General features: G+C 41.5%; 1 protein-coding gene across 1 annotated transcript; it reads right to left on the reverse strand.

Moving 5' to 3' along the window:
- Nucleotides 1-1,247: 1,247 nt before the first annotated feature.
- On the reverse strand, nt 1,248-65,562 carry LOC126272868 (lysM and putative peptidoglycan-binding domain-containing protein 3-like). Its single transcript, XM_049976088.1, has 4 exons — nt 65,316-65,562; nt 64,948-65,175; nt 2,127-2,295; nt 1,248-2,053 (listed from the first exon to the last, which is right to left on the reverse strand). Exons 2-4 carry the CDS (start codon nt 64,998-65,000, stop codon nt 1,511-1,513), a joined length of 765 nt encoding a protein of 254 aa, XP_049832045.1. The 5' UTR covers nt 65,001-65,175; nt 65,316-65,562; the 3' UTR covers nt 1,248-1,510.
- Between the last annotated feature and the right edge of the window lie 78,617 nt (nt 65,563-144,179).

Raw genomic sequence — 144,179 nt, forward strand, 5'->3', positions numbered from 1 at the left:
AGTTTGTCATTTACCTTTACACACATTATTCTCTTCTTCAAAACATGCTTTAGAATGTCTCGAACACTTGATTTAGAGAACTTTGCTCCACTGCAGTTTATGAGAACAAAGTTCAACCTGCCACTGTAGGTAGTTGTTTATCCAAGAATAAAATCGCCCTCTGAACTCTTTGGGTGGACAGTGTCGGTTGATTTACCGAAACTACTTTTTAAGAGAAGCCTGCAATAACTCTGTTACGGGCTGTATAATAATGTTAGTCTATATAAATTATGAGTAAATTTTACTAGAGAGAGCCATTCTTGCGACGTAAAAATTGACGCCATTGCGAGCTTTTGATTCACATTGTAAAATATATGTGTATATGGAAGGAAATCAGTTAGTAGAACAATAAAATATTGTTCATTTCAAGAGGGTAAGTGTTATTATACACCCAGCATATACTTCTATTGTGATTTAATAATAAATACCAACTTGAGAACAGTTCCGACGGGAGCGTTCAGTTCTAGTGAAATAGTTCGATGTTTTCTTCGGAAAAGAAGTCACTTCATGGATCATTCAAAATCCACAATAGTGCCTGGACATTTCACAGAACTGAAAGCAATCTGATTGCTATGCAACAAAGCCCCGAAGAATATTTCTCTGTACTTTGGTTACCACTTTCAGCTCAACATGGTATCTGCAGCATCTGGAGCAGATTTCTACAACAGTGGAAGAGTGTAATCACTATCAGTTTCACACATCGCCCTGTGTACGCTGTGTGTATTTACCCACAACAGTGAACATACAGTTACTCACACACATAGAAAGACAATACGAGGTGGTGTGGGAAACATTTCTGTATAAAGGTCCTGTAGAGCTAAACAGTAATTAGCCTAATAGTAGTAGTGGTAAACAAAAAAAATTTCTTTTTTTCCCCAAAGGAGCCTTTATAGTATCTGAAGAATCAAATTATTGCAGTGGGCGAACACTCGGCATGAAGACTTTCAATAATCATGGCTCTTCATTTGTACTCTGCACTTGCGCATAACATGTTGGCCTTTTGAGGTTCTGACTGTTTACAAGATGCCTACAGCTTTGAAGAACACCAATCGCAACCTCCAGTGGAACTACGATATGGCGAGAAATTCAAATTTAAATTTATCCGGATTTAAATGCTGCATCCTGTATATACTGAAAATCAATATGCTAACTACTGCTGTCCTGAAGGAGAAGGAAATCTTTCATAATCTATTGACAAATGATGTGAGCTCTGGGGTTTAACAGTTTATTGCAGTATTTATAACTTAAGCTTTAACATACAAGTAATATTTCATGATTACAGTAGAAAATTTCCTTTTGTTGTTTAGGTCGTGGTGATGAAATAAGTTGGAAGTGAGACAGTAAGAAACACAAAATTCTGTCTTAGAAATTTTATATAACTGGTTTCCACTTGTTTTACAGCACCCTTTCAAACAGATTTAGCAGCACTTAAATAATGATGCCACTGGTTGATCTAAAATACTGTGAATTTTTATGTAGGATTTCTTTTCTCTGCAATGTAAATAATATACAGGAGAGGCCCTGCCAAGCCAAGTGACAAGATGAAAAGTAGTAGTGGTTTCCATGATAATCCACAATCATCTCCATTGCATCGCCACAATGAGCTTGTATCTTGCGCTGATACTGGCATTTCAGTTAATTCATTTAAGTCCCTTCTGTCATCACTTAGTTGTATATCACCTTTCAGTATACAGTTTGTAGACTGGTTATTTAAATGGCTCAGAGCATTGCTAACCAGCTGCTTGCTGTCAAATATTTTTAAGTTTTCTTCATCTGGCGGTAAAGATGGAGGAATGCTGTTGGCCGCTAACCTGCGAGAGAGATCAGCTTCCGCATGTGTGCTATGGATCTCTGCTGTCAGTGTCAGTGAGTCATCTTTTACATTATGTTTGATATTTTCTGCCTGGAGTTTCTCTATTATGAAAGAACCAGGTTTAATTGGAATCTTCACTATTCTCAATGCATATATTTCATTTTCCTTATGAATTTTATTGATTCTCTTCAGCTCAGCAATCTGCAACAGGCAACACAGATTACAAAATAAATTGCGAATTATAATTCGGAAAAAACCCACTTCAAATACTCACTGAGCAATTAAAATCCAGGGATAGTGATTGTAACGTGTCTCCTTGTTGAAGTTCTTTTTCAACATAATGCTCCTCTTTCTTAGAGTGTAAAGGGAAATCGTTGTCACTATCATCACTTTGATGGAAAATGAATTCAGTTTCCTCAAAATCATTGGGAGCAACACTTTTTCTGAAAAACAGAGAAGTCAGCCATTTTTTAATTAAAGTTAAAAATCTTACACCAAACATAATTAGAACAACAAATCAGAGGTGCATGTCAATCAAAACATAAATAGTTTACGTAATGAATGTGTTTTAATATCTGCAATTGCTAAGTGTGCCACTGCTTCAGCTTAGTTTTTGTCTGACACTTCAGTAGCTAATCTTGCTACAGGTCCAGTCATTTACTGGAAGTATTTAAAACTAAAATATCTCACCCATACTACATATACAAGGTGTAAAAAATAAATGAAAATAAACTATGTACAAAAATTTTACTGTTTCATTCACAAAGAGCTCCATTTCCCTGCTAGATTCCATGAAAGTTTTGAGGCTAGTGATGTTCAGAGATAGTGTTCAAAACTCCGGTGTGATGAACATTACTTTAGAGATGTTGCTGAAAATGTCAAAGGTCATCTATTCACATTAATTCACAACTGCCAAGTGTGTGGTAGTGATTGTCTGATATGCTCAGAACAATGTGGTGTTTCAGAAATGATGGCTGCAACTTCAGCTAAATGGGCATCCATCTCTTCTGAAGTCTCTATAGAGGAGTTATGCACCTGATGTTTCATTTATGAATTTAACCTGATCTGATTAGGGCCATCAGGCCCTGTCTTACACCAGAGCAGGGTTTCACACATACAGTGCATTTTTTCACATCGTTATTACCTAAGAAATAACAATTTTAATATGGCACACAGTATTTAAATGCTTTGAGCCCCTAAAGCAGCAGTACGAATAAATTATACCGACTGTGACAAAATAGATGTTTTGTTTCCCAATCCTAGCAGCCAGACAGTGGTCACGCGCATGTGCATGTGTGCATTGTCTTATTTCACAACAAGGCCTTCCAGCCAAAAGCTTACCTGTTTAGTAGTATTTGTTCCTGTGGTGAGTAGTAATCTATCCTTTTCATAACATTGAATCCAGTATGGAATAATGACAGTTCCAACTTACATATTTTCAGAATCAAATGCTAATACTTCACTAGGCACTCGCCACACAATACTCATAATATGTAGAACAGCCTAACTGCTTAATAAGACTTCCAAAATTCTGGTAAGTTTGTGAGGCAAACTAATGTGCCCCACTCACTTGCACCATTTCCCATACAAAAAGATATCCATAGAGATGTTGCTGACCTAAAATGATATTCATCACACAGAAGTCTGAACACTGTCTCTGAACATCGTCGACATCAAAACTATCATAGGAATAGTAAGGAAATGGAGCAGACATTTTGTCACATAAACACACCAATAATATGAAAAAGAATGATAAAGTATCTCAAAAGTTAGGATAAGACACAGAGTGCTGTTAATGGGAGAGGGACAAACAGACATGGCACAAGATCATTCTGAATATGGGTGTGCATACAACAGTTGCAAATGATAATCCTCCAGCACCCTGCAATTGTTAGCAATTTTAAAGCTTGTGATTACAGTCAAACTGGCGAGTCACATTTATATTGTCAGGAACATGAATAGGAAAGATTAGCAAAATTAAAGGATAGAAATCAAGCTTGCACTGTTGGTGAAATAATTTATGTCAATGATGAGGCTGGATTGTGTAGTGGCAATTAAGAAGTCTTACAGAAGTAGGGAACCTTAGAAAAAAATGGAATGTAATCTGAATGATAAAAAGCTACTCTGGATGATACTACAAGCAGCCAGCCATGTAGAGTGGAGTCACAAATATGACATTAACAGTAGTGGCAGTATATTCTGGTAAGAATGATACACGCATATTTGACATTCTCCAGGAAACTATTAGTCTTAAATGAATTACCTGACAACACCAACTGTAGTGTTGGCCCTACTTTGTCACATAAGAATAAACAGCTGTGTTCTTGCCCATAATGTCAATCAATGTTATTTTAGCGTTTAGCATGAAACCAAGCAGAGGAAATGCCTTCAAAAACAAGATGTGACAGCTAGGTGTTAACTCTGAGTCTACGTGATGACCTGTTGAAGAGAAGAGCAAAAGCTGATCAAAATTATCAAGGGAGGTACTTTTCAAAATGCACTATTAAGTTCAAAGAGTGAGTACAGAAGGAGATAAAACTGATGGTGAATGGAGAAAAATAAAGCTCAAACATGCAAAGATAGATGGAAGAATCCCACCACCAAATAAATATAGACAATCATAATACCGAAAAGAATAATAAATGTTTGTTCCTCATAACACAGTGACCAAATGTTAAAATCTCTAACCTTTTCTTCCTGAATTATATATATGAATTTCCCGGTTTTATTAATATTTACACTACTGTGATCCATAACATAACAACACTGAACTGGGGTTCTAATTTTAATTTCTCACCATTTTGCAAAAGTTATATGTTTGAGTACTGTCTGTCCCTCCAGTAGCTTTCCAGCCAACAGTACTTTTCCATAGTGACAAATAAAATTGTGTTTGAATGCACTAAGGCAACAAACAAGCAAATTTTTGGAAGGTAATTACACAGTTACTAAATCAGGGCTCTGATTTCTCTGGAAAATCTGGAATTCTCAGGGAATTACATTTTACAATGAAATGAATACCCCTTGGTGCATACAGGCGTTGATATAAGTCAACAAGGACAGCTGAAAATGTGTGCCCCGACCGGGACTCGAACCCGGGATATCCTGCTTACAGGGTAGATGCTCTACCCATCTGAGCTTCCAAGGACGCAGAGGATAGTGTGACTGCAGGGACTTATCTCTGGCATGCCTCCTGTGAGACCCATATTTGCAACTTATTGTCCCACAGTATATTCATAGTGCCCTTGCACATTATACTCATTACTTGTGGGTTAATAGCTGTTTCCCGTAAGAGTTTGGGCATTGTTTGTGGATCCACACAGAAGAAATGGTGTATACCTGTCCGTTTTCCCCCCTGAGGTAAGTCTTTCCGCTCCTGGGATTGGAAGGACTCCTTACCCTCTCCCTTAAAACCCACATCCTTTCATCTTACCCTCTCCTCCCCTCTTTCGTGATGAAGCAACCTTGGGTTGCGAAAGCTTGAAATTTGTGTGTGAGTGCGCTTGTGTGTTTATTGTCTCTATCAACAAACCAACGCTTTCGTTTGGTAAGTTACAGCATCAACACACACACACACACACACACACACACACACACACACACACACACGTTACAGCATCAACACACACACACACACACACACACACACACACACACACACAGGATGGTCCATTGATAGTGACCAGGCCAAATATCTCACAAAATAAATATCAAACGAAAAAACTACAAAGAACGAAACTCGTCTTAGCTTGAAGGGGAAATCCAGATGGCGCTGCTGTTGGCATGCTAGATGACACTGCCATAGGTCAAACGGATATCAATTGCGTTTTTTTTTCATTACATATTCGTGTCGTACGTAAAGAAATATTAATGTTTTTGTTGGACCACTTTTTTCACTTTGTGATAGATGTCGCTGTAATAGTCAAAAACGTATTAGTACATGGCATCACATAACATTCCACCAGTGCAGACAGTATTTTCTTCGTGATACAGTACCCGTGTTAAAATGGACCATTTACCAATTGCGGAAAAGGTTGATATCGTGTTGATGTATGGCTATTGTGATCAAAATGCCCAACGGGCGTGTGCTATGTATGCTGCTCGGTATCCTGGACGACATCATCCAAGTGTCCAGAGCGTTTGCCGGATAGTTACGTTATCCACGGAAACAGAAGCGTTCAGCCACATGTGAAATGTCAACCAAGACCTGCAACAAATGATGATGCCCAAGTAGCTGCTGTCGCAGCTAATCTGCACATCAGCAGCAGACAAATTGCACGAGAATCGGGAATCTCAAAAACGTCGGTGTTGAGATTGCACCCGTATCATATTTCTATGCACCAGGAATTGCATGGCGACGACTTTAACATCGTGTACAGTTCAACCACTGGGCAAAAGAGAAATTACAGGACAATGACAAATTTTTTGCACACATTCTATTTAGTGGTGAAGCATCATTCACCAACAGTGGTAACGTAAACCGGCATAATATGCACTATTGAGCAATGGAAAATCCACGATTGCTGTGACAAGTGGAACACCAGCGACCATGGCGGGTTAATGTATGGTGCGGTATTATGGGAGGAAGGATAATTGGCCCCCATTTTATCAACGGCAATCTAAATGGTGCAATGTATGCTGATTTCCTACGTTATGTTCTACCATTGTTACTACAAGATGTTTCACTGCATGACAGAATGGCGATGTACTTACAACATGATGGATGTCTGGAAGCTGGCCGGGGTGACTGAGCTGTTCTAGGTGCTACACTCTGGAACCGCGCAACCACTTTGGTCGCAGGTTCAAATCCTGCCTTGGGCATGGGAGTGTGTGATGTCCTTAGGTTAGTTAGGTTTAAGTAGTTCTAAGTTCTAAGAGACTGATGACCTCAGAAGTTAAGTCCCATAGTGCTCAGAGCCATTTGAACCATTTTGATGTCCAGCACATAGATCGCGTGCGATTGAAGCAGCATTGAATAGCTTATTTCATGATAGGGGGATTGGTCGTCTAAGTGCCATACCATGGCCCGCACGTTCACCAGATCTGATATCCCCGTATTTCTTCCTGTGGGGGAAAGTTGAAGGATATTTGCTACCGTGATCCAGCGACAACGCCTGACAACATGCGTCAGCACACTGTCAATGCATGTGTGAACATTAAGGAAGGCAAACTACTCGCTGTTGAGAGGAAAGTCATTACACGTATTGCCAAAGGCATTGAGGTTGACGGACGTCATTTTGAGAATTTATTGCATTAATGAGGTATTTACAGGTACTCACACTGTAAGCAAGCATTCTTAGAAATGATAAGTTCACAAAAGTACATGTATCACATTGAATCAAATGTTCAAATGTACCTCCGTTCTATATTTTAATTTAGAAAACCTATCTGTTACCAACTGTTCATTTAAAATTGTGAGCCATACGTGTGACTATTACAGCGCCATCTATCACAAAGCGAAAAAAGTGGTCCAACTAAAACACTCATATTTCTTTACATACTACATGAATATGTAATAAAAAATGGGGGTTCCTATTCTTAAAAAACGCAGTTGATATCCGTTTGACCTATGGCAGCGCCATCTAGCGGGCCAACCATAGCGCCATTGTAGTTTTTTCGTTAGACACTTATTTCGTGAGATATTTGGCCCAGTCATGATCAATGAACCACCCTGTATATATATTTTACCTGGAAAAAAATCAAAGAAATATCATGGAATTCCATGTTTTTAACCTAGCATTGGAATTTAATTATATTGAGATTTAAATTATAAATTTTAAAATACATAGTATTTAAAAGTGTGTTAATTATATGAATATTATTCTGTAAAAAATTATGGATATTTAGAAACTGCAGTCAAATTACTGTTTATAGCTAGTATATCTCAGCTGCCTCAACCACAGTTAATTTTTTATCAGGAACTTCTTATGGCACTCTCTTGCTCCCATACTCGGAATTCTCAGGGAATATTTCTTCGAATCTGAGTAATTATCCTGTAAATGGAATTCGGTAGAGTCTTATTTTTTTCTTTGTACCTGGGAAATACTCCATGAAATAAACATTTTTGAGTTTGTTCCAGATTGAACTTTTCTTGTAGTTTATGAAAAGTGACCAAATGATCACATTGATTTCATAATCTTACATCCTTTGAGGCATAATTTCTTGCTTTCTGTAAAATTGGATTTTGAAGCTCTGGGACTGACATGTTTTTCAGACATCCTGCCCACCAAACCTTCAGCAATATTTCTCCTCAACTCCAGAAGAGGAACCTTTCCGTACAGCTGCCTTTTTGAATCTTCTTCTTGGCCCATAAGCAGATGCAAGTCTGCCAGCATGGTTCACATCTCCCGTATTATAATTCTAGTCCTTTATATTGCACCGAATGTTAGTTTTACTGCCATGTTTCTGCTTTCTGCATACAAACATAACTCTTTCATGGTAATTGGAAATCAGACAGACAGTTTTGACATCTTTCCACAAAAATATCCCTGCGTTAGATGATGACATCCTGTAATCAAAGTCATCTCTTAATTCCTTTAGAAGGTGAAGATTTTCCCATTCATCGCCATTATGCCAGAAGATAAAATCTTCTCTACTTCTAACCATGATGTACAACTACCCTGTCTTCTACTGTTTAATTCTCAAATTCCCTCTCTGGAGATTTATTTACTTCTCAATAATTGTCAAATGTAAACACGAAGCCTTTCTGGTCTGCAATACACCACTCTGCAACCACGCTATACTGGTTTCATTGTGTTGCATTGTTTCAATGAAATTCTCCCTTTGAGGAAAGTGACTGATTCAGTTCTCTCCCACTTTCTGTTAATTTTGGTCTACCACACCTTTCTGCTTTTGTCATCTGATTGATCTTGGAGAAGAGCTGCAACAATTTTGTTATCTGGTTATCAATCCCCTTTCATGTACGAGTACAAAATAAATGACCAGTCTTTGGAAGCGTTAACATCCATCAAGTATCTGGGTGCGACTATCGAAATTTCTCAAATGGGATGACCTGATTACACAAGTAACGGGTAAGACTTACTCTAGATTGTGGTTTTTTGGTAGAATCCTGAAGCGATGCAGTCCTTCAACAAAGGAAACTGCTTACAATACTTTAGTTCATCCAATCTTAGGTTATTGTTCGTATGTATGGGACCCTTAGCAGTTAGGTCTGATTCAAGAGATTGAGAAGGTCCAAAGAAGAGCAGAAAGATTTGTTGCTGGTACATTTAGCCACCACGAGAGCATAGCAAATCTCATAGAAAGTCTGCAGTGGGGCACAGTACAGTTGCAGATAGACGATGCATTAAACGGAAGGGGCAGGTCACTAAAGTCCAAGATCTGATCTTCGCCGAGGAAGTAGAGCATGTATTATTACCACCAACTTTCAAATCGCACAATGTTCACCATTCAAAGATAAGGGAAATTGCTCATACTGTGGCATTCAGACAGTCGTTTTTTCCCTCGCGTGATCCGCGAGTGGAACAGAGGAGGGGGAAATATGAATTTGGCACGAATAGTGCCCTCCACCACACACAGCTTGGTGGCTAGCAGAGTATATATGTAGATGTAGATCAATACACAAAAAGTGGCACTTTTCTGTGAATCAACATTTACAACAATGAGAATCATGCCAACAGTAAAATGAGCCATACATTTATGCAACTAGATTGACAAAGCCAGTAAAATACAATAAAAACATCAAAGAAAGGAACAAACTATTTTTGTGTAGCAGTACATAAAATGTGCGCGCCCACACACACACACACACACACACACACACACACACACACACACACACACACACACACACACACACACAGCTAGCCGGTAGTACCAGGCAGTTTTCTGCTTATTTCACAAAAATTTCTGTTTATTTCGCAAATAAAAATTACAGATTTAACAAAAGAGGAGTGCAATAGGAAAACAGGAAGTAATCATCATTTCTATGCTAGTAAACACAACAAATATGGTCTCTTCAAAGCAGATGTTCCGCTTTCATAAAAATATACAAACATCTTTCCTGAACAATTACACAGTTCTAGAAGGCAGCAAAATGCTTCCAATTCAACGTAAATATGTACCAACATCCCATGATGTGGGAAGTGGGTGTGCAATTTGAATAAACAAGGATCAAAAGAGACTGTATTTAGGAGTACCAATAGGCAACAAACAGTTCAAACATTACTAAGAAACTGATGAGTCTCTAATTATGCTGTCACTAAATCTGACCCATACAAGAAACAGCAGCAAAAGTAAAGCATAACTATTGCTAAAATAAACTGTGTCAGTGATGTGAAATACTAATTATGTGGAAGCTTCGTGGAAAAGGAAAACTGAGCATTCTCGTACTTATTCAAAATGCTTTTTATGTTGCCTCGTGAACTAATATCTTTCATTTAAATTTCTTATCACAATTAAGGTTTTCCCTCTTATGGCTTGAATGAAGTGCTGCTTTACAACTGTTTTGGATGACTACATATAAATGGTAGATTTATATGAGAGAGAGAGAGAGAGAGAACACAAGCAAAAACTGGATGAGAATATGGAGGAGAACTGAAAGCAAACCACATTTATATATATAAAGAAGAAGAAAAAACAAATCAAGCATGTCCAGATGAGAGATTGAACCATGCTCCTTTTGAATGAGAATCCAGTGCCTTTACAGCTGCTTCCCTGCACATTGTAGTAATATCAAGCTGTGAAAATATAGGTAAATATTCTTCATTAAAATGACTGAGTTGGTGGGCCACAGATGGTATTTAGATGGACACTGTGCCCTTCCAGTAGTGACTGCTTGGTAGTGCCCATTTCACGTGTATGTGTACATTTTCACAGCACAGCATAGCCCTCCCAGGGGATACCGCCTTGTAGTAGGCAGCTTCAGTGCTGGGTGAGAGGGCTTGCGTGCTGTCGTGAAGTCGAGAGCTGTGCTAGCGGTGGCATAGCTACTGGCAGGGTCACCCAAGCCAGAATCGCCTCGACTGAGGAGCCAGATGAAGGGTGCCCCACAACAAAGGGCAGGGAGGGCTCTAGACACACACTCTAGTAGAGTGAACCTAATACAAATCCTGGTCCAAAAAGAGCAGAAGCCAGACGAATTACTATACAATGACAAGGCAGGGATTTTGGACAATGAATGGTTAAAAAGTTGAAAACTGATCTTCGTATTGGTACCTGGAATGTTTGCCCAGCAGGGGAAGCTCAAGGAGAGCATTGTGCCATTCAAGAAACCCGATGGACAGGGAGTGGGGTACTGGAAAAGAATAAGGGCACTATGTTCTATAGCTGTGATGATAACAGACATGAGTCGGGCACAGGTTTCCTTGTTCATAAAGATCTGAAACATTCGGTGATGAATTTTACACCCATTAATCCAAGGCTATCAGTAATTAGAATTAAAGGAAGATTCTTTAACTATATTATAATTAATGGACATGCACCAGAAGGAGGGTCTATTGGAGACCTAAAAGATGATTTCTATGATGCCCTTGAAAAAGCTTATTATAAGTGTCCAAAGAATGACATCAAGATCATGCTGCGTGATTTTAATGCACAACTTGGAAGAGAAGACATGTTCCAGCCCATAATTGGAGCCCATAGCAAACATGGGTCCACTAATGATAAAGGAATAAAAATTATCCTCTTCGCAGCCTCCCAGAATATGATAGTGGGATCTACTAGGTTTCCCCATAAGGAGATACATAAGAGCACATGATAGTCACCTGATGGTGGAACCATTTATCAAATTGATCATGTACTGATAGAACTTGGATGTTCAAATCTTTTGTGGTCCTAATGTGGATTCAGATAACTTTCTTGTAATGGCCAAGCTAAGAGCGAGGAAATCAAATGCTCAGAAAGAAAGACATACTAGGACAGAACGATGCAATATTGAGTCATTCCATGTCAAATCAACACACTTTAATTAAAAATTTTACCTCAACCTCTTAGATTTTGCTGAAAGTTGATATACTTATAGTGGGTGCTGAAACTAAGAAAAATACCAAATTTCAATTTTTTACCTCGAACCATTCCTGAAATATGGTCATGTAAACTTTTCAAAAACTGGCAAAAACATGTGAAAGGACATTTTTTAAATTGTCCCAGGAGCTGCCCTAATTGAGCTAGCTTTGCAGCATTTTTCATGCTCTTTCCAGTTATAGACAAAAAAACATAGCTTTTAATTAGTAACCTTTTTCAAAATGGTAATTAATAGTTTGATTTAATTTTTTTTACAAAAGTACATAATTGAAAATGTTCAAAATATTTCTATAACAACTTCATACTGTTGTAAATCACACGGCAAAATATAAATGTGGGATGATGATGGGTTCATTGTTAAAAAAAAATATTCCGGACTCTTGTTTTTCACTAACGGCCCTAGTTTGACCAAACTGACCTTTAAGGTAGTACGTCAGTGCTTTGCAACCCATCATCAGTTGATTTCAACATGGGAAACTGTGAATACTGCCCAGGAGAAACTGTCATACGTAAAATTTTAAAAAGACTTTTCATGAAAACTTAATTGAATAATTTCAGTTCTGACAGTGGATGTCAGTTGACCAATGTAATCTGGAAATTGTTCAGAAAACTTCTGAAGAATTCCTAGATTTATTTTGTAGTAAGATGTCGACTTTGATTCGGCATGACTTCATTGCCAAGCAACAACGTACATTCCTTAACTCCACAAGAGAAAACCTTATGGAATCTGAATTTGTTGTCATATGTGATTTTTCAGAAAATTATAGTATAGTTCCACAGGATGAAGCTCAGTGTTTCCACTGGACAAGAAAACAGATTACCATTCATCCTTTTGTTATATATTACAAACAGGAAGACAAAATTGAGCATATGAGCTTTTTCATTGTTTCTGATTGCCTGGAGCACAATACAACTGTGGTTTACACCTTTCAAAAGAAGCTAATTTCATATCTAACAAATAAATTTCAAAAGATTCCAAAAAATATGTACTATTATTCTGACACTTCTGTCGCTCAGTATAAAAATAAGAAAAACTTCGTGAACCTTTGCCTTCATGAGGAAGACTTCAACATAAAAACTGAGTGGCACTTTTCAGCCACAGCACGTAGGAAAGGGCCTTGTGATGGAGTAGGGGGTTCAGTAAAGAGACGGCAGCTTGTGCAAGTTTGCAAAGGCCATACCAAAATCAGATCCAAATCGCACAAGATCTGTTTGAGTGGGCAGTAGATAATATCACAAATGTTAATTTTGCATATACCACTCAAGAAGACTACGCTGCTTCCGAAATATTCTTAAAAAGCAGACTTGAAGAGGCATTGACAATCAAAGGTACACAGCAATTTCACGCTTTCATTTTCAACACTGCATCAAAATTAATAGTCAAATACTTCTCAGGTGATATGCAGAGTTGGGAGAGGGAATTAACTACATCACCAGACAAACTGAAGCTACAAAATGTATCAGGCTATGTCAACACTGTATATGGCAGAAACTGGTGGCTTGGGTACATTTTAGAAAAAAACGAAGAACTTGATGAAGTGAAAATAACTTTTCTTCATCCATGTGGACCAGATAAGTTATTCTCTTATCCTGCACATGCAAATGTCCTGTGGGTGTCAGTTGTGGGTGTTCTCACAAAAGTGAATCCATTTACTCCTACAGGAAGAACATACATTCTTAATGGAAGTGATGTAAACCAAACCCAGTCAGCTTTATTAAAATGTAATATGTGAAGTTCCAAGACAATTTATCGGGAAACTGCTTTCAACTCAAAACTTAATTTTTGTCTCAGGTTAGTGTTAATGTATATTTTATAGAAAGTTGTTTCAAAATTATTGTTAGTACCTATTGTGTTAAATTTAGCTATGTACAAATACCTGTTACTCAAAAACAAGCATTGCGTATTTAATTTGTTTAATAGTTCCATTTCAAATATCATGGACCAGAACTGTTATGTAAATACTTTTACTTATTCATACTTTATTTCAGTTTGTAGTTAAATGCTCAATTTCTAGTTATTGTTATATTGGTTAATATACTGTTAGTGAAGTTGTATGAAATTAAAATACGCAATCAACTTAATTATAAAATATGCTGATTAGTTTTGGTTTAATAAGGCGATATTTTGATATTTCTAATACTTTTTTTACTTACCTTTCAGTATATTTTAAAGAAATTCCTGTTTGTTAAAAGTCAATTTGGCTAGTGAAAAACAAGAGTCCGGAATAATTTTTTTTTAAATAATGAACCCATCATCATCCCACATTTATATTTTGCCATATGATTTACAATAGTAAGAAGTAGTTATCGAAATATTTTGAAAATTTTCAATTATGTACTTTTTGTAAAAAAATTAAATCAAAATATTAATTACCATTTTGAAAAAGGTTATTAATTAGCTATGTTTTTGTCTATCACTAGAAAGAGCATGAAAAATGCTGCAAAATGACACCTTTCCCAGTTCTCTAGCTCAATTAGGGCAGCTCCTAGTACAATTTAAAAAAAAGTCCGTTCACACATTTTTGGCCGGTTTTTGAAAAGTTTACATAACAATATTTCAGGAATGGTTTGAGATAAAAAATAGAAATTTGGTATTTTTCTTAGTCTCACTGTCCACTATAAGTATACCAACTTTCAGCAAAATGTAAGAGGGTGAGGTAAACTAGGTGTGTTGATTTGACATGGAATGACTCTATTGCAGCACAACATTTAACAGAAACTTGCGAATCATACTGTTATAAAGTTTCTCAGGCCCTAAAACAAGAACAGGGAACAATGCTAGACAGTAATGACAGAGAACAAAAAGAGAATGGACCAAGGCTTAAACAGGATGTGTGGTATTGTTCAAGAAGAAGAATGAAAAAAGTACGTTCTTTATAAAAGTAAACAATGCTAGAAGACAATTTGCTCCAATAACCAGCTTGATTAGAGATGAAAAAGGAAACATAATAAGTAAGAGTAAACAGACTCTGGGAAGAGGGTGAAGATATTTTAATGACCTGCTGAATCGCGCGCGTGCGAGAGAGAGAGAGAGAGAGAGAGAGAGAGCAGAGGACATCGTTAAGGACTGTAGTAAGCAAGGATTGGATTGATGAACAGCTACTGGATTGTGTTGCTCAGCAACAGAGGGCATTGAGGTGCTACCAGCACTTCTGTTTAAGCTGACGAAGATGAGGAAGACAAGACAATTGAGTGTTGAAAACCAGTCCTAAGAACCTACATGTCTCCACTACAGTGAGTGGATCATCATGAAGATAAAGTTCTGTGCCTGGATGAACGGGATGGCGCCGACAGAAGTGGATGACACACGACTTTGCGGCTGAAAACTGGAAGCCGTGGGCTAGAGCCCATGACTGCAACTTGTGAATTGCTCCCTGTAGGCGATACTCAGCAACACCAGTACTGGAGCAGCAGTACAAAATGAAGAAGTCGTCTGCTAACAGAGAAGATGAGATGAAGGGCCCTGCTGCTGCTGCTAGACCGTTAATGGCCACCAGAAATAGACACTCAATAAAGAGCCCTGTGGGACTCCATTCTCCTGGATATGGATGGAACTATGAAAACACCAACTTGGACATGGAAAGTACGGACCAACAGGAAGTTTTGGATAAAAATCGGGAGTGGGCCCCGGAGCCCCCACTCATACAATGTGGCAAGGACATGATGTCGCCAGGTCATGCCATATGCTTTACGCAAGTCAAAAAAAGAAGGCAACCAGGTGTTGGCACGTGGAAAAGGCTGTTCAGATGGCAGACTCAAGGGATTATCAGTGGTAGAGCAACCCTTGCGGAAGCCGCTCTGATATGGAGCCAGTATGCCACGTTACTTCGGGACCTACCCAACCTCTGACATACCAGACATTCCAGCAGCTTACAAAGAATGTTGGTGAGGTTGATGGGCCGATAGCTATCCACATCAAGTGAGTTTTTACCGGGTCTGAGCACTGGAATGATGGTGCTCTCCCGCCAATGCGATGGAAACATGCCATCGCACCAGATCCGGTTGAAGATGATGAGGAGATTTTGCTTGAAGTCAGATGAGAGATGTTTAATCATCTGGCTGTGGATCCGATCAGGCCCAGGAGCTGTGTCGGGGCAATGTGCAAGGGCACTGAGGAGCTCCCTTTCTGTAAATGAGGTGTTATATGATTAACTGTGGCGTGTAGTGAATGAGACGACATTCCCTTCCAGCCGCCATTTCAGAGTGCAAAAGGCTTGGGGGTAATTCTCCGACGCAGAGGCTCAAGCAAAGTGCTCAGCAATCGTGTTTGTGTCAATAAGTAACACACCATCTATGGTAACACCGGAACACCTCTTGGGGTCTGGTACCCAAAAAAACACCCTTCAGGAGCGCACAGGGAGGAAGAAGAAAAAAAGAGGATCCTCAAATGTCGAAGTGGAGGAACAAGAGGAGAAGGGAAAAAGGAGCCAAAAAGAAAGTTGAGACTGTTTGCAGGTCAGTGACAGAATGCAGAACATTCCAATTAGTACACCAGAAATGTTCCCCAAAGGAGGCAGAAAAAGAATGGCAAGAGGATAAACATACAGCATGGAAGAGAAAAAGTGCTGGAAAGGCTGGAGCCCCATGGTAGCCAAGCACGAACCTTCCAAAGAGTGGCAAGCTCCTTGGGCAGTGCATCGGTAGAGAGCATGCCATTGATCTTAACGCCAGGGACACCTTCTGGGGTCTCGTACCCAAAAAGACTTCTGATCTTAATCCAGAGTTGTGAAGGTGATGTACAGCACTCAATACCCAATGTTCGAGATGTACCTCTCCCAACACTCCTGCTTGCATCATTTCGTAAGTTGGTGAATGCGGGCATGGAGCCGTTTAAAGGCAATGCGGTGCTCCAGGGTATGGTGCTGCTTATGCCACTGTCTAACTCGCCGACACTCCTTAATTGCTTCAGCGACTTCTGGTGACCACCAAGGGACTGCCTTACTTCTCAGGCACCCTAAATAGCATGGGATCGCATTTTCTGCCACAGAAACATTTGTTGTAGTCACCTATTCAACCATCACATTGATGTTACCATGTGGAGGAGATTCAACGGTGATAGCAGAGGTGAAAGTTTCCCAGTCCGCTTTACTTAAAGCCCATCTGGGCAAGCGTCTGTGGGCTTGATGCTGGAGCAATCAATAGCTGAGTAACTACCATGAGCCACAATGAAATGTCTGGTGGCCCCAATATTTAAGAGGCAGAGGTCGAACTGAGACAGTAAAGTTTCGACATCTCTGCCTCGGCCAGTAAGCACAATTCCACCCCACAAGGGGTTATGGGTGTTAAAATCTCCCAAAAGTAGGAAATGTTTTAGAGATTTGATCAATCAGTGCACCATCTGGAGGAAGACATACATTGTAGACATTTATTTCCTGTGTCATCCTTATTGTGACAGCCACAGCTTCAAGAGGGGTTTGAAGGGGCTCAGGCTCACTAAAGACTGAGTTTAGGACATAAACGCAAACTCCAATTGACACTCAATTATAGTCGCTACGGTTCCTGTAATGCAGAAAGCAGGTGTAAAGCATAACAGTTGTCGTAGCTCAGCCAGTCAGTGGAAAAGACTGCTGCAATTCCAGTGGAGGATGACGTTGTCATGAAACTGGGAAGGCATAGAACATTCAATGAGGTAGCTTACACCTCAGAGTCACCTGCTGCCACCTACTTATTCCGTAAGCAGACTATATCCATTGTTTCCGAGGGCCTGGCGAGATCTAGGTCCTCAGTGAACGCGAAAATCTCCAACCTATCCTCAGAAGCAGAGCTTGTAGCTAGTGGTGGTATGGGTGCCGCCACAATTTCCTTGGTCTTAAGGGTTTTCTTTTTGGATTTCTCTTGCTGCTCCTGGCTGGTAGGACTTCACTGGTTCAGTCTCTGGTACTGAGCATGATCATGAAGCACTATGGCCAGCTGCTCTTGGGCACTTCAGCCACTGGCAGGTGTCATCTTTCCCACTAGCAGAAACCTGGGAAGGGAGTGACCCAAGGGACCCCTTCCTAGTGAGAAAAGCCAAAGAAGACTTACGCTTCTCTGGCTTAGAAGTGGGGACGGACGTCTCCGATCATTGTGGGGGTGTTTCTCCCAAAGTAGGCGGTGCAAGAGCAACAGGGAGGCAAATGCCCTTCACCGTCAAATCAAGGGGGCAGGTGTAGTCTTCGGGCTCTGAGAGGTGACGGGGGCTGGCAGAGCTGGTGGTGTCACAACTGTTTTAGTGGTGGTGTAAGACGATGTCATACATACAGGATGCAGGTGTTCAAATTTTCTCTTAGCCTCAGTGTAGGTCAGTTGGTCCAGTGTCTTGTACTCCATGATTTTCCTTTCCTTCTGGAGAATCCTCCAGTCTGGCAAACAAGGCGACTGGTGCTCTCCAGTTGACACAGATGGGAGGCAAGGCACATGGAGTACTGGGATGAGATGGGCGTCCGCTATCTTGACATGTGATGCTGGAAGTACGGCAGGAAAACATATGGCCAAACTTCCAGCACTTAAAGCACCGCATTGGAGGGAGGGATATTGGGCTTTACATAACACCGGTAGACCATCACCTTGGCCTTCTTGGGCAATGTATCACCCTCAAAGGCCAAGAAGGAGGCACCAGTGGCAACCTGATCATCCTTCAGACTCCAGTGGACACGCCAGATGAAATGTACACCTTGTCGCTCTAAATTGGCACGCAGCTAATCGTCAGATTGCAAAAGAAGGTCCCTGTGAACTATGATACCCTGGACCGTATTTAAGCTCTTATGGGGCATGATGGTTACAAAAACATCCCCCAGGTTGTCACAATTTTGAAAAATGGAGGTCAAACCCTACAGGCGACCATTACATAAAGGCTGAAACAGGTGAAACTACTTTTAGTCGCTCTTATAACAGGCAGGAATACCTTGGGCCTATTCATACCCCTGGACCTGCAGGGAGGTGGGGGTGGGGGGGTGGGGGGATACGACCCAATGTACACAAGCTTTTGGATAACCTATAACCTAAGTTATGACTCATTTCTTGCACAGCATTGTCCCCTACTGCAAGCTTAGCAGCAATTTCCTTCACTGGACATGCCCCTCTTCTCTAATGAGCTCACCAACTCTCTTCTTGTCACATTCTGTGGCGGCAGTTTGTGTGCAACCACTACAAAGCTGATCTTGGATATTTGTTTTTCCATCTCTGAAATTCCTAACAATTTCCTAAGGCCACTAGCTCCCATGCAGACATCTCCACATGCACGTTAAAGTCAGATTTGAATTTCAGCAGCAGCTTTTCCTCTTTAACAAGAAATTTAGTGGCTGCACACTATTGAAATAAAGGATTGACGTCTGCTATTTTGGAAGTACTGCCTGTGGTCATGTGGCGGAAAGTCTGTAGATTACAATCCTGCAGTCTTTTTTGTAATATTGCTGGAATTTCAATTTTAAGAATGCTTTGCTCATGGCTTTCGGAACTCCCTTATCATGGTCACCATGTGATGTAGAGGAGGAAGGAAGATTATTATTTAAAATCATGTTGATGAGGCACTCATTAGAGATTAAGTATGTACTGGAATTGGGGACAGCTGACGAAAGGATATCTGCAGTTTACATTTTGAAGGGATCATTCCAATATTAGCCTCAAACAATTTAAGAGAACTTGTGAAAACCTAAATATGGATGACCAGGCAAATGTGAGTCCAGTATCTCGACACTGCACAACATCTCTGGGTACCATGAGATGTAGCAGTCTCAAATAGTGTCCTGCATGCAGCATGTAATGGTGACAGCTTCAAGTCTGCAAATATTGGAAGGAAGACTCTTTCCCATAGGATCTAACCTCTACCTGTTATAATACAGTAACAAATTTATACTCGTAAACTTGGTTCTGTAGGTTCCCCTGTGCTGTCTACAAACAGGACCTCTCTACTTTGGAAGCAGTAACTAAACTAAAACTTCACACAATCTCATGTCATGCACTTGGTACCTCCAACATTATGTAATTTTGCATCACAGATGATGTGCTGATTTGCCCCTTATTTACAGCCTCCAAACTTACAGTGGAATGCACTCCTGTTTGTAATACAGTGTGTGGCCAAAAATTTCCAGACATCCATTATTTTTCATTCCTGAGGCTGGCCGTTGTGGCCAAGCAGTTCTAAGTGCTTCAGTCTGGAACCACGCAACCGCTACGGTCGCAGGTTCGAATCCTGCCTTGAGCACAGATGTGTGTGATGTCCTTAGGTTAGTTAGGTTTAAGTAGGTCTTGTTCTAGGGGACTGATTACCTCAGATGTTAAGCCCAGCTAGTAGGAAATTCTTTTACTATTATTTCAGTGCTTTAGCTTTTGCGAAAGATTATTGGTAATCACTGATATTCTGCAGATACAATTAAGGAAGAATGGACCAAATTCTAACATACAGCAGTTGCTGATGCATCTAAAAATTGGTATAACAGTTCCATTCCCAGATTTCACTGCCATTGCAAAAACCTCTAACGATTATTGCGCACTTTGACCATCCGAGTGTCAGACCAAACACTGTGAATCTTCACACCATGAGATCACCTCCACAGCTACAAAAGACTGCTTGCATTCACCAACTGGTGATGTGAATTTGTCACTAGGCTCAGTTGCTATTGGGCAGCAGCAACATGACATAATTGAAACGAAGAACATTGTATTGGGCAGCATACTCATCAACTGGGTGGTCCAGCTGTTTCTTGACCGCAATATATTGGTGGCATTCATGTGTACAGACATCTTGTTGGTTTTCATGCTCTCATACAATGAAACACAGTGGTTGCAGCTTAGTTTGATGATCATGTTACTGGTTTCACAGGTAGCCTTGCTTTTGATGGGACAGGTGATACTTGTGACTGGACTGGAGTAGGAGGTGGTGGAAGGGTGTATAGGGCACGTCTTTCATCTAGATCATATTACAGAAATATGAGCCACGAGGCAAGGGATTGTGTGGGGATGGACAAGGGTATTGTGGAGGTTTAGTGGACAATGGGATGCCTGTGTGGGAGCAGTGGGAAGGATAGGGAGTAGGACATTTCTCATTTCAGTTCACAATGAGAGGTAGCCACAACCCTGATGGAAATATGATTTGGTTGCTCCAGTCCTAGGTGATACTGAGTCAGGAGGGGAATGCTCCTCTGTAGTCAAACAGTGGGACTTTGGGAGGCGGTGCATGACTGGCATATGAGAGCTGCTTCTGCACAAGACTGGGAGGGTAATTATGGTCAGTGACGGCCTCAGTGAGACCTTTAGTATATTTCAATAGGGCCTGCTTATCACTTCAGATGTGATGGCCACGAGTGGCTAAGCTGTATGGGAAGTTTTTGTTGGTTGGTTGGTTTGTTTAAAAGAGGGGGAAACGGACCAAACTGCTAGGTCATTGGACCCTTGTTCCGAATAAAACAATGCCACAAGGATGAGAATAAAACAGGCGAGACTGACAACACAAAACGGAGAGAAAAGAAAAGCCACAAGAGCGATGAAAGGGCAACAAACACTTAAATGGACAAAAGGGGACAAGAAAACCACAGAAACAGAAGAAACAGGTAGAAGAGATTAAAACGACAAATCAGATTACCATGGTTGGCTGACCATGAGAGTAAAAAAGGAGAAGCCAGCCATTCTGCAACACATTAAAATGTCCACCCGAAAAGCACTAGGGTGGAGGACACAGAGGGACAAAGGACATGCACTAAAACTAAGGTGAATTGATGCAACCCGCCCTCACGAATAAAACTTAAAACTAAATCAGCCGATGAGGCATTGTCAGATAAAATTAGAGGCAACGAGTCCGCTAACTGAAAAATTCGTCACAGGGCAGTCGAAGTAGGACAGTGCACCACAATGTGGGCCACTGCATCGACACAGGTGGGTATTCACAGTGCAGGAGGTAGCCGTGGGCCACCCAAGCCTGGCCAATGCGGTGCCAACAGAGGACCACAGAGTCCCTGCGATAGGCCTGCATCGAGGACTGCCACACATTCGTAGACTGCTTAATGGCACACAGTATGTTGTGTGAACTGAGACTACGCCATACCATCTCCCAAAGCCGAAAAACCTGGCAGCATAAAAATGAACAAAGGCCAGCTATTGGAATGCCAATCTCCATAAGCAGTTTCCGTGTAGACTGTTTGGCCAACCTGTCAGCAAGTTTGTTGCCTGGGATTCAGATGTGTCCTGAGGTCCACACGAACACCACTGAATGACTGCACTGTTCCAGGGCACGATGGTTGCTACCAAAGGATGACGAGGCTAACACTGGTCAATAGCTTGTGGGCTGCTCAGGGAGTCAGTACACACAAGAAACGACTCCCCACAGCATGAACGTAAGTGCTCAAGAGCATCAGATATAGCCACCAGCACTGCAGTGAAAACACTGCAACCATCAGGCAAGGAACGCTGTTCAATATGTCCTCCACGGACATATGCGAAGCCAACGTGACCATCAGCTGTCGAGCCATAGGTGTAAACCACATCGTGGCCTCGGTACATGTCAGGAATCAAGAGGAAGTGACAGCGGAGAGCTGCGAGGTGAACTGAGTGCTTTGGGTTGTGTGAAAGGGCCAGGCAAAGCCACGGCCTAGGTGTACACAAATGGACCTCAAGTATAGGTGGTAAAGGCAGGAATTCCAGTTCAGGTAGAAGGGATTGTACGCGTACTGCAATTGTAAGCACTGACCTGGGCCGATAATGCGGGAGATGAACTGCCGTGTGTGGGAAAAGGAGACGGTAATTCAGATGCTCAGGAGATCTACGAACATGTAAAACATAACTGGTTAGCAGTTGTGCATGCCTGACCTGCAATGGAGGGACTTCAGCCTCCACCAGGATGCTAGTCACTGGACTCATCCTAAAAGAAAGCTCCCATCGCTAGTTGAATGCCACAGTAGTGCACTGAGTCAAGTAAACACAATGCTGAAGGCACCGCCAAACCTTAAACCAGACTCCCATAGTCAAGGCAGGATTGAACAAGGGGTCTTTAGAGCTGCAGCAGTGTAGAGTGATCTGCACCCCGGTTGGTGAAGATCAGGCAGCGGAGGGCATTGAGGTGCTGCCAGCACTCCCCTTTAAGCTGGTGAAGGTGAAGAAGCCAAGTAAATTGGGCATCAAAAACCAGTCCTAAAAATCAATACATCTCCACTACAGAAAGGGGATCGTCATGAAGGTAAAGTTCTGGTTCCGGATGAACGGTAGGACGCTGACAGAAGTGCGTAGCACAGGACTTTGCACCTGAAAACTGCAAGCCGTTGGCTAGAGCCCAGGACTGTGCCTTGTGGATGGCTACCTGTAGGTGTCGCTCAGCAACACCAGTACTGGTGGAGCAGTACAAAATTCAGAAGTTGTCTGCATACAGAGAGGGTGAAACGAACGGCCCTACAGCTGCTGCTAGATCGTTAATGGCCACTAAAAAAAGAGTTAAACTCAATACAGAGCCCTGCGGGACTCCATTCTCCTGGATATCAGGGGAACTATGGGAGGCACCAATTTGGACCGGAAAGTACGAAGCGACAGGAAATTCTGGATAAAAATTGGGTGCGGACCTCGGAAACTCCACTCGTATAATGTGGAAAGGACGTGATGTGGCCATGTAGTGTCATACACTTTTTGTAAATAAAAAAAGACTGCAACAAGGTGTTAGCATGTTGGATGGCAGACTCGAGGGACACATGATTATCAGTGGTAGAGTGACCAGGAGGAAACCGCCCTGGCAGTGAACCAGTGGACCATGTGACTGCAGGACCCAACCCAACTGCCAACACACCACACGTTAGAGCAGCTTACAAACAATGTTGGTGAGGCTGACTGGCCTATAGCTATCCAAATCAAGCAGGTTTTTGACGGGTTAGGGTCATACCTGTCAGCAATGTATTCGATCTTGCCCTTCTTAGAGACTGCTGGTGCCGTACAGTCACCAGCTAGAGATGACTTAGCCCACTTTATTGCAGGTCATCCGCCCCAACGCCACCCACTCTGGTCAGGGACTCTCCCCATGGGCACCACCGAGCCACAGCAAAGGCCAACTAGCTTGATGGGTGTTGCTGGGAGTCCTGATGCCGCAGGAAGACAGGCATCATCAGTGCGATCCCTGTGTTGTCACAGGGCTACCACCAAATGGGTATAAGACAGCCCCACCACTGTGGACTGGCTACCGTGCTGGATATTGGGCGCAGAGAAATCCACTATTGCCATGGGGGCAAAAGAGGACAGGAGACAAGAAAAGAAGGTGACATATGCCAGAAAGTGTCCTCGCTTAAATAGCTGAATCGCTGGTGGAGATGCAAAGCCATGACATGAGATTCAGGAGATCGAATCTAAGAGCACTATGGATAGCTCATGCACCATGTAAGGCATACTTCCCCATATGGCCCGCACTTCTGTAGAATTCTGAAAGTGGCAGGTCAAACCATTAATGACCTGAACTCATAAGGTCAAAAAGTGAGAGACTCCTTTTAGTCGCCTCTTCTGATGGGGCAGGAGTACCTTGGGCCTATTCCAAATCCCGGACCCACAGGGGGGGGATAGCTTTTCCTGGTACAGAATGCGTGGCAGCTGTTTAAGTGGAGGTATTGCTGATGGTTGGTAGGTTTGATGTGGACGGAGATACAGATGTAGAGACCTTTGAGGTGGAGGTCAACATCAAGTAAGGTGGTGTGCTGGGTTGAGGAGGACCAGGTGAAGTGAGTTGGGGAGGAGTTGTTGAGGTTCTGGAGGAAGGTGGATGTGCATCCTCACCCTCAGTCCAGATCACTAAAATGTCATCAGTGAACCTGAACCAGGTGAAGACTGTAGGATTCTGGGTGGTTAGGAAGGATTCCTCTAAATGGCTCCTGAACAGGTTGGCATAAGATGGTGCCAAATAGGTGCCCTTTGTCGTACCCTGCATTTGTCTGTACGTGATCCCTTAAAAGTAGGCACTAACCAATCACAAGCAATACCTCCACTTCAACAGCTGCCACCCAGTCCATACCAAGAAGTGCCTTCCATGAAACTAGCTGCCTGTGGCTGTTGCATCTATAGTGACAAGCGCCCTCTCAAAATATACCAAGGGTCTCACAGATGCCTTTACAGATTGTAATTATCCTGCCAGCCTTGTACAGAAATAAATCTCGTGTGCCTTATCGCTTCAGTCACATACCACCTCCCGAAGTCCCACCGTCCAGCCACAGAGCATCTCATATCTCTTATCTCAGTACCACCCAGGATTGGAGCAACTGAATCATGTTCTCTGCCAGGGTTTTGACTACGTCTCCTTGTGCTCTGAAATGATGAATGACCTACCCATGATCCTCCACACCCCTATCCAGTGCTATTCTGCCGCCCACTGAACCTAGACAATATAATCGTCCATCTTTACTCAAACACTGCTCTCACCCCTTGCCTCGTGGCTCATACTCCTATAATACAACCACATGTAAGACCTGTCCCATACATACATCCACCACCACCTATTCAATTCCGGTCACAAGCAACACCTATCTTATCAAAGGCAAGGCTACCTGTGAAACCAATCATGTGATCCACAATCTAAGCTGCAATCACTATATTTTGTTCACATGGGCATGAAGACCAACAAGCTGTCTGTCCACATGAATGGCCACCAACAAACTGGGGCCAGGAAACAGCTTGACCACTCATTTGCTGAGCACCCTGCCCATTTCAGTGAGTGCTTCATAGCCGGACCAGTCTGGATCCTTCTCATCAACACATGCTTTTCTGAATTGTGTGAGTAGGAACTCTCCCTACAATGTGTCACACATTCCTGTAATAGTCCTGGCCTGAACCTTTGTTAGTCATTGTCCTTCACCCACACACCTCACTCCACAGCCACCTATTCTACAAGTGCATCCACAATCTTTACTTCCCTCCTTAACCCTAGCCTCCCACCATCCTGCCCCTCCGTCTAATCCCCCGACTGCACCTAGCTACCCTCTTTCCAACTCATCCCTGTATGCTTCCACATACAGCTCCCACACTCCCTACATTCAGATTCCTTCTCACATCATGTGCAGTTATTCACAGTCTGGCCTCTGCTGCCAGAGACAGTGGTCATGTGTGTGAGCTATTTAGAATGATTTTGTGTGTGTGTGTGTGTGTGTGTGTGTGTGTGTGTGTGTGTGTGTGTGTGTGTGTGCCTTCTGCCGAAAACTTATGAGTTTAGTACTCTTTTTGTTGTGCCTGTCTGAGGCTCAACATGTCCACTACATGATGAGTAGCAATCTGTCCTTTTTAGGATATTGTCATTGTATGATGTAGAAATCATTTTCATGTAAGACATTGCTTATCCTCACCACCTGGTGTGGATAGTATTCTATTAAGAAACCCATATCTGATGACATGTAATTTGAGAGCTGTCCTCAGGTGTTTGGAATTTGTTCTGCATTTTATCTTTATTCAGTGGAGGAGCAAGTGAGGTAAGTTTAAATCTATTTGTTTACTTTCAGAGTATTTCCATTGTTCCTATTATGCATATTTTGATAACAGTGGTGTAGAAGAAGAGAAGAGATGAAAAATGGGCGGAGGGGTTTAGGAAAATATAACAATCGTATTTCAGTGAAAATGAAAGGTCTCTTAGACAGTGCATTGTTTCTCTTTAAATGATAACCTATCCTGTTGAGCATGATATATGGGACAGACACACACAAGGGAGGACTCAAACCTCTGACTGGGGAGAGGGGGGGAGTAATATTGAGATCTGGTGACCAGAGGAGTTGCGAAAATTCTTCCTTAGGCTGAAAACCCGTCCTTGACAACACGGACTGTGTTAGCAAGGGCCTTGTTGTTATCCAACTGGGAACAAGCATTGTATCACAGGATGGACCTGATCAGCCAAAATGATCACACACTCCGTGGCAGTAAAGTGGCCTTGCAGAGTAACTATGGGGCTCATGGAATACCATGATAGGGCTGTCCAAATCACTCAACCCCCACCATGTTTCACTCTGACTGATGAGTGGTTTTGGGACTAGTTCACCAAACAGTTCCTTGCTTATGGAACTCCCTTTGTATTGCTTTGGTGCTGGCAGGGGTTGCAAGTGCGACATTTAGTTCTGAATAGAGATTTGCAAAACTGTCCTGTGCGATGACCATCTGTGGCACTCACTAAACACACACTTTCATCCCCATTGTGACTTAGAGGATGAAGGTTTTCCACTTTCCCTTCATGCAGTTTAAACATTTTATTCAATGTCTCTCAGAATACCACCCACCCACAAGTACCAACAAATTGCTCGCATTGAGTTCACTTGGCTATGACATAATGCATCCACAACTACACAGAGTACTGTTTTGACCATGACTCACACTTGCAACATGTTGAGGACGACTTGCACAGGTGTCATTCATGATCATATAGGAGGTTCATTCAAATGAAACCTGGTCAGTGTGTCTACCTTTGCCTTACACGTAAGGTGACACCACGTAACTGAAGTTATGGTGGTGCCATCTATTGGTAGAGAGACTGATGCATGTGCACCATTTGATGTTGCATAGCGCCAGTGTGGTTTCACACCAAAGAGAAGGTGGTCACACAAGTTATTGTACACTACCTAACATGCTGGCGATTAAGCAGGCACAACAAAGAGTGATTCAATTTTTGGCGGTTGTGGGAGTTGGAGGCCGTGAAACGTATCGATGGATGAAGGCTGTGTACGGTGAGTACAGTCTGAGTCATTCTAGTGTTGTGGAGTGGCGCAAACGATTCCTTGAGGGGCACAGGTCACTGGAAGACGATGCTCGTCCTGGATAGGCTCATCATGTCAGCACACCAGAAATGGTTGCGGAGGTGAATGCTTTGCTCTTGCACAACCGCAGAATCAGCATGGACGAGGTCCATCACAGTTGTTGGGAATTAGTGTGGGCACCACCGACACCATAATGCATCAACACTTGAATTTTAGAAAAATCTGTGCGCAGTGGGTGCCCCACCAATTGACCACTGAACATCGCAATACTCGAATGGCGCTGTCTTTGAGTCATCTCCAATCTTATCATGAGGAGGAATACAGCTTTCTGTCGCATGTTGTCACAGGTGACAAAACATGCTGTCACCATTTTGAACCAGAAAGCAAGCGTCAGAGCAAGCAATGGAAATATGGGACTTCAGCACCTCCAAAGAAATCAAAGGCCATGCACAGCAATTCTTGTCAGGTCATGATGTCCTCCTTATTTGACCACAAGGGCCCACTGCGTGTCGAGCTCCTGGAACGGGGAACCACCATCAGTGCCCAGCGTTATCAAACCACTTTACAGTACCTTAGACAAGCTATCAAGTCGAAACGCCGAGGCACATTGTCCAATGGCGTTATCCTGCTGCATGATAATGTCTGCTCATACACAGCCAATGCGGTGAATATGACATTGCAGCAGTTTTGGTGGGAAACTGCTGGAACATCCACCATACAGTCCCGACCTTTCACCATGTGACTTTCAAGTGTTTCGACCACTACAACCAGCTATTCACGGACATCAATTCGCAATGGACGATGAAATGTGTGACTTGGTCCAGGCCTGGATCTGACAGCAGCTTACTAGCTTCTTCAAGGATGAAATCAACAGGCTAGTGTCATGGGATAAATGTGCAAACAGTTTTGGTGACTATTTTTTAGTATGTGTACTGTGCAGAACTAATTTTTGAGTTAATAAATTTGTTATCAATACTTTACACTAGTGATTGGGTTTAATTTGAATGCCCATTATAGAACATCACAGCCTGCAGACTTAGTTGGCATCTGCATTTACATTTGACCGTGTATTTTTTGCAACTTTTTTGTATTTTTGTCCAACACCTGTGTACTGTATGCCTAAAAATCTTCAGACACTCCATATAATTTGTATTGTGCATTGTGGGATCATTCATCTGTGGATATATTTGTGCAGGGTAATGCATAAATATCACACACATTCCTTGTCAGAATGCATAGACATATAGAACTGAGTGAATTCAAACAGGACTCAAGTTCCTGCATTTTCACAATACTCCTATTTTTTCCAGGTCCACTACAGAAATTTCCGTGAAGTATTAAATTGAATCCTCACCCTGATAGTATAAAAATTTAACAGATAGGGACAAATGAATTACAAAGTGTGCTGTGCAAATTGATTATCAAATTAACCTTTACCTCTTGCAAAGGACTTGTATTACAATTTTTTTTTTTTTTTTTTTTTTTTTGGGGGGGGGGGGGGGTGATGAGGCGACTGTATGGTGGTAATTGGGGGAGGATAGCTTTTTGGAGAGATGTTGCTGTCCATGTGAAATTCATTCCACCAATTGGCAATACTGTACTAATTTGTAAATTTTTGCTGTGTATTTTTAACGAGAAGATAGCAGCTGCAATCTCTCGGACTTGTTTTGGAAAGAAAGTGCTACATTATTGCAGCACTGGTTCTGAGATTATCAATAGAGGCGGCTGAGATTAGAATGAACAGCAACAATTTTAACAGAGACCAGGGGTACACACTGAGTAGGGCATGAGGATGGCCTTGGATGTCAAAAGGAAGCAACAATGGATGCTTAACAGTTGAAGGGAGGCAGGAGATGCAGTTTCAAATGTGGTGCCAGCCCCTTGTGCCAGTCATGCACTGAACGACCAAGCCAGCCTCCTGCCTTCCACTCAACTAAAACGTCCAAGAACGGTAGCTTGCCATCCTTCTCCATCACTATGGTAAATTTGGCTCGGAACTCTGCAGTATTGTATCCATCTTGCTTCCTAAGGTACTCTGATGACACCTTCCTCATGGCGAAAATAAATTGCAGCAGTTCTTGGATCAATTAATGGTGTCCATCCCAAGATTAAATTTACCACAGAAATGGAGAAGGATGGCATGCTATTGTTTTTGGATGTTTTAGTTGAGTGGAAGGCAGGGTTGGTCATTCAGTGTACAGGAAATCAACACAAACTGATCAATACTTGAACGCTGATAGTTTTCACCACCCTGTGAACAAGAATGCCATCCTGAACATGTTAATACACTAAACCAAAGTTATTTCTGATGGCAACTGCCTACAGTCTGAATTGCAGCACTTGAGATGCATGTTCAGAGAAAATGGTTTTAGCAAAAGAGACACTGCCTTGCGAATCAGCAAAAAAGCCAAGCCGGCAGCTTTCCTGCCTTACTGTGGGGCAGCAAGCACGAAGTTAGGACGTGTACTCCAGAGACATGGACTGACAGCAGTGTTCTGGCCCGCTCCCACGATATGGGATTTTGTGCCCTGTTAAAGGTCACATAGCTCTTCGTGTGCATGGTGTCCCTTGCGAGTGCAGCGGCATCTATATAGGCCAGACAATTAGCACAGTTGCAGAGCATTGTATTGAGCATAAAGACATATTAAACAAATGGAGCTTGAAAAATCAGCCACAGCTCAGCATTGCCTGGAAAACAGACACAAAATACTGTTTGAGAACGTGATTCTTGACTCGTGCATCAACATACTGGGAATCCATTACAAAATAAGCAGCTGGGATTTGAACAAACAGCAACAATTTTAACAGAGACCACGGGTACACACTGAGTAGGGTGTGGGGCGGGCTTTGGATGTTGAAAGGCAGCAACGACAGATGCTTAACCCTTGTAGGTAGACAGGAGTGGCAGCTTCAAATGTAGCGCTGGCCCCTCGCACCTACAGATGTCACTCGGTCCCACGGCGGGCTGGAATGCTACGAGCTGCCCAAATCACCTTCTGCACATGCTTCGTTTTGATCCCCTCCGATTCATACCTGCCCTGGTAGTCTGTAGTTTTGCTCTTGACGATGATGGCAGAGGTAGCCATCGAAAGCTTGAGAATTTATTCAAATTGATGTGGCTTGAAAACTGAGAACATCTTATTCAGATGTGCTAGGTTCACACAGCTGTCTATAAAACTTGCACATGTTCAACTATGGAGCCATTGTTGCAATTTCACTACAGCATTGGAGGATCTCAAACACTGGTGAGCTGATGCCGAAGCAAATGTGCTATTTGACAGAAGGCATCCAATTTTTGCTGACTGAGGGCTAGAGTGCTTTAAAGTATTTAACAGAACAATAAGTGCAATTCAGAACAGATCTCACATGAACCAGAACATTTCACCTGACAAATTTCCTGTCAGGGAATGCCTTAAATGAGAGCTCACTCTCTCGAACAATGTGCAGGTGTTTTGGTGGCAAATATAGTAGAGATACTGATATAGTGTAGGTAATTAATATAACAGCTGCCTTCAAGTTCAAGGTGAAAGAGCAGATTAAGAACACCAAGACAGATCAACTCTTGTATATATTGAGTTTTTTCTAAATGTGTGGATTAAGTGATACTTCATCCAAATATCAAAATGGCTGTGCTTCCTTTGATAGCCTCTTTCATTCAACAATATCACTGACATATCTGATGATCATGATTTGTGACTTCGTGTTTAATTTCTGAACATTAAATTTGGTACAGATCAACTTCTTTGAGGGCTTCTATGTTATTGCTGCAATTTAACTGTCCGCTAGTATCACTAAATTGTCGGGAAAAGCTAAGCGAGAGATATTAATGTCCTGTTTGTTCATCCAAGCAGAACAGGTTTCCAAAGACTTTGATTTTTTAATTTTCATCCTATTCCCTAAGGACTTTTTCTAAGATGAAACTGAAAATGTATTGTGGCAATCTATCTCCTAGGCAAACAATTGTTGTAACTTCAAAAGGTTCAGATATTTCCCCATCTTAATTTCACTTTGTACACTGTGTCCATGAGCGTTCGGTTAATGATGCTTATTGCCTTTGGGTCTAGATACTGCCCTTTTAGTGTATCAAAGAGGTTTGTAACTGTTTCCAGATGACTGTCTTTTCTTTCCTCCATTCCTTTTGTATTAGTTTCCTGGATTCTTTTTGTGTCAATTTCATGAAGGTGTGTACTCCTGCAGTGTGCTCTTTTGGGGAAAATGATGCGGGCAAGATAGTGATCCAAGTCACAATTTGCACCTTTACAGATTTATACACTGTGAACTTATTTCTGAGAATGGTATGTGACAGCAACATGATGGATTTCATACTCATCTAACAATTGTATGGGTTACCTCCAGGTCTTCTGCTTTTGAAAATTTTTACTCAGTGGGTCAATGTGATTACAAATTTGTTTTACTGACATAATGCAATGAATCTTGTGCCATTCTTGTTAGTGGGACATTGTTAACACCCCCCCCTTTTTTTGTATACTTTATCTTCACCAAGCTGTTTAAACATCAACTAGTGGAATTTTTAGATTACTTTATTATAAATCATACTTAAACCAATCTACAGATTACTTTACTTTTTTATAATAATAAAGTGTACTCAACTTGTGCTCTATTTACTACAAAGATACATTTAATTTGTTTTGTGCCCAATGTTATATAAATATGGTTCAATTAAATAATTTTTTTTCCAATTACAGAAATAGCTAAAACTATGCAAAAAATTCAGGAATGCAGTTTTACAAGGAGGGGATGGGGGCACAGATTTGACAGTTGTGCTAAGGGTGCGTGACCAAGTAAGTTTAGTTCTGATGTCGTGTGTTTACAGCAAGTGATTCAGCAGTCACCCATGAAACCCAACAACTTCACAGCATCTAAACTGTTCAGCTATCCTTTTTCACTGAGGCTACATACCAATTTTTACATTTTGTCTCCACTTTTCTTCCATTTTGTTGATAACAAACCATTCCTTTGTCCTATCAAATGAAAAGTCTGCTGGTTCTTGGGCCTTTCTAGTATTGATGCCTTTTATATACAAAGTTGCATTCTCCACAAACTACAAGAACTGTCCACGAGAGCTTATATCATTTATGGAACCAGGAACAGGAATAGGTGGAGGGGAAGGGGGGGGGGGGCATGGCTGGTTCATCTCTGTGGCATGCCATGTTTTCACTTCTGTTGACATGATGGTGCTCCTTGGGCACATACGATCTGCCTCTTTTTTTTTTTTTTTCCTTCCCTAAACAAGATTTGAAGGTTGCCAGTACAGTGCCTCCAATTCCATATTGACGGACAAGGGAATGTACAGACTTCCCCTCACCAGTTTGATTCATACTGACAAGATATGTATGGCACAATAAGGAAAATTGGAAATTTGTGGTAAGTTTCTGTGGGACCAAACTGCTAATGTCTTGGTCCCTAGGCTTACACCCTACTTAATCTAACTTAAACAAACTTATGCTAAGTACAAAACACACACACACACACACACACACACACACACACACACACACACACACACACACCCGAGGGAGGACTCGAACCTCCGATGCGGGGAGCCGCACAAACCATGGCAAGGCGCCTAAGACTGCACGGCTACCCCGCACGGCACAACTAGGATTTAAACATATGTAAACAGAAAGACAACTCTCAACCATTTTCAAGAAAATCATGCTTGAAAATTTTATGTGTGCTCACATACTTCGTATTGTCGCTAATGTTCAAGCAGTCAGCAGCTGAGTGAGTAAGTGCTTAATTTCAAAAGTGCGAAGTCTGGATCAAATCAACCTGCCAGCACTTTTTTTCCCTATTCCTGCATAATTCTAACAACAGAATTATTGTGACTGTGCCAATTATCAATATTTAATGGTTCACTTATTATTTTCGTAACCTTTATCCTGAAAAAAAGGAGAAATATGTCATGAGGAGATTAGAAATTAAAAACAGGATACCCAAGAACTTTCAATAAAATCAGTGCAGTCATTTTATTTATATTATTGCACCTCCACATTTGTGACAAGTATCATGTTTGACCTATGAAGCACTGCACAAATTAAGATGATACTGATCATAAAAACATGCAAAACAAAAATTGTTGTGCCATACAGTATTCGTGGGGAATGCCTAATTTTTACTTGTGCATGGTTCTTGGTCATCACACAATGTCAGTGCTAAAGATTCTCTTTCTTCGAAGCTAGCTTTACACTAGTACAAAGATCTTGTGCTACTGTAGCTGTAACTTTGCCTCTCTGGAAACCATGCTGTGCATCTGTAAAGATTTTATTAATTTCAAAGTAATTTGATACTTGATCTTTCACTGCCTGTCATCATACCTGGGTAACCCTTTGTATAAAATGGCACTGTGTTTCAGAAAGTCCAAAAATACACCACCAGAGAAATACTTATTAATTACAATAATTAGTGGTTCGGCAGCTCTTGAGGGTATTAGTAGACATTCAACATATGCCTTGACTACCAGATGGCTTTACTTTTTCCAGTCCCCCCCTCCCCCCTCCCAGTTCACCAAGGCGTACTTTTTGTCATTTCTTACAGCAGCTGCAGGATCTACGAGGATTTGAACTTTAACGGTGGCCACTATTTATTTACAGCTTGTACAAATTAGATACGGGTTTTGAAGTTTTACTGACCTTCAGAGTACTCACCAACATTGTGTATAACCAATTGCCAGTGATGTGGAAGTCGTAGGATACTAGTTGTTTTGACAGTTCGAGCAGCATTGTCTACTGCCAGATGAATTTGTAGCAGTTCTGAAGCGAATGCTGTGAAGTGTTGCCTTCACTTTACAAATCGAGCTGAACTTACGATGACTTCAGTCAGGAGAGTGCAGTAAAAGTTATCATCATGCTGTTCATTTTTGGAACACAACCTACGACGAGCTTAGAGACAGAAGTTATGACACTTTCTACAGGACAGTTCTCAAGCACGTACAGTGCAAGCTGTTACTTATTTGTTTGACTGATGAGGCTGCTCTCGTAAGATTTATTCGATTTATAAACTGAAGGAAACACTTCACGGCATTCACTTCAGAACTGCTACAAATCTGTCGGGCAATACACTGCGCTGCTCGAACAGTCAACAAAACTTGCACTGCTAAGAGTATCCTACGACTTCCACATCGCTGGCAACAGATTGTACACAATGCTGGTGACTACTTTGAAGCTCAGTAAATCTTTGAAACACACATCTATTTTATACAATCTGTAAATAAATAGTTGCCACTATTAAAGTTCCAATATTCGTATATTGAGGTCTGCGGTTGCACTTACAGTGTTTATCACAATGTCAATAAAATAATTGTTAAAGAAATCCTGACTACACAAATTGAGAAAGACGTAGGTTTCTTTGTGTGTTCACTGATCATGCCTCCAGCTGCCTTACATGGATTGTGAGATCCTTCAATGAACAAATCAATGTCCTCCTTAGCTTCTTCAACATCCCTTTTATAAATTCTTCCTGCCTGTAAATATCTGCTGTGAAACATTTCCATAAATCCTCAAAACCCAATACATCGCAGAGCACTGTGAGGTTGCACAGTAGGGGCGAAAGACCAAATCCCTGTCTCACACCCTCTTTAATCTAACCATTTCGTTCTTGGCCTCCCAGTGTTTTTGTTCCCTCTTTGTTCTTGTATATTACCCATTTTTCCCTATAACTTACCTCTATCTCTCTCAGAATTTTGAACATCCTGCATCACTTTACATTGTCTAAAACTTTTCCAAGTCAAAAAATCCTATGAACAGTCTTGATTTGTCTTTACTCTTGCCTTCATTATCAACTGCAACATCAGAAGTGACTTTTTGGTGCCTTAACCTTTCCTGAAGCCAAACCAATTATCATCTAATATGTCCTCAGTATTCTTCTCTGTTCTTCTGTATATTATTCTTGTCAGTAATTCGAATGCATAATTCTCACACTTGTCGGCTCTCACAGTTTTCAGAATAGTGTGGGTGATTTTTATTTCCAAAAGTCTGATGGTATATCGCCAGTTTAATACATTTTAGAAATTTCGATCGAATGTTATCTATACCTTCTGTCTTCTTTGCTCTTAAGTCTTCCAGCTCTTTCATATTCTGATTCTGCACCCCCCCCCCCCCCCCCCCAATCAATTCCTGTTTCTTGTTCTAAACACCATCAGACAAGTCTTCCCCCTCATAGAGGCCTCCAATGTGCTCTTCACACCTGTCCCCTCTCCCCTCTACCACCTCTACGTTTAAGAGTGGAATTCCCATTGCACTTTTAATGTTACTGATCTTGCTTTTAATTCCACCAAAGGTTGATTTGACTTTTCTATACGATAAGTCTGTCCTTCCGATAGTCATTTTCTTTTCGATTTCTTCACATTTAGACTATATAAAACCTAAAATACAAAGTCAGTAGGCTTAGACGAAGTACCGGCTTGTTTCAAACTGACACGGATCGGCATAAACCGAGGAGGGTGGTCCGATCTTCTGCTCAGGACGTACACGATATTGAGGGACAGTGCACAGTGTGCGGACAAGCACAATATGTGGGAAGACCAAGAAAGTTCCCCATCAAACAAGAGCCCCAGGAATTTTGTAGTTTCAGCGAATGGAAGAGCAACGTGCCCAAGACAAAGGTGGCGGAAGAAACCCATTGCACCGCCAGAGACTCATACAAACAGTTTTGTCAGTGGAAAAACTAAAGCCACTGTTGATGCTCCACGAGTAAAGACAATCGAGAAATCACTGAAGACACCACTCAAAGAGACAAGTCCTTTGAGAACTGCAATAGATCACAAAGTCATCAACAAAAAGGGAGGCTGAGATGCCTGGCAGGATACAGTCAATAATAGGATTAATGGCTATAGAAAAGAGAAAGACACTCAGCATGGAGCCTCGAGGCACACCCTTCTCTTGGATACAAGTGTCTGATAAGGCAAAACCCACAAGGACTTTGAAAACTCTATCTTTATAAATTCCTGAAAGAAATAGGGCAGGCAGCCTCGGAAGCACTAGGTGTATAGAGTATGGAGAGTACCAGTTCCCCAGCAGGTGTCGTAGGCTCGCTTTCTCCATATCAATAGACATGGCCACGGTCCGGTATTCCACAGAAAACTGTTCGTTACGTGGGTTGACAAAGTGATGAGATGGTCAACTGCAGAACAGAACACACAAAATCCACATTATGCAGCGGAGATTGAGAGACTAAAACCTCTGTACCAGCCAGCCATGGATCATGTTCCATCATCAAACTCTCTCTGGTGAGAATTGTGTGGTAGCTCGAAGGAAGGTGTTTGTCCTTACCAGGCTTAGGTACGGGTGTGACAGTGGCTTCATGGCAGTGTCTGGAAAACATGCCACCTCAGGCGGAAGGTCAAAGCGGACCGCAAGGGAAAGCGGGAGGTCCAAGTGGTTGCAAGCAGGCAATTTCATTTGCTGGAGGCAGAAAACAACCAGACGTTGTGATTCCGAGATTAGCCGCAATTTCTCCTTGTCAGATCTAATGCCCCATAATAATGGGGAATGAGTAGGAGGGAACAAATAAAGGGCAGTCACCTTGGCAGCTGCTGAGTGTGCCAATCTTGGAAAACTCCCTGCTACAGGGAACAAAGACTTGAGGATCCTGTTCCATGAAATCTATGAAGGTGTCTGCATTCTCCCTGGGTTGGCCTGCCAACTCCAGGGGAGAAATATGTTAGGCAGTGTGCACTGGTGAAATGGAGGTCAGCCGGATGAGTGTATCACATGGTGACACCACTGAACAGAATCTCCGTGTTGGGAAAGGAGAAGACCGTTTGCACTTGTTCAATTTCTTGGAGCCTTTACAGTTGGCAGATGAAGACTCAAATGTATGTTTGCCGGAGGGATGAACAAAATCTTCATGGGAATGTTCCTTTTGTCCTTTCTGGTATGATGATTGTGTAGCAGGTGATTTCGCCATCAGGGGTGAAGATTTGGTGGCTTCTTGTGCAGCTTTGGGAGAATGAGACGGAGATTCTACTGTGGTGCTGGGAAATTTCACAATTGCAGCATTGGAGGTTCGTTGTTTGGTTTAAAAAGTGGAGAAAGGGACCAAACTGTGAGGTCATCGGTTCCTTGTTCCCAGTAGAACAATTACCCAAAGGAAAGAAGAAAACAATGATGATGTATGGCACAATAACAGGAGAAAGGAAGAACCAGAAGAACGACAGAAGGACAACAAACACTACAATGGACAAAACAGGACAAGAAAACCATAGAGAAATGCAAGAAACAGGGAGAACAGATTAAAAACACGAAATAAGATTACCATGGCAGGCTGACCATGAGAATAAAAAAGGAGAAGCTAGCCACTCTGCAACACATTAAAACCTCCACCCTAAAAGCTCTAGGTTGGAGGACACAGAGGGATAAAGGACACGCTCTAAAACTCAGATCAAATGATGAAACCCACCCTCATGAATAAAATGTAAAACTATAGCTGCTGTTAAGGCATTGTCACCTAACACCAAAGGCAGGGTGCTGGGAAAGTTAAAAGACCGCCGCAGAGCAGCTAAAAGTGGGTAGTTAAGCAAGAGGTGGAGGACTGTCATCTGGGAGCCACAGTGACATTGAGGTGGATCCTTGCGACGGTGTGTGAGCCACGTATGGCCAATGTGGAGCCGACAAAGGACAACTGATTCCCTGTGAGAAGACCGCAGGGAAGACTTCTACACACTTGCAGTCTCCTTAATGACACACAGTTTTTTGTGCACACTGTTATACCACTCCATCTCCCAAGCCGAAAAACTCTGTGGTGTACGACAGAACTCAGGTCACTTGCAGAGAAGCCCATCTCCAGGAGCGATTTCCATGTAGCCTGTCAGCAAGTTCGTTGCCTAGGATTCAGTCGTGTAATGGGGTCCACACAAATACCACTGAATGACTGGACTCTTCCAGGGCGGAGATGAACTCCTGGATGTTCGCCACCACAGGTTGGCAAGGGTGGCACTGGTCAATAGCTTGGAAGCTGCTCAGGGAGTCAGAACAAAGAAGAAACGAATGACCAGAACAGGAATGGATGTACTGAAGTGCACGATACATGGCTACAGCCTCTGCAGTGAATACACTGCAGCTAGCAGGTATGGAATGCTGTTCAATATGGCCTCTGTGGACATAGGTGAAGCCAACATTAACATCAGTAATCGAGTCGTCAGTGTAAACAACTTCAGAGGCCCAAAACACGTCAAGAATCAAGAGGAGGTGACAGCGAAGAGCGGTGGGGTTAATGGAGTACTTACGGCCGTGCAAAAGGTCCAGATGAAGCTTCGACCGAGGTGTTGACCATGGAGGTGTACATGAATGGACATAAAGTAGAAGTGGTAAAGGGAAGAACTGCAGTTCAGGGAGAAGGGATTGCATGTAAACTGCAATCATGAGCCCTGACCTCGGTTGCCGATGCAGGAGATGAACTACAGTGGGTGGGAAAAGGAGACTGTAGCTCAGATGCTCAGAACTACGAATGTGTGGAACATAACTGGCGAGCAGTTGCGTCCATCGGATCCACAATGAAGGGACTCGGGCCTCCGCCAGGATGCAGGTCACCGGACTCTTCCTAAAAGCTCCTGTCGCTAGGCGAACACCACAGTGGTGCACTGGGTCGAGCAAACGCAATGCTGAGGGCGCCGCCAAACCATAAACCAAACTCCCATAGTCAAGGCAGGATTTAACAAGGGCTCTGTAGAGCTGCAGAAGCGTAGAGCGATCTTCACCCCAGTTGGTGTTGCTCAGGAGGCGGAGGGAACTGAAGTGCTACCAGCACTTCCGCTTAAGCAGATGAAGGTGAGGAAGCCAAGTTACTCAGACGTCGAAAGCCGGTCCTAAGAATTTACATATCCCAGTACAGTGAGTGGATCATAATTAAGGTCAAGTTCTGGCTCTGGATGAATGGTATGATGCCGACAGGAGTGCATAACACATGACTTTGCAGCCGAAAACTGGAAACCGTGGGCTAGAGCCCATACTGCACCTAGTGGATGGATCCCTGCAGGTGCTGCTCATCAACACCAGTACTGGTGGAGCAGTACGAAATGCAGAAGCTGCCTGCATACAGAGAGGGTGAGATGGATGGCCCTACAGCTGCTGCTAGACCATTAATGGCCACTAAAAATAGAGACACACATCCACACTCAATACAGAGCCCTGCAGAACCCCATTCTCCTGGTAATGGGGGAGGGGGACTACGGGAGGCACCCACTTGGACACAAAAAGTACAAAGTGACAGGAAATTTTGGATAAAAATCGGAACGGCAGACCCCACTCATACCGGGTGATCAAAAAGTCAGTATAAATTTGGAAACTTAATAAACCACTGAATAATGTAAATAGAGAGGTAAAAATTGACACACATGCTGGGAATAACATGGGGTTTTATTAGAACCTCCCCATATTGCTAGACGGGTGAAAGATCTCTTGCGTGCGTCGTTAGGTGATGATCGTGTGCTCAGCCGCCACTTTCGTCATGCTTGGCCTCCCAGGTCCCCAGAACTCAGTCCGTGCGATTATTGGCTTTGGGGTTACCTGAAGTCATAAGTGTATCGTGATCGACCGACATCTCTAGGGATGCTGAAAGACAACATCTGACGCCCATGCCTCACCATAATTCCGGACATGCTTTACAGTGCTGTTAACAACATTATTCCTCAACTACAGCTATTGTTGAGGAATGATGGTGGACATACTGAGCATTTCCTGTGAAGAACATCATCTTTGCTTTGTCTTACTTTGTTATGCTAATTATTGTTATTCTGATCAGATGAAGTGCCATCTGTCAGACATTTTCTGAACTTTTGTATTTTTTTTTGTTCTAATATAACCCTATGTCATTCCAAGCATGTGTGTCAATTTCTACCTCTCTATCTACATTATTCCATCATTTATTCAGTTTTCAAATTTATACTGACTTTTTTATCACCCAGTACATTGTGGCAAGGATATGATGTTGCCAGATCGTGTCGTACGCTTTACATAAGTCAAAAAAGACAGCAACGATGTGTTGGCATCTGGAAAAGGCTGTTCGGATGTCAGATTTGAGGGACACATGATTACCAGTGGTAGAGCGACCCTGGCAGAAGCTGGCCTGACACGGAGCCAGTAGGCCACGCGGCTCTAGGACCCAACCCAACTGCCGACACACTATATGTTCCAGCAGCTTACAGATAACGTTGGTGAGGCTGATGGGCCGATAGCTTTAGACATCAAGCAGATTTTTACTGGATTTTAGCACCAGAATGAAGGTGCTCTCCTGCCAATGGAAAGGCACCATCGTACCACATCAGGTTGAAGATAATGAGGAGATATCGGTTGTGGTCAGACGAGAGATGTTTAATCATCTGACTTTGGATTTCATCCGGCCCAGGAGCTGTGTTGGGGCAAAGTGCAAGGGCGCTGAGGAGCTCCCACTCTATTAATGGGGCGTTATAGGGTTCACTGTGGCGTGTAGTTAATGAGAGGACTTTCCTTTCCATCTGCCATTTGAGGGTGTAAAGGACTGGGGGTGGGGGTGGGGGGAGTAGTTTTCCTATGCAGAGGTTCGAGCATAGTGCTCAGAAAAGTGCCCAGCAATCACGTTTTGTTTTGTTTTAGGGTGCAAAAAACAACTGATGTCATATGCACCCAAGTCAAAACTATAGAACACAAACACAGAGATGAGGGAAACAACTAAATGTCAGACCCAATGGACAGTATAGGAGACAGGTAAACAAGGCAGGTAAAAGAGAGAGAGAGAGAGAGAACCATTAAGAAATTGAGATCCAAAACTAAAAATGAAATGGCCTTTGCTATATTGCTTTGGCAGATAAAACGTAAAACGCAGTCTACAGCATGCACGCCATTCGCTAAAATGGCTGATAAATCAGATGGCGAACCCAAACTGGAACATAAAAAAAAGGGCATTCCAGCAGGTAGTGGCAGACAGTTAAAATTTTGGCATAATGCGTACAAACTGGTGAGGCAGCGCCACTAAGCAAATGACAATGGATAAAAAGGCAGTCCCCAATACGCAGCCAAGGGCTGAGAGGAGGTCGTATAAGGTGCTGGGTGAGGCTTAATAGGCAAAAGCTTATTCCTGTGAAGGGAGGACCACTGGTGATGCCAAAGGCACACCACCTCATAACAGACGGCAATGCAGAGATCATCGGAGGGAATATAGGTGCTCGTGGGCTGAGGGATGAGGACTGCAGCCTTGGCAGCAGCATCAGCAGCCTCATTTCCTGGCAGACCAACGTGACCAGGGACTCACAGAAACACGACACTGGTTTCACCAAAAGTGAACAAGTAGCAGTTTTTCTGGACCTGCTGCACTAAGGGATGAGCAGTGTACAGTGCACATAGACGTTGGAGGGTGTCGAGTGAGTATGAGCAGAGGTCACAATTGGGAAGGCTGTGTCACCGGATGTACTCCACGGTCTGATACAAGGCAAAAAGCTTGGCTGTAAATACTGAGGATTGTGCCGGAAGGCGATATCGAAAGACTCGGGTGCCAATGACAAAGGCACACCCAACCCCAAGGTCAGTCCAAGAGCAATCAGTGTTTACAAACGATCTAAGGAATCATCAAAGGAGGAGGCATAGGAAGGGTGGCCATTATTGGCAGACAAACGGCATGTATATCTGCTGTGGAGAAAGTCATGGCGGTAGGACAGTGGTAGTTCAGCAGCTTTAGCATAAAGACTCTCAACCAGGCTGGTGTAAAAGGTGTCCGTGGCCAAACAGATGCCATGATGATGGATAGTGTTGAGATGGCGCAAAAAGGATGGGTGTGCAGATGCACCCATAGTCGAGTTTCGAACAGACAAGGGACCAGTACAAACTGAGGAGGGTGGTTCGATCGGCACCCCAGAAAGTACAATTGAGGACACATAGGACATTGAGAGACTGTGTACAATGCGCTGCCAAGTAAGAGACAGGGGAGGATCAAGAGAGGCTCCTATCGAGCATAAGCCCCAGGAATTTCGTAGTGTCAATGAATGGAAGGGCAACAGGCCCAAGATGTATAGATGGTGGGAGAAACCATTTGCGGCACCAGAAATTCATAGATGGTTTTGTCAGTGGAAAAGCGAAAGCCATTGGCGATGTTCCAGGAGTGAAGACGATCAAGACACTACTGAAAATGCCGCTCAGTGAGACAGGTCCATGGAGAACTGCAATAGATGGCAAAATCATCGACAAAACGGGGCTGGAGACACCAGGTCTTGTAAAAATGCCTGAAGAAAATAGGCAGAAGCCCCACATGTGAAGAGTATGGAGGATACCAGTTCTTCAGCAGGTGTCGCAGGCCTTCTCCAAATTGAAAAACACGGTCACAGTCTGGGATTTCCGCAGAAAACCATTCATGACACGAGTGGACAAAGTAATGAGATGGTCAACTGCAGAACGCTGTGCTCGAAATCTATACTGTGTAGTCATGAGTAAATGGCGAGGCTCTAACCACCACAACAGCCGGGCACGAATCATTACATTCCTTCACCTTGCAAACGCAACTCGTTAGAGAGATGAGGCAGTAGCTAGAAGGAAGGTTTTTGTCCTTACCGGGCTTAGGTATGGGTATGACGGTGGCTTCACGCCAGCATCCAGGAAATGTGCCCTCAGCCCAGATGCAGTTGTATGTGTTAAGCAGAAAGTGCTTGCCCACAAGAGAGAGGTGTTGCAACATCCAAATGTTGATAGCATCGAGCCCCAGGTCGGAGGACCGGGATGAACTGAGAGCATGATCTAGCTCCCTCATAGTGAAGGCGGAATTGTAGCACTCATAATTCGGAGAGGAGAAGGATATTGCCCAAGCCTCCTCCACTCGTTTCCGATGGATGAAGGGAGGGTGATAGTGGGAAGAGCTCGAAACTTCAGAAAAATGGCGGCCCAAGGTGTTGGAGATAGCAACAAGATCCACGATGACATCAGCACCTACTGTCAAGCCAGAAATGGGGGAATGGATCTGGGTTCCAGAGAGCTGTCGGAGGTTGGTCCACACAACAGAGGAAGGCATGGAACTGTTAAAAGAAGTTGTGAATGAAACCCAACTAGCTCTTTTGCTATCCCGAGGAAGTCGACCACACTTTGCGAGCATCTGTTTATAATGAATGTAGTTTTCCAGTGTAGGGTGATGGTTAAAAATGTGGAGAGCACGTCTCCTTGAGTGAATTGCACCACGGCATGCCTCAGTCCACCACACCAATGGATTGGGACACGATGTGGTAAAGGAATGGAATGTTCTGCAGCAGTAAGGATAACATTGGTGAGATAGTCCACCCGGTCATCACAACTGAGGAAATCTCGTTCGGTGAAGGTCACCAGAGGGGAGGGGGGGGGGGGGGGGGGAGTAAAGCTGCAGTCAGCCTTAGTAAGCTGCCATTTGGGCATGCATGTGGAGGATGGGTTAGGAGTCTGCAGACAGAGAGCACACAGGAGATGGTTGCTCGAGTAGATGTCAGAAAAAACGGAACACACAAGACGATGGGCAAGCCGGGCAGTGCAAAAGATTAGGTCCAAATGGGACTATATGTGCGAGGAGTCAGCAAGGAAAGTGGGTGCTCCAGTGTTAAGGCAGAAGAGGTTGAGTTGGTTAAGAATGTCAGCCAAGAGGGCACCTCTCTGGCAGGCCCTGGGAGAATCCCAAAGGAGACTATGCACATTAAAGTTACCGAGTAGCAAAAACGGTGGAGGTAGCTGCCCAATAAGCTAAAGAAAGTCTGCCCCGGATACATTGAAGGATGGAGGTACATAAATGGTACAGAGGGAGGAAGTCAGGTGGGGAAGGAAAAGGCGAACAGCAACAGCTTGAAGACGGGTACTCAGGGAGATGGGTTGACTATGAAGGTCGTCCCGTACAAGCAGCATGATGCCCCCATGAGATGAGATGCTGACCTCAGGGGGAAGGTCAAAATGAATCAGTAAGTAATGTGGAAGCCCAAAGTGGTCTTGAGAGTGCAATTTCGTTTCCTGAAGACAGAATACAAGGGGATGTGCGATGCTAGAAGCAGCAGTAAATCCTCTTTTTTGGGAGCGTAGACCACGAACATTCCATTGGAGGACAGTCATGATGAGAAAGATGTAGGGGTGTCAACTCGGTGGCCGCCGAGGAACAGATGGTGGGGAGTCGCTACTACAGGGCACAGAAGCAGGAGGATCCTGCTCCATGGGGTCCACTGAAGCATCAGCGTGCTTGTGCGGTCAATCTGTGGAGTCCAATGCTGAAAAACGATAGGTTGCCCGCACCGGCAAGACAGAGGCCGGCCGGGCTAAGTGACCATGTGGTGTCACCGCCAAGCAGGTGGGTGAAGAGTACCGTTTGTCTTTAGTGAACTTCTTCGAGCCCTTCTGGTTAGAGGAAGACTTGGGTGCTGTTTCTGGAGGGATGGAGGAAGTCTTCTCGGGAGTACTCCCTCTGTTCTTTCCTGCCTGCCAGCTGTGTAGAGGGTAGCTTCGCCCCCTTACGCGAGAGTGACCATTTGTTGCTCAGCAGGATCGGGGGACAGCAATACTACCTTGACACTGGGCGACTTCACAACCTCAGAGCCATATTTGAGGTCACATGTCTGCATAGCCATATCCTTCATGGAGTGAGGGGTAACAACAACTGAACTATAAGTGCCAGATGGGAGAACACAGGGTTTGTGACTAGCCAGTAACTTGAGAGCTACTGGGTAAGGCTGTTTTTCCTTTACCTGTATCTCTTGAACAGCCTGCTCATCTAGATACATAGGTAAATCCCAGGAGGAGGCAGCTTGGCCGCCATTGCAGTTGATACAGCAGGGAGAGGGGGGGTGGACATACGTCCGCGTGTGCACCCCTGCCACAGGTTATGCATTTGGCTGGGTGTCACCACAATGTTCTAGTAGCAGCACATCGGATTTGGTGAGGAAAAGAGTGCAGGTGGGCACCAAGGAGGAATCGACCTTTTTCATTACATGATGGGCAGCAATGGCACCCTGATCAGAGAGGTAAGATTGTATTTCAGCCTCAGTTAAGACTGCCAAGCAACCTGATGTAAATTACACCACAGGAAAAATTTAAAGTTCTATGTGCCTCGACACTAACAGGGTACCCATGAAGAAGCAAGTAGGTGCTGTGCTTGAGAATCAGAAGCCATCTCCAAAAGCAATGTGTCATTCCATAAACGAGAGCAGGATTTCACAGGGCCAGCAATGGCAACAACACATTTCTGAATAGTAAATGGATTGACTGTGGTGAAGGACTGACCGTCTTCAGTACATAATACCACAAGGAGGAACTGCGGTGCAGCGGAAAGGGTCTTCGAATCAGTAGCCTCATTACGTTTACGTTTCATTGACATCAATGGAGAGGATGATTGACTCATCGCGAAGAAATCCCCCATGATTGCCAGCATCTCCAATGGCAGCCTCCTTCCAACTACGGGGCCCCCTTCACAAGGGGGCACACCTGCCTTATGTGATTGTTCACACCTCAGGTCACACCTCCCGAACACCTTACGAAGGGACCAATGGGCAATCTGGGAAGGTTACAGATCAGGCAATCACCCCTCCCTGCGCCTACCCTGTACCAGGGAGTAGTACATGCGAACCCTACCTGTCAACCCAGTGCTGGGAATTACGCATTACCCAGTCACCTTTTAAGCTTCAGACACATGGGCCGGCCTTCAGGAGCACACAGGGAGGAAGAAGAAAAAGAGAGGATCCTCAAACATCGAAGCGGAGGAACAAGAGGAGAAGGGAAACACAAAAGGAAGAAAGAGCCAAAAAGAAAGTTGAGTCTGTTTGCAGGTCAGCGACAGAATGCAGAACATTCCCAATAATACCCCAGAAATGTTCCCCAAGGGAGGTGAAAAAGAACAGCAAGAGGATAAACATACAGCATGGAATGGAAAAAGTGCTGGAAAAGCTGGGGCCAAGTGGTAGTCAAGCACGAACCCGCCAAAGAGTGGCAAGCCCCATGGGCAGTGCGTCGGTAGATTGATCTTAACGCCAGGGACACCTTCTGGGTTCTGGTACCCAAAAAGACATCTGATCTTCGTCCAGACTTTGGAAGGTAACATGTGGCACCCAATGGTTGACACGTACCTCTCCCAACACTCCTGTTTCCACCGTTTTATAAGTAGGGGAACGTGGGCACAGAGCTGCTCTAGGGAAGGCTGCCACAGCTCGCTGACGGCTCTTTAATCGCGTCAGCGACTTCTGGCGACCACCAACCGACTTTCACCGGGGGCACCCTAGAGAATAGGTAGCACATTTTACGCCGCAGAAATTATCGTTTTAGTGACCTGCTCAACCACAACATCGATGGCACCACGTGGAGGAGATTCAATGGTGACAGTTGAGGTGAAGGTTACTCAGTCTTCCTTGTTTAAAGCCCATAAGGGAAGGCGTCCGTGGGCATAATGCCGGGGACGTTAACGGGAAGATGGGGAAGTGGTCACTTCCACACAGGTCGTAAAGTGCTCTCCAGTGGATAGATGGAAGAAGTCATGGGCTGCAAACTGATAAATTAATGGCCAAGTATTTACCATGAGCCACACTGAAATGTGTGATGGCCCCAGTATTTAAGAGGCAGAGGTCGAACTGAGACAGTAAAGTTTTGACAGCTTTGCGTCGGCCTGTAAGCATGGTGCTACTCCACAAGGGGTTATGGGTGTTAAAATCTCCCAAAAGTAGGAAAGTGCAGCTAATAAATTCAAGGGTACTGCACCATCTGGAGGAAGATATCATTGCAGACATTTATTTCTTGCATCGTCCTTATTCTGACAGCCACAGATTCAAGAGGAAGGGGCACAGGTTCACTACATATTGAGTTCAGGACATAAACGCAAACGTCCAGGCTATATCCATTGTGTTGGAGGGTCTGGCAAGATGTACGTCCTCAGCGGATGCCAGGATCTTCACCTCATCCTCAGATGCAGAGCTTGTAGGCAGCAGTTGTGTAGGTGCCACCACAATTCACTTGGTCTTGGGGGTCTCTTATGGATTTCTCTCACTGATCCTTGGTTTTCTCTGGCTGGGAGGGCTTCACTGATTCAGTTTCCGGCTTTCGGGCACTTCAGCCACTGGCGGGTGTCATCTTTCCCACTAGCAGAAACCTGGCAAGGGAGTGACCCAAGGGACCCCTTCCTAGTGAGAGAAGCCAAGAGGACTTACACTTCTCCGGCTGAGAAGTGGGGGACTGGTGTCCTTGATGGCTGGGGGGACTGTGCTCCCGAAGTAGGTGGTGCAGGAGCAACAGGGTGGGAAGTGCCCCATACCATCAAGGAGGCCGATGTAGTCTTCCGGCTCTGAGAACTGACTGGCTCGCGGAACTGATGGGGGCTACAACTGTTCTTGTAGTGGCGGCGTAAGAGGATTTCATAGCCACAGGATGTAGGCACTCAAATTTCCTCTTGGCCTCAGTGTAGGTCAGTAGATCCAGGGTCTTTTATTCCACGATTTTCCTTTCTTGCTGTAAAATCCTGCAGTCTCATGAGAAAGGGGAATGATGCTCTCTGCAGTTGACACAGATGGGAGGCTGGGCACATGGAGTACTGGGATGAGATGGACGTCCACAAACTCGACATGTGATGCTGGAAGTACGACGAGAAGACATGCCTTCACTTCTAGCACTTAAAGTACCGTATTGGGGGAGGGATATATGGCTTGACATCACAGCGGCAGACCATCACCTTGACCTTCTCGGGTAATGTGTCACCCTCAAAGGCCAAGATGAAGGCATCAGTGGCAACCTGGTTATCCTCAGACCCTGATGGACACGCTGGACGAAATGAACTCCTCGTTGCTCTAAGTTGGCAAGCAGCTCACCGTCAGACTGCGAAAGAAGGTCCCCATGTAATATAATACCCTGGACCATATTTAAGCTCATATAAGACGTGATGATAACAGAAACATCCACCAGCTTGTCACAAGTGAAATGCTCATGATTGGGCAGAGTGTGCCGTTTTTAGCAAGACTGTCCCTGACAGCATTTTGGACAAGCCCTCCATCTCCCCAAACTTGTTCTTCACCCACCTTAGGTGATTGTTCACACCTCAGGTCAGACTGCCCAAACTCTAGAGGGACCAATTAGCAATTGGGAAGATAACAGCTCGGGCAATCACCCCTCCCTGGACCTGGGCTGTACCAGGTGGCATATCTGAACCCTATGTGTCGATTCATGGCTCGTAATTGTGTGTTACTCGGTCACCTGTTATGCGTCAATCACGAAGGGCCCGTCTTCAGGAGCACACAGAGAGAAAGAAGGAATAAAGACTTCAAACGCTGAAGAGGAGATGAAGAATAAAGGAAGAGGGGGAAAAAAAGCAGACTAGGGACTGTTCCCATGCCAGGCTCGGAAAATTCATAATGCATTCCCGAAAATATCCAAGACATGTTCCCAGAGGGAGAGGGGGGGGGGGGGGGGGGAAGAGCAGGAGGATAGGCATGCAGTAATGGATAGGAAAGAGGTTGGTTGGTTGACTGGAGTTGAAGGGACCAAACAGCAAGGTCATCAGTCCCTGGTTTCAAATGTGGTCCATTCAGACAGATTGACATCTCAATAAAATCATAACTATAAACGGTAAAATGCAAAAAAACGTAAAAGTGCAGTCATGTTGTCAATGGTGTAAACAAAATGAGGGAAGTCAGCACGTGAGCAACCCCAAGGCTATGCTAGATATAGGAAATACCCCATCTCTGATGCAGTACAGGCAAGACCACCTGCTATTCAAAAGCGTTCAACCGCTAGAATGTAGAAGTGCGCATTGTAAAAGGAGACTAACCAATTCTAGAAAGTGATAAAAACAGAGTAAAAGGGAAAGAAAAGAAGATCTTGGCCAGGGAGGGATGTCAGGAATCTCGAAACATAGCTTACATTGGGAGACATCCCAATCCTCACCACCCTGCTCCTACTCTAGAGGGAGAGAACCAGTTCAACCATCTGGGAATCGTCTGCCAATATTAAAGGTAAAGTGCGGGGAAGACTGTACTTAGTGCGCAGAGCCAAAAGAAGGGGACATTCCACCAAAATGTGGGCTACTGACTGGAAGGCTCCACAACCACAAAGTGGGGGTGGCTCATTACGCCAAAGAAAACCATGGGACAGCCTGGTATGGTCGATACGGAAATGACACAGGGTGGGGTCGAGTCCTTTTGGGAGAGGCGCGAGGAAGAATGCCACGGGACAGATGTCACCTTAGGCGCATAAAGTTTATTAGACAGGGAGGTAGCCTCCCAAGAGTTGGTCCATGATTGTGCGAAGTGGGATTCGATATGAAGCCATAAATCCACCGCAGGAGGTGTTACTGAGAAGGGGGCTAAGTGACTGCTCCCCCAACCAAACAATCAGCAAGCTCATTACCTGAGATACCCACATGGCCAGTGACCCAAAGAAAAACAACGGAACAAGCAGCATCCCGACACGTAATTGGCATGTGATTTTCCATGCCAACAGAGGACGTGAAGGCATATCCCACACGATCAGCAGATTTAAAGCCATCAGTGTAAAAAACAACAGCAACTCGAAACTCCCATAAAATTTGGTGGAAAAAACAATGGAACACCATCGGGAGAACGGAATCTTACGGACCTTGGCTGAGAGCGATCCAATCCGGGGCCGAGGAACTAACCAAGGGGGGATGTTGGGGAGGAAACGTGTGCGACAGGACAAAGAAGGAAGCTGAAAATCACAGCAAAGAGACGTAAGGTGGAGCCCAACCGCTAAACCCAGGATAGGCGATATCCTTGGTCTGGGAACAGGATAACGAGTGGGAGAGGAATGGACAGTGACTGCATAAGAAGCCAGAAGCTGGGATCGCCGAACAAAAACAGGGGGGGGGGGGGATATCTCAGCTTCAACCAGGAGACTATCAACAGGGTTAGTGTAGGGAAGGCACCAGTGGCCAAACGGATACCACGATGGTGGACTGGATCCAGGAGGTGCACTGTGGAAGGAGCAGCTGAACCATAAACTTGACAACCATAGTCCAAGCGAGATAGCACTAAAGGCCGAAAACGCAGAGAAGGATGGAGTGGTCTGCACCCCAAAAGGTGTGGGCAAGAAAGCGAAGGACATTGATTTTACGGAAACATCCTGCCTTCAGAAGTCTGAATGAAGCAGCGCAAGTGAGCTTGTTGTCGAAAAGAAAACCCAGGAAATGAAACTGTGGGACCACAGGTAATCGTTGTGCATCAAGGTAGGGCTCTGGATCAGGGTGGACCATAGTACAGCGACAGAAGTGGACCATCCACAATTTTAAAGGAGTGAATTGAAACCCGTGTGAGATGCTCCATGCAAGGTATGCCATATAGCTGCCGCTCTGCAGAGGGTCCATGGAGAACTAAAAACAGTACCAACCCAAACCCTGAATGACCAATGGAACAGGAACTGGCAGATAAAAATCGGGAGTGGGCCCCAAAGACCCCACTAATGAAGCGTAAGTAAGATGTAATGGTGCCAAGCCATGCCGCAGGTCTTGCAAAGGTGAAAAAATACTGCAACCACATGGCGGCACTGTAAAAAAGCCTGCCGAACTGAGGATTCCAAGCAAACTAAATGATCGATCGGAGACCATACTGGTAAGGGGACAATATATCCAGAGATTCGAGGACCCAATTGAGCCGACGGGCTACCATCCGTTCACGTAACTTGCAAACAACATTTGTCAGACTAATTGGCCAATAGCTTTCGACAAACGAGGTTCTTACCAGGCTTCAGGACAGGAATTGTGGTGTCACCGCCAGACACCACACTTGCTAGTTGGTAGCCTTTAAATCCGGTAGTATATGTCGGACCCGCTTGTCGCCATTATCAGTGATTGCAGACCGAGTGCCACCACACGGCAGGTCTGGAGAGACTACCTAGCACTCGCCCCAGTTGTACAACCAACTTTGCTAGTGATGGTTCACTGACAAAATACGCTCTCATTTGCTGAGACCATAGTTTAGCATAGCCTTCAGCTACGTCATTTGCTACAACCTAACAAGGAGCCATATTCAGTTACTATTGATATTGTGAATCATCTACCATCAAAAGCGACGTTCATCATTAATGGATTAAAGTTAAGTATTCCACCAGCTACGTCCGTTTTTTCTAAATTCTAATTTCCTTGTCCTGTTCCAGACCTGACGCCAGCCTGCGTGAGCTATAACGCGTGCCTTTCGGCCTCCTCTAGTAACATGGTGTTGGCTCTCCTGCCAACCACAACAGGAATCACAATACTATCCCTCCATTGAAAAGCGAAGTCACCCTGGAGTCAAATACGGTTTAACACCCAGAGAAGATGTTGTGGAGCACTGAGATGTTGAAGCAGTTGGTTATGAATGGAGTCTGGGCCAGGGGCCATATCATGAGAAGAAGGAAGTGCGGGAAGAAGTTTCCATTCAGTAAAAGGTTCGTTGTAACATTCTGACTGACATGGGGTAAAACATAAGGCAGAAGCTTCGGCCTGCTGTTTCTGATGAAGGAAAGCAGTCGGATAGGAGGCTGATGCTGTTGCAAAATGGGTAGCAAGATGTTCCCCGAGAATCAATGGGTACACTGCCAATGGCAACCTTGGAGAGAGCGAAGTGTAGCCCATAACCACGATTTAGGGACACTCGAACTGAGGGAAGAAACAAAGTGTTCCCAACACATCCGTTTTCTCTGTTTGATTAAGTAACGGGCTTTAGCGCGAAGGCGTTTAAAGGTAATAAGGTTGGCAACGGATGGGTGTCTCCTAAGGTGTTGTAAAGCTTGACAGCGATCACGGATGGCAATGGCAATAGCAATGGCCATACTCTACCATGGGACTTGCTGGCGGCAAAATGGTCCAGATAAGTGCAGGATAGCAAGGCTAGCAGTGCGAACAATCGCATCAGACATGTCACATAGGATGTCATCAATACAACCCAACAAAGATGGAGAAAAAACGACCTGTGCAGTATATAGAGGTCTATCAGCATGTTGGAAAGACCAGCGGGGTAACCTATCCATTGGGGAGCAGGAAGGGAGTGAGAGAATGGCTCTGAGCACTATGGGACTTAACTTCTGAGGTCATCAGTCGCAGTGAGAGAATCAACGGGAAATGGTCACTATCACAAAGGTCGTGTGCAGTGGAATGAAGGAAGGAGGGAGGGAGAGGAAAGAAAAAGAACAATGGCAGAAAAGGTACCATGACCAGCACTGAAATGATTAGATGAGCCATCATTAAGAAGGCACAAATCATGGCCTGCATGAAATTGGTCTGTGAGACGACATCAACTAGATAGAAATGCATTGCCCCGACAAGGGATGACGAGCATTAAAATCCCCGAGAAGGAGAAAGTTGCTGAAGAAGGGCGGTTAAGACAGCAGGTGTAAGAGTCCAGTCAAGAGGGAGATAAAGATTGCAAACTGTGACCTCAGAGTCCAAGTGGACCCTAACAGCAACCGCTTCCAAAATAAGGGATTTCAACTCTGGAAGGTGAATGGTGTGCTTTGGTGTTGGCGCTACACCATCGCAAGTATGTTCTCTAATCAGTGCGCTTGCAGAGTATGCTGAGAAAAATAATACTTCCACTTTCTACCATCAGATAAAAATATGGGGCTGAAAGCAGTAACAATGTGAAATGCTTTCTGTTTTGATTCAGTATGCCATTTATCACTTGGTGAGACATGTTTATTTCTGTGCACTTCAAAAATTTTACTACTAACACAGATACAGACGTGGGCAGTAGGTAGAAAATGCTGACCACTATTGGAGTGAAATGAAGGAAGGTTGGATTTTTTTTTTTATACAATACGGAATGGCTATCAAGAAGGAAGGCCATGCACTGCTGGTAAAGTTGTTTTATCAAAACAGCAGCAATAGCAGAACTCCACTGCAGTAACATCGCCATCAAAAACAGATGTGAAGAGGCCCCGTGTCAATAAATCGGCTAAAGAAAATGAACAGGAAACTTCAAGAAACAGGTGAATTAGATGGAGCAGCACTTTTTGGCACGGATGTAAACGGATGACATATGCGCAGGGAATATGCTTCAGATGGATGAGGCACATTTTACTCTCCATGGTGCCGTGGACACTCTACGTTTGCAATTGGTCAATGAGCCACAGTGAACATAAAGAAAACAAATGCCATGCATCTCAGATTGAAGAGAGAAAAATGATGGTCTTCAATCAAATGTAGATGACACCTCTGTAGACTGTGAACAAGTACAAAATTTCTATTCTATTCCTATACTGATTTTCAGTTGAAGTTTTGTGAGCATGCAATGATACTTGCACATGGAATGTCATTAGCCTGTTGTGCCTTTACTGTCCTGTCATTAGTATATAACAGCCAGTGTCTTTTAGTAGCACATTACATGTACACTCAATTCTTAGCCGTGGGATTCTTTTCTGGGGAACAAATGCACAAAATATGAACAGTTTTCAAACTACAGAGAAGAGTCACGATAATAACAACCTAAAATAGTCGAGCTTATTGTAAATGTCTGTTCCAAACAGTGGGGACTTCAACTAAACCACACGAGTACATTTACCTATCAATTGTACACGTAAAAAGAGGATGAGAATTACTACACAAAAATTCTGTTCATGACTTGGAACAGAAACAAGACTGAATTCATGTTTGTCAACAAAGAACAAACAAACTCAAAACAGCATTTTCTTTTTTACAATCAATAGAACTATACAATAAATTACCAAAGGAGATTAAAGATATTACTAAAACAAACTTACCTGTTAAGAAACACATTCTTTGCATTGAAGGATCAGAGTAATCAGATAACAGAGTAGGGGTTTGGTAAGATATATAACACATCGTGTAGCACTAATGTTTTTCATTGTTTAATAATTTTTTTGTAAAATACTGTTGTACACTAGAGATATACTGAATGAGGCAACAGACTGGCCTTGTATTTGGGAGGGTGGAAGCTCCAGTCTTCAACCAGCCACTACAATTTTGCTCCACTGTGGTTTTCCTTCAGGAAAATACCTACTAGAAGGCCACGGCCAAATACCCATCCTATCCTTGTCAAAATAAAGCTCTATTATTTAAATGCCTATAAATACAAACCGTGTTATTTTTGTTGCTCTTAAGTTGTGATACCAAAACACGACCAATATCCTTGTAGAAGTGATCTACAGATGAATTAAAAAGCACCATGTTTCTTGTTTCTTTCACTACATTTTACCTGTTTTGTGACATGGTCGAAGGCTTTTCTCCTTTTTGTCTTCTATTAATAGAAACAGTCAAACTTCAGTTTTATTGGTTTTATTTAACACTACAGTAGATGGTGCTGTTTGAAAATCAATGTTTCCTTATTTATACTGCTGTCTGTCAATACATAAGTACAATGTCTGGAAATGGCTGGCTGCTTCATGACCACAGCTCTGTGGTCAGAGACCATTGGTTCAACCATGGTTACCTCATAGACCCAAATATAGAGGTTAAAACAAAATATTGAACCTTCTTCCTGACAAACTATTAACAGTGGCTCAGTTTGGACCCTGTAATGGCTTCTCTTCTGGGAATGCAATATACAATTTCATGAACTCACTCAGAGTAGAAACACAGAATAGAATTACTCTGTTAAGAGTGCGGGTTTATTAAGTCCTCTGATTGTGTAAATCATCTATCTAATCATGTACTAGGCCAACTATTTTGTATTCTCTCATCTTCCTCTCTTCACTTCATACAGCTCTTATTCTTCTCCTTACTATTTTCTTCCATCTTTCCACTGTACCTTCAATAGCAGTTATCAGAACTTCTTACCTTAAGTACAATTACCACCCACTTCACTTTCCTTTCATTAACCACATTTAAGAGAATTCTTTTTTCCTTTACCATTTGTTACTTTATTTTATCCATGTTTTTTTCCTCTCTTCTTCAGCATCCAGCTTCCTCAACTCTACACAAAAATATTCCGTGCAAAGCGTCTAATCAATAGTTTATTTAACACAAGCCCCACTATTTGATAATAAGCAATTTCTGTGGAACCTAAATCGGTATGGAATTTAACATCTTTCCTTTGTGTAGATGGAGTAAAATAAATTGACAGTGGGTAAACATTAAATATGGCATAATCACAAGGTTCAATGCTCTGTTCACCCCCTTTCTTGGTGTACCAGGAACATTAAAGGCCTATTCAGAAACTGTTATGTTTGCAGATGACAAGTATATGGATAACAAGTCTAATGCATCAATATCAGGCACAGTCTGGAGACTAATGGAACTGGCTTACGACTGGTTCAGAGCCAATAGGTTAAGTCAATCTTACGAATCTCATACTATATCAACAAAAATATTCAATTTTTGAAATTATAACGTAATTGGACAGATAAATCTACTCACCAAGTGACAGCATGAAATCACAAATACAAAGGTACTAAAGCCTGCGAGCTTTTGGAGCCAGTGGCTGCTCCTCCTGGCAGAAGGAGTTGACAGGGAAAGAAGTGGGGTGAAGGGTAAGGACTACATCCTTTTCCTAAACCTCACCAGTCATCCTTCATCCCTCTCCCTTCCCCTTCAACCCTTCTGCCAAAACAAGGAGCCACTGTTTTTGAAAGCTTGCAAACTTTAATAACTCTATGCATGTGTTCTCCTCCTGTCCCTTGATGAGAAGATTTTTTTTATCTGGTCAATTGCAGTAAATCTCATACTATACAGATTCAAGAGGATAAAAATTATTTAAAGGTACCGAAAGTCAATGGGCATACATTGGATGGACGTGTGAAGGTCCTAAGCACTAGATAGATAATAATCCAAGATGGTACAAGTTAACAAAAAAGCTCTGTTCTGCTTGCTTCACACTCTTAAATCTCACTGTGGTAGTCTGCAGATGGAACTGCTAGCATACCTGACAGTTTCACTCAGTTCTATCCTATGGCATCATCTTCTGGGACATTGTAGCTGCGATGAGGAAAGTATTTATTCTACAAAACTGTTCAATGAGAATATTGTGTACAGTCGATAACTGAATACGTGCATAAGGCTCTTCAGCAACTAATGACTCTCAACACTTACCTGCCAGCATGCAGATCCCTAATGGTATTTGTGATTAATAATGAGAGTGAATCTAGAATGAAATTGGCAATTTAAAACCACAAACTAGAAGCAGAAATAATTTCCACGTGGACTATTCTTCCTTCTCAAAGGTTCAGAACAGTTTCATATTCTGGTGAAAAAGACTGACAGGTTGGCGACAAACATCGGGTGATGCACTGAAACATCACCAAATATTTAAACATAAAGTAAAATAATATCTCATTAGCCAATCCTAAAATTTATCAGAATATTTGGCCTCAGCATGCACATTACGCATAGCTCTAATATTTGTATCATATGTGTGTGTGTGTGTGTGTGTGTGTGTGTGTGTGTGTGTGTGTGTGTGTGTGTGTGTGTGTGTGGGCGCGCGCGCGTTTACATAGATGCTTTATTTGAAGTATTAAATATAAACAGCAGCTGAGTAGTAGAAGAGGAGAAATAGCCCCCCCCCCCCCCCCCCCCCCCGCACACACACAGTTTATTTGGCATGGTCAAAATACATGGGACACCACATATGATGGCCATTCACTAATTAAAGTGACAAACTGATGTAGGAAAAACCTCTCCAGATAATCGTCACCAATATTAATACTCTTGCCTGACTTTCGAACTAGTTTTTTTGTACCTGATAAAAAGAAGTATCTCTCATATTGTTTAAGCCACTTTCCCATACATTCTTTTATCTCCTCATTGGGCTGATTCAAAATGGTAAACCGAAGTTTGATACCACATTAAAATATTGTTTAGAAAGGCATCACATTCCCTTTAGTAGTGTTCTTTCAAGCCTCCATACACTCTGAGTCTTGTTTCCTTGTGGCATGCTAACTCTTTCATGACTCACTTTCCACTCATTTTGCTGTACTTGAGCTTGTTACTGATAATGTTATGTCGAGTGTGAACACTTACTGCAACTGCTTTTTTTCCCTGTATGTTCAGATGTAATATGTTCGCCTCAAAGGATAATGTCATCTGTGTAGGTTTCAAGCAAAGGAGCTGACACTTGAACTGAAAGGACCGCACACTGCTTGTCGGTCACCAAAATTTGACTATTTTTGAACTGTTTACCCACTTCTGTTTTTCATACAACTTTCACCATACTGTAAAATCATTCAAGAAAATATTTTTGCCAATTTTTCACTTTCAGAGAGCACAAACCAGATCACGAATGTGGGAACTTCAATACAACACAATACTGTTAAACAAAGTAACTTTTATAAACAAAGTAACTTCTAGCTGTCAGCTGTTCTCAGCTCATCCCAGTGATTCCAACCTGAAGTCATGAAAGAAAAAACTCCTTGTACAAACTGTTCAATTTCCACATCAGTTTGTCTCTATAATTACTGAATGTCCCTTATATGTAAAGCGATCTAGAAGTAAATTACATAATCATCAGTTTGATTGCATCCGCACTAATTACAATTTGTAGTTGGTTTACTTTACAGAAGTAGCCAGAACCGGTGATACTGGTTGTTAATGTGTAACTTAACTCATTCCACATCCTTCACGGCTCTATTTCAGGAAGAAACAGATGGAACACAATGTACGAATGAATCAGTAAGAAGTATATGAAGGACACTATATAATTATTTCACCTGTAAACATGGGTGGAAATTTAACACTGTTCAACACACAATATTACCTGCACTGGGACATGAAACATGTTACTTCTGCACATGCACAGTTATTTTCCAATCACAAACAGCAATTGTCCAAAGCAGTCAATGGTTTATGTAACATTAAAACTTAATATAAATGCTCACACACTTGTCTGGTATGACAGTGAAGCATTCATCAGCATTACGAACATCCAAGTGCGTGCAAAGATTTCATTACATCTATATTAGAAGAATATTGGTAACATGCTTCAGTTTGGAAAGTCACTCTGAAGTAGCTGTGGGCCCACTTCAGCAAGACAGGGATGGAGAATGATAGCTAAATTGCGAACAGCTATTCCCTGATACACTAATGGTTCCCTGCCTTCATAGCTCAAAGTGAAATTTCGATGGCACATACACAATTTTTAATAAGACCTCACTTTTTAGTAATTAATAAAATAGTGAGTGGGTGCTAACTCAGAAAATTATATACACTGGTAAAATATGATGTACTGAAATAAATAACTTACATACAACACCAGCTTTATAGCTGATGGCTACTTCCTTTAATTAGAGCATCAGAGCACACAATTCTATACCAGTGGTCAGGTTTGATATCACATGTATGCCACAATCTAGTTTCTGGTTACAAATTGTTGCTATTTGTTAATACTGCTGACTTCACAACAAAGTTAAAGATTGCATTTGGATGGAGTCTAGTTTCCACAGTAAGTTTCCTTCACTGATATCAACTCGAATTCCAATATGCCACTGCACCCAGGCAGATGATATATTCTTTCCCTGTTATTCCAAAATCTGTACAATAGAAACCAACTAAATTGTGCTCGTAGATCTTGTATTTGGGAGGATGGAGCTGCTCCGCCTGACCACCCTAATTTGGGTTTTCTATGTTTTTCCCAAATCACTAAGGCAAATGCTGGAATGGTTCCCTACGCAAGGCCACAGCCGACCACCTGTCCTACCCTCATAAAGAATGTTATGGGTCATTCCACATCAGTTCAACCAGGGGCTCCAGCTTAGTCTCAGATTTCACTGAAATTCAGTACACTAATTCTACCATGTGTGGAACACTCATGTACAAAGTGTTAATTTCCCCTGCCAATTTGTTCCAGAATTACGACTTGTGAAAGAAGGTGGCATGACCCGGAAATTGCAACCCGTATCTAGCAATCTATCTTCAGATCCAACTTCAGGTCTTAATAACTTTGGAACTATTCCACACAGTCCAGTGAAATTTTTACAACCCAGTAACATCCACTTGTGGAATACACTCCATGAGTCAAAACACCAACAAAATATTTCTTAGGGAAAATAAAAAATTCCAAAATGTGATTAAAAATGCAATACATTAAGAGGTACATATTGCTAGTGCCCTCTATGCCAAATATAATTCACTCAAAAAGGGTATAAATTTTTTTGTGGTAAGAGTAATGTGGCCTAAACACACACACAACTAATCAAACCCATATCAGTAAAAAAAACAACTGAGTTACATGCACACGAAAATACAGAAATTTGAAAATTACCTGAAAAACGTACGTTTTTGAAGTGTGGTAGCACAAAAGGGACAAGTGGTATCCAAGCCAAATTTCACATGCTGCATAAGTAGACCATAATGATATATATCTCAAAATTTCAGCATGTTATTACAAGACATTTGTGTACAATGGAAGTTGACAGATGTATTTAATGATGTGGCCATTGTTCCACAACACAATTTTGTAAAAACATATCATAAACTGTTCTGCCACTTCTTATCCTCTCCCACAACTGTTTAATCACTAAGCAACAACATACAGACAGATTAACACAACCTATTATTAATGTTTACTGTGCCTTAACTGCTAAAAACCAGTAGATTTTGCCTGGAATACAAGTTGTCCCACACTTTAGCTACTGTACTCCGAACATTGAGTGGCAAATGGCACTGTCTTCCTGACACTGTGGTAGGAACTGGAACTGTCATAAGATTTATGTTCAAAAGAAATCCAACACCTGTCTGCCAAACGTGGCCAATGAAATGATCTTGCTGGTCCTGCTGGTGCCATGAAGTCACAAATACATCACCTTCTGCTTCACAGCACTCTACAACACATCTTAAGTACCATTTGTCATCACGAACAGTAATAACATAGCAAACTGGTTGTATGTTGCTGCTTTTGCTTCTGAATCCTGAGTCAGACGCACTGTGAAGACAAATGTTGTGCACGACAGTCTGCTCATCTGCACATTGTCAGAGTCAGCTGGAGAGAAGTGATGATGGCTTCTTGTGCCTTCAACAGTTTTAAGATGTTCTAGTCTGCTTTTTAGCAACTCTTCGACTGATTTCACCTCATGTTTTGAAACATAGAATGATTGTATGCCAGATATTTCTCTGCACCCAGCTAAATAATTGAAGAGGTGTTAGAATGTGACCTTCTGTAGGGTGCTGCAGACTAGCTCATGATGCCATGCCCTTAATGGCAGCACCAATACCATCACACACTTTTTTACCATGACTTATTGCGAAAAAAATTCCATTCTGCGTGAATATGAAAATCATGGTAATGCATGCATAAATTTTTGAGATTTTTACAGTTTTTGTACCGACTAGCTGACCTGTCACTGAAGTTTTTCGCAGCTTGTATGTGAGGCAGCTTGTTTCTCACATATGCCATGACAGTGTGAATGTGGGCATGAACTGCAATGGCATCATGAATTAAACAGTCACTAAAAACACACAGGTTCATGACAGACACATCACATGATTCACCTCTATAGTAAATCGCAAATGGCTGGAGAGTTGCTTGACTGTTGTCCCAATGGTACCCTTGGATGGCATATTGAACTATAAATGCATAGTTTTCAGAAAAGTCTAGTATTACTATGATTTCATCTTGTTTCAAATTATTCTTACAAAACTGGAGATAAGCCGATTGTGCTGTTGCTGTGTGTGATCAATTTGTCCATTTTTTGACAACACATTTCAACAAAATCTTCCACCGTACATTGGTTTGTTTCAATACTTGTACAATCCACGTGTGTCCATTGTTTATAAGAAACAAGTTTATCGTCATCCATAAAGAGTTCACCATACAGTTTGTTATTCATGTGATTGCAAGATTTGCCTTACCAGGACACTTTTCACACCTGTGTACCATGCACTGGTAGGAACTGATGTCACACACTAGCAGCTTCATTGCACCATTGTAATACAGACCAGAATCCTTTATAGCAGCAAACATCAGCTTAGTATTTTGATGGGTCTCACATACACAAACATTGTGTGTGCCCCTTGCACTTACAGGCACAACCCATTTTGGCCAAAGATTGAAAAAAGATGATAAACATACTTTGGTATTGGGATACTTTTCCTTGAATTCTACATATAGTTCTGATATGTTGCACAGCAACAGTCTTTTTTTGCATCTGTACACCTACATTTCCCATTTTCACCATTACATAGTATTTTTTCCAGGCATTTTTCAGCTGTAGTCATTTTCATAAAACTCTGAGACTAGCAGCTTTATTTCTGAACTCAATTGCTTACCCTGAGCCTGCTGAAGGTGTGGAAGCACTCCTTACGTTGCCTTTATTTTCCTAGCTTGCTTTACCATATATGTAGAAACATTGAATTCCTTTCCAGTGTAGTCAATAGACCAGCTGGAAAGTGCAACGGCAAGAATAGCTACTTTTTTCTGGTGTGTGGATATGGCACATTTTTCTTTCAAATCATGCATAATTTTGTCCAAATCAGAGCATTTCTGGCATGATTTCTGTTCCTTTGGAGCACATAGTTCTTCCTGTTCCACCATTAGTGTGTCAGCTATTTTGTGTTTTAATTCCAATTGAGCTTCTTGTAGTTTTCTTCTACCATAGCTGGGCCTGTCTCTTTTTCCACCTTTGTGGTGTCTTCATGGGAGACAAACCAAGTAGTATTGTAGTATTTTAGTATTTAATTGCTCATCTGCTGTGGTTGTAGATGGCTCATACTCTTTGTGACTGTCATGTAAATTACCAGAATATTATTCTTTTTTTAGCAGTGTAACACACCTGGAACACAACTTTTGTCCTGGTTTCATGTTGAGACCCATGCACTGATTCACTTCCAATACTGATTTTATATCAATTTCTCTGAGGCTACACTTCACTGTCTTCTCATGAATCCAAAATGTATCAAAACAACTTCTTTGTAGGAAATAATACTTGTCCAGAAACACTTTTATATGATGATAACAAACACTAAAGTTTCCTGGAACTGTACTTCTTGTGCCTACAGGGTGTATCCCGGATCTCCATAGCAACAAATCTTGGTCCGATTCATCCAGATGATACAGTACAAAGTGTTTGCCACAGTTTGTTTCATATGTTGTTTTATGATATTCAGATGCTTGCGCTCTACCAATACTGCAACTTGTTTGAACAAAAGCACCACTAGTACACTCTTCTGTCTCCATACTGACTTTCCACAACAGTACTGACCAGTCTGAACTAGAATCTTAAAAACATGAGTAACCTGTAATTGTTGCTTGTTTCCTTTGCTGTTCCTGCCTAACAATGACTCATTCTATCCCTGAAAACTACCACTGTTTTAACTTTCTGTTGCCTTTCTGTTTCCAACAACTGCTGCAGCTTTATCTGAAACAAGCTGTCTGTATCATCACTATTACTTGCTAAATTGTGTTAAAAGGAATGTAACCAAATACATCACTGTCAACTTTTATTGAACACAAATGCCTTGCAATGACAGGTTGAAATTCTGCCACATATTATATTATGGTCTGATTATGCACTGTTTGAAATTTGGCTTTGATATCACGTGTCCCTTTTGTGCTACCACACTTAGAAAATCCATGTTTTTCAGGTAATTTTTCTAATTTTTGTATTTTCGTGTGCTTGTAACTCTGTTTGTGTGACTGATATAGGCAAGATGAGTTTTGTGTGTGTGTTTCGGCCACATTAAGCTTACCACAAAAAAATTTAAAGCCTACCCTTTTTGAGTGAATTATATTTGGCATAGAAAGCACCTACAATATGTAACTTTTAACGTATAGCATTTTTTAATCACATTTGGGAATTTTTTATTTTCCCCTCAGAAATATGTTGTTGGTGTTTTGATTCATAGAGTGTGTTCTCCAAGTGGATGTTACTGGGTTGTAAAAATTTCACTGGACTGTGCGGAATAGTTTTTAAGAGCTGAAGTTGGGACTGAAGATAGATTGCGAGATGCGGGTTGCAATTTCTGGGTAATGCCACCTTCTTTCACAAGCCATAATTCTGGAACTAATTGGCAGGGGAGCTTAAAATTTTGTACATGAGTGTTCCACACTTGGTAGCATTGGTGTGCTACCAAATCTGATACTATCAACTGGAACATTTTCTCAAATTGGTTGAATTGACATGGAATGACCCTTACGTATTCTGTGAGGTGTACATTTGAGCTATTCATCTGTATTGTACTGTCCTGACAATTCCTACATCATTATGAGATAATAATTGGATGAATTAAGACAATGACAACAAATGAGCAGTTTTCTCCACTACATTTGAACACACAATTCCTCAGAGGGGGCCAAAAAGTGAAGCAGACGGGAAAAATTCTTCCCGCTGACATATCTCAAGAACTACGTAGGCCCTAGAGCTGTGTATTTTCAGGCCTATCCAGTAAATTACAGTATTCGAGTGGAAGGAGAATTCTGAATATCTCTAAAAAGAGTTGTGGGACCTCGTCCGAGGGTAGGCAGGGATCTGCTCCTGCCTTGGTGTAAGGATGTCAAATCTTAAATTTCTGCAATGCACATCCATGTCTCACTGCATCATTAATTCCTTATGATCATTTAAATTTTGTTCCACTGATGGCTGAATAATAGCGTAAAATACAATGACTCAGGTACAGAATATATTATGTGCTTGTTTCATGATGAACTGACAATTGGTATTGACTGTTAGCTCACTACTCTCAGGATTCAAATTAGGAACAGAGCTATTACCACATTAATCTATGTCTAGCCCAGTTCATTATGGTATACATCTAGTTTTTGAAAACAAATCTGGTCTAACCAATACCCAGATTATGTCCAATAATACAAGGATCTGCCCCCTCAGAGTTCAAAACCTCGTCTATATGAGTGTCTTGTTCAGTTACCTCCCTTGTCTGTGCAGACAAGAATATTACACTTCACATATAACTACTGAAATACGCGCAAAATATGTGGATGCTGTTTTATTTCCTTTACCTAAAATTACTGTGCTGTGTGTAACTGCCCCTAATAAGTAACAACATATGAATGTAAGAATGTCAAAGACCTCCATAATGCTACTACACAGGAAACTCTCTTTTGATAATTTAGATCTGACAAGCAAGAATTGGGTGCAGAATAACATATACAGATTGAACAACCAGCCATATAGTTTTAAAGTACGTGAATTGCTTTCGAACAGCAACTTAGTAGATACCATTGGAGTTTGTGCTGAAGCGAATTATACGGATAAATCATTCAAATAAATATCATGCAACGGTGACTTAAGACTGGTATTCATGATATTTTGACATATGTTGTAAATTGTTTCTGACACGATTTCTCTACAACGCAGATTTGTATGAAAAAGTATTTGCTATTCCTATTTTCTCTTTAACTTTGGACGCCTGTCACAGAACACTTTCCGTCCCTATCCTTTTCCGCTGAGTTTCACTCGGTATATAACCATCGCAAGATAAGTGACAAGCGTTATGCAGAAATGCCTCGACGGGAAAAGTCATGACATCGATATGCTATCAAATGTCAAATAGTAAACAAGGGGCAAACAAAGTAACGACGCACGTCACTGGAGTAAGTATAAATTGCTAAAGGTAGAGGAAATACAAAGAAATCCTTCACAATGTTAATATTTCATTTACCACGCTACTCACCTTTGTCTTCGAAGCTCAGTTCCTGACTTCTGTTTATAGTAACTCTGTTTCATTGTACATTAACAGCTAAACTTAGGTAGGCGTCCCTGCAACAAACCTTCAGTAGCTTGTATATTACTACTATCCCCTATGCATACAGCACCCTTTATAGAACACTCATAGATGCTCCATCATCGCTTCTTTTCACCCTCCAATCTCTCTCGGTCATACTTTGACTCTGATGCGGACCTAGTAAAAACAAGCTTTTTTGAAGTTTTCACGACCAGCCAAGTAAAATGTTTTTGGAATTCTGCTATGATAATCTTATAACACACGAGTTTTTACTGCGTGTAGAAATGGGTATTTTATTAATTTATTTCTTGTTTCACCTGATGCCAAAAAAATCGTAATCCGACACAATAAAGTTTTGAAGGTTAAGGTCTCTCGAACAGCTCTGGCAACAATGTTGTGTACATATCTGCAAGGATCTGTCAGCTAATTAACCAGCGTGATGACGCAAAACGTTTTTTAGAGGAGCTTCCAAACAATATGGCTGCGAATGAAATTTTCACTGGCGTTAATAAATGGTTTAAAGCTAATTCACTGTCGTTTGACTTCACTTTAAAAAGACCCACTATAAACAGTTCAGAACCTGTAAGAGATTTCCTTCCTGTATATGTATGACATATGAAGACGAAGATTGAACAGGTTGAAAGCGTTAAATTTCTGGGTTTATCACTCGATAATATAATCAGTTGGGAAGCGTATATGACACAACTGCTGGAGCGTCTAAGCAAGTCTGTATTTGCAGTGAGGATGATGTCAATCTTAGGAGACATAAATATAAAAAAGAAATTTCACACTTTGCTTGCTTTTATTCTATTATGCCATACGGGATCATATTCTGGGGTAAATCATGAAACCGAGCATAAGTTTTTAGCGTACAAAAGCGTGTAAAAAGAATCATTTGTAATGTAAATTCAAGAACATCATGTACAAACCTGTTCAAGAAACTTAGTATTTATTACATAATGAAATTTGTTGCAAGTAATATATCTCTATTTCCAGTGAATAGCTCAATACATAGTATCAATACTAGGAATAAGAACAAACTACATAAAGACTTAGAATCACTTACTTCTTCCAAAAAGGGGTCCAAATTCAGGAACACACATTTTCAATAAAGTGCCAGCAACAATTAAAAACTTGGTTTCACACAAACCACAGTTCAGAGTTAGAATTAATTTTTGATAGGCAACTCCTCCTATTCTATAGATGAACATCTTAACAGAGACTGTTAGACCAGCTTAAGTCAAAATGTCTGTTAGATTTCAGTTTTGACAGCGCTTGGTCACAACAACCAAAATTATGTATTTTGTGTTTCATAAATGTATTAAAAGTGCATAACTATTCTGACAGTGTATTAATTCTGTAAATACTAGCAGTTCCAGTTTACTATAATAAATTAAGCTATTTTAACGATCTCCTGACAAATGATCAGTCAGATTAGGAGTATTATATTCAAATGTTTTATTTTTTTACATTATACTTTCTGAAATGTTCTACAGTCACGAGAATCATCTCATTTTTGGGTCTAAGGAACAAAAACTGAGTTTAATCTACGCTAATATTTATCTACGTCTTATTCCAGACAGGCACCAAACTATTCCCACCATTACCCTGATTTGATTTGTAAACATAAACTGATTTCATATACTTTCATGTACAAGTTACAAATTCACAACATTGAACACAATATATAAACTTCAGTTTGTCCCATGTTTATACTGCATAAAAATAAATAGTTATGTCAGCCGTTGCAGTTTTCGGAGAAACTTTGATTTTTGAAACGAAGAGAAATTTCAGAGCAACCACTGTTTTTGACGTACATGAGGAACAAGTGGAATTGTAAATCGGCATATTAGTGGCAATTTAATATCAGTTCTGTTCTGCAAACGATAGAGGAGATAGTCATAAGTGCGAGTGCAGAATATAATGGTGATACCCTTTCAGTTAGAATACCAGCTACCAGTCATAGTTTCCGTTTGTATGAAAGCTGGTAGTTCAGTGCCTGTAATAAGAACGACGACCATCATTCCCAGTAGATTTTTATATCTTCTTCAGCTATAAACCTGGGTAAAACGTCATATGTAATCATGGACGGATCACATAGAAAAGGACTAGTTGTACATCTCCGGTTAGCAGATGATTAAGCTCTATTCTCGGAATAGCGAGAGAAACGCACTGTACGATCCCGAAATAACGCATAACCGGAGAATAAACCTAAGAGAACTTAAGGTGGGTGCACACTTATCGGAACGTCGCCGTCACGTCAAAAGAGTTTCCTCTGCAGTTCAAATGGTGGCATTCGCACACGCCGTCAATGGAACGCCATCGACACGTCACGTCAACGTTTCCGAGGCCCACGAGGAAGACAAGCCGCGGCGCGTACGTCACGAAGGTAGGCCTGAATTAGCTCGTTCGCTCAACTCAGCCGCTAAAATGAGTCAACTCGCGACTGGGTTTGTGCGTACTAACGAGAGTGCCGTCTTCTACTGGAATCTGCTGTTATGAAGTTTGTACTAACCACTAGTTGTGCAACAAAATCTAATATCAATGGTGCAACGGCTTGTTTATAGCATTGAGTCTCTTCTGATTCACAGTCCCTGTGTCATACAAGATGTGGTGCCTTATTCAACAGACAATCATTTTGGCCTGATTTTAATTTTATTATACCCCAGTACAGCAATAATAAATTATCTGAAGGCTTGTGGACTTCTTATTACTGTTGTTGTGGTCTTCAGTTCTGAGACTGGTTTGATGCAGCTCTCCATGCTACTCTATCATGTGCTAGCTTCTTCATCTCCCAGTACCTACTGCAGCCTACATCCTTCTGAATCTGCTTAGAGTATTCATCTATTGGTCTCCCTCTACAATGTTTACCCTCCACGCTGCCCTCCAATACTAAATTGGTGATCCCTCGATGTCTCAGAACATGTCATACCAACCAACCCCTTCTTCTAGTCAAGTTGTGCCACGAGCTCCTCTTCTCCCCAATTCTATTCAATACCTCCTCATTAGTTATGTGATCTACCCATCTGATCTTCAGCGTCCTTCTGTAGCACCACATTTCGAATGCTTCTATTTTCTTCTTGTCTAAACTATTTATCGTCCACATTTCACTTCATAAAAATACTTTCTGAAACACTTCCTGACAATCAAATATATACTCGATGTTAACAAATTTTTCTTCTTCAGAAACGCTTTCCTTGTCATTGCCAGTCTACATTTCATATCCTCTCTACTTCAACCATCATCAGTTATTTTGCTCCCCTAATAGCAAAACTCATTTACTACTTTAAGTGTCTCATTTTCTAATCTAATTCCCTCAGCATCGCCCGACTTAATTCGACTAAATTCCATTATCCTTGTTTTGCTTTTGTTGATGTTAATCTTATACCCTCTTTTCAAGACACTGTCCATGCCGGCCACGGTGGTCTTGCGGTTCTAGGCGCGCAGTCCGGAACCGTGCGACTGCTACGGCGCAGGTTCGAATCCTGCCTTGGGCATGGATGTGTGTGATGTCCTTAGGTTAGTTAGGTTTAAGTAGTTCTAAGTTCTAGGGGGCTGATGACCACAACAGTTGAGTCCCATAGTGCTCAGAGCCATTTGAACCATTTTTTGAACACTGTCCATTCCGTTCAACTGCTCTTCCAAGTCCTTTGATGTTTCTGACAGAATTACAATGTCATCGGCGAACCTCAAAGTTTTTATGACTTCTCCATGGATTTTGATTCCTACTCCAAACTTTTTATTTTGTTTCCTTTACTGCTTGCTCAATATACAGATTGAATAGCATAGGGGAGAGGGTACAACCCTGTATCAGTCCCTTCCCAACCACTTCTTCCCTTTCGTGCACCTCGACTCTTATAACTGCTATCTGGTTTCTGTACAAATTGCAAATAACCTTCCTCTCCCTGTATTTTACACCTGCCACCTTCAGAATTTGAAAGAGAGTATTCCAGTCAACATTGTCAAAAGCTTTCTCTAAGTAAACAAATGCTAGAAATGTAGTTTGCCTTTCCATAATCTTTCTTCTAAGATAAGTCGTAGGGTCAGTATTGCCTCACGTGTTCCAACATTTCTGCGGAATCCAAACTGATCTTCCCCGAGGTCAGCTTCTACCAGTTTTTCTATTCGTCTGTAAAGAATTCGTGCTAGTATTTTGCAGCTGTGACTTATTAAACTGATACTTCGGTAATTTTCACATCTGTCAACACCTGCTTTCTTTGGAATTGGAATTATTATATTCATCTTGAAGTCTGAGGGAATTGCGCCTGTCTCATACATTTGCTCATCAGATGCTAGGGTTTTTTCAGGACTGGATCTCCCAAGGCTGTCAGTAGCTCTAATGGAATGTTGTCTACTCGTGGGGCCTTGTTTCGACTTAGATCTTTCAGTGCTCTGTCAAACTCTTCACGCAGTATCATATCTCCCATTTCATCTTCATCTACATCCTCTTCCATTTCCATAATATTGTCCTCAAGAATATCGCCCCTGTATAGAACCTTTATATACTCCTTCCACCTTTCTGCTTTCCCTTGTTTGCTTAGAACTGGGTTTCCATCTGAGCTTTTGATATTCATACAAGTGGTTCTCCTTTCTCTGAAGGTCTCTTTAATTTTCCTGTAGGAAGTATCTATCTTACCCCTAGTGAGATAAGCCTCTACATCCTTACATTTGTCCTCTAGCCATCCCTGCTTAGCCATTTTGCACTTCCTGTCGATCTCATTTTTGAGACACTTGTATTTCTTTTTGCCTGCTTCACTGACTGCATTTTTGTATTTTCTCCTATCATCAATTAAATTCGGTATCTCTTCTGTAACCCAAGGATTTCTACTAGCCCTCGTCTTTTTACCTACTTGATCCTCTGCTGCCTTCATTGTTTCATTCATCAGAGCTACCCATTCTTCTTCTACTGTATTTCTTTTCCCCATTCCTGTTAATTGTTCCCTTATGCTCTCCCTGAAACTGTGTACAACCTCTGCTTCTTTCAGTTTATTCGGGTCCCATCTCCTTATTTTCTCACCTCTTTGCAGTTTTAATCTTCAGTTCATAACGAATAGATTGTAGTCAGAGTCCACATCGGCTCCTGGAATTGTCTTACAATTTAAAACCTGGTTCCCAAATCTCTGTCTTACCATAATATAATCTATCTGAAACCTTTTAGTATCTCCAGAGTTCTTAAATGTATACAATCTTCTTTCATGATTCTTGAACCATTATTATCCTTTTATTATAAGACTCAAAACAGTAAGACACCTTAATAGTGGCTTCCAGTAGAAGATGCAATTCTACTTTGTACATACCTGTCTAGCTACGAGATAAACAGGTGTAGAAACGCAATTTGTCTGCTAAGTTGAGCCAACTCGTCCTGCCTTTGTGACGAATGCGCGCGGCCTTGCTTTCTGGTGGGCCTCGAATGTTTCTTGGGAGGAATGTTTTGATGGGCGATAGTGTAGCCTAGTTGGCGAGCTACTGTTACATTAAGTAGACAGTGTGAACTAATACGAAAGTATTTCCCTCTGAGTGCTATTTTATCTATAAAAGGAAGCCGTACTTTGTCTTGTCAATCTTGTATCTGAGGAACTGGAGCATATAATGGACAGGTCAGACTATTTATCTGTTTTCTAAAATAATGCTCTTTATTTGTAGTAATGCTCATTCTATTTGAGTACGTCGTGAATTCTGTCGCATTATTTATGTAAATCAGGTACAGTAAAATGAGGAATCATATCAAAATAGCCTTGTTTCGCTGGCGTGTGTTACAACTACTACAGTAGCGAAAAGGACTGTTTAGTTTTATTAAGCAGACAGTGCCATAATAGATGTAACCAAACCGAAAATCACACCAGTTTTGTGTACTATTTGTACCAACAGCTTTTTCTGTTTTTGACGAAACATCTATTTTCCAGTTGCAAAAGGTTTTGATAAAACAGTAGTGTTCAAGTTTCATCAATAGCAGAAAATATTAGTCCACTCTGTTTTCTATGGAGAATGTCCCTTTTTGTATATACCACAGAAGTGTCAGAACAACTTGCTCTCTTCGGGCGAAAATATTAGTATCACAGGCCTATTAATGCTTGAGAGCTAGAACATTGTACCCCACTTGCCATTATTCACCGAAGCCAGAGAAGTATTTGTTCTTACCCATGTTAAGTTTAACACAGTAAAATTAATACGAAATTCTGTTTTTTAAAGAGAGCTGTAGCAGATAGCTGTTATTTTCCCAGTTGTTAGTATTATTCACATAGCTACATCTATATTTATCATAAAGTAATCATCTCTGTGTTAGAAGAACATATGTAGTTGTCATTCAGCTAACAGGAATCCTTAGTTATTGAATCTACATAATCATAACAATGGAAGGAGTGGCTGACAAATTACATTTTTAAATTTCTCTTGAATTGTCTCATGTCATTTTTTTCTTTCTTTCAGATATGACTATGTTCAACCAATGAAGCAGCTACTACACACACTCAAATATTTTGCTTCTTGTGATTTCTTTCTGTCCATTGGAGACTTCATTGGTATTGGCAAGGGGACAGACAACATAAGTACTAAAAGTGGACGACATGCACAAGAGACAATTTTTAATATATAATTAAAAGAAAAGAAAATAAACAATGCATATTGATTAATATATTTTTATTCTGAAATCATTTGGCTTAATTTTTGTTTTCTGATACTAATTTTGAGCGTTATGCTCCTTTTTTTAATCAATACAGTTCCTTCTCCCTTCTCTGTTTCTTGTCCAGCCACTTTCAAAGCAGCACCATCTGCAACTCTGCTAATTCTTTCACATCTGAGAACAAGTATTATTATTCTGAAAATAAAACTGACTGTTCTAAGCTGAGATAGGAAGAAAAGAAGGAAGAATACCGTGAAGATGTCAAGCCTTTGGTTACTTCCCTTTCCTTCTCAGATTACACATAACTGCTAGGGATGATTGCACAAGCCAAAATTGTGTGTGGAATACTCACTGTTCCTCAAACATTTACTGAGATATACAACTGGTTGCAGTTTGATATGTGCCATAGGTACATTGTTACCCCAGGATTATAAAAAAAAATAATGGTTGCTTGTTGTAAAAAGTTGGCAACTTATCCTTCAAATATACCCAGTATAATCAATAATCACCACAAGATAGAAACAGAATTTAAATGTGCAAAGAACTGTAAAACTGGATACACAATTAGTGTCCAATAATTCAGCAAGGACATTTGCTGTATACCATCCATTGGTGCTGTAGTGAATTAATCATTTTAAGATAAAAATACAACAGCAAGCTAACCAGTAAATAAACAACTCTCAGAATTTTCAGTCAGATAAATCTCAATGATATCTGTATTGTCATAGTTTGTTGGAGAGACTGAAAAGAGCAATCGTTTCTCAAAAACTACATTTCACAGTTGCTTTTGTATTATACCTCGACTTACATTTCACCATCTGCCACGCAGCTACACCTAATGGAATACTATCACGTAGAATTGTTGTATCGGAATCTAACTGACTGTGGCATCCTTCTGTTGATAACTTTATCAAGTTGTGTATTTCATTGTACACTGATTGGAACTTACATTCCACATATGGGCGCCACTGATCTGTACATAATATTTACGTATTTCTTTCTTTAAAATAATAATAATCGTACATCTGCTGTAGCAGCTCTTTCGATCTATGTGACGTTGTTCAAAATGAGAACTGTTGAGTATTTTTTCCTATTTTTTATTCGGTAATCCAGAAAGATCTCTTATTGTCCAAATAACAAACACCTGATCGTTTAACTAATGTCAAGATACAGTGGTATTCATATAGTTACCCTACCGATTTAGTTAAATGTTTTGCACTAACATTTTCAATGAATGAGACCGCAGCAGTTCTCGCGTTTTCTACTTCACTCTTGAACTCATTTACAGCTTCTACTAGCCTCAGAGTATAATCGCGCGAAAAGTTTTACGTTCTAGAACTCTTATCACTCACGTTTGAGATGCCATTTCTGCAAATGATAACTAAGTAAATATGAAATGATGTACGCGAAATTACTCAAGGTGCCCTTCAGCTGTTGCCAACTTAACTGGGCATGAACGCTGTTCCACGAACAACTAACTGGGGAATAAAATAGCGACGTACAACGCGCACTCCAAGTTAACCCGTGGTTAGCCTATTTCTTGGTTAGCTAGCGCTGAATTTATCACTAGGTTGTACAACCAGGCCTAGGACTGGGATGTGCAGAGTGGTTTGCAGTGGCCAAGTCTCGAGAGCTTCTGCAAAATGTTGAATGTTTGAATGTTCTTGTCTCATAATGCTTGTACTGAAAGGGAATGTGATTGTTATTATGGCCTTGTGGAACCCTGTATGCAAAAAAATGGTTCAAATGGCTCTGAGCACTATGGGACTTAACAGCTGTGGTCATCAGTCCCCCTAGAACTTAGAACTACTTAAACCTTAAACATAACTACCCTAAGGACATCACACATATCCATGCCCAAGGCAGGATCCGAACCTGCGACCGTAGCAGTCACACAATTCCGGACTGCGCGCCTAGAACCGCGAGACCACCGCGGCCGGCTCTGTAAGCAAAGTCACCATGTTGAATAATGCTTTTCGTGCAGCTACAGGACGTCGTGTTACGACTCAAACTGTGCGCAATAGGTTGCATGATGCACAACTTCACTCCCAACGCCCATGGCGAGGGCCATCTTTGTAACCACGACACCACGCAGTTCGGTACAGATGGGCTCAACAACATGCCGAATGGACCATTCAGGATTGACATCAATGATGAGTGTTGCATATAGCTTCAACCAGACAATCGTCGGAGACACGTTTGGATGCAGCTCGGTCAGGCTGAACGCCTTCGACACATTGTCCAGCGAGTGCAGCAAGGTGGAGGTTCTCTGCTGTTTTGAGGTTGCATTATGTGGGGCCGACGTACAACGCTGGCGGTCATGGTAGGCGCCATAACGGCTGTAGGATATGTGAATGCCATCCTCTGACTGATGGTGTAACCATATCGGCAGCATATTGGTGAGGCAGTCGTCTTCATGGATGACAATTCGCACACCCATCGTGCACATCTTATGAATGACTTCCTTCAGGATAACGACATCGTTCGACTAGAGTGGTCAGCATATTGTCCAGCCATGAACCCTATCGAACATGCCTGGGATAGACTGAAAAGAGCTGTTTATGGACGACGTGACCCACCAATCTACGCCGAACCGCCATTGAGGAATGGGACAATCTGGACAAACAGTGCCTTGATGAACTCGTGGATAGTATGCCACGACGAATACAGATATGCTTCAATTTAAGAGGACTTGCTACTGGATATTAAAGGTACTGGAGTGTACAGCAATCTGGACCACCACTTCTGAAGGTCTCGCTGTATGATGGTACAACATGAAATGAATGGTTTTCATGAGCAATAAAAAGGGCGGAAATGGTGTTCATGTTGATCTCTATTCCAATTTTCTGTACAGCTTACGGAACTCTTGGAGGGCGGCAAACATTTTTTAATGTGTGTATATGCAACCTATGGCTGTGGAAAGTTTGATCTAGTACACCTGTCGAATGCGATATATCACACACTGCCTGCTCCAGACTGTCGGTCGACACACATCGTCAGCATTCTGGAGAATGTTAACAGGAGAGATAAGCCTCTCCATCTTGGCAGTATACAGGGCAAAGAGAACGGGACTAAGGACTGCTACTCCCTTATATGGAGTCGTGAGCCCAGTTAATTTATTCCAGAAGTAAACTTAGACCTGTGTTTCAGCACAGAAAGTTCCCTAGCATCACGGGCATGTATACGTTATCATATGCACCAACAGCATCAAGAAAGACAGTTGTTACATTTTCACTCCACATAGCTGCATCATAGACGTCAGAGGTTAAAATATTTAAATTATCAATTATTCCCTTGCCTTTTTGAAGCCCATATTGACTCAACGGCAGGATTTAATTTGATTCTAGTCACCATTCCAAGCGATTTTTGACAAAGCGCGGTTTTGCTGATGCAGGAAGAAAAAGAAATAGAACTATGGGAGCAGCCTGATCCTAATCTTGATGAAGTTTTGGTATGGGTATTACCACTTGGGTTTTCCAGTCTTCTATTAATGCTTCTTTCATTCAAAGTTGGTTACATATCTGTAGCTGTTTTTGGAGTGCTGTTTCAGGAAGATACTCTATCATTTGATAGTGGATGCCATCCTTGCCGTCTTTTCATACGAAAATGGCACTCCAAGAGGATGACTGTGATCCCTGTATACTAGAGGACAAAATGGCTGCTCGGCTAAAGAAGCTGGCACTATTATGTTCACAAAGTCTTCTAGCCAGACTGACGATTAATTGACTACTTGTGTTTAAAAAAATTTAATTTTTTCCATTCATCAGCAGGAAAGATACTTAGTTAAAGATTTACAAAAGCTTTTACAACTGTTGTTTTCAACGTCCTTTAACTGTCATCAAACTCTCACAGCTGTTTCTGATATGCAATGAAGTTTTCTAGCGTCTGTTGTTTCCCAAAGATAAGTACACACAAATTTTCGCTGTGCTTCAGCTCTAGAGCACTCTGGTGTCCACCATAAATAGTAATGTGTCGACGCCAAGTGCCTGCAACACTGGCCGCCCACGGAATGGACCTGTAAAGCAGGCTCCAGAGTGAGTACGGACTAACTTTGGCGGTGCCCCAGTGTATGCAAACTCTCATCAGTGGTCAGTAGGCAGCCACACATGCGCCACCAGAGGTTGTGGTATCAACGGTTCTACTTTCATCCATACACCACATGGTGGGACATAGTAGGCAATGTAGCCTGGAGTGGATGTTCTATACAGGCCAATGCAAAAGCATGTGCGGTATTCACATTGACTGAGCCACTCCTGGTAGCAGGTGAGGCACTGTCCACCATCCACTGATCACTGACAACGTCGACCCCTAGAAGTCCTCATGTTGCTGGCATCCCAGACAGTGTGTGCTCTCTGATGGTGCTCTCCCAGGCTTACTCGAGTAGCTGTTGGTGATTAACTTTTATGGCAAGGTCGAACGTCCATCTAACATAGAGATACTAAGTTGTGTTCGAACTGGAACAATTTTTTGGTTTAAATTCTGTATTGTGGGCCTCAGAAGGGACCAGTAAAATGGTTACTTTGTGTGTCTTAAGAATCTTTTTGGTTGACAGACTTATAATAAAATCCTTATAAGTGGCTTGGAACTTTATCTTCCTTTCCATAGCCAATTTACGTATCAGTGATAACGAGGAACTTTAATTTCGTTTTTTATGCTCACATGTGCAGGCTTGCTCCATAAGGCTGCGTTTACTGTTCATTTTGTACATTGTTGCAGTACATCAAGCATGGTAGAACAAATGGATGCTTCCAACTGCATGTTAGTTCTGCTTCAGCAGATGCAGCAGATTAACAAGCTTCTAGTCGAACAACTGGAGTCAATGTCAGGCACGCCTCTGGAGGTCTCCCAGCATCTCATCAGGATTGACACCTTGGTCAGGTACTTCCAGATAGCACCCCCACCGCTCCAACAGTTTGACGAGAAGGTGGAGCCTTGGGCCAATTACCTGTTGCATGTGGAGCAACACTTCATGGCCCACGGCATCATCGGGGCCAGTGTGCTACCTCCTGGCGTATGTGGGGCCTAGAGTAGAGTAGATTAGATTAGATTAATACTAGTTCCATGGATCATGAATACGATATTTCGTAATGATTTGGAACGAGTCAAATTTTCCAATACATGACATAATTAAGTTAATTTAACAACATAATTAACTTAATATAACATTTATTTTTATTTTTTTGTTTTTGTTTCAATTTTTTTAAATTATCTAATGCCTCATACAGCAACTACACCTGGAGGTAGGACCCCATGCTCTTCCTACAACACTCTGTCAGTCTTTCTGAGCACTTTGATGCACAGATCCATGTGGACACTGCCTGACAAAAATTTTGTAGGTGTTAGAAAACCATTGGGCAGACTTACTAGGAATGGATTGCACATCTTCGAGGTTTATCTCAGGATTGATGAGTCCTATGTGGTTTCCCTGGTGCATGACATGATTGCTCAATCAGAAGATGACAATCTCCATAACAGTGTGTTAAAGGTAAAAGATCCCTCTTTGGACATATGTCTTATGGTTGTATGGGTATTCGATCAGTCATTACCTACCAGTGCTTCTCTCCAGGATCCACCTATTGTGTATGCCGCCTGACACACACGCCGGTCCCACCCTCCTCTGTGCATATCCACATGCTCCGAGGCAGTGACTGCAGGTGCTGACTTCTGCAGTTAGTCACTGCCCACTCCCACTGCCGTCATGTCGACATTGTTTCTCCCAGCATCCATGACGTTAGTGTCTCCACTGGCTGCAACAAGCATCACCTGTGGTAAGAGGAAACATATTGTTAAGGTCTGCTAGTCTTCCACCAAGAAGTTGGATGATTCCACACATTTAGATCTGTTTGATACTGGGGAGGACGAATCAGCTGGCATCTTTCGCACCATTCAGGCGGTCTTTCCTCATTTCACGAAAGCCATTTCTGTCCTACTGTCAATTAAAAACGTGCTCCTCCACTTTCAGTTCGATACCGGCTCATCTGTAACTATCATTCATTGGGGGTCATATATGTGGATAGGTTTGCTTCCCTTATGCCCATTCGACATCCCTCTTCACAGTTATACCAATGATCTTATTCCGATATGAGACCAGTGTTCTTCTTCTGTCTAGCACCACTCCACTTCATCGTCGGCTCAGAATTTGGTCATTAATTCTTCTGGTACCAAAAAACTCGTAGGCATGGACCTTTTCAATGTTTTGTTCTGCTCTCTCTCTATCCAGGCAATTACGGACAGTTCCTGATAACAGGAATTGCTGGCACAGTTTGGCTCTGTCTTCGAGCAATCCAATATGGGCATCGTTGGTCTGAAGCCCATGTGACCCTCCTTCCCATGGCAACACCAAAGTTCTTTAAGGCACACAATGTACCCTTTAGCCTTAGTGTTGCACTCTGCCAGGAGCTGTAATGGCTTCAGAATGCGAATGTCCTCACTGCAGTGCCCCACGGTCAATGAGCATCGCCGATTGTGATCATGGAAAAACTTAGTGGCATGTTGTGCATTTGTGGCAATTTCAAGTATACTGGATAATGTCCAGTCAGTAATCGACATGTACTCGTTCCCAAAGTCGACTGTGTTCTCTCTTGTCTGGCAGATACGTCTTTGTCAAAATTGACCTCAAGGTTGCATGTGTGCAGCTACCATAGAATGCCAATCCTTGGCAGCTTCTCATCATTCATTTCGACTGTTTCAGTATAACAGGTTCCGACTGGTCTCTCCAACACACCTATCATATTTCAGCGATTTCTGGAACAATTAACATATGAGGTACCAGGCACAGCCAACTATGTAGATGACTATCTGGTGGCAGGCAAAGATGACCATGACCTGACTAACAATTTTCGTTCTCTGTTTACAGTGTTCCAGAACGCCAACCTTAAGGACAACAAAGACAAATGTTGTTTTTTTGTCAATCAAGTGGAATACTTAAGCTAAGTGTTGAATGCAGCAGGGATCAGGTCGATGCTCCAATATGTCGACGCAATCAACATCTTCCTCCTCTCTCCAACACTAGTCAGTTAAAATCAGCCCTGGGGCAGTTACACTATTATCACAGTTTCATTCCTCATGTGACAGCCATGCTGAATCCTTACTCTGCCTACTTCACAACAATGTAAAATGACACTAGTCATCCAAGTGTGATTAGGCTTTCCAGGTGAGAGAGGACAAGCTACTCTCTGACCTATTTTTCGCAGATGGAAAATTATTAAATATTTTATTACAACCTGACGCACCCTGAGTAAGACTCCAGAAAGTTAATGGCCTGAGCAGACGCTGATGGAGCCTGGTAGGGCTCTAAAAGCATGATGTATTTTTATGATTCTTGGTGTATAGAAACGGCTTGTTGGGAGTTGAAAGCAATTGGCGGTGAGCCCATCCCTTAGTAAATCTTGCCGGATAGGTCCACAGCCATAAAGAGCAGACAGAGCAGCCCCTCGTCAGAACAGGGCTCCAGCAAAACAATGCTGTGATACCTGCCGTGGCGCCAGCAGGAGCCTGGGCAGGGGTGGTGGTCTAAAGGAACATGTCTACACAGTGGAGTCATAAACTAGGCATTGTGTGCAGAGCCACATGTAATAAAAATTCACTCGTTTTTGTGTTTGCTGATATTGCAAGAAGGCCAGTGAGCCACTTCCCTTGGCCGTCCCTGTTGTATAAGGAAACTCCAGCATTTGAGAAGCGTTTAGAGATGGAATCTTTATTACACCTCATAGCTAGGACTAACAAGCTCCAAGGCACAGGCGATTTAGATGAAGATCTTTGAAACTGCGTCTGTTTGCTTGTTGCCGTGCGAAAAGACACAACTTTGGAGAAAATCATCTTTTCTCCTTCTGTGAAAACGTAAAAAAGCCAGGAATTGGCGGTTTCTTTTTTTTCAGAGACACAGGTTTCTTAACTCTTGCCCTGGTTCGACATGAATTTGCGCTGTCGTGAGGGAGGGAAGATTTAGCGCCTCTAGAGCCTTCTGATTGGCTCACGACAGTAAAGGCAGTGACGTTCGTGCACGTTGGGAGAAAACAGATTTTTTTTCAGGATAGGTGGGGAGCTCTCAGGTGCGGGACTTTGGTCTGGTCTCTGGTCGAAACTGGCATGTGTGGTTGGTACTTGGGGCCTGTCCTGAGACTGACTTTACTTGCAAGTAGTTTAGACTGGGGAGTCTGTGGTAAATTTCCTACTGTACTGACAGTGTGACCTCAAACATCTCGGACTTCTCGTTTGCACACTTATTCCTTTTTGGTTTATCAGTCTTGATACTTGGTATCCTTGTGTGCTCTGTCGTATAAGTAAGCCAAGTTGGTGCTTGGTACAACCAGCGAAAGGATGTGTCACACACTGAAATCTACCATGATTTCAGGGCTATGGTAGAGAGTAAATTGCGATCTATCTGCCTGATCGCTAGACCATGAGATTATTGCATTTGTTTTGTGTCTGCAATCGGTTCACGTGTGCCGACTCTGCATCTCACCTCCTCTGCCACACACATCTCGCCAGCTGCAAGTCATATCGCTGCAGGAAGTAACAAGGTAATTGACTGCCACTCTGGCATCTGCACCTATGTAGAGACACTTCAGTAGATTTGACCAGTCAAAAAGTCTGCCCAGCGCCAGATCAATTCAGCTTGTTTTATCCACATTTTTAGTGCCAGACTACCTGACTCCCTAACCACCTAGTTAAACTGTCTTTGCCAACCAAGCGCTACCCAGTGGAGTGTTTAATAATCTGTTAATTGTTTAGGGAATTCAATCTATAATTTGTTTAGTATAATTTATGTATTGTTTGGTAGGATAAATGTTGTTAGTACACTAAAATTTTGCCAACATTCGCAGTCAGTTAAATAGTCCCAGCCACTAAAGAAGGCTCTGCTGCATTCCATGAACGTGGTAGCATATGGTCCACCCACAGCTCTGATCTTAACTGCCGACACTTCCAATTACTGCCAGTGTTCTGTCCTGTCCCAGTTTGTGGATGGTGTAGAGAGACACATAGCCTCTGTGTCTAAGTCTTTGTCAAATGCTCAAAGGAACTATAATCAACTTGAAAAAGAATCGTTGGCAATTATGTACACTTCTATCCCTACATAAAACGCTTGCTATTTTCATCTGTGGGCCTTAATTTTGTCTAGTTAAAACTATGACATTCACTACCACTCCACTCTCATCATTCTAATACTTATTTACTTTCCCACTTCACTTGGGTAGGGCTTGCCATGTATTTCCACTTAGACGCTGCAGAGGAAGAAACGATCACCAACCTGCCACTGGGTGCCATACTACTCGCCCGGAACTTAGCCACTGATCCTATTATGTGGGAAGTTCTTCACTGGAAGCGCGCCAGATGGCCGACCGACCGCCAACAGTTGCATCACCTGGAGCTGCAAGTTACCTGGTGCCACTGAAACGTGTTGTCCGCTTTCCAGGGTGTCCTTCTACTCCAGGACGACAATGGACGGACCAGGGTTACCATTCCGTGGCACTCTGGCAGTAGGTTCTCGCTCTCTTACATAATGGACATTGGAGGGTGATGCTCACTAGGAGACAGGGCTACCAACATCTCTATTGGCGGGGCATGGACATGGATATCACCACGATGGTCATTTCTTGTCTCACAGGCCCTGTGAGTCGGAAATACAGAGTGTTCCACTCAAACCTCTTTGATTTCAAGGACCCAGGAGGGAAAAACCACAGTAGATACGACAGTGAAAAATGCACCACATTGTACGGCATCTCAAAGAATTTATATTCCCACGTCAGAAGTGCCAAGTATCGTCGCCAGAGTGCAGCATGGTCGCATGAAGTGAAACTGGCGACTCCACAGCAGTGCACACAAGCGGTAGTGGGGTTTGCAGAAACAAAATCGCCGATTACTGTGCAAAGAAATTATCGTCATATGTATGAATGAGATCCACCTTACGTGAAAAAATTAAGGAATAGTATAGGAAGTTTGTGGCAACTGTTATGAACATTCTGGCAGTGCACATTATGGAGTTTCAGAAGAGACAGTGGAAGACATCAGACAAACGTTTCACAGAAATCCATGTAAATTAATTCGTGAAGCATCTAGGCAACTTGATGTACCTCGATCAACAATACATAGTGTACTTCACCAGCTCCTTTGTAAGTGTGTTTTCAAAGTGCAAATTCTGCAATATCTGACGCCGAACGACAAACCATGCTGACAACAATTTACTGCAGATATACTGCAGCGTATTGATATGGATGCCAGCTTCCTGGCAAGATGTTTGTGCTCAGGTGAGTCAACCTTTCATCTATCAGGAAGGGTTAATAGGCATAATGTTCGGATTTGGGGTTCATAAAATCCGCACATTGTCATTGAACATGTTCGTGATAGCCCTAACTAAACGTCTGGTGCGGTCTAATGCATGACAGGATTATTGGATCGTTCTTCTTTGCCAATCAGACAGTGAATGGGTCAGTGTTTTTGTTGGAGCAGTTTGTGTACCCTCAGATACAAGACTTGTAACCCAACATCATTTTTCAACCAGATGGAGCTCCACCGCATTGGTAAACAGATGTTCACAAGTTCCTGGATAGGAAATTCCCCAATCGTTGAATGAGATGTGGAGGACCCATTGCCTGGCTACCACGTTCACCTGATATTACGCTGCTTGATTTCTTCATGTGGAGATTCGTGAAGGACCGCATGTATGCGACCAAAGTGGACGATATTCCTATGTTGCGACATCGTATCATTAATGAGATTGCAACATTAACAGAGGAAATGTTGCAAAGAACTCAGCAAGAAATTGAATATAGACTTGATATTCTTTGTGCTACAAATAGTAGACATGTAGAGGTGTATTGATGATAAATAAATAAATTCTTTGAGATACTCTACAATGTGCTACATTTTTCATAGCCGTATCTACTGTGGTTTTTTCCCTGGGTCTTTGAAATCAGGGAGGTTTGTGTGGGACATCCTTTATATTAGGATGTTGTGGCCCCACTGTGGAGAGACCCCTACTTTCAGTGACTTAACTTTTCCTTGTGTTGCAGATAGCAACCTTCCCAATCACCAGGAGCCAGAGATGCTCCCTACACCTGTTCCTGACACTGCTGGTTGGGACTCAGCCTTCTCAACTGATCATCCATCAGTGCCACCAACTCCGATGGACATGGACCCCAGCATACCAGCCGCCCCACCCACTTACACAGGCCTGGCAGAACCGCAACACCATCCACATGTAGAACAGACCTGGAAAGCGGGCCCCAGACTGAGTAGGTATTAGCTTTGTGAATGCACACTCTCATCGTTGGCCACTAGGCAGCCTCAAATGCATAACCAGAAGTCACGATATCTACTTTTTTTCCACATGCCACATGACAGGGCACAGTCAGAAACGTATAATGGAGTGGGCATCCTATATAGGCCTGTGCCAAGGCACAGGAGGTGTTCACATCGAGTGAGCCACTCCTGGTAGTAGCCACTGTCCACCCTTTGCCAGTCGCCGACATGTCGACACCTGGAAGTCTTCACGTCATCAGCATTCTAGACAGATACATTGTATCTGCTGATGCTTTTCCAGTCTTAATCAAGTAACTGTTTTGTTGATTAACTTCTGTGTCAAGGTCGATCTTCCACCTTGCGTAGTGATATTAAGTTGCGTTTGAAAAGGGCCATTTTTGTGATTTAAATTCTTTATTGTGGCCCTCAGAAGTAGAATGGTTACTTTGCATGTCTTAAGAATCATTTTGGTTTGCAGTTAGACTTGTAATAAAATCCTTAAAAATGACTTGGAATTTTTTTTCTGTACATAGCCAGTGGACATAACAAATAGGGCCATTTCTTCAAAGTGAGGACTTCTTCTTCCGACAGAATGGATGCTGTAGCAGTTTCTTTGATAATCAAAAGTAGCTATTGATAGGCACCTTTCGAACCAACAGGTTGTTGGAGGAGTAAAACTTTTCCTGAACTTTAGCAGCATACAGTGACCAGCCTGCTTCTTTAATATGCCACCCACTGGCTGGATAAATAACAATAACTGGATTTTTTGGGGATATATCACAATTTCCTGACGAAAAAGATATGGGCCAAGAGAGTCTCTTTTGGCTGTCCACTCTGTTACACGGTGAAAGTCAGCAGAGCACAAAGTCAAATCAACAGGTGATAGTCGTATGTGTGGGTTATGTAGCGCTGCAGTGGTGTGCATTGAAGTCTGCATAGCGTTTGAATCAGACCAAGGCTCTGATTCAGGACAAGGAGGAGGAGGAGGAGGAGGAGGAGATTAGTGTTTAACGTCCTGTCGACAACGAGGTCATTAGAGACGGAGCTTGGGTTAGGGAAGGACGGGGAAGGAAATCGGCCGTGCCCTTTCAAAGGAACCATCCCGGCATTTGCCTGAAAGGATTTAGGGAAATCACGGAGAACCTAAATCAGGATGGCTGGAGACGGGATTAAACCATCGTCCTCCCGAATGCGAGTCCAGTGTGCTAACCACTGTGCCACCTCGCTCGGTAATTCAGGACAAGGTTTTGTAATTCACACTGATGAGGTTCATATAAGGCGACAATAGTAAATGCTCCATCAGGAGGGTAAATTATAGAAACAACTAGTTTGCAGTCCATCATCCTGATACTAACATCATAATTCTTAAACTGAATTGTATTCATAATTGCGGGGAGTATGAATGACTTATCCGAATAATATAAGAATTTGACATATATATAACCCATTTTCTTAGAACTATCCAAGGTAATAAAACAAAAATTTTCCAGAAAGTAGAGTCATATCTTATGTATTCATTGCTCTACCCTCAAGTATTTACCTTTGATAGGATTTTTTAAAATGAAGGTCTTGAAAAATTTATGTAATATTTTTATTATCAAACTGTGATTGCTATCTCTGCCATTGTAGACCCATGTAAACATAATAGCACTGCCAATAAGAGGCAAAAATTTCAGAGCTTTAGCTGTAGTGGTTTGTAAAATAATGTGGAACATTAACAAAAAAAGTAGTTTTCAGAAATTGCACTTGATAGTTGAACTAAAGGAAAATTCACTGTTGAATGAAGAATCAGCCTAAAACTCTCCATTTTTGTAATCTTTATCTTCTTGAGGATCAACCAGATGCTGTCTCTTTCTTCATCTGAGGGTTCTTGCTGCTTCTGTTGTAATTTTGCCCATAATTTTTGCCAGTTGTTGCAGGATTGCTTCTATATTATGATCACATGTAATTCCACATTGCTTCACAACCTTTATTCTGCCCACATTTCCATCACTGGAGATGATCACGGCATCATTGACCACAGTCTTCAGTATTTTCGAGCCTGCAAATACGTTTTGTGCCTCCTGGTCAGTACAACAGTGTTGAAAGACTCATTTCCTTTTGAGTCTTTCCTGTGAGGCATTTCTTCAGAAGATGTGGATGTGTTAGGTCTCCATATACTCGCTTTATTACTGCCTGATTTTACGCAGTCGAGTACCCATTCGTTTCTGAACACGACAGAGTTTAACTATTCCTGCTGTCAGTTATTGATCTGAAAGAACAGGAATCACTATTGCCAACGACTTTAGCACAGCGAATGCCAGATTATTCTTGAGAAGAGTGAAAGATCTTTACAACTGAGGCACTTTCATTCCTCCACTGGATCCCTCATATGATTTCTTATAGTTGTGCTCATGCAGTTGCTTCTTTTCGTTATTGGTACCCACGTTTTTGCAACCATGGCGATGTTTTGACAGTACGTCAACACAAAGCACCTTCCAGGTACCAAAATTTATGGCAGCTGCGTAAGAAGTTTTAGATTAATGGTACCTTTTCTGACATGATCCGTCAAACACTTTGTAACTGTCATTGTTACCATCACGTTCTTCAACTGCATCCACTGTTGCGGATTTCATTGATTCTTCTGTCTCAGAAAGGTTATTATTTGTACGTGTGCCACACGTCCAAAATTCTTTCTTATTCTCACAACTCGAAAAAAAGATTTTTAAACTAAGAAGTTTTTCAAGACATATTCAGAAATTATTATTTCTCTTCTACACAAATTACAGCATACAGTTTCATTAAAGGTTATTTTTGGTACACTTACACCTAATATTAAACTGATATCACTGGCAGTGGTTTCACTGTACACTTCATTACTGTTCATAAGCTTCTTCTTGCAAACACTTGGTGGTGAAGAAATCTGTTAAGTGTTGCTTGGCCTAACATCGTTCTCTGGATGTGTACTTCAAATGGGACATGTTCTGTGGGATCTATTTCCCTTATTTCGTCACCTCTTAAATATTTCGTTCGGTAGAGTAATGTTAAAGCAAGAAACACAACTCAATGTGGACAAAGCCCAAACATACACAACGGAAGGTGGAACGCACCTTACAAAACGTGATTGATACCCTGCTTTATACCACAAATAGGAAGTGATATCACAGCAACCAATAGAGCCAACCTATGCAGCAAAATGTTTACTATAAATTAAAATGAATCACCGCCTTCTACAGCAAACAATTCCTGAGATATCTTTTAGTAACTGAACGAGAGCTCATGGTGCCTGTTTATTTCAAAATAAATAAAAAATACCGACAGTCATCCAAAATCAACTGAACATACCAGTACATCAAATTAAAGAGAAAGTTCTAAAAAACAATTTTACACAAAAAATCAAACTTTATATTTTATACCCACACCACCTAACATCGGGAAACCTCATTTTCCATCCTCTCTGTCGTGTCTGTGCATTGCATAGTCTTTGAAGTACACACGCTGGGACAGCTTAAACGTAGTTCCGCGAATTTCAGCTTCCAATATGTGATTGCTAGTAATTTCTCTATAAATAGTTTCTTTGTTCGAATAGCTGATCGTGCTTTCCAGCGGAGAACTTTAAAAGTCATTGTCAGATTTGCAGGAGTCTTCAACAGCATTCAGTATAAGAGCCTGTGACATTGCCATGTGTGTTCCTTTTTTTAAGGAAAAAAAGATTTACAGTATTAAAGCACATTAGCTGTTATGAGCTGCTTCTCGGCCTGGCTGAGAGATGGCCAGAGGATAGATTGCTCTGTATTGAGCTTCATGGATCCTGAAAGTCGTATACCATGCCAGAATATCTGTGCTTACATGGACTGCAAGTGAGTGTATTATTTGTATAAGGCCTGGGAGCTGGATCCGATATAACTGCTTACTTTCGCCGTGGGTGGAGTCTTTTTCCTGTTATTTACAAACCCGCTGGCCCCATAACCTTTAGGCCACTCAGAAGGACAGATGACTCGAAATGGAGGAATAACAGCAGCAACTTGCGGAAATGATGAATGTTGTGACGGAGCATCAAACACATAAGAAATACAATAGGCTTCACTGTGCTTAACTTCCATGTGCTGTTGGAAAAATTGGCAGCGTGATTTACACTGCAAGCAAACATCTGAGGACTCCACTATTGGAGCACTGAAAAGACTCATGGAGTCCTATATATTAAGCACAACAAGCATTGCTGCCTCAGAGTGCAGTTAAATGGAAATATCGAAGACAGTTTTGGCATTGCAAAACTGACTGGACATGCACTGCACCTGGGCAGCACATATGGCACAAGAATATATTTGGGGAAGGTATTGAGATTTAAATGTTAAGACACATTTAGATCTGGGAACGTATTTCACCTCTCCATCTCCAATGTTTTCCTTGGGGAGTCTTGTCACATCTGTGACTAAAAACTGACATTATTTCTGCGGGATGCCTTTATCAGATAACCTAACATCTACTTCTCAAATGTCGCCCCACCTCCTTGTGAGAAAATTAGGAATGTAATCCTCTACAGTTCTCTGCCAGAAGACCCCAAGCAACCATAACTTCTTTTCTGGCTGCCCAGATTTTGTTTCTAATTATACCTGTTTCTATCAGAAGTGGAGATCCTAAGAATTTCATGCCGCAATTTGTTACTTCCTTTAAAAAACATTCTGTCCAGGACCATTGGACGCAACTTTCCATATTACCAATTCTGTTTCCTAAAAATAAAACATGTGGATTCATATCTGCTGATTGATATTTATTTTCCTTCGTAGCATATTTCCTGTCACTAGGGAATGGTATACAGGAGTGACTGGTGATGCCACTGAACTGTTTAAGTTCTTACTACTTGACTGTTTTGGAATACACTGCCATTTACAGAATTAGCACACGAGTTACTATCTTTGGATACGATGTCCACAGTGTAGGCGACATCTGCAATATCATCCATATTAACATCCACTACACAAGTATTACAATGAATGTCACTTGGCTTTTTTGGCGTGTTTTCGCCAGAACGTGGCACCTGCCGTGACGACCGTGAGCAATCTCTTTTCACTTGTCCCTGAGTGTTGTGCATCTGAGGCTACTATGAGACCGTTAACCTAAGAATGATGTTCCAGTTCCATCCGATCATTCTGAGAAGAGTGATCTTGTAAGCACATTATAGTAGTACCCAAATAAAGTGGATCTATAATTTGCACTGTTGACAGCGAATGCATCATAACTGGCTCAATGTTATGGCCTGTGTGCAAAGCCTTAGACGACCCTTGATTGATATTACCTGGAATCATGTAATTAGTTTCCATTTTAACTATAGGCCCTGAGAGTTATCTTCCAGCGACCTACAGGATCACTTATAATGAACGATATGTTAGCCGAAAAAATGTACGCAGGGAACCTAAACAAAACACAGAAAAACACACTACTGATACAGTAGGGAATGCATACTGCTCTGTGCTAATCTCACTACAATGTTTACTCTTCCATGTCTCAGCAATGAGTGCTTGCTTATACTATTAGACAGTTAGGCCCATATTACACTGCACAATATTTTTGTCAAACATAGTTTAGAAAATTTTTGACAATATATTGGGCTATTTTAATACAAATTATAGTGTGGCCCTAGTTATATACGATATTTATCAAAGAACTTTGACAGTATGATGCGAGCATTATGTGTACAAACTATTTCTGGATGACTCAGACTTCACTGCAACTTTTTTATGGCAATTACTTTTCTTTGTACATTGAAACAGAGAAGCTTAGTAGTGGATTCACAGACTTTAATGAATAGTATTCGGAGGACAAACCCGTAAACCCATGAAAGCAAAGCAGGAAGAAGAAAAACTGCTATATTTGTCACAGATGCAGAGCTTAAATTTCGTCATGGTTATCATCAGGTTTACTGCTACTGTCTAAAATTTTGCTCTGCTTGGTGTTGCAATCCACAACAAAAAATAAAAACAAGAAATCAAAGATCTCCCAGTTCATGAAGATATGCAAGATCTCCTCTCAAGGCTCCTGATCTGCAAATGCTGAACTTCCACAGAGATAGAATTTCATGTTTAAAAACAATTGGAAGTACTCATAGGCACCAACATCTTCCCATCACAACTAGGCAGTAGCAAATAGGCATACTTTCTGTCACTGTGACTGTTCTCAGCTTTGGCTTATAGCGAAGGGTACAGCCCTACTGAACAAAATAAGACTGGGCCATGATAACTGAACAGAACTATTGCACATATGGGGAAACTAACCTCTCCAAAAGAATGGTCATGTACACTTGGATTTACGTTTATAGATTGTTAAATGTTTCAGAGATACTGAGGAAACTTACGTTGTACACGAATTTCTGTATAGGAGAAATTTGCAATTTGCCACACAAACAAAGAAAAATAAAGATTAAGAAGAAAGAAAAGCACGAAATCCACTGGTATGACATGAGTGACCGAGGCGCAAAATAAGTTAACTTCCCATGTAGCAAATGAGAAGACTGACGACAGCGTAACACCACAGTTAACATAACAGTCGTGACACTTCGCTTCAATTTTGTTGCCTACCGCGCCAGCAACGCTCCAAGCGGCCAGTAACTTAAACTGTGAGTTAGGCGCGATCGTGAAAGCGAATAGTGTTTGTTTATTTTGATTTCTACAATGGGTTTTACAAGCGGGAGCGAATGTTGCTCAATAAATTGCTGCAACACAGGAAGAAGACACCACACCTGTCTTTTTTACGTTTCCTAAGGATTCTGAGAGAGATATACCATTATGTTGCTAAACTGTATCGTCAGGATTCACTTGCAAACTATATGTGTATCAATGATTCGTTTCAGGAGCAGAAAATGACCAGCTTTATTCCTGTCGCTCCGCTATCTTCCTCTCCCTGGACCTCGAACGAGCTTATGACTGCGTATGGCATTCTGGTCTCCTCTTCAAGCTCCAAACCTTCGTCCTTCTCATTAACTACGTCCGTCTGATCGGCTCCTTTCTCTCCCACCGTCCTTCCTACGTCACCATCCATAACATGGATTCCTACACCTTTTCTCCCTCCACCGGTGTGCCCCAAAGCTCCGTCCTCTCCCCCCTTCTGTACCTTTTGTATACGGCAAACATGCCGCCGCCGTCACCCCCCCCCCCCCCCCCGTCCACCTTCTCGTTTGCCGATGACACCGCCTTCCTTGCCCTTGCCCCCACCCTGCAGCGCTCCCAACACCTTCTCCAATCCCATCTTGACCGGTTCACAGCTTGGTGCAACCAGTGGTTGCTCAAGATCAATCCCTTCAAAACCCAGGCAATCATTGTAGGCAAAACCACCTCCTTGATTTCTATCTCACCATCTATGGCTGTCATGTCCCCCTCACCCTCACCCTCAAGTACCTCGGCGTCCCCCTCGACCATCGCCTCTCCTGGACCCCCCCATCTCCAGACAATCCAAGCCAAGGCACGCTCCTGACTACGTCTCCTCAAGCCCTTTCGGGCCGTACGTGGGGTCTGGACCCCCCCCCCCCCCCCACCATCCTCCACACCTATAAATCCCTCATCCGCCCTATCCTTCGTTACGACCATCCGGCCTGGGTCTCCCCCCCCCTACCTTTTACAAATCCCTTCAAATCCTTGAATGCGATGCTCTCCGCCTCACCTATTGCATCCGTCTCCCCTCCCCCACGTGGATCCTGTACGATCTCATTCTGTTCCCCCACCTCCTCCTTTTCCTTGAAAGGATACGGATCCTGTACACCTCCTGCAAACTCGATCCTCCTCACCTGCTTGTCTGACCCATCCTCTCCCACCCCCGCCCACTGCCGCACCTGTATTCCCACGTCCCACCCGGTCTCCATCTCTCCACCCTCCTTACCCTCTCCCAAGGTGGCTTCCGCCAGCTCCCCCTCCCTGATGATGTCCTCCTCCCCTCCATCTACCACTCCCATCAACTTTGATCCTCCACGCCCCACTTCCTGTGTCCTTTCCTTTAAGCACCCTCCCTCTCTTCTCTTTCCTTTTCTCTCGTCCCCTTCCTCCACCCCTCTTCCCCCGGGCTCCCCCCTTCCTTCCCTCCCCCTATCTCCCCTGTCCATGGCATCTGTTCTCCCCTTCCCCCCTCCCTCCTCCTCTCTTGGCAGGTCCCCAGACTCGTACACAGTTAGTGAAAATTCGCGCGCCGGAGATCAACGCATCGTGTTTCTGTGTGTGCTGTCATTTGTGCTTAAGTGGTTCGTTTTGTGCACCTACGTTCACGTTGACAATTTTCGTCTATGTATGTCCCCAAGTGTCTGAACAACTTTTATCTTGGACTCTACGCCCGTGAACGGCTCCATGTATTTTCAACAGAGTTTGTCTCCGTTTATATGTCCAAGATATTTTTGTCTCACATTGTCTTCATTTGTATCTTGTGTGTTTCCCTGAGGCCAAAAAGCGGCGTGATATGCTGCTGCAGTCTTGCCTGTAAACAGGTTTGAAAATAACAATAAAGACAAAGAAAAAAAGAGCAGAAAATGGCTAGTTAATAGCAGACGAGAAGACCTTATGAAAAAAGACCCGGTTTACCTGTATAATATTAGGTTTTGTTCGCCACATTTCGAACAAAACCAGTTCATGAATGCAGACAATAATAAACTCGTGTGGAATGGAGTTTGACATCCCAAATAAGCCACATCAACTGACGATGAAGAGGAAACTGCCACAAAGATTCGAGAATCCGTCTAAACCTGTAAAACAGTCCTATGACACAGAAGCAGCCAGTTCAGCTCTCCATGCATCAGTGCCAGAATCGTGTGAATCCTCAACATGGACCTGCTTCGACGATGAAGTGGTTAGATTAAGTGCAGTTATTTGTGTCTTAGAAAAGCGTAATGTTTGGTATGTATTTCATTCACTTCTGTTGTTAGTCGCTTAATTTTCCTTGCTTCCTTCGTGTGCTTACATTATTTTGTTAGCACCTTGTTCACTGACAGATTGTTTGAAAATTATTCAAATATTTGATTTTGTGTGAAATGTAATGAGCTCATTATAATGTTTTCAACTATTTGACAGTTGTTTGTCCCACCTAGAATAATATAACGATGAAGGTCGTACTTGTGACAACAGGCGACAGTGACAAACACAGTAGGCCTGCAGAACGATAAATGAGCTATCGATCGCTTTTGCATGTGGAGGTACATGTCTGTGATTCTTCGTGTGAATCAGTGTGTTTATATTCTTTTGATATCAACTAGGTACGCTGCAATTCTATTGAATGTCACAAGTGTTTCTTCACGAATGTGTTGTACCGCTGTAGCTTGCCACTCGATTCATGGTTTATGTCTACACTTGAGCTTATTTTGGAATGAATTTTAGAAACATATATGCCTTCTGATACTACGTAAACCCCTGGAGACAAGAAAATAGCTAAAATATTTCGTAAATTACGTAGGAAATGGTTGCAAAAAAAAAAAAAAACCTTATGCTCACGACGCGTCTGATGTTCACCTTACTCGCCGCTTGGAGCACTAGTGTCGCTCCATCCGTCAAACTGTAACAACTTTTACAGCAGTGAGTGTCGCGACTGTTAAGTTAGACTGTGGTAACACTGGATGTCACATTATAGGTAGTTCACAGGGCTTACCACATCCTGTTGAAGGTGTGAGTTTTAACTTTGAAGTCGAATTTTTTTCCGAGAAGGAAGGTTTGTGTTCAGTGTTATTTTCGTATTTTCGTGAGGTACGTTTAGCCACGTACTACTTATTACAATCTTCAGAAAGACTCACGAAGTAGTTAGGCTATAATATTTTAATTTTCTATTGCAACGAAAAGCCCATATTAACATTGAATCAATAACAACGGAACTATTACATATAATCAAAGAATAAACATTCTGTCCCTTGTGCGCGCTACCGCAGAATAATGCTATCCTTTATTGTGCATCTGTGGATGTTGTGCTGGCGACTCCCACACAGGCCCCCTCCGATTGAGCGGAGCTCCAGGAATGTAGGGGTATTTATATTTCACCCAACGCCCAGCTCTTGTGTGTGCTGAAGGCATTGGTCGAACTTGTTCAGCTTCTGTTGTTGGTAGTGTCGGTACCGCTTCCTCTTGTGGTGATGAGGTGGTGTCATTCTGGTCCAGTGGTGTGGAAGGCAGGCTTGGTGCCTGACCTCTGTGTCCTCTTCAGTCGGTAACATATGTGCAGGTTTGAGCTGTTCCAATGATACCACTTGACTCTTTCCATTTAGATCTATCTGCATGGTATGTTCATCCTATGAGAGCACTCTGTAAGGTCCAGAATATGGAGGTTGCAGTGGTGACTTGACAGCATCCGTCCATAGTGCGACATTACAGCCTTTATCACTGCGATTTTTAACATGTAAAAGTTTTTTTTCTGTATTCGCGTCAGTATGTGCGAACTTTTAACATATACCAATGAATGTTGTAACCAGATATCTTTGCCGCGCTCCTGAAAAGCGTAGAATATCACGATAGCTATAAACTGTTATACGCTGCTATCGATCAGTAAAAAAACGACGCACCTATGTTTCAAAATAACAACTGCCAATTTTTACTTCTGCAGGGAGCCGCGCCGCTCTCTAGCTGTTCTTCTGTGAATGTGTTGCGAGTCGGACGCTAAAGTATTGTGCTCCATACTGATATAATCATTTTATTGTAAGTTTAAGAGTTTAAGTGATTAAAAATATATGTAGCCACAAACAAGCGAGAATGTGTATCATGAAAATTCGCTCCACCGCTACAATGGGTGGCCATGTTAATGTAAGTTTCCGTTTCATAATATAATACTTGAAGCCTTGAGGTTTATTTAATTTCAAAGAAAATCTCTCAACCTTATTTTCATTAATTATACTTTTGACAATCTTTCCTGTTTAAAAGATTTATGCAGCTTATGATCCAGCGTGTGTTCTGTCGGAACAGGAGGCTGTCGTGACGACATCGTTATAGTATTTATTCCAAGTTCTTTCAGTTCCGTTTATATGTTCGTACAAATCCAATTAGTTGGTCCCTTAGGTTTCTTTCATGTAACTTCTGTCCTGTTTTCTCCGCGCGATCTTCCACCGAAAAAATTTCTGTTCATTTTTTAGTAATTTTCGATATCGCGAATGAGGAAAGACAGCCGCCTCCTGCTCCGAACGGAACACCACGACTTTTCTAACGTCGGAGGGTACCGCACGAATTTTCCGCTAAAAGGTAATAGAATTTCTTAAAGCTGGATCAATTACACATGTTGCTGCTGTTCTCCGACAAATCTGGTGTGATTAATAGTAATTTATTCTGTCACGACAAAAGGAACCAATTTTACTTTTACCAAAGCAACAAAGCTTTCAATTAAATTACTAAAAAAAAAATCGTACCAGATCTGGCGCCCGAACAGGGACTCGACTAAAATATTGAAAGTGTCACGGTACTAATATATGATTGTCTTATTTCATGTGTCGCTCTTTGGAACCCAATGCTGCATAAAATTACGGATGAGCAATAAATATATGCAATATTGAAGGACGCGGTATTTACACAAATATCTTGGGATTTAATAAGACGCAGATTTGCAGTTTTGAAGACAACGCCAGTACCAAATTTTCGTTTGCCATAGTTCTGTCTAAAGAGTAGCTCATTTGACCTTCAAATTCGACCTCACTCTATCCTTTCGGTAGTTTAATGTAAAAAACCGCTTTTTTTCTACGTAAATATTTGAACATTTTCTGTAACCTTTTGCTTGGACTATTTGTTTTATACTGTAGTTGGTATTCTCGTGTAAGTTCAAGATGGATGCCATTTCAGTCTTTTCTGTGTAACAGCGTTGGCAATCAATTGTTTCAACGGCGTTGACTCCATCTTGTCTTTTTGCTACAGACGTGTGTCAGTTATTACCCACGTAACATTAGACATTTGACGAACGCGCCGCGACTTTAACTTGCGCGGCAAGAATAATTGACAATCAGAATTTCAGTTGGCAGTACCCATTTTAAGTTGGCAACAGTTGAATTTCATTATGGCGGACGGACAATCGAGCGCGAACTCTGCAGACGAAAGCGACGGCACTGTTAACAAACATTACCGACTCCGTTAACGCGGAACGACGGCCAGGACAGACGACAGACAAGAGGTAGCTAACGTGGACGACACTCAGCAGGAAACACCCACCTCCCCGATACGGTATCAATTGACATTGTCAAAATGTTACAGGAATTGATACTAGACAGACAGGAGAGGGAACAGTCCGAACGTGATCGCGAACAACGTGAGAAAGACAGAGACAAGTTTTTATCAGAGTTGGAAACGGATATGACGACACAGATTGACTCAGTTACTACGCAAGTAGGCTCTCTCACAGCACAGATTGACTCAGTTAGGAATGACGTAAATACCACCATTGATGCGAAAGTAGGTACCCTTACTACGCAACTCGAGGCCGTAAAAACTGACGTAAATACCACCATTGATGCGAAAGTAGGTACCCTCACTACGCAAGTAGGCTCTCTCACAGCACAGATAGATTCGGTTAAGGGTGACGTCACGGTGCAAGAAACCACTTTGACAACACAGATAGGCACTCTAGATAACAAAATTGATAACATTGGTCAGAATCTCACAACTCAAATTGAAGCGTGTTGCAAAGAAACCGATTCGGTAAAACTTGCGTATAAAACAGTTGCACGACAGGTAGACGAGTTAGCGACAGCGGTAGCCACTGTAGAATCAAAAGTAAGTGCAATGGCGAGTGACATTTCGGACCGAACTATTGAGGAAAGAGTTAACAGTAGTGTTGCTTCGCACACTAAAGCACTTACCGAACATTACAAAGAATGGATTGATGTACAAGAGAAGCTTGTTGAGGAGAAGGTTACACGTGACTTGAAAGATGTTGTTAAATCCGCAACCTTAGACATATTATCTGCACCCGGCAGTTTAGGAGACACTGTTTGTACTGAACTAGGCGGAAACAAGTAACAGATGAGATATCCGACCTGAAACAGCAAATTCAAACACTACAGTATGATAACCAGAGTGACGGGAAACACTCACTACCTTCTGAGCCAGATGAACATCAATACCAGACAACACAACAAACCACAGTACATTCCGCGACCGAAAAATGAATTTAACGATTCACACAACAACAACACTGAACAATTGACACTCACAACCCTCATGAAAGAGGAGAGTGTATTGAAAAACAGAGTTTTTCAACCATTCCAACCGGAAAAGCGAAATATTCATCCAGTCGTTTTCCTAAAGAACTTTTCAGGAGTCTTTCCAGCTGCCTGGAATGACAAACAGAGAATACAATTCATTACCGGATACATACACGGAGAAAGTGCTATATGGGGAACCGAGATGCTTGATAAGTGCAAAACATTTAGCGAGTTTGAGAAGCACTTTTTAAGCAAATTTTGGAGCGCAGGTGTTCAGCAACGCCTACGCAAAGAGGTATACAACGCCGAACCTTTCCATTCGAACAGTGGCGGACTTCGCCGGTACTTTGAAAAGTACTTGAGGAAGATACAATATTGGGACACTCCCATAACAACTAAAGATGTTATTATGATTCTTAAGTCAAAACTACCCATTTCCATACGCGGAAAATTAGTGAACGTGTCAGAGGAAGATCAGGACGCATTTTTACCCGTCCTTGATTCGCTCGATCTTATACACGAAGACGCGCGTGCGAATGCTAACCGTAAGAACAACAACGCAGGCACGTATTCGAATGGAAACGGTAGTAATGGAAATGGTTCACACGAAACACAGTACGGAAACAAACAGTACAATAACCGCAATAGAGGCCGAAACAATGGTTACCGTAATGGTAAACACAAAAACAAGCATTACGGCAACCAACGGTACAATCCAATATACAACACGCAACAACAGTATTACGGGAATGCCCCATACCAATCAAACAATAACTGTAGTAACTTCTACCAGAATGGGAACAAATGCAAGGGTAAACGTTGCAACGATCAAAATCGCGGAGGTCACTACCTCCACCATAACCCTATGGGCAGCCACAACACCAGCAACAACAGCAATACACCATTCATGCAACAACAACAGTACACGCCACCACAACAGGACTTTAGATACAATAACAATAAACCAAGAAAACAATACAATCCACCGGTATATTTTAAGCAGGCAAGTAATGTACCGATTTTTCAGCCTGGTAACCAAGTGCAGTACCAACAAGGGTTTGATACAAATCAACACACACAATGGGTAAAAAACCAGCGAGAATGGTCAAGTGATGTGACAGAAGAATCAAATCAGTCGCATCACAAGAAAGCGGAAAACTAAACGCAGCACCTTTTCGCCTCCTTGTGGATGCTGCGGGACATAATGGGGGCAAACTCGACCTTGAACGACTTAACGTAATACGTTATGATCGCGACACTGACTTGAGAGACGATTTGTTGCAGGAAAATATTGAGACAGACTTGAATGACGTATGGGAAGACGAAGTACAAGCAATGACTAAAATTTACATAGCCAATACACCAATAGATCCTATTATTGACACTGGTGCAAACGTAAATGCTTTATCACTATGTATGTTTAAGAAAGTTTCTGCAGGGATGAAATTTTTAACGTTACCAGTACAAGGTTGTTCAGTAACAGGAGCGGTAGGATCTTTATCACAGCGAGTCAATTTGCAAGCTCAGGTACCGATAAGGATTAATTCTACTTCTTTTATGTGTGTATTTCTAGTAGTTAAGAATTTTTCAGTGTCATAGTTATTAGGAATGGAGTTCCTGAGGAAGAATAAGGCAGTGATTGATATAGAAAAGGGTATCTGTACAATCCGAGTAGGTGAACAGGAGGTAACGCTGCAATTGTTGCGTGGCAAGGTCAAAAGAGTCAACACTGAGCATAAAATTAAGGTACGCAGACTGATACAGCGATTGTTTTTGAACCAAGCACACATGACAAGACAGGGTAACAGTTGGACGGTTTTTGATACTGATGACGGACTTCCGACTAGAGAAGAGATTTTGAATAAAGTAAGCGAATCAAGTGAACTTGATTACAGACAAAGGCAAGATTTACTGCACTTACTGAGGTACCTTCATGTCTTTTCTTCGAAACCTGGAGTAATACGTGACTACGAATATGACATGAAGGTCGCTCCCCATTCTACTTTTTGCAAGACAATGTACTCTGTCCCGTATTCAAGGCGCGAGGCTGTGAAAAATGAAATACGTAAAATGCTTAAGTGGGAGATCATTGAACCGTCAGACTCACCTTACAGTAGTCCGTTATTGTCAGTTTTGAAGCAGGATGGTAATGTACGTATAGTTTTGGATGCAAGAAACATAAATAAAATAATTATTTAAGTAAGAACTCGACCTGAGGCTATGGATGAACAATTACAAAGGTTTCATGGAGTAAAATTCCTCACATCGGTAGACTTGAGATCGAGCTACTGGAAGGTCAAGATGACATCACAGTTTCGAAAATATACAGCGTTTATATTTGCAGGTAGATCATACCAATTCAAAGTAGTTCCATTTGGTTTGAATGTGAGTTCAGGCGTATTCATAGCTGCACTTGATCATGTATTAGGACCTGAACTGTTGGATCGAGTAACAGTGTATTTTGATGGCTTACTGACTGCTACGAAATCTTGGGAAGAACATTTAGACATAATAAGCAAAGTTTTCCAGAGGTTTGTTGACTATGGAGTCACAGCTAATCTACATAAGTCTAAATTTGGTAAAAGCGAGATTAAATTTTTAGGACATCTTGTATCATCACAGGGAATTACCCCAGATCCAGATAAACTAGCAGCTATTAAAAACTTTCCTGTGCCCTCTTCTAAACGCCAGTTGAAAGGCTTCCTCGGAATGACTTCCTTTTTCAGAAAGTTTACTTCGGACCAGTCGATGAACAGTCAAACATTGCATGATCTTCTAAAGAAAAATACTCACTGGCATTGGACGCCAGAGTGCCAGGCAGATTTTGATCGCATTAAACAAGCACTTCTTAACAGCAATATTTTGTTCCATCCAGACATGGATAAAGAATTCTGTATTTCGTCAGATGCTTCATTTCAGAGGGTTGGTTCTTGTTTGTTTCAAATAGAAGTAATTGTTGGAAAAGAAGAAATAAGAGTTATCAACTTTGCAAGTAGTGTTCTCACAGAACGTGAGAGGTCGTACTCGGTGACAGAGTTGGAGGCTCTGGCCGTTGTATGGTCCTTTAAAAGGTTCAATTACTACATCCATGGTCGGAAAATTAAGGTCTTTTCTGATCACCAAGCTCTTAGTTTCTTGCTCTCGTGTAAACTTCTTCATCCTCGTCTTACACGATGGAGTCTCTTCTTGCAAGAGTATGATTTCGAAATAGTATACATCAAGGGTAAAAACAACATTATCGTGGATGCTTTGTCACGCATGCCGCAAGGACTTCCCGAGTCCAGTGAACTTATCGAGCAGATGTCTAACTACCGAATTCTTCTAATGAAAGACCCACTACACAGAAAGTATTTCCTTCAGCTCTGCAAGCAGATGCGTATACTCCAAGAAACAGATCCCAAATGGCGTAAGGTCAAACAACTTCTTCTAACAAAACCCGATCACCACTTGTCCAAATTTTATAAACTACACAACGATGTTTTATTCCATCGAACTTCTCTCCTCTCTGGTAGATGGTGTGTGTGTGTATACCACACGCATATGTTGAACACCTTATCTGGTACACACATCTTTCCTGGGGTCATTATGGGCCTGAAAAATGCAAACGAAAGATTTCATACTGCTATGTACCAAACTTGCACCATCGAATCCACAAGTTGTTAAGTACATGTCTTATCTGCCAGAAGGCAAAACCCTTCAACCATTCGAACCTAATTCCTCTGAATCCAATTATTACTGAGAGACCAAATCAAGTTCTGGCCCTTGATCTCGCCGGCCCCCAGCCGCAAGGGAGGGGAGGGGTGAAATACCTAGTCGCATTGTTGGATCTTTTCACAAAACATGTGATACTTTATGCAGTGAAGTCATCCAGTGCACTTCCGATCATTCGTCGAATCGAACAAGATTATTTACCTCGATTTGGCAAGCCGGAGGCCATTCTATCAGATAATGCATCGAATTTCACTGGCAGACAATGGCGGAATTTTTTTGCCAGACATGGCATCAAACAAATACTTATATCTCGTTTCAGACCGCAATCTAATCCCACCGAACGTATCTTCAAAGAGTTCAATAGATTCATTCGAACCTACACACCTAATCGAAAAACCCGTTGGATTGACTTTGTATCTTCATTCGAGCAGATTGTCAACAATCTTCCACACTTCTCAACTGGATTTACACCTGCGGAATTAATGACGAGTCATCGGGAAAGAAATGAATGGTTAGATACCATACCTAAAATTGTAGAACCAGAATTAGATTTAGATGCAAAACTTAGGCAAGCATTGGTATCCTTAGCTGTACAGGCGAATCTACGCAAGAAGTCTTATGACAAGAAGGTATCTAAGGCTCTTACATATGATATTAATGAAAAGGTACTTTTACGGACACATTTTAAGCCATCGAAGTTGTTGAAAAGAAATCGGAAATGGAGGCTATTGTACGACGGACCATTTGTAGTAATTACAAAACCACATACAGGATGTTATCTAATAGCGGATCCAGCATCTGGCAGAATTAAAGGATTGTATCACCACCAGGATCTCAAGAAGTATAACGAGGCAAAGTAACAAGCAAAGGAACATTAGCCTAAGGTTTAACCTGTGAAACACTTCGGTATTCAAACACACCAATACGAGTACTCACACTTTGGCGAAAAACTATGGAGGTAATTGAAGATTTGATTTATTATGGCGTACGAAAAAGAAAGCACATTACATTTGAGAGGACAGATTCTCAGTTAGTTTTAAGTTAGTCATAGGTGTAAGCAGTCCAAGTTGGCTGTTGGCATTGAGGAATGCCGTTATTGGTGAAAGGAGATACGGAAGTAAGTAGCAGATTGCCACCTTCCAACTCCAATGAATATATATGTATGTGAAATATTAGGTTAAGCAATTTCTTTTTCAGCCCTCAAGATGGAATGTTAGTCTTTAAGTGTACAGAGTACAGCCTATTGCGTGTCAACTGTGCGTTATTGTAACACCGCCATGAACTATACCTTTTATTAGCGCGATCTTCAGAATTAAACAGATTTGTGTAGCCAAGTGTTTGAACTGTCAAAAGCAGTAAATAACAGAGAGAGAGAGAGTATCACGTAGTATTTGATAGTTTTCAGGAGATTCAATCTCAGATTCAAAGTATCATCTACGAACAGTAAGCCTCATAAAGATTTAATAGCTAAGCAACAAAGCATTTCCTTTATTCTGTTTTACAACAGCTGTTAGGCCATGTAGTCGAGAGTGCCACTACATGGAAACATATACGTCGTACTGACAAGTCTGAAGTATTCCTGATGGTAAAAGTTTCTCCTTTAAACATGTAAGATGCACTAAAGTAATTAGCTATTTCACAGCCAAGCCCGACAGTCGCCCAGAAGGAAGCGTGAGAAACTAGAAAGCTGTCACCAGATATGACTCACATTATAATAATAAAACTAAGATCTGATATTAGATAAAAGAATAGCCACTTGAAGGCACATGTGACGCATGTCATGCATCTAAGGTAACAAAAATATCCGTGTAGTTGTGCTAGAATTTGTATATGTATATAGTGTATTTATGTTCATATTTGATCCTCTCCTCTTCCACTTCCCCATCCTATCCCATTAAAAAAAGTGAGGATTAGAATTTGGCAGGCTCATCTGAGTGCTCTTTAGACAGTTGAAGTGGAAACGAAATTTGTGGGAGAGATCCGTTAGCGAAAGTTTTGTTCTAATCGCGTATCGCGAGTAGCAATGTTGAGAGATTATAATACATTCCGTGAGTAGTACTTGCAGCCAGTAACTTGATGAAGCATGAATCTTCCGGAGAGAAATGCATGAGTATGCTCGACCAGTATGGACAGAATTTGTTCAATCTGTGCTCTACATAAACAGTGACACTAAATTTTGAAGAGAAACGAAATAACAAGCTGCTTAAAAGATTTGTTTTAAGAAAAATTTTACCTTTATAAAAGGGAGAGAGAATAACCGAAATAATCATGCCCTGATGCACAAGTAGTGGTATTCAATACGCTAATCCGGCGTGGCGTGACTGAAAAGGTTAACAGAATTTTGTGACTGTAAGCAAACTTAAGAAATGTATGTGTGTATGTATGTAATTTATGGACATTGTTTAATCTTGTAATGTATTTACCTGTGAGTAACTTGAACTGTGAACTTTGAAATCGCAATGTGAGATGGGAGATGTGAATTTGCAGACACACTAAGACGTTCTAAACAAAATGCGAGTGATAAAGTGTACAAAATACGTGTGCAGTGACGTGTGTACACGTAAGTGCAGGTAGTGACAGCGATCACAGCAAAACATTTTGCAAACTATATGTAAAACGTTGGCTTCACTTACCTGTGTGTAAGCAGCATGGCAGGTCGCAGGGACTGTCGTGTGAAATCCTCGAAACAGACGGTGGTATTTTCTACCCATGTTTTCGATACGCCGATCGACGATGGAGAAAGGACATTAGACGTGTGTTTTCCGCGTGTTCTCATCTTAGCAGAGCGCGAGTGACGCACGTTAAACTTCATACGAGCATACACGAGCGCGTGTTGCACTGGACTAGTAAGTGGCAACATCGCGGAGCTGCTTGCAGTTGGACTCAACAATTAACATTTGAAACACAACCGACGCGCGCGCAGTGGAGGCGTGTCATTGACCTTAGAATGTTTTCCGCTTCACAACTACGCAAGAGACATTGCTAAAGCTATCAAAGTGGAACTTAATTATGAACTTTATTTATTCTGTAAAAAGAGAAGTCTTAGCTTCAAATTAATTTCCATTTAATCAGTCACGTCGGATATTTTGCGATAGATAATTAAATAAAGACAAGACATTACTGAGCACTGAAACGTTAACTGGAAGGGAAGGTTATCAACCACAGAATAATGCTATCCTTTACTGTGCACCTGTGGATGTTCTGCTGGCGACTCCCACACAGGCCCCCTCCGATAGAGCGGAGCTCCAGGAATGTAGGGGTTTTTATATTTCACCCAACGCCCAGCTCTTGTGTGTACTGAAGGCACTGGTTGAACTTGTTCAGCTTCTGTTGTTGGTAGTGACGGTACCGCTTCCTCTTGTGGTGGTGCGGTGGTGTCATCCTGGTCCAGTGGTGTGGAAGGCAGGCTTGGTGCCTGACCTCTGTGTCCTCTTCAGTCGGTAACATATGTGCAGGTTTGAGCCGTTCCAGTGATACCACTTGACTCTTTCCATTTAGATCTATCTGCATAGTATGTTCATCCTGTGAGAGTACTCTGTAAGGTCCAGAATATGGAGGCTGCAGTCGTGACTTGACGGCATCCGTCCATAGCATCACATGTGTACATGAGCGTAGATCTTTGTGCACGAACGTATTTACCGCTCCATGTCTCGAGACGGGTGATGAGCGAATTCTGGCCATATGCTCGTGTATCATATGCAATATAATTGGCAATTCGGTCTGTCACGCCCCTTCTTTATCGGTGAACAATTCTGCAGGCAGTCACCATAAACCAATTCTGCGGTGGATGCCCCTAAACCCGTTTTCAGTGCTGTGTGTAGGCCCAACAAAACAGTGGTAATGCTGACGACCGAGACCGTGCACGGCACTTCAGTGCAGCTTTTAACGTTCTATGCCAGCGTTCCACCATCCCATTGCTTGCTGGGTGGTACTCTGTGGTGTGATAATGTTGGAACCCGCAGAGGTTGGCCAATTCTGAGAACAACATCGATTCAAACTGACGGCCCTGGTCTGTGGTGACATGTAAAGGGCAGCCGACACGTATGATCCGAGATGAAAGAAATATGCGTGCCACCGTTTCTGCTGAAATATTCGATAACGGAATCGCCTCTGCCCATCTGGTGAAGCGGTCCACCGCAGTGAGGGGATAACGGTATCCTTCAGACGGCAAAAGCGGTCCCACGATGTACAGGTGCACGTGTGTGAAACGTTGTGTGGTAAGTGGGAAGTTTCCTACCGCTTTGTGCACGTGTTGTCCCACCTTCGCTCTCTGACAGTCCAGGCACATTTTTACCCAATTACGGCAGTCTGTATTTATACCGAACCACACGAATCTGTATGTCATTAGTTTAACGCTGGCGTTTATTCCCGGATGAGCCAGTCCATGGATGCTATCAAATAATTGTCGTCGCAATCTCTCAGGTACGAACGGTCTCGGTTTTCTTGCAATACGTCACACCAAACTCGGAAGTGTTCACCTGTAGGTTGTATTTGTTGCAAGCGTAACCTGGACGTACTATCACGAGAGAATTTAGCAAGTTGCTGGTCTGTTTCCTATGCTGCAGCTATTTCCTTGTAGTCAATAGTCTGAGAGATTGTTTCCAACCTGGACAGGAAATCTGCCACGACGTTCTCAGCTCCTTTTACGTGTTGCAGGTCTGTCGTAAACTGGGCGATAAACTCGATTTGTCTAAATTGTCGTGGTGGGCAACCATCCTTGTTCTTAGTGAAGGGAAAGGTAATTGGCTTGTGGTCTGTGAAAACAGTGAATGGTTTGCCTTCTATTTGCTGTCAGAAATGTCTGATGGCTTCATAAATTGCCAGTAGCTCCCTGTCATAGGCACTCCATTTTACTTGTGATGATGTAAGCTTGCAGGAGAAGAAACCTAGGGGCTGCCAAATGTTTTCCACCTTCTGGTGTAGAGCTGCACCTATTGCCTGCTGGCTTGCTGGCCTGCTGGCATAGATAGGTTTTGATCTTGTCGAATGCCATCTGCATCTCTGATGTCCACTGTAAAGGTCATTTGCCTACTGCATCCTTGCTGACTCGTGCTGACACCAAAGGTGCTTGAATGGCCGCCGCATTAGGCACATGTTGTCTGTAGAAGTTAAGTGCTCCAAGAAACCAGCATAGTTGGCGATAGTCGATGGGGCGAGTCATCTCTTCGATAAGGTCTTGCAGTGGTCTGATACCGGCTACTGTCGTTGAGTAGCCCAAGAATGGCACCTGATGTTGTCGAAGTAAACACTTTGGTTCATTGACCGAAACGCCATATGCCTCAATACGTTGGTAAACAGTCCTTAGATGTAGTTCATGCAATTCCTCAGACAGCGAAAAAACCAAGATGTCGTCGAGGTACGCGAAGCAATATGGTAAACTTTTGAGGACTTCATCAATGAAACGCTGCCAAGTTTGTGCTGCATTTTTTAACCTGAACGGCATACAGAGGTATTCGAATAAACCGAATGGTGTCGTGACAGCCGTCTTCGGTATATCAGCAGGTGCGACAAGTATCTGGTGATACGCTTATTTGCAATCAATGACACTAAAAATGGTCGCGGCTGCAAGTGCGAGCGTAAAATCCCTGATATATGGTATCGCATAACGATCGGGGATGGTACAAGTATTTAATGCCCTGTAATCTCCGCATGGTCTCCAAGTCCCATCTTTATTCTTTACGAGGTGAAGTGGCGATGACCACGGACTGTCAGATCAACAGACGATTCCTGAGTGTAACAATTCTTCGAACTCTGCCTTCGCTATAGCAAAACGACCCGGAGCTAACCAGCTTGGGCGTTGAGACACTGGTTGACCGGGTGTAGTCTTGATGTGATGTGCCGCATTGTGCTTTATTGTCTGCCCACCAGACATTGATTCGCATTTTGCTACTTGTCTGCAATCAGACGTGGACATAGCGCTTCGTCCTAGGGTGCACTGTGTCCCCCGTCGAATGCTCACTGAGCTAATAGATACCTCAAGTGCATAATGGAACAAGAAATCTGCACCCAATATTGCGTCTGACACATCGGCAATTACGAAAGTCCATGGTAAACTTTCATGGAACCTGAGGTCTACCTCTGTCTGACATTTTCCGTAAGTCGCTATCGACATCTGGTTTGCTGCTGTGAGTTTCGACTGAGATGGAGGGAGCTTCACATCACAGTTTCTAACAGGCAATGCACTAACGTCCGAACCTGAGTCGACTAGATAAGCACGACCGGACTTAACGTCTGTAACAAACGGCCGATGGGACAGTGAAGGTAAAGAAGAAAGGTTACTCACCCGTAGCTGCCCCTCGTCGATCTCACCTCTTAACAGTAGGCGCTGGTGCTCGAACTCGCGATCGGCGGCGCCTAACGCCGGCCGCTTTCGCCATTTGGGTGATTGCAGGAGGATGTGCGGCACGTCGCCTCGCTTCCGAATCGTCGATGGTACCAGCAGATACGCCCCTTAGACACAATGTCATCTTCCTTGCTCTTCCTGTTTGTGCCTGTCTTGCCTCCGAGCAACGTTGATATCTGCTGCTTCAATCTGTCATCTTGTTTTCGTAGGTCATCCAGTTGTTGAGAAACGTCTGGCTGTTGGCGTTTTTGTATTGCCGCTGTTTCCTGTGAGTCTGTATTGTTGTGTCCGAACATCACCGTCGACGTATGCGCTGCGTCTAACGAGGTGTAGATTTTGTCTGCTAATGAGATCAACGGCGAGATATGTTGTGCGTCTGAGAGAGCCACAGACGTTCTAATTGCCTCTGGCAACTGCACACGCCATACTTGTTGCAGTGTCATATCAAGCAACTCGGTGTCGTTGACTAAACTTCGCAGGTGCCGCCAACATTTCGAAGGTGACTTAGCTCCTCTCTTTTCACCTGCAATACTTGCTGGATACGTTGTTCCACCGGCCGACGTAGTCGCTCAATGAGTAACTGCTTAAAACACGTGTACTTTTGAGTGGCGAGCGGCTGAAGTATTACATCTGTGCTGCTCATTGCTGTTTTATTGTCAAGCGCACTAACGGCGATCATAAATTTCGTCTCTTCGTTAACAATGCCAACTGTGGTTGGCGTAATTTCATCTTGCTACTGTTCTCTGTCGAGAGGCCGTTACTTGATGGCGCAGAAAAATTCAACACAGCCTTTTCTTGTTCTTCAATGTCGCGTCGTAATTCCTCAATGTTTTTTAGCAAAACGTCGCGCCGATCCGTAACACCGTGTGCCGCGTGGACTCTCCTGGTAGACGAAATTGAACTGGGCTGCATTTGTTTGTCTACAACGAAATTCTTTATACGGGATCACCACTTTAGCCACGTACAACTTATTACAATCTCCAGAAACACTCACGAAGTAGTTAGGCTATAATATTTTAATTTTTTATTGCAACAAAAAGCCCACATTAACATTGAATCAATAACAACAGAACTATTATACATAATCAAAGAATAAACAATCTGTCCCTTGCGTGCCACCACAGAATAATGCTATCCTTCAAAGTGCATCTACGGATATTCTGCTGGCGACTCCTACATACGCAATGGTGCTGTGAACTGTAGTATTGACTCAGCAGCAGGGCTAAGTTTATTCGGATTTCCAAAAGACGAAAATCTGAACGCAAAATGGTTGCAGAATTGTTGGAAAGATAATAGGAATCGTAGTATACATTTACATTCGGGGAGGCAAGTAGGTTGATCGGTTAAAATTATAGTAGATAGAATATCATATTTTCACTTAGAATATAATGTATATAATTTATTTAATGCTGTGACCTATGTTTTCGAGGTGCAAGTGAACTCTAGAAATGTTATAAACTGCAGATTTAGTTTCATAGTTATGTGAATATGAAACGGTACACAGCTATGCTCTATGCAACTTAGTACTGTTGGAATGACTTCTGGAAGGCTTCTTTGAAGTTAACTCTCATTTAAACATTTTGGGTCGTTTAGTAATGTATTTCTTGAACTTTTTCAGCCATTGAAGTATTAAGCGATGAAACTTACAAAAAGCGTGAGGAGACATGGAGCAAAACTGGAGATAAAATGGTAAAGTTGGATTTGGAAAACAAAATACTAAAAATAGAAGGTAACGATTTATATGAATATCTTGGCTGACATGAAGAAAATTCGTAAATCAAATCAGTGTCTACTAAATTCATTATGTATATATATAAAGTACTATTAGGGATGTAAGTATAAGCATTTCATTGTTAGAAAGGACAATCTGTAGATATTAGGAGGTTGCTTAAAAAGATTATGCTGTACGATGAATTAAATAATAAATGGGTCATTCCATATCAATTCAACCAATTTGAGAAAATGCTCCAGCTGATAGTCTCAGATTTGGCTGAAATTTAGCACACCAACGCTACCAAGTGTGGAACACTCATGTACAAAATTTTAAGCTCCCCTGCCAATTGCCTAGTTCTAGAATTATTTGTGAAAGAAGATGGCGCGACCCAGAAATTGCAACCCGCATCTGGCAATCTCCCTTCAGACCCAACTTCAGGTCTTAATAACTTTGGAACTATTCCACAAAGCCCATTGAAATTTTTACAACCCAGTAACATCCACTTAGAGAACACACTCTATGAATCAAATAACCAACAACATATTTGTGAGGGAAAATAAAAAATTCCAAAATGTGATTTAAAAAAGTAGTGCATTAGAAGGTAGGTGCCCTCTAAGCCAAACATAATTCACTGAAAAAGGGTACAAAATTTTTTGTGGTAAGCTTAATGAGGCCGAAACACACACAGAACTCATGCCCAATCAGTTACAAAAACTGAGTTACATGCACACAACAAAAATTTGAAAAATTACCTGAAAAAACATCCATTTTTGAAGTGTGGTAGAACAAAAGCGACAAGTGGTATCCAAGCCAAATTTCACACACTGTGTAAGTAGACCATACTGATATATATCTCAAAATTTCAGCATGTTATTGCAAGACATTTGTGTACAATGGAAGTTGAGAGAGACGTACTTGGTTACATTTCTTTTAACACGGTTTACCAAGTAATAGTGATGATGCAGACAGATTGTTTCATATAAAGCAGTAGCAATTGTTGGGAACCATTAGGTTAGTTAAACAATGGTAGTTGTCAGAGACAGAATGAGTCATTGTTAGGCAGGAACAACAAAGGAAACAAGCAACAATTACAGGTTACTCATGTTTTTAAGATTCTAGTTCAGACTGGTCAGTACTGTTGTGGAAAGTCAGTATGGAGACAGAAGAGTGTACTAGTGGTGCTTTTGTTCAAACAAGTTGCAGTATTGCTAGAGCGCAAGCATCTGAATATCATAAAACAACATATGAAACAAACTGTGGCAAACACTTTGTACTGTATCATCTGGATGAATCGGACCAAGATTTGTTGCTATGGAGATCCAGGATACACCCTGTAGGCACAAGAAGTACAGTTCCAGGAAACTTTAGTGTTTGTTATCATCATATAAAAGTGTTTCTGGATAAGTATTATTTCCTACAAAGAAGTTGTTTTGATACATTTTGGATTCATAAGAAGACAGTGAAGTGTAGCCTCAGAGAAATTGATATAAAATCAGTATTGGAAGTGAATCAGTGCATGGGTCTCAACATGAAACCAGGACAAAAGTTATGTTCCAGGTGTGTTACACTGCTAAAAAATGGAGAATATTCTGATAATTTACATGACAGTGATGAATAGTATGATCCATCTACAACCACAGCCGGTAAGCAATTAAATACTTCAGTGACTGCTCTTGATTTTCCTCCCACAAAGACACACAAAGTTGGGGAAAGAGACAGGCCCAGCTACGGTAGAAGAAAACTACAAGAAGCTCAAATGGAGTTAAAACACAAAATAGCTGACACACTAATTTTGGAAGAGGAACAACTATCTGCTCCAAAGGAACAGAAATCATGCCAAAAATGCTCTGATTTGCAGAAAACTGTGCATGATTTGAAAGAAAAAAGTGCCATATCCACATGCCAGAAAAAAGTAGCTATTCTTACCGTTGCACCTTCCAGCTGGTCTATTGACTACACTGGAAAGGAATTCAATGTTTCTACATATATGGTAAAGCAAGCTAGGAAAATAAAAGCAACGTAAGGAGTGCTTCCACACCTTCAGCAGGCTGAGGGTAAGCAATTGAGTTCAGAAATAAAGGTGCTAGTGTCAGAGTTTTATGAAAATAATGACTCCAGCCGAATAATGCCTGAAAAAAAAAAAAAAAAAAAAAAAAAAACACTATGTAACGGTGAAAATGAGAAATGTAGGTGTACAGATGCAAAAAAGACTGTTGCTATAAACATATCAGAACTATATGTAGAATTCAAGGAAAAGTATCCCAATACCAAAGTACGTTTATCATCTTTTTCCAATCTTTGGCCAAAATGGGTTTTGCCTGTAAGTACAAGGGGCACACACAATGTTTGTGTATGTGAGACCTATCAAAATGCTAAGCTGATGTTTGCTGCTATAAAGGATTCTGGTCTGTATTACAATGGTGCAATGAAGCTGCTAGTGTGTGACATCAGTTCCTACCAGTGAATGGTACACAGGTGTGAAAAGTGTCCTGGTAAGGCAAATCTTGCAGAACACATGAATAACAAACTGTATGGTGAACCCTTTATGGATGATGATAAAATTGTTTCTTACAAACAATGGACACACATGGAATGCACAAGTCTTGAAACAAAGCAAAGTACAGTGGAAGATTTTGTTGAAATGTGTTGTCAAAAAATGGACACACTGACCACACACAGCTTCACAGCAACAGCACAATCAGCTTATCTCCAGTTTTGTAAGAATAATTTGAAACAAGATGAAATCATAGTATTACTAGACTTTTCTGAAAACTATGCATTTATAGTTCAAGATGCCATCCAAGGGTACCATTGGGAACAAAGTCAAGCAACTCTCCAGCCATTTGCTATTTACTACAGAGGTGAATCAGGTGATGTGTCTGTCATGAACCTGTGCGTTTTTAGTGACTGTTTAATTCATGGTGCCATTGCAGTTCATGCCCACATTCACACTGTCATGCATACATTTTTCAAAATACTTCAGTGATAGGTCAGCTAGTCAGTACAAAAACTGTAAAAATCTCAAAAATTTATGCATGCATTACCATGATTTTCAGATTCACACAGAATGGAATTTTTTCGCAAGTCGTGGTAAAAAGGTATGTGATGGTATTGGTGCTACCATTAAGCACATGCCATCGCGAGCTAGTCTGCAATACCCTACATAAGGTCACATTCTAATACCTCTTCAATTATTTAGCTGGGTACAGAAAAATATCTCTGGTGTACAATCATTCTATGTTTCAAAAGGTGAGGTGAAATCAGTCGAAGAGTTGCTAAAAAGCAGACTAGAACATCTTAAAACTGGTGCAGGCACAAGGAGCCGTCACCACTTCTCTCCAGCGGTCTCTCATAATGTGCAGATGAGCAGACACTCCAGTTATAACTATAGGTTCATGCACAACATATGTCTCCACAGTGTGTCTGACTCAGGATTCAGAAGCAAAAGCAGCCACATACAACTAGGTTGCTACGTTATTGCTGTTCATGATGACAAGTGGTACTTAGGATGTGTTGTAGAGTGCTGTGAAGCAGAAGGTGATGTATTTGTGAACTTGACGGCACCAGCAGGACCAGCAAGATCATTTCATTGGCCACATTTGGCAGACAGGTGTTGGATTTCTTTAGAACATATTCTTATGACCGTTCCACTTCCTACCATAGTGTCAGGAAGACAGTACATTTTGCCACTCAATGTATGGAGTACAGTAGCTAAAGTGTGGGAGAGCTTCTGTTCAAAGTACAATTGACTGGTTTTTAGCAGTTAAGGTGCAGTAAACATTAATGATAGGTTGTGTTAATCTGTCTATATGTTGTTGCTTAGTGATTAAACAGTTGTGGGAGAGGATAAGAAGAGGCAGAACAGTTTACAATATGTTTTTACAAAATTGTGTTGTGTAACAATAGCCGCATCACCAAATACAACAGAAGAACTGCATCAGAAGATGATTAAAGTTATTAAGACCTGAAGTTGGGTCTGAAGATAGATTGCCAGATGCAGGTTGCAATTTCCGTTTATGCCACCTTCTTTCACAAACCATAATTCTGGAACTAATTGGCAAGGGAAACTAATACTTTGTACATGAGGGTTCCACACATGGTAGAATTAGTGTTCAGAATTTCAGTCAAATCTGAGACTGAGCTGGAGCCCCTGGTTGAACTGACATGGAATGACCCAAATAGTACGCTGTCAGTTCTATCTGTGGGTCAACACAGTGAGAAAGATTTAATAGTGCAAGGCAGGCAATACTGACCTTTTTGGGTAGTACCCCTCTGAACTAAAGTTCCAGCAGTAATTGTCTCAACACTATTTACTACCTGAGGCTAACGCAATGTTATTCTCCATGATCAGGTGCCGATGCTTTTTGTGGTAGTAGTGTTTCTATTTTTGGTCACACTTTAGATAGTGCTTGTAGCTCAACTACTACAAGCCACATAAGTAGGTAGTCTTTCTTGAAGCAAGGCTAATTTCAAGAGATTGTAGACCAATGAATCTGTTACCTGTTACTCATTCCAGAATGTTACTTCTGTTCCTATCTTAATAACTTTGGCAATTGTGTTCCTCTTACAACCATACACTGGCTTCAGACTAATGTAAGTGTATGCCTATTGGCTCAGATACAGATTGTGTTACTCATTGATGTTCTGTTATGTGTGGAACAGCCTCTATGTAATGCAAACATTTGTTTTAAAATTGTTAGCCTAGTTATGAATGAGTAGGAGGTGAATGTACTGGCTCAAGCAAAAGTTGCAATTGCACCTATCTGCTGTGACCCATAATGTAATTGTGATGTGGTCTGGTGTCATGGTGAGGCTTGATATTTTAGAGTCTGTTCATGTTTGTAGGTGGTGTGTTGTTATGGATGTGCTGGATGTTTGTAGTAGGACATTTGATGTGAGTTGAATGTTTCAGGTTGTTATTGGAAGAATTTGTGCTGGTTTGATTGGGAATTACTTTGATTTTGCATATCGTGGCTGATGGCTTCGTTTTTATGTTTGGAACTATTACTGCTGTGAGATTCTTGTAGTCGGACATAGAAATTTATGAGCAGGTCATCGCTTGTTGCAATGAGCGAAGATACAATGATTGTGATACTGTTCCTACAGTTACTTTGACTGATGTTGAGTAGTTTGGTTCCTTTAGGTTTGATTTATGTGTGTGCGTGTGTGTGGGGGGGGATTTGTGTTAACTACTTTTGTGATTTTTTTGTTGGATATTGTATTTGTGGTACGAGTTTGTTTATAGTTGAAATTTTATCTATTTATTTTGATCAAATATCAACTGATTACAATTTTTTTCTTTTTGTACTAGTCCTCTGGGAAAGTCAAAGCCTTACTTACTAGAGTCATATTATTGCAGATATTATTATCTACACAAATTTTTGTAAATTTAGTCAAGAGAACAATGCTACATACATGGACTGTACATAAAAATTATTTGCTATTGCAACCCATAGATTAAGAAGTTTACAGCTTGTAACACAGACTTCAGATCTGAGATTCATATATTTTTAGAAAAAAGATCTTCCATTATACTAGAAACTCATCTATTGAATGCAAAGGATTGTTCAGGAGTCATAATTTTAATTTCCTTTTTAGTTCTGTTATGGGCAGTGTGGAGATTAGAGTGGAAGCAATTGAGTAGTTTTATGGCTGCACAGTGGGGGTTTTACTCATAAAGTGTGATTCTATGAGAGATAGTGTGGGGTCTCTCTCTGCCTGTAGTGTTGTGGTTGTGTATTTTTTTTTATAAAGTGTTTTGGTACTGTGTACTGCCATAATGATTATCATAAGCACAAACAGATTATGAACAGTTAGTATTTTAAATTCTTTAAACAAATAACTGCAGGATTCCCTAACACATTTCTTTCCCATAATTCTAATGCCTTCTTCTGTAGAATAAGTACTCTTTCCATATTACCTTTACAGCTGGATCTTCGTACAGAGCTATCCCAGAACTTAGATGGGATTCAGATAGTGAAAAATATATTCGCCTCAGAGTGGTAATGTTACACAAAGGTGTGAGTTTTCTGAGGGCATATATGGTAGTAGACAGCTTTTCACAAATATTGTTTACGTGATCAGACCAATTTAACTCTGCATCAAGTGTCAGGCCAAGGAACTTGGTTGAGCATTGTTTTTTAATGTATTCATCAACCATTAAATTTTGGTTTTCATGTTTTTTTTTGTCACCCATGATCAGATTCAATATAGAGTGACTTTTGTATTTAATTTTAGTTTGTTTTCAGTAAAATACTGCAGGAGAATTATGCCCATTGTAATATTGGATTCCACTTCAAGTTACGAAAAGCTAAAATAACAGCACATTAATTTGGTATCATCTGCATATAAGATAGCTGTAGTAGGGTTTGTCATGGACTGTGTGTCATTAATAGAAATAATAAAAAGTTGTCTTATTATTGGCCCATGTGAAATATCAAAATTAATGTCAGTGGTGTTTGATTTGTATGCTCCCTCTGTAGTGCCAATAGAAATAAACTGCACTCTATTGGGCAAATACTATCTAATCAGATTATGGGCTGTGTCTGAAATGCCATAGTTCTACAGTTTGTCCAGCAATATGGTCATAGCAACACAGTCAAATGCTTTTTGTTAGACTAGAAAGGTGCTACATATGTTTTCTTTGTCTGTTGCTTGAGTGACATCTTAAAGTTGGATGCTGCTGTAATGGTGGATGACCCCTTGACAAAACTCATACTGCCTCTGGGTCGACCGAAGCATCCGATCCCACCCTTTGGCTTTGACCTGTGACGTAAGGCTGTTGTGGTGTGTGATGTCATGGCGGCACAGAGTTTGGTTTGTGAGTGTGGCGTGTTTGTAGGTGTCGTTGTGTTGCTGTTCGTGGTGCCCTCTGGTGGTGTGTTTAGCAGGTTCGTGTTGTGTGGTGTATTGGGTTCAGTTTGGTGTTACTGCTTCTTCTGGCTGGTTCTCGTTTTGGCTATGTGTGGTGCGGAATTGGTTTCAGTGAGTTAACAATTTAGTGTTTTTGTGTGAAAGTTATTTTAGGGCTGTTCACTGTAGGTCATGTGTTAATTTGAGTTAATTAATTTGTTGCTGCTGTCGTTAAGTATGGATATGGTGGACAAAATTAATAGTGTGCACTTGCATGCTATGATGGGCACAACTTCGTTGGAGTTGATAAAATTTCTGCAGCTGTTTGGGTTGATTTCAGAAGTGTTGAAATGGACTGTTTGTGAGCATGAAATGACATTAGTAAAAGTTCCGGTGTCTCGGACCAGGGATGGTTATATGTGGCGGTACCTTAGGGATAACCTATGGCACCCCATACGTTGCGGTTCCTGGGCATGCACAAGATTGTGTTGTTGATGTATTACTTTTTTTTTTATAAATCCTCTCAGTTTTTGCGCACATTAGACTGGTGTGAGTGAGAGGAGTGTGCTTGACTGGTTTTCGTTTTGTCATGAAGTATGTTCTGAGTTTATTAAGTATAGGGGTAAGTTGTATGGGCCTGGGTTTGTGGTGGAGATGGATGAGTCACAGTTTGTGAAAAGGAAGTATGGGAGTGGTATGTCTGTGGTTGGTTTCTGGGTGTGGGGGACTGTTGCACCGGGGGTTGTGGGTGTTTGGAATGTGTTTTCAGGTTTGTGGAGGAGTGGTCTAAGAGGGAATTAGTGGAGTTAATTGAGGAGTTTACAGACCAGGTTCTACTGTAGTTTCTGATGCTTTTTCTTGTTATACGGGGTTGGGTGAGAGGGGGTACAATCATTTAGTTGTGAACCATAGCTGAAAGTTTAAAAATTATGAGACGGGGGCATGTACGAATACTATAGATGGGATGTGGGGGGCAATTAAGTCAGTTCTTGGGAGGCGAAAGTGGCACTCTTCTAACCTTCAGTCTCATGTAGATGCGTACCGTTGGCGGAAGTGTGTCCCTGAGGGCTATTTTTTTTTCTCGAGTTTTTTAAGGGCTATCAGTAAGATATACATGCCAAAGGTGGCTGGGTGGGTGGGTGAATGCGGCTCAGGGGAGGGGAGTGGCTTAGTTGTTGGTAGAGTTTGTGGGGGGGAGTGTGTTGGTTTGTGATTTAGTTGTGGAGGATCTATTTTGTTGCAATTTTTGTTGAGTTGTAATGTGTGACTGAGATTTTTTATTTTGCATTTAGCTTTTGTTTATGAATACTTTATTTTGCGGTGTGGGGCTAGGTTGGGTTGGGTGGTGGGGTGTGAGTGGGTTGGGTCTTTCTTTTGGTTGTGTATTTTTTCATGTGTGTGTGTGTGTGTGTGTGGGGGGGGGGGGGTGTATGTATGGATGTGTGACTGTGGTGGCCAACCTAGGTTGTAGTGCCGGAACTTTGTTGGCGTAAGTTCTTATCTTTCTTGCTCTTAGTGTATTTGTTATGTGTTGTTGTGGCTGGTGGGGTGGTTCTGAGTTGTGTAGTTTGTTGTATTGGTGATTTGGTATCGTGTGTAGGTATGTAGTTGAAGGGAAGTTTTAAAGGGAACTGTTTGATTCCAATGGGTGGTTGTCGGTGTTCCGGTATCGGTAGTTGCTGTCGAACTATATTGGTCAAGGGAAGTGTTAGATTCCAATTTGTGATTGTGGCTGTGTTCTGGTATTGGCAGTTGCTGTTGAGCTATATAGGTCAAGGGATGTTTTCGATTCCAATTTGTGGGATCGGGAACTGCTGTTGAGCTATATAGGTCAAGGAAAGTGTCAGATTCCAGAGGATATTGTGTTTAGTGGAATTTGGGGAGTTTTGTGTTGTCAGTTTTTTCGTCATTTTGTGTGGTTTGGTATGGTGGTGTGTGTCTAAATTTGTTTATATTTACTTTGTCCCCACATAAACCCCCCCCTCCCCCCCCCCCCCCCCCCCCCAGTTTCCCATGCTTGTCCCATTAGTTTCATTGGGTTTTTTGTGGAACGTTTGTGTGTTGCTTTTTCAATGTATTTTCGTGTTTGTTGTCATGTTTACATAATGACGTCAGGTGCCATAGTGGAGTCATAGTATATGGTCATTTCCTCCATATTTATGACGTCATGGGTCAAAGGAAACAGATGGAGTCGGACGCTTCTGTATTTCCCTGCCCCTTAGAAATCACTTTTTTGCTTACTAGGAAGTTCCAGATTCTTATGAATATCAATTTCTCAAATATTTCGGATATTATTGGCAGAACAGACATGGGTTGAAAGTTTTTTACCAGATTTCTATTTCCTTTTTTAAAGAAGGCCCAAATTGAGGAATTTTAAACTCTCCCAAAAATAGACCATCTTCCATATGAAAGCTGATAATATATGATAAAGGATGATGCAACCCCCCCCCCCCCCCCCCATGAACCATGGACCTTGCCGTTGGTGGGGAGGCTTGCGTGCCTCAGCGATACAGATGGCCGTACCATAGGTGCAACCACAACGGAGTGGTATCTGTTGAGAGGCCAGACAAACGTGTGGTTCCTGAAGAGGGGCAGCAGCCTTTTCAGTAGTTGCAGGGGCAACAGTCTGGATGATTGACTGATCTGGCCTTGCAACATTAACCAAAACGGCCTTGCTGTGCTGGTACTGTGAACGGCTGAAAGCAAGGGGAACTACGGCCGTAATTTTTCCCGAGGACATGCAGCTTTACTGTATGATTAAATGATGATGGCATCCTCTTGGGTAAAATATTCCGGAGGTAAAATAGTCCCCCATTTGGATCTCCGGGCGGGGACTACTCAGGAGTATGTCGTTATCAGGAGAAAGAAAACTGGCGTTCTACGGGTCGGAGCATGGAATGTCAGATCCCTTAATCGGGCAGGTAGGTTAGAAAATTTAAAAAGGGAAATGGATAGGTTAAAGTTAGATATAGTGGGAATTAGTGAAGTTCGGTGGCAGGAGAAACAAGACTTCTGGTCAGGTGACTACAGGGTTATAAACACATAATCAAATAGGGGTAATGCAGGAGTAGGTTTAATAATGAATAGGAAAATAGGAATGCGGGTAAGGTACTACAAACAGCATAGTGAACGCATTATTGTGGCCAAGATAGATACGAAGCCCACACCTACTACAGTAGTACAAGTTTATATGCCAACTAGCTCTGCAGATGATGAAGAAATTGAAGAAATGTATGATGAAATAAAAGAAATTATTCAGATAGTGAAGGGAGACGAAAATTTAATAGTAATGGGTGACTGGAATTCGAGTGTAGGAAAAGGGAGAGAAGGAAACATAGTAGGTGAATATGGATTGGGGCTAAGAAATGAAAGAGGAAGCCGCCTAGTAGAATTTTGCACAGAGCACAACTTAATCATAGCTAACACTTGGTTTAAGAATCATGAAAGAAGGTTGTATACGTGGAAGAACCCTGGAGATACTAAAAGGTATCAGATAGATTATATAATGGCAAGACAGAGATTTAGGAACCAGGTTTTAAGTTGTAAGACAGATGTGGACTCTGACCACAATCTATCGGTTATGACCTGTAGATTAAAACTGAAGAAACTGCAAAAATGTGGGAAATTAAGGAGATGGGACCTGGATAAACTGAAAGAACCAGAGGTTGTACAGAGTTTCAGGGAGAGCATAAGGGAACAATTGACAGGAATAGGGGAAAAAAATACAGTAGAAGAAGAATGGGTAGCTCTGAGGGATGTAGTAGTGAAGGCAGCAGAGGATAAAGTAGGTACAAAGACGAGGGCTGCTAGAAATCCTTGGGTAACAGAAGAAATATTGAATTTAATTGATGAAAGGAGAAAATATAAAAATGCAGTAAATGAAGCAGGCGTAAAGGAATACAAACGTCTCAAAAATGTGATCGACAGGAAGTGCAAAATGGCTAAGCAGGGATGGCTAGAGGACAAATGTAAGGATGTAGAGGCTTATCTCACTAGGGGTAAGATAGATACTGCCTACAGGAAAATTAAAGAGACCTTTGGAGAGAAGAGAACCACGTGTATGAATATCAAGAGCTCAGATGGCAGCCCAGTTCTAAGCAAAGAAGGGAAGGCAGAAAGGTGGAAGGAGTATATAGAAGGTTTATACAAGGGCGATGTACTTGAGGACAATATTATGGAAATGGAAGAGGATGTAGATGAAGACGAAATGGGAGATACGATACTGCGTGAAGAGTTTGACAGAGCACTGAAAGACCTGAGTCGAAACAAGGCCCCCAGAGTAGACAACATACCTTTAGAACTACTGACAGCCTTGGGACAACCAGTCCTGACAAAACTCTACCAGCTGGTGAGCAAGATGTATGAGACAGGCAAAATACCCTCAGACTTCAAGAAGAATATAATAATTCCAATCCCAAAGAAAGCAGGTGCTGACAGATGTGAAAATTACCTAACTATCAGTTTAATAAGCCACGGCTGCAAAATACTAACGCGAATTCTTTACAGACGAATGGAAAAACTGGTAGATACAGACCTCGGGGAGGATCAGTTTGGATTCCGTCGAAATGTTGGAACACGTGAGGCAATACTGCCCTTACGACTTATCTTAGAAGAAAGATTACGAAAAGGCAAACCTACGTTTCTAGCATTTGTAGACTTAGAGAAAGCTTTTGACAATGTTGACTGGAATACTCTTTTTCAAATTCTAAAGGTGGCAGGGGTAAAATACAGGGAGCGAAAGGCTATTTATAACTTGTACAGAAACCAGATGGCAGTCATAAGAGTCGAGGGGCATGAAAGGGAAGCAGTGGTTGGGAAGGGAGTGAGACAGGGTTGTAGCCTCTCCCCGATGTTATTCAATCTGTATATTGAGAAAGCAGTAAAGGAAACAAAAGAAAAATTTGGAGTAGGTATTAAAATTCATGGAGACGAAGTAAAAACTTTGAGGTTCGCCGATGACATTGTAATTCTGTCAGAGACGGCAAAGGACTTGGAAGAGCAGTTGAACGGAATGGACAGTGTCTTGAAAGGAGGATATAAGATGAACATTAACAAAAGCAAAATGAGGATAATGGAATGTAGTCAAATTAAATCGGGTGATGCTGAGGGAATTAGATTAGGAAATGAGACACTTAAAGTAGTAAAGGAGTTTTGCTATTTAGGAAGTAAAATAACTGATGATGGTCGAAGTAGAGAGGATATAAAATGTAGACTGGCAATGGCAAGGAAAGCGTTTCTGAAGAAGAGAAATTTGTTAACATCGAATATAGATTTATGTATCAGGAAGTCGTTTCTGAAAGTATTTGTTTGGAGTGTAGCCATGTATGGAAGTGAAACATGGACGATAACTAGTTTGGACAAGAAGAGAATAGAAGCTTTCGAAATGTGGTGCTACAGAAGAATACTGAAGATAAGGTGGATAGAGCACGTAACGAATGAGGAGGTATTGAATAGGATTGGGGAGAAGAGAAGTTTGTGGCACAACTTGACTAGAAGAAGGGATCGGTTGGTAGGACATGTTTTGAGGCATCAAGGGATCACAAATTTAGCATTGGAGGGCAGCGTGGAGGGTAAAAATCGTAGAGGGAGACCGAGAGATGAGTACACTAAGCAGATTCAGAAGGATGTAGGTTGCAGTAGATACTGGGAGATGAAGCAGCTTTCACAGGATAGAGTAGCATGGAGAGCTGCATCAAACCAGTCTCAGGACTGAAGACAACAACAACAACAACAGCTTCTGAAGTGTGTCCAGACCAAGACCATCATATCCTGCTGCATGAGCATGAGCTTTAAGAATAAAGCTACTCTCTATTTTATTTCTTCTTCACTTGTTGGTTTCAAAAATATGCACCTTGACACTGCTGTTCCTCTGAATTTGTATTTGTGTTTGTGATTTTTAAGCTGATCGTTTATGCTGGAGCCAACAGAGGCAAAATAATTTTTAAATAGGTCTGCTACCTTATCATGATCAGTTTCTATTGTACCATTCATCAGCAATTGACTTGACTGTTGTATGTTTTACAGATTTAGCTATTTCTCTATTTAGAATAAGACAGAATCTTTGTCACATGACATATTATAAACAATAATTTAATTGAAACATTGGTTACTCATCAGTGAATAATTCTATGCCTACCTAAGTATATCTTAAACCAAGATACATTAAAATAAAGCATATGGATGCTCCCAGAAGCACATTTCAACATAATGATTACAACATTAGATTTCTTCTTGTTTCTTAAAATTTTCACAGTAGTTTAAAATACATTCTTTTTAAGTATTTTTCATGTTTGTTTCTCTAGTTTATAATATGGACAAACTTTAAGGAGCACATACTTTCATTAAAGTAGTATACATATATACATCTAGATATTTAGATACAGAGTTCATATGATGCATAGTTGATAAGTTTGGACACATTAAAAAGAGCATATACCTCCATTAAAAGGGAACATAAGCACAAAACAAATGTAGTATCTCCTATGTATCTTCCTCATCTATAAAATCATCCACACTGTAGTAGCATTTGCTTTTTAAATATTTTTCTGTGTTTGCACCTGTGGGCTCTAGCATGCAGTCCTTCAACTTTGAACACATTTTATTGCTAAGCTTCAAAGCCATGTAATATGGAGTATTTTCATATAATGTTAGTCTGTGGCAAGGTAACATGTAATCTTGTTTGTGCTTTGTTTCATAAGCATGTGGAAATGAATTTCCCTCAAAAAGATGTGGATTTTTTAAAACTGAAATGGAAGGAATTTTCAGTAAGTCTAGGCTTCCAAATAAAGGTTTGCATTTTTTTCCTGTAGTTTGAAGACTCTTAGGAGGCTTCCTTTTTCAACTCCCCAAAAAATAATGCCTTATCTTACAACCCATGATACACAATTTTGCTAACAGCTAAGTCAGTTACATTATTTAGAGTCCTCATTGTGCAAACAAAACTATTTAACATATTAACAGAAGCTACTGTCGGTTCTTGATAGAACAACATTATAATAAATGAAAAGCACCAGTTTGCTTTTGTTCTACAAAATATTGTAGAACAAAAGCCAACTGGTGCTTTTCATTTATTAAAACTATTTAACTGCTTCAGTAAGCAATTCACATGATCAGTCCATGAGAAGTTTTTGTTTATGTTCACTTCCAGAAATTTAACAGATTCTGTTAACTGTATTATATATTCAAAAGATGATGAAGAAATTGAAGAAATATATGATCAAATAAAAGAAATTGTTCAGATAGTGAAGGGGGACGAAAATTTAATAGTCATGGGTGACTGGAATTCGGTAGTAGGAAAACGGAGAGAAGGAAACATAGTAGGTGAATATGGATTGGGGATAAGAAATGAAAGAGGAAGCCGTCTGGTAGAATTTTGCACAGAGCATAACGTAATCATAAGTAACACTTGGTTCAAGAATCATTAAAGAAGGCTGTATACATGGAAGAAGCCTGGAGATAATGAAAGGTATCAGATAGATTATATAATGGCAAGACAGAGATTTAGGAACCAGGTTTTAAATTGTAAGACATTTCCAGGGGCAAATGTGGATTCTGGCCACAATCTATTGGTTATGACCTGTAGATTAAAACTGAAGAAACTGCAAAAAGGTGGGAATTTAAGGAGATGGGACATGGATAAACTAAAAGAAACAGAGGTGGTGAAACTCTGATTGGAATGTATACCGCAGAGATAGGCTGGACAGTGAAGGGGGAGGCGTGTTTATAGCGATAAGAAGTGCAATAGTATCGAAGGAAATTGACGGAGATTCGAATTGTGAAATGATTTGGGTGAAGGTCACGGTTAAAGCAGGCTCAGACATGGTAATTGGATGTCTCTATAGGCCCCCGGGCTCAGCAGCTGTTGTGGCTCAGCACCTGAAGAATAATTTGGAAAATATTTCGAGTAGATTTCCCCACCATGTTATAGTTCTGGGTGGAGATTTTAATTTGCCGGATATAGACTGGGAGACTCAAACGTTCATAACGGGTGGCAGGGACAAAGAATCCAGTGAAATATTTTTAAGTGCTTTATCTGAAAACTACCTTGAGCAGTTAAACAGAAAACCGACTCGTGGCGATAATATATTAGACCTTCTGGTGACAAACAGACCCGAACTATTTGAATCAGTTAATGCAGAACAGGGAATCAGCGATCATAAAGCAGTTACTGCGTCGATGATTTCAGCCGTAAATAGAAATATTAAAAAAGGTAGGAAGATTTTTCTGTTTAGCAAAAGTGACAAAAAGCAGATTACAGAGTACCTCACGGCTCAACACAAAAGTTTTGTCTCAAGTGCAGATAGTGTTGAGGATCAGTGGACAAAGTTCAAAACCATGGTAAAATATGCGTTAGATGAGTATGTGCCAAGCAAGATCGTAAGAGATGGAAAAGAGCCACCGTGGTACAACAACCGAGTTAGAAAACTGCTGCGGAAGCAAAGGGAACTTCACAGCAAACATAAACATAGCCAAAGCCTTGCAGACAAACAAAAATTACGCGAAGCGAAATGTAGTGTGAGGAGGGCTATGCGAGAGGCTTTCAATGAATTCGAAAGTAACGTTCTATGTACTGACTTGGCAGAAAATCCTAAGAAATTTTGGTCCTATGTCAAAGCGGTAGGTGGATCAAAACAAAATGTCCAGACACTCTGGGACCAAAATGGTACTGAAACAGAGGATGACAGACTAAAGGCCGAATTACTAAATGTCTTCTTCCAAAGCTGTTTCACAGAGGAAGACTGCACTGTGCTTCCTTCTCTAGATTGTCGCACAGTTGACAAAATGGTAGATATCGAAGTAGACGACAGAGGGATAGAGAAACAATTAAAATCGCTCAAAAGAGGAAAGGCCGCTGGTCCTGATGGGATACCAGTTCGATTTTACACAGAGTACGCGAAGGAACTTGCCCCCCTTCTTGCAGCGGTGTACCGTAGGTCTCTAGAAGAGCGAAGCGTTCCAAAGGATTGGAAAAGGGCACAGGTCATCCCCGTTCTCAAGAAGGGACGTCGAACAGATGTGCAGAACTATAGACCTATATCTCTAACGTCGATCAGTTGTAGAATTTTGGAACACGTATTATGTTCGAGTATAATGTCTTTTCTGGAGACTAGAAATCTACTCTGTAGGAATCAGCATGGGTTTCGAAAAAGACGATCGTGTGAAACCCAGCTCGCGCTATTCGTCCACGAGACTCAGAGGGCCTTAGACACGGGTTCACAGGTAGATGCCGTGTTTCTTGACTTCCGCAAGGCGTTTGACACAGTTCCCCATAGTCGTTTAATGAACAAAGTAAGAGCATACGGACTATCAGATCAATTGTGTGATTGGATTGAGGAGTTCCTAGATAACAGAACGCAGCACGTCATTCTCAATGGAGAGAAGTCTTCCGAAGTAGGAGTGATTTCAGGTGTGCCGCAGGGGAGTGTCATAGGACCGTTGCTATTCACAATATACATAAATGACCTGGTGGATGACATCGGAAGTTCACTGAGGCTTTTTGCAGATGATGCTGTGGTGTATCGAGAGGTTGCAACAATGGAAAATTGTACTGAAATGCAGGAGGATCTGCAGCGAATTGACGCATGGTGCACGGAATGGCAATTGAATCTCAATGTAGCGAAGTGTAATGTGATGCGAATACATAGAAAGATAGGTCCCTTATCATTTAGCTACAAAATAGCAGGTCAGCAACTGGAAGCAGTTAATTCCATAAATTATCTGGGAGTACGCATTAGGAGTGATTTAAAATGGAATGATCATATAAAGTTGATCGTCGGTAAAGCAGATGCCAGACTGAGATTCATTGGAAGAATCCTAAGGAAATGCAATCCGACAACAAAGGAAGTAGGTTACAGTACGCTTGTTCGCCCAATGCTTGAATACTGCTCAGCAGTGTGGGATCCGCACCAGGTAGGGTTGATAGAAGAGATAGAGAAGATCCAACGGAGAGCAGCGCGCTTCGTTACAGGATCATTTAGTAATTGCGAAAGCGTTACGGAGATGATAGATAAACTCCAGTGGAAGACTCTGCAGGAGAGACGCTCAGTAGCTCGGTACGGGCTTTTGTTGAAGTTTCGAGAACATACCTTCACCGAAGAGTCAAGCAGTATATTGCTCCCTCCTACGTATATCTCGCGAAGAGACCATGAGGATAAAATCAGAGAGATTAGAGCCCACACAGAAGCATACCGACAGTCCTTCTTTACACGTACAATACGAGACTGGAATAGAAGGGAGAACCGATAGAGGTACTCAGGGTACCCTCCGCCACACACCGTCAGGTGGCTTGCGGAGTACGGATGTAGATGTAGATGTAGATGTAGAGTTTCAGGGAGAGCATAAGGGAGCAATTGACAGGAATGGGGGAAAGAAATACAGTAGAAGAAGAATGGGTAGCTTTGAGGGATGAAGTAGTGAAGGCAGCAGAAGATCAAGTAGGTAAAAAGACGAGGGCTAGTAGAAATCTGTGGGTGACAGAACAAGTATTGAATTTAACTGATGAAAGGAGAAAATATAAAAATGCAGTAAATGAAGCGGGCAAAAAGGAATACAGACGTCTCAAAAATGAGATCGACAGGAAGTGCAAAAAAATGGCTAAGCAGGGAAGGCTAGAGGACAAATGTAAGGATGTAGAGGCTTATCTCACTAGGGGTAAGATAGATACTTCCTACAGGAAAATTAAAGAGACCTTTGGAGAAAAGTGAGCCACTTGTATGAATATCAAGAGCTCAGATGGAAACCCTGTTCTTAGCAAAGAAGGGAAAGCAGAAAGGTGGAATGAGTATATAGAGGGTTTATACAAGGGCGATGTACTTGAGGAGAATATTATGGAAATGGAAGAGGATGTAGATGAAGACGAAATGGGAGATACGATACTGCGTGTAGAGTTTGACAGAGCACTGAAAGACGTGAGTCGAAACAAGGCCCCGGGAGTAGACAACATTCCATTGGAAGTACTGATGGCCTTGGGAGAGCCAGTCGTGACAAAACTCTACCATCTGGTGAGAAAGATGTATGAGACAGGCAAAATACCCTCAGACTTCAAGAAGAATATAATAATTCCAATCCCAAAGAAAGCAGGTGTTGACAGATGTGAAAATTACCGAACTATCAGTTTAATAAGTCACAGCTGCAAAATACTAACGCAAATTCTTTACAGATTTATGGAAAAACTAGAAGAAGCCGACCTCGGGGAAGATCAGTTTGGATTCCACAGAAATGTTGGAACACGTGAGGCAATACTGACCCTACGACTTATCTTAAAAGCTAGATTAAGGAAGGGCAAACCTACATTTCTAGCATTTGTAGACTTAGAGAAAGCTTTTGACAATGTTGACTGGAATACTCTCTTTCAAATTCTGAAGGTGGCAGGGGTAAAATACAGGGAGCAAAAGGCTATTTACAATTTGTACAGAAACCAAATGGCAGTTATAAGAGTCGAGGGACATGAAAGGGAAGCAGTGGTTGGGAATGGAGTGAGACAGGGTTGTAGTCTCTCCCCAATGTTATTCAATCTGTATATTGAGCAAGCAGTAAAGGAAAGAAAAGAAAAATTCAGAGTAGGTATTAAAATCCATGGAGAAGAAATAAAACTTTGAGGTTCGTCGATGACATTGTAATTCTGTCAGAGACAGCAAAGGATTTGGAAGAGCAGTTGAACAGCATGGATAGTGTCTTGAAAGGAGGATATAAGATGAACATCAACAAAAGCAAAATGAGGATAATGGAATGTGGTCAAATTAAGTCGGGTGATGCTGAGGGAATTAGATTGGGAAATGAGACACTTAAAGTAGTAAAGGAGTTTTGCTGTTTGGGGAGTAAAATAACTGATTATGGTCAAAGTAGAGAGGATATAAAATGTAGACTGGCAATGACAAGGAAAGTGTTTCTGAAGAAGAGAAATTTGTTAACATCGAGTATAGATTTAAGTGTCAGGAAGTTATTTCTGAACGTATTTGTATGGAGTGTAGCCATGTATGGAAGTGAAAAATGGACGATAAATAGTTTGGACAAGAAGAGAATAGAAGCTTTCTAAATGTGGTGCTGCAGAAGAATGCTGAAGATTAGATGGGTAGATCACATAACTAATGAGGAAGTATTGAATAGGGTTGGGGAGAAGAGAAGTTTGTGGCACAACTTGACCAGAAGAAGGGATCGGTTGGTAGGACATGTTCTGAGGCATCAAGGGATCACCAATTTAGCATTGGAGGGCAGCGTAGAGGGTGACCAAGAAATGACTACACTAAGCAGATTCAGAAGGATGTGGGTTGCAGTGGGTTCTGGGAGATGAAGAAGCTTGCACAGGATAGAGTAGCATGGAGAGCTGCATCAAACCAGTCTCAGGACTGAAGACCACAACAACAACATATTCAACAGTTTGTTTGGTCCTGAAGTACACAATTTGTGTTTTTGCTATGTTTAGTTTCATAGAATTACTATTTATTTACTTTCCTGGTTCTTGAAGAGTCTGTTTCGTTTTCTGTGCTAATTCTTCAGTGTTTTTACAGCATACAACTGCTGTTGTCATCTGCATACAGAATCATACATGAAGTCACTTTACATGGAATGTCATTTATGTAATACAGAAATAGTAATCGGCCTAGTGTGGATCCCTGGGGTACACCTGCTTGTATTTCCTTCCAACTAGAGAAAGCTTTCTTGCCCTTATGTTGTGTAACTACCCTCTGTTTCCTATATTTGGAGAACCAGCTTAAAAGATTTTTCATGGAAGCCTTAAGAAGCTAATTTGAGGAGCAGGTGCTTGTGGTTTACCGTATAAAATGCATTACTGAGGTCACAGAAGATACGAGATACGTTATCCTTGTTATTGAGGCCCTCTGTAAATCCATACTGATTATTAAGAATAATGTTTTTTCTTATATTTTTCTAGTTGGCTACACACTACTCGGTCAAATATTTTAGAAATAATTGGTAGTATTGATACTGGGTGAAAATTTCCTATATCATCTTGTCTGCCCTTTTTGTGGATAGGTAAAACTCCTGCATATGTCACCCTGTCCAGAAAGCAACCCACATCAAACGATTGATTTATTATGTGACAGAGTTGGAGTACAATACTATCACATCCTGCCTTTATTGTTTTTGTTGAAACTTTATCCCAGCCCACAGATTTGAGATTTTTTTAGGGATTTTATTTTAACCACTTCATAGCAGGATACATGACTGAATTTAAATTCTACTGATCTGTGCTGCATTATATTGGGACTTGAGTGTGGACGAGGGAGATAGTCAATTTTGTTAGAATTTATGAAATAACTGTTGAATTCTCTCTCTCTCTCTCTCTCTCTCTCTCTCTCTCTCTCTCTCTCTCTCTCTCACACACACACACACACACACACACACACACACACACACGCCAAGCCCCTTCCATAGTGGAGGGGGTTCCCTATATCTTATAAGTTACATCATACAATTTCTATAAGTATGAACCAGTATTCAGATTACAAATTCTCTCCTGTAAACAGGCATAATTTACAAACTTTCATTATTTTTAAACACGAAGTTTTTTATATTACATATATTACAGCGATCACCTTTCCTTTCACAACTCGGTAAACTTAATCAGTAAAGAACAACTACTTCATAGTTACGTACACATAATTACACAGTATAAACTACTTACATTCGATATTGGTGTTACATGCTCTTACATTTATGTTGAAGTCAGCACAAATTATGACCTTTTTACATAACTTTTCTATCTTCAATCTACACAAAAGGTTTAAAGTTTGCCTAAAATGCACATGTTGCTGAACAGTCAGGGATATGATATATACTAATAATTAATATGCTGTATTCCAAACGTTCAATGCAGCAGCTTTCAAATAATAGTTCCTTGTTCCAGCAATTAAAAGTCTGCCCAACTTCGAAGCTTAGTGATTCTTCTACTGGAATGCACTATCTTCCAAAACCTTTTTTTCTACAGAAACTTGCTCTAAATTGTACCGTGAAAGTGTGTTTATCAAGTTTATATTTTCACTTTTAAGCCAGCGCTTGTTTAAGCGTATAACTTTTACAGAATTTATGTTCTCTAGAAATACGTCTAATTCATACAATGTGTTCATCATTCCTACTGATAAACTGCTTATGTTAAAATACGTTCTGAAATTATTACGAACTAAATCGAACAGAGAATCATTTAGTTGGTCATCGAATATGGCACCTGAATGGGTCTTTAATTGTAAATTGCATTCCGGTATTTTGTTTCTCGTGGGCCAAATTCCATGAGAATTGGTCCATTCTGTTAGTTTCACTGAGAAGGATTGCCAAGCACATTAACAGGCTTATTTCTACTTCCATTGATGAGAGCATTGCTTATGTTACAAGCTAGCTTCAGGTTTTACGATACCAGAAACTTGAACACAGTCATTCACATTGTTTGTCAATAATTCCAGAATGTTTCACGCATGACTATTGCCAAATAGTTTCACTTTCTTCTTTTGTAGCTGTTTTTCCACTGCTGAGCTGTTGCTTGACATACACTTAGCACATTCCTTTGAGAAACCATTGTTACACAACACTGAGATGTCATTCTTGCTTTCCTGGTATTTATGGCTGTTTTCATTTGATGAAGTACAATTTGAACAGTGAATTAACATGTCCACTTTGTTTGCATTAGATTCTTTTTTGTGATCTTCTAGTGATAGAAAGCAATGTATTTTCTTTTCTGAAAGTGCACTCTTATGCTTCAGAGCAGTATACTTTTTGTTTAGAGCAAACATATCATTTCGAAGTGCTTTGATTATTTCATCCTTTTTTTGGTTTACGCCTTTAAATTTGCATTGACAGGCATCACTAACGCACATAAGACCAGACCATGTATAATCGTCAGTTTGCTAGCAACGATGATGTTTTGGAAGTATTGAGTTTTGAATGACACATTCAAAATGTTTCTGTTTTTCAGAATTAAGGAGGTCTATATAGTATTTCTTACACTTCTTGGACTCTTCTTGTTATTTCTTATTGCTAAAGTCATTTAACATAGCATACTCATACCATCTCAGTGTTTCTGTAGCCTCAGTGATAACTTGACATCCAGTTTTGGGTTACAGCATGTGACTGAATTCTCTATTTTATTAATGAGCAAGCTTGGTTGAGAATGTAATATTAGTTCACTTGAGAATTTGATATAACTGTAATGTGTTAGAATATTGTTCCAATCTACATTGCTTAGAATGTTATTCAAATGAGTTATATTTTGGTCTGTATTCATCCTAACATATCCATAGGAACTGTGTGTAGGAGCCTTTTTTATGTTCACATGTAGTTCTAGTGCATGATGGTCTGACAAACCACTTTTAACAACAAAAGATGTAAGATCATAAAGATGAATACCAGTGATTATTTTATCTTTTTCTGATTGGCATGTTTCAGTCTCCCTGGTTGCCTTAGTTATCAGGTATCTTTGAAATTGGCAATGATGCAAATTTTCATGAATTTTGTGGTTTTCTTTTTGTTGCTGCAGTCTTCAGTCCATAGACTGGTTTGATGCAGCTCTCCATACTACTCTATCCTGTGCAAGCTTTTTCATCTTTGAGTAACTACTGCAACCTACAGCCTTCTGAGTCTGTTAAATGTATTCATGTCTTGATCTCCCCCCTGATTTTTACCCTCAGTGCTTCCCTCCAGTCCTAAATTGATGATCCCTTGATACCTCAGAATGTGTCCTACCAATCAATCCCTTCTTCTAGTCAAGTTGTGCCACAAATTCCTCTCCTCCCCAGTTCTGTTCAGCATCTACTCATTAGTTACCTGATCTACCCATCTAATCTTCAGCATTCTTCTGTAGCACCACATTTCGAAAGCTTCTATTCTCTTCTTGTCTAAACTATTTATCATCCATGTTTCACTTCCATACGTGCCTACACTCCATACAGATACTTTCAGAAAAGACTTTGTGACACTTAAGTCTATACTCGATGTTAACAAATTTCTGTTCTTGAGTAACGCACTCCTTGCCATTTCCAGTCTACATTGTATATTGTCTCTACTTCGACCATCAATTGTTATTTTGCTCCCTAAATAGAAAACTCAGCTACTACTTTAAGTGTCTCATTTCCTAATCTGATTCCCTCAGCATCGCCTGATTCAATTAGATTACATCCCATTATACTCGTTTTGCTTTTGTTGATGTTCGTGTTATATCCTCCCTTCAAGGCACTGTCCGTTCCGTTCAACTGCTCTTCCAGGTCCTTTGCTGTCTCTGCCAGGATTACAATGTTGTCAGCAAACAAAGCTTCTATTTCTTCCCTATAGATTTTAATTCCTACTCCAAATTTTCCTTTTGTTTCCTTTACTGCTTGCTCAATATACAGATTGAATAACATCGGAGATAGGCTACAACCCTCTCACACTAGCTTCTCAACCACTGCTTCCCTTTAGTGACCCTAGACTCTTACAGCTGCCATCTTGTTTTGTAGAAAGTGTAAATAGCCTTTTGCTCCCTGTATTTTACCCCTGCCACCTTCAGAATTTGAAAGAGTATTCCAGTCTCATTATCAAAATAGGGTGTATACGACATGGGACAACTGGGAAATTGGGAAAACCCGGGAATTTTTTTGTCTGGGGAAAAACCAGTAAAAACTCTGGAATTTTTCAGAATTCTGGAAATTTTTCATTGTTTTCGCTTTCAGTTAACTTTTTGTAATTTTGACTGGTAAGAATTGATTCTCTAGCAAAGAATTTTACTATATCCTGCTACTGGACAATGATACTGTAGCAATAAAATATAAATGAGAGGGAAAAAAATAAAACTTCAGTGGCAAAGGGAATGCACCATTTACAACAACAAAACACCGTGCATGCATAAGCATCTGCAAACAGCTAAAATATGTGGAAGACTGTAGGGTGGAGACTATGTAATACTTCATAATGATAAATGGCTTGCTATGAGTAGAGCTCCTATAGGAGTCTTTGCGATGAGCGTGATGTCACAACTGTTCACATTAGGTTCGTTTGACCAAATGCCAGTGGGCTCATGTGCTTGCACTGTTGGCTCGTGTATGAGCAGTACCTTCTCCTGCTTCCCGGTACTTGAAGTGTGGCTGTTAGCTGTATCAGCAGTACAGCAAGCAGTCAGATGCAAACGAGAAACATTTTCCTCACATGCCCTAGCTGCCAGATTCGCACATGCGCAGAGTTGTATGAGTTGTAGTGGGGAGGAGGTCCATGTGACCTGTATTTGCATTAAGTGATTTTGCTGTTTCCTGTTCATTTACAGCTCCCACGTCAAATGAAAACAAAACAGATTTTTGTGGCTGCGAAATATCAAGTGAATTAAAATACTTTCACATAATTACAGAGAGCAAAAATATGTTATTAGTTTCAGTTTTTTGATTTTATTTAATTTCCAAATTATTAGCAGTCAAGTATTAATTGCCTTGCACGACAAATGAAGTTATTTTGCAAGTTTGCTAAAGAAATTTGTAGTTCCAATTGTTTGCTGAATTTCAAGTGGACATTATCTTCTGCCATGTATGGCGTTATGCCATTATAAAGAACCAAAAATGAGATTGTACAGTACTGTTACTCCAAGAAAATTTACATCCCAAAAACCACACTGAAAAGCTTAATATCAGATGGGACCTACTTCATTCTTTGCGATTGGAATTATTATGTTCTTCTTGAAGTCTGGGGTATTTCGCCTGTCTCATACATCTTGCTCACCAGATGATAGAGTTTTGTCAGGGCTGGCTCTCCCAAGGCTATCAGTAGTTCTAATGCAATGTTGTCTACTCCTGGGGCCTTGCTGAGACTTAGGTCTTTCAGTGCTCTGTCAAACTCTTCACTCAGTATCATATCACACATTTCGTCGTCACGTATGTCCCCTTCCATTTCCATAATATTGACCTCACGTACATTGCCCTTGTATAGATCCTCTATATACTCCTTCCACCTTTCTGCCATTCCTTCTTTGCTTAGAATTGGTTTTCTGTCAGAGCTCTAGATATACATACAAGTGGTTTTCTTTTCTCCAAAGGCCTCTGATTTTCCTGCATGTTGTGATACATGCCTCTACATCCTTAAATTTGTCCTCTAGCCATCCCTGCTTAGCCATTCTGCACTTCCAGTCGATCTCATTTTGGAGATGTTTGTATTCCTTTTTGATGCTTCATTTACTGCATTTTAATATTTTCTCCTTTCATCAATTAAATTCAATATCTCTTCTACACTCCTAGAAATTGAAATAAGAACACCGTGAATTCATTGTCCCAGGAAGGGGAAACTTTATTGACACATTCCTGGGGTCAGATACATCACATGATCACACTGACAGAACCACAGGCACATAGACACAGGCAACAGAGCATGCACAATGTCGGCACTAGTACAGTGTATATCCACCTTTCGCAGCAATGCAGGCTGCTATTCTCCCATGGAGACGATCGTAGAGATGCTGGATGTAGTCCTGTGGAACGGCTTGCCATGCCATTTCCACCTGGCGCCTCAGTTGGACCAGCGTTCGTGCTGGATGTGCAGACCGCGTGAGACGACGCTTCATCCAGTCCCAAACATGCTCAATGGGGGACAGATCTGGAGATCTTGCTGGTCAGGGTAGTTGACTTACACCTTCTAGAGCACGTTGGGTGGCATGGGATACATGCGGACGTGCATTGTCCTGTTGGAACAGCAAGTTCCCTTGCTGGTCTAGGAATGGTAGAACGATGGGTTCGATGACGGTTTGGATGTACTGTGCACTATTCAGTGTCCCCTCGACGATCACCAGAGGTGTACGGCCAGTGTAGGAGATCGCTCCCCACACCATGATGCCAGGTGTTGGCCCTGTGTGCCTCGGTCGTATGCAGTCCTGATTGTGGCGCTCACCTGCACGGAGTCAAACACGCATACGACCATCATTGGCACCAAGGCAGAAGCGACTCATTGCTGAAGACGACACGTCTCCATTCGTCCCTCCATTCACACCTGTCGCGACACCACTGGAGGCGGGCTGCAAGATGTTGGGGCATAAGCGGAAGACGGCCTAACGGTGTGCGGGACCGTAGCCCAGCTTCATGGAGATGGTTGCGAATGGTCCTTGCCGATACCCCAGGAGCAACAGTGTCCCTAATTTGCTGGGAAGTGGCGGTGCGGTCCCCTACGGCACTGCGTAGGATCCTACGGTCTTGGCGTGCATCCGTGCGTCGCTGCGGTCCGGTCCCATGTCGACGGGCACGTGCACCTTCCGCCGACCACTGGCGACAACATCGATGTACTGTGGAGACCTCACGCCCCACGTGTTGAGCAATTCGGTGGTACGTCCACCCGGCCTCCCGCATGCCCACTATACGCCCTCGCTCAAAGTCCGTCAACTGCACATACGGTTCACGTCCATGCTGTCGCGGCATACTACCAGTGTTAAAGACTGCTATGGAGCTCTGTATGCCACGGCAAACTGGCTGACACTGACGGCGGCAGTGCACAAATGCTGCGCAGCTAGCGCAATTCGACGGCCAACACCGCGGTTCCTTGTGTGTCCGCTGTGCCATGCGTGTGATCATTGCTTCTACAGCCCTCTCGCAGTGTCCGGAGCAAGTATGGTGGGTCTGACACACCGGTGTCAATGTGTTCTTTTTTCCATTTCCAGGAGTGTATTACACAAGGATTTCTACTAGTCCTAGTCTTTCACTATTTCATCTCTCAAAACTACCCATTTTTCTTCTACTCTATTTCTCTCCCTTGTTCTTGTAAATTGTTCCCTAATATTCTCTCTAAAACTCTCTACAACCTCTGGTTCTTTGTTTATCCAGGTCCCGTCTTAAATTCCCACCTTTTTGCAGTTTCTTCAGTTTTAATCTACAGTTCATAACCAATACATTGTGGTCAGGGTCCACATCTGCCCCTGGAAATGGCTTAAAATTTAAAACCTGATTCCTAAATCTCTATCTTACCTTTATATAATCTGTCTGAAACCTTCCAGTGTGTCCAGGCCTCTTCCACATATACAGTCTTCTTTCATGATTTTTAAACCCAGTGTTAACTATGATTAAGTTGTGCTCTGTGCAAAATTCTACCAGGCGGCTTCCCCTTTCATTCCTTATACCCATTTTGTATTCACCTACTAATTTTCCTTCTTTTTCCTACTATTTAATTCCAGTTCCCCATGACTATTAAGTTTTTGTCTCCCTTCAAAACTTATTACTGTGGTAGGTATGGCCTTCGTGTCTATCTTGGCTACAATAATGCCTTCACCAAGCTGTTCATAGTAGCTTACCTGCGCTCCTAGTTTTTATTCATTATTAAACCTACTCCTTTGTTATCCTGATTTGATTTTGTATTTATAACCCTGTATTCACCTGACCAGAAGTCTTGTTCCTCTTGCCACTGAACTTCACTAATTCCCACTATATCTAGCTTTAACCAATCCATTTCCCTTTTTAACCTACCTGTACGCTCCAATCTGTAGAATGCTAGATTTCTTTCTCCTGATAACGATGTCCTTCTGAGTAGTCCCTACCTGGAGATCCAAATTGGGGGGGGGGACTATTTTACTTCTGGAATATTTTGCCATTTAATCATTCAGTAAAGCTTCATGCCCTTGGGAAAAATTATGGTTGTAGTTTCTCCCCTTGCTTTCAGCTATTTTTCTTGTTAGTGTTTGGTGATTGTGTTGGATTGTGATTGATAGGTATCATGGATGTTGATGTAATATCATTGGTTAAATATACATTTGTGATATTAGTTGTGTGAGCATAGTTTGGTTTGTTGTACTGTGGACTTTGCTTTAGATAGAGTAAGTGAAAGTGTAGAAGCCGACCTCGTGGAAGATCGGTTTGGATTCCGTATAAATGTTGGAATACGTGAGGCAATACTGACCCTATGACTTATCTTAGAAGAAGATTAAGGAAAGGCAAACCTATGTTTCTAGCATTTGTAGACTTAGAGAAAGCTTTTGACAATGTTGATAGGAATCCTCTCTTTCAAATTCTGAAAGTGGCAGGGGTAAAATACAGGGAGCAAAAGTATTTACAATTTGTACAGAAAGCAGACGGCAGTTATAAGAGTTGATGGGTTTGAAAGGGAAGCAGTGGTTGGGAAGGGAGTGAGACAGGGTTGTAGCCTATCCCCTATGTTATTCAGTGTGTATATTGAGCAAGCAATAAAGGAAACAAAAGAAAAATTCAGAGTAGGTATTAAAATCCATGGAGAAGAAATAAAATGTTAGTGTTAGTGTTGTTTAACGTTCCGTCGACAAAGAAATAAAAACTTTGAGGTTCACTGATGATATTGCAATTCTGTCAGAGACAGCAAGGGACTTGGAAGAGCAGTTGAATGGAATTGACAGTGTCTTGAAAGGAGGGTATAAGATGAACATCAACAAAAGCAAAATGAGGATAATGGAATGTAGTCGAATTAAGTCGGGTAGATGCTGAGGGAATTAGATCAGGAAATGAGACACTTGAAGTAGTAAAGGAGTTTTGCTATTTGGGGAGCAAAATAACTAATGATGGTCGAAGTAGAGAGGATATAAAATGTAGACTGGCAATGGCAAGGAAAGCGTTTCTGAAGAAGAGAAATTTGTTAACGAGTAGAGATTTAAGTGTCAGGAAGTCATTTCTGAAAGTATTTGTATGGAGTGTAGCCATGTATGGAAGTGAAAACTGGACGATAAATAGTTTGGACAAGAAGAGAATAGAAGCTTTCTAAATGTGGTGCTACAGAAGAATGCTGAAGATTAGATGGGTAGATCACATAACTAATGAGGAAGTATTGAATAGGATTGGGGAGAAGAAAAGTTTGTGGCACAACTTGACCAGAAGAAAGGATCAGTTGGTAGGACATGTTCTGAGGCATCAAGGGATCACCAATTTAGTATTGGAGGGCAGTGTGGAGGGTAAAAATCGTAGAGGGAGACCAAGAGATGAATACACTAAGCAGATTCTGAAGAATGTAGTTGTAGTAGGTACTGGGAGATGAAGAAGCTTGCACAGGATAGAGTAGCATGGAGAGCTGCATCAAACCAGTCTCAGGACTGAAGACCACAACAAGTGAAAGTGTGGATAATGGATTTGAGAATTTGTGTGTGTTGGTTTTTGGTACTGCATGCTTAATTTTTTGCTGCCATATAAATCAAGTGAAATTTGTGGTGTCAGGTTTTGCAGTTTTGTGAGAGTTCCTGGTATCTTAGGGCTTCATTTGAGCTGTATGGGTGAAGTGAAATTAGCAACATCATGTTTTAGAGTTGTGTATTGGTTCCTGGTATTGAGGACTTTCAGCTGTGGAGGTCAAGTGAAACTACCTTTTATAATAGTTTGAGCACTAGGTGCCTTTATTTAGACTGTTTTTGTTGTTCTGGTGTAGTATACGTGTGATTTGTTTTGTTAAAAATAATGCTGTGTTCAAATGATCAAAATGATGTAATTTCCATCAAAATGATGTAGATTGCATTTTTTTACACTTTCATTTTGTCTCTCTTTTGTGTTTATAGCTGCATACTAGTCATTTAGAGATTACCAACTAGTTCATTGGCTGAAAAGTACTAGTAATGAACTTATTGGTCTCTGTCACTGTTGTTGTTACTGTTAAGGAATATCTACATGTACTTCTTAATAGCACTAGCAATCATTTTACTCTTCTATGCTACAAGCTTTTCATTAAATATCTCTTCAGAGCAGGAGTTGTTCAGGAGAAGCAAGTTCATTTCATATTTAAAATTGTGTGAAGGTCTCCACCAATTACTGCTAGTTGCCTTTGGTTTTATTCTTGTTTTTATATACCAGGACTGGTTTTAAACAAATCACTTGATTTATCATCAGATAGTACATATTTATTGAATATTTGCAGTATTGTGAGGGTCATGTAGCTATGGCAAGATGTGAAAACGAAACATGTATGCACTGAATGTTGTGAGAATTATGTAGGCCTTCTGTTTGTTTGGCCACAGATGCAATAAATATGTACCATCCGATGGCAGTGTTCAAAACTGTTCATGGTAGATAAAAATGGAAAAATAAAACAACAGGCAACTGATCACAGTAATTTTATAGAAACTGTTATTCATTACAATCACAGTAGACAGACTTTTAAAATTGTTTGTACCTGTCAGATTATGTTAGTGTGAAAGTAATAAAAAAATCTGTGGCTGTTGTTAAATGCTTTCTTGAGCCATTGGCAGATTTAGTGACAAATGATTACTAAGTTTTCTTATAAATTTCTATTAAAATAACTATGTGGCTGAGAAACACTTATGATGGAGCAGGGTTGTTGGTTGTATACGAAGCTCCATGTACTTAAAGAGAGAGCAATAGCTGCCCACTTACAATGTGAATGGAATATCTGACCAGATTAGTTAATTGTATGCTTCACCATTTAACAACTTAATATTTTCTAAAATGCACAGGAGCGTTTAGTCCTAGGTACTTCATTTGAGATTGGTTTTCACCTCACTGGAGAGAGAGTGGTATACACTACATACAACATTCATGTTACCGATCAGTCCCTATTTGATTATTTTCTAATTTGATTTATAGAGATGTTAATCTACTTATATTTGTTTTTTGCACAACTGCCAGATTCGATCAAACTATGTTCAATGTAACTTTGATTTATTTTCGGAAGCACATCACAGATCCAGTACAAAATTAGCACCAGTGCAGGATTGCACAGCGAAACATTCTCTGCTCCACACTGTATATAGTGGGATAGTTCCTAAGGATAGGCCATGGCCAGTACCTAAACTCATTATTTTTTTATTTTACCATCTGTGCCAAATTAATGTCTGGCAATACAAGGTGGTCAGAAATTTCCGTTACAAACTTCTAAGACATGTAGAGGCTAGTGAGTACATAGCATTTTGAATAGGAACCAATGTCCAGACTTTTATCATTTCCGTTCTACGACAGTTTTAATTCAGATGTGTACTTCGTCAGCGTCTGCGTAGGGCAAGAGAAACGTCTCTGAGTTCCCTGTCCTGTTAAGCAACAGGGTAGACACGATGACGTGTACTGTGTCAAATGATCCCCAGATGACACTTACTGTCTGCTTTGCTGTGAAACAGAGTCAATACCTGTGCATCACTCATAGAGGAAACATGGTGCAGTACACATTTACGGATTACACAGACATGCTCCTTGTATATGGCGAAGTTGGAGGTAACTGAAGAGCTGCTAGTTGGCTGTATCACGAACGTTTTCCACACTGTCACACTCCCATTACACAAACTGTTTGACCAAGTTACACAACGGCTACAAAAAACTGGTACCTTCACAGTGAGGAGGCAGGACTGTGGTGCTCCATGGCAACACCACACTCCCGAATTTGAAGGTGTACTGCGTCGCATTGAAGATAGCCCGTCAACCAGTTCATGAACAATTGCGTGTGCAATGGCTGTTAGTCACAGTACCATCTTGGACATCCTGCATGAGCAACAATTACATCCATACCACTTACAAAGGGTACATGCTGTGTGTCCAGCAGACTATCCACAACGCATTGCCTTCTGCACATGGTTCCTGCAACATTGCACCGACACGTGTGTTTCTATGTGAAGTTTTCACACATGAATGTTGGTTCATAAGGGATTGTATTATGAATGCTTGAAATAGCCATGTCTGGGCGAACGAAAACCCTCATGCCACGCATGTTCAGGGATTTCAAAGACAGGTTTGAAATCAACTTGTGGGCAGGTATTCTGGATGGTCATGTGATTGGACCATACCTCCTTCCATCCAAGCTCACGGGTCCTGCATTCTTCATCTTTCTGCGACACGTAACGGTCCCATTCCTGGAAGCTGTGCCATTGAATGTCCATCAGGAAATGTGGTTTCAGGATGATGGAACACCACCTCACTTTTCACTGGCTGCCCAGCGACATCTCAACAGTCGGTATGGTGAAAGATGGATAGGCTGTAGTGGTCCAACCGTTTGGTCACCATGATTGCTGGATTTAACCCCTATGGACGACTTGCTGTGGGGTCGTATGAAGAGCCTAATTTATGAGACACCTGTAAAGACAGAGGAAGAGCTGCTGGAATGAGTACTGGCTGCTGCACAAGACATTAAAGAGACACCAGGTGGGATGGAGAGTGTACCAGCAGGGTGTATGTGACCCAGGAGATCCGGGAAAAACCAAGGAACTTTTTCATCCGGGAGAAAACCGGGAAAAACCCAGGAATTTTTTAGAATTCTGGGAATTTTTCGTTGTTTTAGTTTTCTGTTAAATTTTTGTAATTTTGACTGGTGGGAACCAATACTCTAACAAAGGATATTACTCTATCCCGCTGCTGCAGAATAACACTTCAACAGTAAAACATAAACAAGAGAAAAAAAAAATGAAAATAACTTAAATTGCAAAGGAAATGCGCCATATACGATGACACACAGTGCTCATGCAAGCATGTGCCAACAGCAAAATGTGTCAAAGGCTTTAGGGAGACTATGCAATGCTTCTTAACAACAAATTGCCTCCAATGAGTGTGAAGTCACAACTGTTTACATTAAGATTTGGTTTAGCAGTTAAGAGTGGGCTCATGCACTTGTGCAGTTGAGTCACATTTGAGTAGTAGATTCTCCATCTTCTGGCTACAGGAATGTGGCTGTTGGCTGTGCAAGCAGTCACAGCAAGCAGTTAGATGCTACCATGAAAAGGGGGCGCCACATCCATATTCTAGAGGGAAAAGCCTTGTTTCACAAAGCGCTTAGCATCCAGCACACATTGGTCTATTGATTATTCATATGATTTTGAAACCCATCCCTGTTGGTTTTTGAACATTTTTGAACGCATTTGAAGTTGATTTCTGAATGAATCATAAGTTGATTTTTGAATGTGTGGATAGTGTACATGATGTCTTTGTCAGGCGAATCCTCGTTGCATCTAGAAATAAACTTTCTGCAGACAAAAGGGGATGGGCCTATACAAGCTGGGCGGAGTAAAGCCGAACAGATGAATGACAATTGCTGTATAATTATGTGGTTGATTGGGTTTGCGAATGATCAGCATTGTTATAATTAACATGGATTCAGACTACCAGGATGGAAATAAATGACTAGCAGGAATAGCAGGTGAGAAAGATTACATATTATCTTCTCGGTGTATCCAAGAAACTGAAATTTTGACAAAACATTTTTGGCCAGATAGCTACACTAATACCTACCAGTGGTACAGTCCCAGGCTAGCAGCCGCTTAAGTTCTATTCTGAAAGTAACGTGGGAAATCTGTTGTACGAACATGTAACAACGCCTGACTGGAAAATAATCGCTGGGTAACTAAACCTGTAGTTCTGGCAGGGTTAGTGAAGTTAAGTGGTGAAAATTTTTTTGACAATGGCAGGAATAGCTACAGAATTGGTGATGACAAGATTGTTTGTTAGAATTAAGATGATTCCAAATTTATACAAAAAATTTTTAATACTGCTTTTCGGTATCATGCTTGAGAAACTGGTGCATATGAATGAAATGTGAAACTATTTCCTAAAATAAAGCTTTTTGCTTGTTGTAGGCCTAATAGGCTTTTGATTTTTGTACTTTGTGAATTATATTCTGTCGTGTTATAAAAATGATCATTTATGTCAAAACAGTCTTATTTGGTGTGTGTTACAAAATTGCTGCAATATTAGAAACACCTATTTTGTTTTATTTAGCAGACAGTGACAAAATAGACGTAATCAGATTGAGAAATTGCACCAGTCTTGGGTATTATTTGTATTAACAGCTTTTTCAGTATTAGATAACATTTAGACTTTTCATGTAGCAAAACGTTTGACGAACTTTGATGAGGTAATAGATTCTTTTGCACAAAGGAAAGCACACTATGTAAAGCTGTAACAAGATTAGAGAAAAAAATGCTAGGAGCTAAGGATTGAAGAAATGTGTACTAACTTGCTTGTCTCTTGTCTTTATTGGTTTTATGTACCCTATATTTAATTTTATGTCAAACTGAACTGCAAGTGATTAGCTAATAGGTAATAAAGAGTGCAAATTTCCTGAAAAATTCTTGTTCTCCCAATTACCAATAATCCCATTTGCTATTAATTGCGAGATTTTTTTTAAAGAGGGGCAGGCTGTGAAACTGACTGACTAGGAGCAGGAGAGGCACCACAGGACATAGCAATTTCCACTGTCCTGAATATAGTTTGATGGCATCCATTACAAAATATACACATTTCAATACCACAGAGCGAAATACAGTGACATGCAATAGAAGAGTGCTGTATGATGAGGCGTGGCACTGCACTTTGGCACACTTAAGACCAAAAAACATGTCTTACATTGCCTTTAACACATTTTTTATTTTTCAGACTTTTTAGAAAGATGTGCACTACAAGATGAACATATTTTTGAAAATTCGATTTCTTTTTTAGTATTGGCCCGGTTAGCAAATATCTTAGATCTGGGGCTGATGCACAGAGCAGTTTTCATGTATTGGGTAGCCTCCTTATGACCCGTGTTCACATTTAGTGATTTTGCTATTTCTCCTTCGCTTGGATGTAGATGAAGATGAAATGGGAGATACGATTCTGCGTGAAGAGTTTGACAGAGCACTGAAAGACCTGGGTCGAAACAAGGCCCCCGGAGTAGACAAAATTCCATTGGAACTACTGATGGCCTTTGGAGAGCCAGTCCTGACAAAACTCTACCATCTGGTGAGGAAGATGTATGAAACAGGTGAAATACCCTCAGACTACAAGAAGAATATAATAATTCCAATCCCAAAGAAAGCAGGTGCTGACAGATGTGAAAATTACCGAACTATCAGTTTAATAAGTCACAGCTGCAAAATACTAACACGAATTCTTTACAGGCGAATGGAAAAGCTAGTAGAAGCCGACCTCGGGGAAGATCAGTTTGGATTCCGTAGAAATACTGGAACTCTTGAGGCAATACTGACCTTATGACTTACCTTAGAAGAAAGATTAAGGAAAGGCAAACCTACATTTCTAGCATTTATAGACTTAGAGGAAGCTTTTGACAATGTTGACTGGAATACTCTCTTTCAAATTCTGAAGGTGGCAGGGGTAAAATACAGGGAGCAAAAGGCTATTTACAATTTGTACAGACACCAAATGGCAGTTATAAGAGTCGAGGGACATGAAAGGGAAGCAGTGGTTGGGAAGGGAGTGAGACAGGGTTGTAGCCTCTCCCCAATGTTATTCAATCTGTATATTGATGAAGCAGTAAAGGAAATAAAATAAAAATTTGGAGTATGTATTAAAATCCATGGAGAAGAAATAATAACTTTGAGGTTCGCCGATGACATTGTAATTCTGTCAGAGACAGCAAAGGATTTGGAAGAGCAGTTGAACAGCATGGATAGTGTCTTGAAAGGAGGATATAAGATGAACATCAACAAAAGCAAAATGAGGATAATGGAATGTGGTCGAATTAAGTCGGGTGATGCTGAGGGAATTAGATTGGGAAATGAGACACTTAAAGTAGTAAAGGAGTTTTGCTGTTTGGGGAGTAAAATAACTGATTATGGTCAAAGTAGAGAGGATATAAAATGTAGACTGGCAATGAGAAGGAAAGTGTTTCTGAAGAAGAGAAATTTGTTAACATCGAGTGTAGATTTAAGTGTCAGGAAGTCAATTCTGAAAGTATTTGTATGGAGTGTAGCCATGTATGGAAGTGAAAACTGGACGATAAATAGTTTGGACAAGAAGAGAATAGAAGCTTTCTAAATGTGGTGCTACAGAAGAATGCTGAAGATTAGATGGGTAGATCACATAACTAATGAGGAAGTATTGTATAGGATTGGGGAGAAGAAAAGTTTGTGGCACAACTTGACCAGAAGAAAGGATCAGTTGGTAGGACATGTTCTGAGGCATCAAGGGATCACCAATTTAGTATTGGAGGGCAGTGTGGAGGGTAAAAATCGTAGAGGGAGACCAAGAGATGAATACACTAAGCAGATTCAGAAGAATGTAGTTGCAGTAGGTACTGGGAGATGAAGAAGCTTGCACAGGATAGAGTAGCATGGAGAGCTGCATCAAACCAGTCTCAGGACTGAAGACCACAACAACAACAACAACAACAACAACAACAACAACCTTCGCTTACTCTCACATCAAATGAAAACAAAATGGGCATCTGTGGCTGGAAGCTTTCAAGTGAATTAAAATACATTCACAAAATTACAGAAGGCTAAAATATGTTATTAGTTTCAGATTTTATTTTATTTCCACCTTTCTGACAGTCAAGCATTAATCTTCTTGCAGAACAATGAAGTTATTTTTGTCTGTTTGCTAGAGAAATTTGACTTTTATTAACCTTTTCCGCAGAGGCAGTTAATGTATTTGAAACCAAATATTTAATTCCACAGTACTGGCTAGTTCCAATTGTTTGCTGCATTTCAAGTGCACATTTTCATCTTCTAGCACATATGGCATTATGTCATAATAAAGTACCAAACATGATGTAATACAGTATTGGTGCTCCAAGAAAATTTACATCCAGAAAACCACACCGAAAAGCTTAATATCAGGTCGAGGTCTATTTGATTGGGAATCTGGACATACGAATGTGCACTTTAAGTATGCATTTTAAATGTGCACATTTTAGTATGGTTCACAAAAATCTGATGCTCTTGGAGTATCCTCTGATGTCTTCTTTCTTTTATGACATAATGTATGATCTCTCA

This window comes from Schistocerca gregaria, chromosome 5 (genome assembly GCF_023897955.1).
Source record: "Schistocerca gregaria isolate iqSchGreg1 chromosome 5, iqSchGreg1.2, whole genome shotgun sequence".
In the NCBI taxonomy this organism is placed as follows: domain Eukaryota; kingdom Metazoa; phylum Arthropoda; class Insecta; order Orthoptera; family Acrididae; genus Schistocerca; species Schistocerca gregaria.

Coding starts and splice junctions, on each gene's coding strand:
- LOC126272868 (XM_049976088.1), bottom strand. CDS start 65,000: ATGAAACAGAGTTACTATAAACAGAAGTCAGGAACTGAGCTTCGAAGA. Junction 2,296..64,947: donor ACTGAGCTTCGAAGACAAAG/GTGAGTAGCGTG, acceptor TCTGTTTTTCAG/AAAAAGTGTTGCTCCCAATG. Junction 2,054..2,126: donor CCCTGGATTTTAATTGCTCA/GTGAGTATTTGA, acceptor TGCCTGTTGCAG/ATTGCTGAGCTGAAGAGAAT.